The sequence below is a fragment of the Pelmatolapia mariae genome, linkage group LG20 (genome assembly GCF_036321145.2).
Source record: "Pelmatolapia mariae isolate MD_Pm_ZW linkage group LG20, Pm_UMD_F_2, whole genome shotgun sequence".
Taxonomy (NCBI): Eukaryota; Metazoa; Chordata; class Actinopteri; order Cichliformes; family Cichlidae; genus Pelmatolapia; species Pelmatolapia mariae.
The window spans coordinates 39,611,049-39,731,104 of NC_086244.1; the positions used below are offsets into that span (position 1 = coordinate 39,611,049).

At 41.4% G+C, this 120,056-nt stretch overlaps 4 protein-coding genes across 5 annotated transcripts; 3 read left to right on the top strand and 1 right to left on the bottom strand.

The window, feature by feature from the left end:
- The first annotated feature begins 8,408 nt into the window (after positions 1-8,408).
- pard6b (par-6 partitioning defective 6 homolog beta (C. elegans)) lies at positions 8,409-26,989 on the top strand. The gene is made up of 3 exons (XM_063463888.1): positions 8,409-8,792; positions 10,078-10,300; positions 25,470-26,989. The coding sequence occupies exons 1-3, from the start codon at positions 8,730-8,732 to the stop codon at positions 26,384-26,386; spliced, it is 1,203 nt and encodes a 400-aa protein (XP_063319958.1). The 5' UTR covers positions 8,409-8,729; the 3' UTR covers positions 26,387-26,989.
- Positions 26,990-29,561: 2,572 nt separating this feature from the next.
- arfgef2 (ADP-ribosylation factor guanine nucleotide-exchange factor 2 (brefeldin A-inhibited)) lies at positions 29,562-55,140 on the top strand. The gene is made up of 39 exons (XM_063463203.1): positions 29,562-29,879; positions 32,585-32,615; positions 33,850-33,973; positions 35,420-35,566; positions 36,340-36,519; positions 37,951-38,260; positions 38,375-38,512; positions 38,634-38,761; positions 39,177-39,310; positions 39,728-39,962; positions 40,118-40,217; positions 40,596-40,735; positions 41,177-41,285; positions 41,397-41,586; positions 41,706-41,817; positions 41,905-42,110; positions 42,254-42,338; positions 43,438-43,609; positions 43,714-43,865; positions 44,426-44,554; positions 44,704-44,862; positions 44,981-45,128; positions 45,262-45,358; positions 45,444-45,484; positions 45,582-45,751; positions 46,423-46,574; positions 46,757-46,929; positions 47,104-47,264; positions 47,388-47,518; positions 48,289-48,418; positions 48,534-48,669; positions 50,232-50,370; positions 50,521-50,578; positions 50,739-50,847; positions 50,952-51,091; positions 51,481-51,658; positions 51,956-52,094; positions 52,529-52,646; positions 53,353-55,140. The coding sequence occupies exons 1-39, from the start codon at positions 29,711-29,713 to the stop codon at positions 53,521-53,523; spliced, it is 5,541 nt and encodes a 1,846-aa protein (XP_063319273.1). The 5' UTR covers positions 29,562-29,710; the 3' UTR covers positions 53,524-55,140.
- A 526-nt stretch (positions 55,141-55,666) lies between these two features.
- Positions 55,667-88,907, top strand: bcl2l1 (BCL2 like 1). Of its 2 annotated transcripts, XM_063463545.1 has the most exons (4): positions 55,667-55,852; positions 56,862-56,977; positions 59,621-60,400; positions 84,604-88,907. In XM_063463545.1, exons 3-4 carry the CDS (start codon positions 59,843-59,845, stop codon positions 84,745-84,747), a joined length of 702 nt encoding a protein of 233 aa, XP_063319615.1. In that variant the 5' UTR covers positions 55,667-55,852; positions 56,862-56,977; positions 59,621-59,842; the 3' UTR covers positions 84,748-88,907. The 2 variants fall into 2 exon arrangements, with proteins under 2 accessions (XP_063319615.1, XP_063319613.1); XM_063463543.1 differs by lacking the exon at positions 56,862-56,977.
- Positions 88,908-91,286: 2,379 nt separating this feature from the next.
- Positions 91,287-98,579, bottom strand: LOC134618568 (cytochrome c oxidase subunit 4 isoform 2, mitochondrial). Its single transcript, XM_063464027.1, has 5 exons — positions 98,448-98,579; positions 93,116-93,209; positions 92,306-92,470; positions 92,067-92,198; positions 91,287-91,691 (listed from the first exon to the last, which is right to left on the bottom strand). The coding sequence occupies exons 2-5, from the start codon at positions 93,207-93,209 to the stop codon at positions 91,558-91,560; spliced, it is 525 nt and encodes a 174-aa protein (XP_063320097.1). The 5' UTR covers positions 98,448-98,579; the 3' UTR covers positions 91,287-91,557.
- Positions 98,580-120,056: the final 21,477 nt, after the last annotated feature.

Below are 120,056 nucleotides of genomic sequence, written 5' to 3' on the forward strand. Positions count from 1 at the left end.
TTAATGGCGCACCCTGTGGAAAACCTGCAAGAGCCAGCATGAGATTCCCTACAATGAAAACAACATAGAAAAAGAAAAAGAGGTGGGCTGTTAAATAATAGCAAAGTATGTGAATATGACAGTGGAAGTGATGCTTGTGATGTCACGGGTACAAGGTTTCATCTCGTTCATCCTCTGAATATTGCATGTCGCTAGAGGTCATCTGGAGCAGGGTGCCACACAAACTGGGACAATAACACCAGCAGATACAGAAAGAGAGAGAGGAGGCGGTGGAGGTGTGTGGATGGGAGGGGGGGCAGGCTCAAGAAAGGCCTTGCAGACTGCGGGGGAGACAAGAGGCCTCTTCTGCAGTGCTGGGTGATGGAGGCAGGGATGCGGGTGGGGGCTGGGGGGAGGACTGGGGGGTGTGAGAGACACAGAGAGATGCTTGCAGACTTGGCCCACTACTAGCGCCTCCTGCAGTCAGAACAGTTGTGCTACACCCACAAACACACACACACACACACACGCACATGTACTGTAAGAGATTCAGGGAAAGAATACAGTGAAGTTATTGAGTAAGCAATGAGAAAACAAATCAGACGAAAGCTCCCTGTTAATAAGGGAGGGAGGTCATCTACACTGAGGCTGAGATCCGGAGTGACACGGATACAGGTGGCAAAAGAAAAGCGAGTCAGCTTATATCTCATCTTGTCTTCCACTCTCTCTGTTGGATTTTCTATCTTTTACGGTGGCCCTGAAAGGTCAAAGGTACTCTAACTTAAAAAAAAAAAACCCAGCAAACAGAAAAACATTGAAAAAAGGGACACAAAACACAGTGGAAGTGAATTTGGGGAGACAACTGTGGTAAACAGCTAATAGCGTGCATCTACAGTAAAATATCAATGGTGCAATTAAAACAGATTATTTTGCGTTGTCTTCTCCCTCCCAACACTTCTGTAATCCTTCACGTGTTTCACCTCCACAGCTTTTCCATCATGTTAAAATCACTTCCGTTGTGTTTTGCATACTTTTGCGGTGTTTTTCTGTATACCAGTGTGTTTAATCCCTGTCACAGCTACAGTACTTTCCCCTGTTGTGTCCCCTTGTGTCTTGTCCCTTTAAATCAGATATGTCAAAAGCACTTCACCTACAGCCCACTTTGATCTTAAATGGACTGAACCAGAGACACTTCCCTTTCTGTTAGTGGAAATACTTTTAACTACACATTTAACACCAATTAATAAAGTAAAAATCCAACAGTACTTCTCAGCTTTTCTACACAATAAAGAAATGTTGCTGTAGTAAATGAAAGAAATATTTTAGCACAAAATTACGTTTCTCATTGATCAAAGTCCTGGAATATCAAAAGTGAACATTTTTGTTAATTCACAGTCGCTTTGTTTTTCTACTGTGGACACATTGTAAAAAACTGAAATTTATATAGTCCATCACGGTGTTGTATGAATGGCTGTGGGGAGGTCCTTACTGGTAGGAAAAGCTGTAAAACTTATGGAACTACAGCTAAAAGTCTGAAATCTATGCAGTCTTTCAGATATTCCAAATCCATCAAGTGGGACATAATGGGGTCCTTCCCAGGCCGATTCTGGCCCGTGGGCCTCATGTTTGACACCCCTGCTTCAAACGAACCTTTTGATAATAAAAATTCACCATCGTTTTTTTCCCCCATGGAGTTACTCTGTCTCCATTTGGATTCTCTTTTTATCTTATGAATAGTACTTTACAAAGCCTGCACCACCGAAATAAGAAAACAGAAATCTTTTTTCCTCATACCTTTAATCACCTGTAACAAACTGAAGTTGATGCTCTATGACATCACAGTCGTTTGTATAAAGAGAGTGAAGAAAAATGTGCAAAACAGTGATTGTTTTTTCTTCATGATTTCACCTCTGCCCAATAATAATCTTTATCAAAAGTCCACAGTGGGCATACCAGGATTTTACACGACTCGTAGACACAAAGCAATGATAAATTCTATTCCCACTCAGAGTAAATGAATCCAAACTGTTCCTATATTAAGGAAGGAGGAATTTTCCTGGAGTGTTGGGCAGATTATTGCAGTGTATTGCAAATGGCCTCCAATTTGCCTGTCAAAACATGAATGAAACTTTGCAGGATGTTGCATGAATGCGGCTGCAGAAACTCAGCAGATGACATCATCATCTCCCCTGAGAGAGGGAGAGAGAATCAGAGAAACCCAGCAGGCTGAGGGTCTCCTGCTCTGCGGTGGCGTGTGCACTGAAGAGACTGAGAATGCCATTGCTCGTCTGTGGGCCTCCTGCACAGTAAGACTTAAGTGGAGCCGATGAGGAGCGGTGAGGAGCTTTTCTGCTCAGCGACAATGAGGCAGCTGCTGGCGCTGCTTGGCGGTGTAAAAAGGATGTCGGCTACATTGCATGGCACATGTAGGTGCACGGGAGGGAGATGGTCTTTTGGGAGGTCTGACACAAAGATCTGTACACAGCTGGCAGGGGAGAGGGAGGTCCAAAAGGAGAGGGGTGATAAATAGGGCAACAGTCTACTGCTGAGTGTCTAGGGATTGAATTTCCTTAGCAAATGGGCAAGAAAATGCCTCCTTTTTTTAATTGTAAAGATGACATTGATTTCTTTGTTTGGTAACCAGCAGTAAAAAGGTCAGAGGTCACAGATTCCAGTCCTTATAGCAAGCAGCAGCAGAGTACAAAAAAGGGACAGGGTTAGAAATCAGTAGGTCAGCTCAGGTTTGGAGAAAAAATTAAGATAGGAACGTGAGCAGAGGATAGAAAGTGGTTATATGAAACAATAAAAGCTGAACATGGAACTGCCAGGCATGAGGAAAAGAGGAAGAGCTAAGAGAAGATTGATGGATGCAAAGGAGGATATGGAGAGAGTTGGTGTGACAGAGGATGACGCTAGGGGTCAGGGTGAGATGGAGACAAATAATCTGCTGTGGCAAACCCTAAAGGGATCATCTGATCGAAGAAGAAAAAGAAGACGCCTGTCAATGTTACTATTAGCTGTATGAATGTTTTTTAACATCTTTTTTCTACTACTACTCAGTAGTAGGCCAATCGCTTGGTATTTTGTCTTTGTATTTATGAGCCCGTGGAACTAAAAACTAAAGAAAAAAAGATTAATCATTAAATTACATTAAGAAAGGCCATTTAAAAATGAGGTTTAAATGAAAATTAAATTAAATGGAAAAGTTTTCCCAGAGTTTGGGCTTGACCGCAGAGATATACCACAGTTAACATACTGCCACGGCAGGTGAAGAGCTTGTTCCTAGCAGCAGGTTGTAATCCGTTGTTTGCATCCTTAAGAGCGATCCTGTGGTGCCTTTGAAGAGTCAGATCTTTTTTTGTTGATGGCATTATGTACTGTAGATGATAACATATTAAAAGTTTTCACAATTTTACATTAAGGAGCATTATTCTGAAACTGTTTCACAGTTTGTACAATTTTTGTTTGTTTGTTTGATGAACCTGTGCCCAGCTTTAATTTGAGTTGTTCTTTTCATTGATGTTTATGGTAATGTTAATGATAAGCTAATAATGGCACATCTTGTTTGCTCAAACATGTGATATGTTTTCTGTTCTATTATGAATTAAATCTGAAATTATTACTATAATTCAGAGTCTTCTGTTTTATTTACATTTTTAACTATTAATTTTAACTAAATGTTAACCAAATAAATAGCTCAATAAGGTAAAACTAATCCAAAACAAAACAAATACAATAAAATAAAATAAGCCGAGTACTGTGCAAAGGTTCTGAGCCACCCCTCATTTCTCCACTTGTTTGGAAAGCCAGAAATAGCAGTATTGACTCTACTGAAGTGTTAAAACCTCACAAACAATTGTATGTGTCAAATATGATACTCTAGGCGTCAATGGCATTACAAGATGAAATAACAGATTCTCTGTTATGGGTTGCAATGTAGAGAGTTATTGCACAAGGTATAGAAATTTTCCTGTATCTGTCCTTGTTGCAGTCAGTCAGTTAGAGAAAGTGCAGCACTAACTGCCCAGTAATAGGTGCAGAGGGTGGCCAGGATTGTCCATTATGGACAGTTTGTTTGCTGACTGCCTCTGCACCATACCTGTCCAGTTTGCAGAAATAAACAGTGGCTGAAATACACGTTGATTTTTTAAATTTTTATTCTTTACAGTTAACAGGAAATTCTGAATTGCTTTTCTCTTTGTTTAGCAGTAATTTAACTGCTCTCTTTTTGGTTTGACCTTTTTAGCAGGTCAGAGCTAAAACCATAACAGGGAGTGTTCCCTGGTTGCTCGTTCCTCCTGATCTCCAACAATAAAATCAATGTTGAACTGGTATCAGCAGGTGTACGATGGGTCAGGCGGTGAAACTCCTCCTGTCCTCCTCTCTGTCCCAACACGCACACGGGTTGTCCTGTCCTCTCCTAGCCTGCAGATGTCGCTGTTGAGGCTACTTTCCAAAAAACAGAGAAATATTATTTAATAAATTAAATATTTAGTATTCCTCTTGTCTTTTCAAAGATAGCAGAATAGTAACTTCCTGCACCTTGTTGGACCCATCAAAGTGTTACATCATTTAATGTTTATTGGCTAAAAAACAAGATATTTTGACCTAATAGCTATGCTAATATCAGCTAATATGATATGACAATATAACAGGTAAGAATGCTTTCTACTTCTTGTCAATAATCTTGTTCTTACCAATAGCAACAACAACAAAAAAAAAAAAAAAAAAAAGAAGGAAAGAAAAAAAAGTACCTGACATCATATTTGTCTGTAGTAGTTGTATTTATGCAGGATGTTGATTGTCTTTAAAAATATATTTTCACCTATAAGAGAAAATGTTTTGTGTGACTTGCAAAACAGTCATGATAATCAGGAGTGCAGCACAACTCTGGGCTCTGGTCTACATAGGCCCTCTATTTTTATTCATATTCAGTCATGCATCTCTCTCTTTCTCTTTTTTAAACAAATAATTGAGCATGTACAACAATCTGTAATGGTCCTTAACGTAGCCAGAAGTGAACTTTTTACTGTCATGACAACCCACATACAGACATATAGAGGCAGACTGTAATAATTAAAGTAAGCCTTTGTTATGGCTGGTAAAATTCCACTGGGAAAATAAACTAACACAAAACACAGATGGGAGGTGAACAGACACACAAGGGCTGAGGAGAAGACAGCGGTGTTTATGTGCGAAACTTATGAAAGGGTAATCAGGGTTTTGGAGCTGGAGGGTAGCAGGACACAGGTGAAAATAATCATAGACAATAAGACAGGGGGCAGGAAGTCAAATTAAACACAAAACACTAAAGTTAAGCAACTATTAAAAAAAAACCCAAAACAGGGTTATACAGATACATGACAAAACTTAGAGGGAACTGACAGGAGGGTGAGACAGGGAACAATGAGGGGAAAATGCAAACTGGAACTAACACTTAAAAGCTCTGCATAAATAAAAATCAAGGAATAACCAATTTATTTTTTTTAAATGAATCCCTTATTTTTAGATGTTCATTGTTTGATTGTTAAAGTCCAGGAAAGTCAGGGACCGTGACATCTACAATATGATCAGAAGACTTCTCTCCACATTTGTCATCAGATTGAAGTCTACAATTACTTTACTCTCCTCATTCTCCTCATCACCCTCAGGGTAACCTCCATTATGTTCTCTCTCTCTTTTCACTTCCATCATCCTCTATCACATCTTCTTGTTACACAGACAGACCCTCTACAAGAAGGAAGCACACAGGACTGTTATTAGCCTCGTAACCTGCTTATGGCTTCATCCTGTTTTCAATCTTTTTGGTGCTAAAACATCAGAGGTCAAACCAGGTCATCAGAACACATGTAGTCACACAGTATTTCAGTAATGCAGTGTGACTCAGTGGCTAAGAATACATTTAAATAACCTAAATGGTCTCTTTGAGACGCAAGACACGGCACAGCACTGTTTCAAGGTGGTAGGAAGGAGATAGGAACTTAAATATAACCACTTGTTACAACCAAAGTTTGCAGAAGAGCATCTATCAATGCACAACACATTGGACCTTTCTGGACTATTGCAGCAGAAGACCACAAACTCATGTCAGCTAAGAACAGGTAATGGAGGCTACAGTTTGCATGTTTTCATTGCAAACAAACATTATCTGGTCTAATGAACCATGATTTCTGGTGAAAAATTCAGATGATAGGATCACAAATGTGGTGTAAATGACATGAAAGCATGGATCCATCGTGCTGTGGATCAGTGGTTCAGTCTGCTAACTGTAGTGGTGTAATAGTGTGTGGGGTTTTTTCTTGGTGCACTTTAGGCCCCTTAGCTCCAGCTGAGCATTGTTTAAATACCACAGCCTCCCTGAGGGTTGTTGATGACCATCCCTTCATGACCACAGTGTACCCATCTTCTGATGACTGGTTCCAGAAGGATAATGGTCCACATCACAAAGTTTAAGTCATATCAAACTGGCTTGTTGAACCTGGCAGTGAGTTCACTGTACTCAAATGGCCTCGGCAGTCACCAGTTCCCAGTCCAATAGAGCGCTTTTGGGATGTGCTCAGTTCAATGTGAACCAACATCTCTGAGGAATGTTTCTGGACCTTTTTGAACCAAAGACACATAGAATTAAGGCAAAATGAGGCTGCAGCACTACTAACAAGCTATACAGACAGTGTGGGAGTAAAACTTAGGTAGCTGCTCTCTGTTGTGTGGGAATATGTATACGGTTAAACCTATGATGGGTCCAATGAGGTTACAAATGTGCAAAAGAAGAAAACCCATGTTTCAATAATTTTGATTTACAATTTTTGTTGTTTTAGTGGAACACCATCTGTACTGAAAAGCACATGACTGTATCAACATAAGCTACTCTGTGTCTGCCTTCTGTTTTCCAGTCATGTGAAGAATCCTTTACCTGCATGAAGCAGGATATTATACAGAAGGAGAAACTCCAACTATTTCCTACACACATATAAGCCTTGAAAAAAAAACTGTTGTGTTTTGTGTCTTTCAGAGGAAGATAAATCATTGCTGCTTTTTCCACTCAAATATGTGTATATTTCAGCTTCAAATCGAGACATTTGTAGTTTTTAAAACAAGGACATGCATCTCCCTTCGCAGTCTCTGTCTCCCTCTAGTGTCTACATGTAATATAGGAGCAAACGTCGAGATGCAAGTTTGTTATATGCTTATAGTACAACTGTGCAACTTATCTTTTTTATTTATTTAAAGCTAAACTAAAGTGAGTGCTTTTAGCTGAAAGCAGAGGAGCAGAGGGAGGCATTTTTCTTGTTATTTGATCAACTACATGTGACTTCTAAAGTTGTTGTTGCTTTTTTGTTTGTTTTTTGAAAGAGAGAAGGACTTTAGGATTTTATTCATGGTCAAAATGTTACTCTGTAAAGTAACTTTAAAGGAATATTTTAGTCGTTTTCACTCACTGATAATAATCCTGCTAAGATTCCTTTTGCTGTATTCAGCTAAAATCGTTCTTTATCTGTTTATACAATAAATTCCAAAAGTTCCAGAATGCCAGTTTCACTTTCAATTAAATAATTATTTCTAATATGTTTTTATGTCTTATGTAAAAAAGGGAGATGGCATTGCGTGATAATAGATGTCCTTCTCCAAAGATGAATGTTGTAAAATGTAAAAACTATGCTTTGTCTTGGAAACAATAATTAAGCATCACTAAGCCATGTAATAACGTCAGATGGGCTGTTTATACATTGTAAATTAATATGTCTACAACAACAAAACCTTGTAGATATTTATTATGATGGAATTCTTGGTCTGGGTCAAAAAGGACCCGAAACATACCATGAAGGCATCGAGTTTGAAAGGGTTAAGTATCTGCATTTACCGGTCAGGTAGCCAGCAGCTGCAGCAGGTATATATTGCTTTTGGCCATAAGATGTCACTATAAAATTAAAACAATCACAAGATGTAGCCAGTGCAGGAACTACAGTTTATTTTTTGTACCCATACAAATTTTACATACGCAGGTAACACTTCATTCAACTATCATAAAATCTCTGTAACACACTATCTATTAGTTTTTACCGGGTACAGTACAACTGTTTAAATGATTAATGCAAACGATTTTAATTTAGGGTTTTTAGAGATATGGTCATTATTACGTTAATAGAGTGAGAAAGTGCAACATCAGTGCTTCAGTTAACATGATGGCAAAAAAACCACTTAAAATGGGTATTTTATTTATGAATGACATTAAAAACAAAAAATGAGTCATTACTGTTCATTATTGTTCGAGCTATTTGGAGCATGGTTGGCACACCGTGCCAGGACAGAGTGGGCTATTCCTGGTGAGGTGGAAGGTGCTCTTATTTTGAAGCCACAGAGTATTATAGAAGCCATGCCTTTTATTTTGAAGTTCCGTATCTCCGGCTCTCCGGGCACAGGCAGGGAGAGAGAATCGCAGGCAGAGGTACGCCAGAGACGGTACGGTGTGGGGCTGTAGCTACGGTGTCAGCGGCAAGTATGAGAGGAGACAAGTTTACGAGCTGAAGCTGGCTGATTGACAGCCTCTGTCGCATTCTGTGGAGGGACCACTCATACCGGCGGACGTCGAGAAGTCGCGGTGTAGTCTGTGCGACTAAAAAGCCCCACAACTAAAACATTAAAAACAACTGGTGGACACACGGGGTTTGTGGATAGACGTTGGCAGCGGCGGCGGCAGGAGCAGGGAGAGAGTGTGAGTGCTTTGGCGGCGGTCCCGCTGCTAGAGAAACATGAACAAAAACCACCGAGTGCCGAGCAGCCGTTCTCTGAATGCAGTGGAGGTGAAGAGCAAGGTGGGTACGGACACTTATTTGTCAGGTATCCTTCCAGTGTTTGTACTCCAGACAACCTTCGTCCTCATTAAATCCACTCTTGCTAATTTAGCCTGCTAAAGAGGCTTGATAGCGGGTTATTATGAAGCAAGGCTTATAAACTTTAAGAGGAGCTAACAGTTTTGGTTTTTTTCCACTGTGACCACCCGAGAATTTGGTTACAATTCTTAAAACTTTATTGGTAACCGTGGCGTAGTTTTTTGGTCGTTTTACGTCTAAAGGCTAGCTAGTTTGTGGCAAGGTGGAGGGTTTTTGTCAGCTGACTGCGCAGTGAGCCAGTGTCACCTGTCACAGCCTTCTCCGCCGTACTCTCCTGCTCGTTTACCGAGTACTGACTTCAAGTTTGATCCAACTCTTTAACTTAATCAAATCTGCGTGAAAAGTTTACTCAAATTACCAAAAGTTTATGTCAAATTACCTCGGTTAAAGGTACCAGTCGTTGCCTGTCGTGTTATTTGCCTGCGGTTACAGGTGTCACACGGCCTGCGTCAGGCTCGTGGCTCCATCCGCGCCCTGCTGAGGCTTGACCACACATAAGTGTAATGAATAATGACTATATTGTTCTAGAAGTTTTTACACGCGTTGACACAAGCTGTCAAATATTTTCAGCTACAGCACTAATTTTGCCTCCCTACATTAGTGCAATAGCTATTGTTATTATTTACTCAGCTATCCCGGGTTATTTAAATTCTTTTCACTCTTCTGAGTTAAGATTATCTTCCTTATGTCCCCAACCACTTATTAAATTAACTCTGCTTTGCACTGATGCATAAAATAACTGATTAAGCTGGGAGATCATCTTTTGTCAGCGCTGAGCAACAGTAACCACAACAGCTGGTACCTCTCACTAACGCTACCAATGAGGCATTGTGCTCTGTCTCAGCTACAGAGCTGCCTAAAGATTAGGCGTCCAGAGCCATTGATCCAGTCAGTCCACAGGCTTAAACGGGTAAACCAGCAACATGTTTGTGGGGATTCTACATATGCTGAAAGCACACTGTCTTTGTAATAGCTGCATGATAAATATTCTGTGAGGTAGCTTGATAAAAGCTTTATCTGCAAACCTAGAGATACACAAAACACGTGAATAATTTACCACACGTGGTGTGCTTTGGCTTACGCATCAGTACAAAGTAGGCTTATCAGGCACTGTTTCATACCCTGGTTTCGGCCATACGTCACACCTGTGTGTGTATTTGTGTGTTCATTTGCAATCACATGTGAACGCCTTTCTGCCCCATCCCAGTTTGGTGCAGAGTTTCGTCGGTTCTCTCTGGAACGGTCCAAGCCAGGCCGCTTCGATGAGTTCTACGGTCTCCTGCAGCACGTGCATCGCATCCCCAACGTGGAGCTGTTGGTGGGCTACGCTGACGTGCACGGTGACCTGCTGCCCATCAACAATGACGACAATTACCACAAGGCCATCTCCACAGCTAACCCTCTACTCAGGCTGTTCCTCCAGAGGAAAGGTATGCACAGAGGAAGTGTTTGGACAAAGAGTCCCAAGTTTTCATTTGTTTGCTTGGTTACATCTGCTTTGCATTGGAAATGCAAATACAGTCATTAGCATTGAAAAGCACAGCTTAGAAATATGTGATAGGCTATTGACTATAGCTGTGACAGAGTTATAAAAACGTAAGTGTCACTTTACATTGTCAGTTTTTAGGCTACTTGTTGTATGTTGCCATGTTCAGCTAAACAAACTACTAAACCGCTGGCCTCTATTTTTTTCCTTATTGATTTCTAGTTAACTAAGCTAAGGTTAGGGGCCTTTTCGAGAGGAAGAATGCACTTGAAATGAGGAGCTGAGCAAAACAACAAGAGTAGACGAATGGAGTTCACTTTGAGTTTGTCCAGTAGACTGTTCTGTATTGCAGCTTGACAGCTGCATGGGAATTGTTTTTTTACGTGTCTGACTGTTTTGGAAATACGGGTTTCAAGTATTTCGAGCAGTGTTTCTGTAAACACTGCTGCTGCAGTTTCTAACTTCCTTTGCTGGCTCTGGTGTAATCATTGCCAATATTTCTGCCATAATTGCTCTGCTTTTGCAGTTCCCCTTGTAGATAAGTTTTTTATCTTTTAGCTAATAAGGGAAGAAGTTGTGGCTGCTCTAAATTCATGCTCTCGAGTATGGCTTACCTTTATTTCATGTGTATGATTTCTGCAGGTTTTACTATATCAGCCTTGGTGTCTGATATTGGCATATTGCCAATTAACATGGCATTTACTGATGTCAGTGGTCGACATTAATATGTTCTGTCTCCAAGATTTCACACGAGCTAAGTGATTGTGTTACAAAAAGCTGAAAGGGTCAGTTTTTTTTTTTGTTATCATGGAGTAAATGAGGTATAAGCAAGAGCAAAAGTAAAGTAAATAGATTTGAAAACAAAATGCTGCTGTTGGCCCATAATTTCACAATCAGTGTATCCATAGTGATTACATAAACATGTTTCTGTCAGAGTATGCGTACAAAGGTTTAACCTCTCCTTTGATTTTGGAGTGTATTCCTAATCACTAAGTTGCTAAATGTGACCTGTTGAATGTGGGGAGGACCACAGGGTCTGCCTGTGCCTGTTGTGTTTAAGCCTGTGCCATATGACCCTATAGAAGCTAAACCACTTTGTCAGAAGAAGATTAGTGGGGTCAGTGTGTATCGCTGCATGGGACTGTGTTTCAATTACATGCTCCAGACACTAGCCCCACGCTGGGCTCACTGCTGCTCACATGAAAAACGCATGAAAACACCGCCTCGGCAGGCATCCCAGCCAGAACAAAAACAGAGGGCACACACAGACGCATTAATGCAGCCATAACCCCCTGCAGACCCCCTGACCTGAAACCCTGGTTTCCCTCCTGATTTGTCAGCAGGGAAACCCCCTTACTTTACCGTTAAGCACCAGTTGGTCTGGACATAAAAAGCCGTGCATTGTGCGGAAGCAGCAAATTGGCAGCTTATAGATAATTTATTAAATCATATATCTGCAGGCACTGGATCTCATCTCTGATGATGGCTCTATAACAGGTTAATGGCTTGCCCATGTTGGGGCCAATGCGGAAGCTTTTTAACACTCAGTGCTTGTTTATCTGGAAAGCTTCTTACATCTTTTAGAACCCCGATCTTTTTGAAATAAGATGTCTTGTGTTCCATTTTGGAGAAATAGTATTACTGAACTTAAACTAATGATCTTGTTACCATATCTGCATGTGACCCAACAGCCAAATGAAAAATCTTCATATAAACAGGTAGTTATAAATAGCATAAGGATCATGAGGTCATGATCCCTACCACAGTGTTTAGTTGTGTTTGTGTTTAGTGTACTGCACTGCATCAGTTCAGAATTTTAGCAGTCCAGTCATCAGTTCAGTTCGAATGCTATTAGACTTCTATGTCCTTTAAGACTGCAACTGAGTAATTATGTAAATGTCTCAGTCAGATGTGATGTGATTGGTCATTATTGCATAAGAGCAAGGCTTCAGACAAAGTAGCAGTGGGGGCCAAATTATGTTCCAACTAGGCTGGTGTGGAATAGTGCAGTGAAATCCTGCTGAACTTGGACTGGGAAAGAAAACTTGGAGCTAAAAAAACAAAAAACTGCCCACAATCTCCACATTCAGTGATTTGGATGATTTGTGTGTTTATTTTAAAAGGGTGTCTAGTCTGTGCACTGTAGAGCTCATGCGTATAATGAGGGTTATTTTTGGCACTGAATTTTATTTGTCTCAGAGACTAAATCTAGGCTGTGTATACCCAGGCTGGGCGCTTTAGGTTTCATCCACTCGTCGGCGTGCAGATGGTTCGATGGATACTAGGCTGCAACTGTATGTTGTTGTCTGGTTGTTAAATAATGCCTACATTGTTGTTTTTCTGCCTCTGTGCTATTCAGCCATTAATGTCTTATTGTTCACTGCTTAGAAATGGCTGAAATGTTTGTGCCTCTGTTTTTGACTACTGGTCACTTTTGAAATCGCTTCAACGCACAACAAATACAACCCAGCAGCACTGGGTATTCCCTGACACCCTCCACCCCCACCCCTCCATCTGTGAACAATGTGTTGATGACTGTTGGGCTGGCATTGAGTTGTCCACTGTTTACTGGTTGTCATGGCACCCCTAAAGAGGCCTGCTCATAGGTGGATTAATGCTGCAAAGCATGCTGGGAGCATGATTGCTAGCATTTGCAAAGACTGTCTTTGTTGAGGTCTTTTGACAACTTCACTTGTTATTAATATATCTCATGCAGTTGTAACTACTTAGAGGTGTGTGTGTCTCTCTCAGAGACTATGTATAAATGAGAATGGGTAAAGTTGGGTTAAAGTGAGTGAGTTAGTGATTAATGCTATTAGTTGTTCTCATGTAAGCAATTTCTGTCTTGGTTGCTGACAAAGTGTAGCTTTTGGTTTCATTTAGGCTTTTTGTAACATGTGCAGCCATGTAGGATGGTGCACTGTTCTGCTGGAGGAGACAGCTGCCATCAAGGAGTGTCGCTGCCATAAACAGGTGTGCCTGGTATGCACAATGATTAGATGGGTTGTATGTGCCAAATTAACAGTTTTATGAATGCCAGATTTCCCAGCAGAAACATTACACTCCAACCAGATAATCAACAAGATAATCAGCCTGTTTCACGTCACCTCTTAGTGGTTTTAATTCAGTGTGTAGCCTAGCCTGTACTACATTATTAACCTTATACCACTACTCTTATAAAGTAGTAAAACAAATTGTGCACTGATGTAGGTATATTCGCAGTAAGACCGTTTTAGCCAGTACATGTGCCTGGATGCCTCATTGTAGCTCTGTTTTACATTTTCAGAAGCCCCAGGATGTTTCAGTCTTGAACTGCTCCAGTTTATAGTTGGGTTGCAACTTGCTCAACAAAATGATGTGCTATTTCAGTGGTTTTGTTGGCCTATGTATATTGAGTTAGCATTAATATTAAATACTTCTTTTAAGGGAAACAGGAAAAATGAGACACACGTTCAGCCTTGTGTTTAATTGTCTTTAAACATGGCTGACAGAAGAAGTTTTCCCTCAGTTTGACAACATGTTTGTCTGTATCAGTCATCCAGAACGCCCTTTGTGCTTGTATGCACGCAACTTTCAGAGTGTCCAGGTCGTCATCCATGTAGCAGTAGCAGCTTTCAGGCAATCCCAGGGTGTGTGTTTGTTCAGTGATGTTGCTCACTGCTCTCACAGTTTCAGCTCCTAACTCTTATCCATTAACGTAAAGGGGAAAGGTATAGGGAGGGACAGAAACGATTGTATTTGTGTTTCCCAGCAGGGATTGCCTTTTAATTAGTAACCAGTGAATGAGTCACCCAGCCAGAGATGGAATATGTTCAGTGTGAAAGTACACCTAGCCTGCAAAACATGCAAAGTCTCTGAATATGATAAGAACTTGAACCTGAATCTGCTCGGCACTGACAGGGAGTGATAATGAAAGTGCACTGAGACAGACATGGAGTGGGAATGTGACATTCACAGAAGAAGAAGGGTGAGATAGATTAAGCATAGGATTTCAGATTAAGTAAGGACACCACAACTAAAGAGATGCACTTTTACTGTGGGTTTGAATAGAAAGGATATGCTGAAGAGAGATATGGTGGCAGGTGTGAAGGATGCCATTTCCCTGAGGAGCTCTGTCTGTAAAAATAACAGAAATTAGCCACCCTTGATCTGGATGTGAGGTTTTCTACAGAGCATGATGTATTCCCCAGGATGCTGTTTGTGATGAGTGAGGGGATGATGAATTTGTAGATCTTAAGGAAGAATGTGTGGAGGAGGAGCAGAACTTGAGCTTAATAAGAGATTGGAGGATGAAAGAGAGAGGGACAGTAAACAGTACTAAAGAGGGAGTAATGTATAAGGCTTTGTTTGGGCAATGCATGTAATTAGAGATGTGGGGAGACGAGAGGGAGTAGTGTTAGTGCGATTGGAATGCAACAAGAGGTAGCAAGAGAGGGAATAAGTGAGTGAGGGAGGAGGATATCAGGAATAGTATTAGTGAGGGAGGAATGTAGAGTGAGGCCCACGCTGGGGAGGGTGGGCGAGAGAGAAAGAAATGGAAAGGAAGAAGGGAGGAAGATTGAACGGAGGGGGGTTTGGTGGAATGTGGCCAGCTTCTGATCACGTCTGCTGGCTAGATTAGAAAGGACAGCAGGCCAGGCTGGACCCTCAGCTCCACAGCTCAGCTCAGTCAACAAGGTAGACAGAGGACGAGCAGAGAAAGGATAAGGAGATCAAATAAAAATAAGCAGGGACATGGAGGACAGAAATGAGAGAGGTGAGCCAGATCCCTGCTCGGTCTCTCCTTTGAAACCTGACTGAATGAGACTCTATGCAGGCTGCAAGCAGATGGAGGAAGAGCAGTGGTGAGACAGCGGGAGGCCAGGCTCTGTTATATAGAGGCTGTCAGAATTCTCAGCTTAGGGTTGGTTAAGGAAGATGAATGAATAAATGAATGGGTAGAAGGAGGGAAGGAAATGTGTTGACTGCATGAGAAATATGAAGAAGGGAGAAACCGCACATTCAATTAGGAGAAGGAGTTGGATGATGGGGAGGGTGAGGGTTGGGCAGTTGGGAAAAGAGAACAAAAGTGGACTGTTTACTGTTACAAACCACGAAGAGTAAACTGATATAGAGAGGTTATAACTGAACTGTACTAGTCGGAGAAAAGATCAGGGGGATACGCACACTGTGTTATGAGATGTGATTGAACTTTGTCGGCTTGGCACATTTTAGAAGTACGCGATGATATGTTGTAGTTGTTCTCATGAGTTGAAACAGAAACTTTGGACATGCGTGTTTGTTTCTGGTTTTCAAATAATTTACACAAAGAGAGAGCAGTTATTTTTGTTATAATGTGAATACCATGGATGTACTATGAAATATGTTGTTTTCCACTCAGTGTCAAGATAATTTCCCGGATAATTTATGATCTTTAGACTTTTAGTTTCACTTGCAAGCAGAGAGATGTGCTTTCCCGATTTTTAATTAAGCCATGTGTCCCCCTGGGCTTGAAACTACAGAGATATTGATCTGAAGCGTGATAACCAATACGCTTATCTGTGATTATTATTATTATTGTTATTATTTAAAATCTCACCATTGTAGCATATTTACCCTGGCTATGTTCTGACATGCAGCTCCCAAAAGCTGTTGCCTAACCACCTTCACTGTTTGTATTCTTTCTTTCTTTCTTGCTTTTTAACAGAGTTATATGGAAGTGTTGATATTATAGGATAGGTATGAGTCTATCCTAAAATAACACTTGAATAACCATAACATATATATATAATGGAAGATTACATGTAATTTTTTCCCTGCACATGCTGACTGTAATGAGATCCCTTTGTAACATGATTCCAGCACAAACAATATTTCCCACAGATTGGCTTTGAAAGGAGGTAGACTCACTTTTTTAAATGAGTTATGAAATCATTCCATTTTTAAGTTTCTCTTTTAAGTAAATAGTCGCTAGATAACACTTTGTGAAACAATGAGCAGTGCAATCATCTGCTTCTCCAGTGAGTCTCTGACAAGCGAATTCCAAATCTCCACGTTTTGTCCTTGAAATGGTTTGTACTTTGTCACAGCATAGATTTTTGGCTTGTCATAGTAGAGAAAGTCAAATCGTGACTAAAATTATTTGTGATTGGTCCCTTATTTTCATTTGAGCCAGCATAAACAGTCCCCAGACTCTGAAAGCTTAATTCTTCACTTGTATTTTTCCTACAGTGAGATCTAAAACAGTCATCTGTAGAAAAAAGTCCCGTTTGAGGCCCTTATCTAATTTGATTCTAAGAATATATCCTGTTTATATGTTTATATATCCGGAACAGTCCGGACCTCCTCCACACCGTTGAGGAACGCCGGTGGGGGAGGCGGCGGTGTCGGCCAGGACCGTATCCCAGCTGCCAGCTTCTCGATATGACGCTCAGTCTGGTCCTACTTTTCTTCCCGCCAGTGACGTGACACCACCGCCTGCTCCTGTTGTGTGGCCGCGAGTTCAGCCACCATTCGGGCCAGCGCCTTCCCTGGCTGACCCAGTCCTGGGTCTGCCGTGCCCCCTTCCTATGTTTCGGCACCACTGTAACAATCACGCGGCAGACGTATCCATAGTTTCATGCTTTTCAGTGTCTTGCTTTTATTATCACTCACGGTTGCTTGTTTACACACTGGCTGTAGCTTTTTAGCTCACAGCCACACACTCCAACAACAACAATAACCAGACTTTTTATGCTGGCGAGGCGCGATTGCAGATGCCGTGCAGGTGTGTCCATCGCCCCTGCAGCAGCACCGTGGCCCGCCACAGAGACAGAGAAGGACTCAAGCTGAGAGATGGACCGCAGTGACTAAGAGACATGTTGAGTGAGGGTAACAGGAATAACATCTGGAGGACAAGGTCAGGAGGTATTACAGGAAAGAGAGAGGCATCTGTGTCAGCACAAAATAAATTGATGGAATTGCTGAATGCTGCAGGGACAAGACCGAAGCGCGCATACATGCATACTGAGAGTGTGTGAGCTGGCAAATAAAGTGTGTTAATTCTGCATTAAACCTATTAGCAAGCTGTAGTTGTTGTACATTGCTTCGTTACAGCTGATTCCCCCCTCCAGTTTTGGTCTTTTTGATAAATGGCTGCTGTCAAGACAGGGTAATAAAGCAGGGCTGATGTGTGTAATGGAGAATTCATGACAGATCGTATGAAAAGGCCTAGGAGCAGGCTAATGTTCATGACCGGAGTCTTTTAAATAATGGATCTAATAAGCAATTACTCAAATTGACAGCTCAATTCTACATGAAGACTTCCTTTGCTCAAGCTCGCCTCATACCTCTACAAGTCTGCACAGCCTCCTCGTGTCCCAAACACCTCACTCCTATCAGAACACAGTAGCCTGCTACAGACTGGCCCTATTCCATCGTGTCTTCTCAACACCTCTGGCTTTGACCTCCCTCCTTCCATTTCTTTCTCCTTCCCTATCAGCAGAATTAAGGCACTTTTTATCTGGGCTGTGCCAGGAAGGTATGCTCACCACACCAGGAATAGCAACCCTCTGGGAATTTACTCCTTTGAAAGTATTTTTTCTATCACCTCCTGTCCTCTTTGTGTTTTTTCTTCTCTTTTTCTGCATTTTGTGTCTCTCCTTCCTGCTTCTTTTTTTTGTTTTTGGCACCATCCCTGTTTTTTCTCATCTGTCCAAGTTCACACTGACACACACATCACGTACTCCCCCTCTCCTCCCTCTCTCTTGTATCGTTCTGTGTCAGGAACAACGCAGCACCAGCTGTGTGGTGAACATCCAGGCTTGTCATCAACAAACCTGACTGTTTCCAGAACACCACAACCTTCATCTGCTCGTCTTTTTCTTTGCACTGTTCTTACTCCTATCCTTGAGACATGCCATACGTTTTATATGGAGGGCTGGCTTGATGGACAGCACTTGTTAAACAGTTTTACTCTCATACGAACCACTGATGAGTGTACAACTATCCTTTTAAAAGAATATAAACATAGAGCCAAAAGTGTTGGCTACAGTAGCTGGACTGATGATGGCATCTCTCGTAGCTCCTTCCTGATCTTGTTCTTCCACCAGAACATGGTATCAGGTTTCCCTGACGCTGCACCTGGGACAACTAATACAAGGAAGTAATGGATTTAATGTCACTGTTGTAGCAGGGAAAGCCTCTTGTCCTCCAATAATGCTGTATAATCATAAGTATAGTCACTACTGAAGAGGTCAGCATCATTAGAATAAATGCAGTAATGCTTTACTAAAGACAGAAGTACATTAATGCCCATAGAAAAAGGTGCAGCTCAACAGATACACCGATGCATAATTGTGTAATATAGCCTATTGTTTTTCATCTGTTAGAGTCTATAATAACAATAATAATAAAGCTGGAAATTCTGGTGTGAGCGGCTATGGCATGTTGTGATTGCCCACACATATCACTTCTTCTGTGCGAGTAATACGGTCACTTTGAGAGTACAAAGGTGGAGCATTTAAAAGTAGAGTGCTGAAGGCAATGATGCATTTGACCTGTGCGTGCCATTTGAAATGAGTGACCTCCTCTCCTTAGGCAGAGATGTCATAGTTCTTTCAGTGTCAGGATGAAGATGCATTCGTTGTTCACCCTGTGCGTGCTTGTGTGCGTTAGTTACATGCTACGGAGAGGGGTGACTGAGCATCACTGCATGTGTCCTCACTTGTGGCTATGTGCTGCTGGGTTGTCATTTTCTCCTCCACTGCTTCGCTTCCTTTGCTCCTCACTAACTCCATTCAGAGTGTGGGAAATCAAAGCAGCCACTGCATATTTGAAATACCTAACCTGTTCAGAGCCATGCCAAGTGTGGGGATAGCGATTATGCTTTCTATTCAGAGTTTGTGAATCATATCTCAAATATGAGCGCTGATACCAGTTAAACTGCATGATTACTGAGCGAGGAATAAAGCTAGGATAGCACTGGTTTGAAATTCTGGTCCGAAACTTGTCATACATTTCTAGTTTTGAGCCAGGGGAAGCAAAGAAGCTAATAAAGAGCTGTTTTAAAATCTTTGAACTTGTCTATTTATTGTTTGTTTTTTTGTTTTTTTTGTTTTGTTTTGTTTTTTAATCATGTGTGACGAACCCAACACTACCCAACTGTTACCTTATGTTATGGAGAGAAGCAAAAAGGACTTGGGAGAACATTAAAAGAAACATTTTGATATCTTAGTGTTAGGGACTCAGTGATGACTTAACTGGAAGTCGACAAGCCTTCACAAAGCTTTGATCTGATATTTTTCATAATGGAACCATAAGCAGCTATTAAAAACTGACATCTTCCAAACATTTTCCCAGTAGGGTTGGTGTTGGTGTCTGTTTGTGTAGTTCTTTGGCTGAGAATAGAAGGAGATTGTGGGAAACCAACCAGTGCAGAGGCTACAAAAAGCCCATTTACACATAAAATCTTCCAAAATCTAATGGTGCAGCTCAGTGGCCATAATGTTAAGTGGAATGCTGATTGGTTTAAATGGCTGGCTTGAACAGAAGGTGGAGTTGACCACAGAAACGAAGAGTTCACCTCACTGACTTGTGTCCTCTCTGCCTACAGGACCACCAAATCACAAACATCAGAGTAGCTCACATTACTGGTTGTTCCATGTATTTCTCACACGGCCACTGATGACAGCACACAGCTGCGTATGTTGATGTGGGTCTGTATGGCTTTGTGTTGCACTATGATGCAAGGACCTCAACTTGATGCAAAAAAAGTGTAGTGCCTAGAATATCCTTGTAGTTGAAAGATCATTCAGTAAAAAGCTAATATTCCTAGAGCATGACTGATATCAAAGATTTTTAAGCTCCATACTGATATCTGCCGATTTTCACTTCTTTCAGACATGCCACAAAATCCAAAAACAAATTTCACTAACATTTTTTGTGTTTACTTTTTTAAGCCATTATTAAGATAATATGACGAGTTGCAATAGAGGGTGGCTCAGGAGGTGGGCAGGTCTACTTATCCGTGGCTCCTCCAACCTCCATGTTGAAATGTCTTTGGGCAAAGTACTGAACCCTGAGTTGTCCCTGAGCACAACTAAGCACCTTTAACATTAAGTTAAAGGTGCTTAGTGTTGTATGAATGCGTGTGAATAGGCGAAATTTGAAATCTAAGGCTGAAATCAAGAACCCAAATATTCAAAGTTTTGACTGCCAAATCATCTTTTCTCATCATTTTAAAAATGCATACCTGTGGTATGTGAAGACTGAAAACTTGATCAACTTGGCAAAGAATATACTAGCATGTGTTTCTCATTCCTGGCTGCACTGATTTATTGCCAATGTGTCCATAAAGTTTAGGAGTTTAAACAGCAGCCTTGTGATAAATATCTTCAGAAATCTGAACATTATAAAATATTTCTGTTTCCTGCCCTTATAGTCCACCTCCAATGGTTTAATCATTAGCCAAATCAGTCACATACCTGTACGCACTGGACCACTGTCAAGCTCAAAGTGTTTACCGAGGACTGAGGGAATAAAAGTGATGTATGCTCAACATATGCAAACACACTCAACAGCAAACACAGAACTACCCTTCTGAATTTCTTAAACAAAGGAAGGAATGGAGAACTTTGGGATATGGGTGACAGACCCAAAATAGACCCAAACCCTTTGAAGCAGCTGTTCTAGATGTTGTCATTCTTTAGGTATGCTCGGGTCCAGGTTGTCTGGCAATAAAGTCATTACTGAACTAAATATTTAACCCTACACTATTCCCCAAGCTCTGTGGTGAGTTGTTCTGGGCTAGCCAGTTGTAATTGTCGCTCAAGCTAATTATTATTATTTAAATTATTTCAACAGACATAAATATGATAATGCATTAGATTTTGAGTTTTAATATACACCATATAACCCACATAATATATGTATATACATAACAATTTCTTTTTTTAAAAAGTGTGGACATTTTGTAAAAAATTATTATTATGTTGACGTTATATCGGTATCTATGAGCTTATTTCCGAAGAATGCTCATTACCAGCTTTTTTTTTTCTTGAGCTCACAGTTCAAAACTATTCTTATATTTCTTATATGAGGGGAGTTATTATTTCATGTCAGTGCGAGCCTTAAAACATCAAACCCATCTGAGCCTAAACAGTAACACAGGAAATCACACACAGTATTTTTTTAATACTATTTAATAGTATTTTTTAATACTAATATCTGTACTTCTACTTAAGTACAGAATCTCTGTACTTTTGCCACCTCCGGTGACCTGATCATTTTAAAACTTGGCCATGTTTATTATAAACATCCACCTAATTGCTCTATTGAACAGTCTAAAACATGTTTTACCAAATCCTGATTTCTTATTTTTTTGCATATTTGTCACAAGTTTCTGATCATGAAACTTTCATGAAACTTAAAAATTTTATATTAGATAGAGAACCCAAATAATACAAAATATATTTTTTAAATGATGATTTCATTTTCATTTAAGTCGACAGGTTCTGTTTAAGTGATTTCTTGATACAGCAGGTCTGGCAGCAATCAGGCCTGGATCTGGCTAGTGAAATTGGTGGATAAGCTTTCCAAAAATATAGTTAATGACAGGTAATTCATCATTTAATAAATAGGGGAAAAATACTTCTTTCACACAGGGCCATGTAGGTTTGGATAAAAACAAAATAGGACCTCCTTTTAACCCCCATTACCTTATATATTATTGGTTTAGCAATACTAAACCAATAATATTAAAATTTGCTTTGATACCATCCATGTGGCATCAGGAAGTTTGTTCTTTTCAGTATTAAATTAGACTAATCTGGGAGTTTTACTCTAAAAATAAAAAGAACAATAGAAGATCATTTCTGTAAACTTGAAATGCTGTGTAGTATATTGTCTTGCCTGTGGTCTGGTAGATAGTTTAGACTGGGAGCTTTGTGTGCTCTGATGAGCTGTAATGTAAGTATGGGTTTTCAGGTTATGGTGTTTCACTGTGCTGCTGTTCATCAGGGCTCAGGTATCATCATTAGCCAGAGATAAGCCTAATAAATCCATCTGTTCTCTGTTTCAAAATGAATGCCTGCTTGTGTTTTTGCAGATTCTTGCATATGTTGCATACCGGTGATCTCAGAAAGCGGTATGAGTGTTCACCATTTGATACCAAAATAGCGTTTCTTAGCTGTTCTGAGGGCCTGTGAGTGGCCCTGAGGGACCGCCATATTCTTTTTACTCAAATATAACTCTATTGTCAGGTCTGTTCCTTTCATATGGTGCAGATGGAGAGATGGTTTGGATCAAAAGAAGTCTAGAAAAAGTGAAATGAGATGTGGAGCTGCGCATGACTGCACTGCAAGAACAACCTCTGTGTTGGCTGTGCAGGGAGGTGCATGTATGCGCATGTGCAAGTGTTTCAAAACATCCATCTGTGCACTATTTGCATATTGCTCTTTGGAACAAGAACCTAGCACGCATGATGAAACGTGTTTTAGCATTTACCTAGTTCTTAGAAGAAAGCTGTATTTCTTCTTCATGTGGAAATGAGCCATAAGATCAAGCCTGGCAAAGATATAGTAAAAGTGTATACACTAACTCTTGCCTCATGGGAACTGAAACATAAGACAGCCACTCTTTCTCGGGACAGTCGATCCTTTGTTTTGGCTTTCAGGATGGAGAGGGGAGTGGTGGGGTGTGTACCTGTCAGAACCTGAGAACCTGAATCCTTATCAGACACCCGAGTGGATTTTTTCCCAGATTACTCAAATACATTCTCAGAGGGAGAAGCAAACTGTGAGGGGAGAGGTATTCAGTGTAAGACTGACAGTTTTTTTTCCCTTTTTTTTCTTTTCTTTTATTAATAGCGCTCTTTTATCTAAAAGCAGAGTTTACAAAGTGCTGTCAAAACAGGAAAAAATTATTAATTTGGAAAAGGTGGGCAAGTTAAAGACTCATTAAAAATAGAAATGATAAAAATATCACCAGAAACAGACAAAAATAGGGACTGGAGAAGAGGCGAAAGAAGAGTATGAAAGATGTTAATGTTTAGCTTCTTGTATACTGGTTAACTATTAGAGAGCCAAGGGTCATATTTTTCCCTCCGTTACCTTGGCCAGCCTTGGGCCTTGTTGTAGTGCCACCCATGTCGGGACTTTTACGAAAAGGCAAGCATAAATAGTGCCATTAATGTTATTGTTTGTATTGTTTTTAATTAAAAAAATAAAGCCTAAAATATCTTTTTGCCATCTTTTGCTCCCCACGGCATTCAAAATGGTACTTTACTGGTTATCAAGTTTGAAATTATAGTATTGTTAATAAAAACCCTACTCCACAGATGCCAAAGTCATTTTACATAGAGGGTCACATACAACCCACTTCGATCTTAAGTGTGCCAGACCAAAGAAACTCCTTTTAGTCTGTCATAAAGTTAACCATGCATTTAACTACCCATTGTAAAAAAAAAAAAAAAAAAAAAAAAAAAAAAAAAAAAAAAACGACAAACAACAACAAAAAAACAATCCTGAAATTTCTGTTTCTTAATTCTTTTCTGTCATATAATATATTATTTACTTTTTAATTACTTTGGTGATTCTGGCCCCTGGGTCTTGTATTTAGCATCCCTGCCCTACTCATTCCTGGTTGTGAAATTTAAAAGTGATAACTTACCAAATTGTATCAAAAGAAAAAAATATTTAATCTAGAGCTTGTCTAACATGCTAGTCTCCCATCAGTGTCCTTTCAAAGATCACAAGCATTTGCAGACAACCAGAAAAAGCTGCTGGCCTCAAAGCAAAGTTAAGCCTTCTTCCAAAGATAATAGCTGACTGCAGTTACAGAATGGCAGTAGTTTAATGGATGGCACAAATGGGCAGAAAGGGAAGCTTATGGGATGTAATGCTGTTTGCAATGCAAGGACAGTGATTGCTTTCACTTTGGTTTTATGAAGCAAGCAGTGCCTGTCTTGCTTGCCGTGGTGGAATTGTACTGCATTGTATGATGGTGACAGCCAAAACACAACAGTGGTTTTGTTTCAAATGTGACCTTTGTGTGATGTAAAAAGTTAGACAGTCAGCATTTGCTTTTTTGTAAGTGACATGATAACATTGATATCATTTAAGCCAGGAGATGCTTAGCTCGTCTTAGCTCAGCCTTGCTTAGCTTAATAGTTAAATAATGCAACCTAACAAAGATTTGCCTACAAGCACTTTTAAAGTTCACTAATTAAGATGTAATATTTTTTTAATTTATTTTTTGAACTTTGGTATGGATTGGATGGAGTCCAGGAAGTCACCACAGCAAGTAATCCATAGTGTAGCACCCCATACAAATGTGTACTACAACTTTAAGTCCCCAGTCTTTGTTCTAAACTCATTGTGGATCATTTAGGGCCTAGCCTACTGCAGTGCACTGACAGGGTCATGGCTGCTATGCCTCCTAAAGCATCTTTATCATAGCAGGGGTGTGTGCATAATGAAATGAATGCATATATTAATATTATAATTATAATTTAGAATTGCATATTCTCTTTGCAAATTAATGCAATAATTATTACATTACTATGAAAATTAAATTTCTTCCCTCCAATGGTGATAACAGCATAACTGAATGTAATGCTTTGTTGTATGCCTGTACTCTTCTTTGCTCATTTTAATAAGGGCACTCTATTTATTTATTTATTTTCAATGAAGATGCATATCCAAGGCTGAGAAAATAGATGCATGTTGACGATCTGATACCAAGAATATGTCGATTAAAATCTTGTGTATAATATATTTTATCTACTCAGTTTATGAGATTGTATGCAGCATAAGTAAGCTCATTTGTGGGTGGCTGTGTGTCAGAGAGAGCTGATGGGAGTTGACTTGAGGTAGCTGGTGTGCCATTTTGCATCAGTACAACCTGAGGGGAGCTATAGGGATCAGTGTCTTGTGTATGTTTAGCACAGACGCCCTGCAGGTATGCCTCAAGCTGAGAGCAAAGCATTATTCATTCTTCTAAACTGCATGATGCAACACTGTGTCAGCTTGAATAACAATTTGATGTGTAATGAGCCTAGTGTGGTATTACTGAAAAAATTAACCAGCTTTTATTAACATCCTCTTTGTTTCTCTGTTCCTCTTCTGTTTCTCTACTTCCTGTCTTCTACTTAACAGAGGAAGCTGATCATGGAACATTTGGTACCGATTCCCTGACCAGGAAGAAGAACACTGTGCTTTCTGCAGTTCTTCTGCGGCCTGATCACAACAAGAAAAAACCTCCAGTGATCATCAGCCTCCCTAAAGACTTCCGGCCTGTATCGTCCATCATCGACGTCGACATCCTCCCGGAGACGCACCGACGTGTTCGTCTGTACAAGCACGGCCAGGAAAAACCACTGGGTTTCTACATCCGCGATGGTTCCAGTGTACGGGTCACCCCACAGGGCTTGGAGAAAGTCCCAGGAATATTCATCTCTCGCTTGGTGCCAGGCGGGCTTGCGGAGAGCACCGGCCTACTGGCGGTTAACGACGAAGTGCTGGAAGTGAATGGTATCGAGGTTGCTGGGAAGTCGCTGGATCAGGTGACGGACATGATGATCGCCAACAGCCACAACCTCATCATCACCGTAAAGCCTGCCAACCAGCGGAACAATATCGTTCGTAGTGGAGTAGGCGGAGGGGGTGCAGCATCTGGTAGTTCAGGACGCTCATCAGACAGCGGCGCCAGCTACTATGGCTACTCGTCACACAGTGCTGCAGCCTCCATACCACCACACATCATCCAGAACTTCCCCGTCGGGGAGTTGGAGAGCGATGAAGATGACGAGGACTTGGTAATCGAGGCAGGAGACGAGGCTGAGCCAATCAGACATGTGGCCTCCAACCACAGCATGAGCTCACTGCCTCGTTACGAACCACACCTCAACCTCCGCACCGCCACCACTTCCACCTTCTCCATTAACACCAATGGAACCCTGCCCACCAGCGGCAGCAGCAGTTCCCTAAGCAACATCAAGGCTACGACGCCGTCCCCAGACAGAGCCATGGAGAGGGGGAGTTTGGAGGAGGACGGTACTGTTATAACGCTGTAGACTGGACATTTTGGACATTTTACACACTACACACTGGAGACCAGAGAAATAAACACTCTTGTACTTTAACACACATTTGGAGGGTTGATGGAGAAATCAAATAAAACCCAGGAACGTACAGTTCCATCTCACAGTGACTAAACCTGAGAAGCACAAACATACGTCTGCGTATTACATCTCGACCTACTAAATTTGTCCTTTCACATCAAACACTACACCCCCATACTTTGCTCTTCTGAATGCCAATGACCACATATTTGTGCCATAGCAGTGACAGCCCCCATTCCTGGTTCTGCAGCCACAAAAACAACAACAGGAAAAAAAACTGAAAGTGTCCACTGTTTGTGTTTTTTCTAAACACACCTGTTTTTAATCCCATAACTGTTATTGCGCCGAACTTCCTTTAGCGGGCAGAGATAGGAAACCCATCCTCACATATTTCCTCTTTTTAAGTTGCGCTAACAAGCTAATATCACCCGTAAAGCAAAAACACTGTTTTTGTTTTTTCTTTTTCTTTTTGTCTTGTCACTCTGCAGCATGCTATGATTGCCTGCCTTCTCCCAGGTAACCACAGCATGAGTGCAGAATTCCCCCCCACCAAAAAAAAAGAAAAAGAAAAAAAAATATATATATATGTGTATATATATATATATATATATATATTGTTTTTAATTATTATTTTTTTTTTTTTTGGGGGGGGGGGGGGGAGGAGAGTCCCATATAGAAGAAGTATTTTTTTCTTTGTGCTGGCTCAGATGGCGTTAAACACTGCTCTCTATACTTGATGTAGCAATGACTGATAATGAAAGATTGGCAATTTTGATAAATATTTGCACATCTTGTCCTTGGGCTTTTCCTATCCTGTCTTTATTATTATTATTATTATTAGTAGTAGTAGTAGTAATACTTGGATCCCACAAGTGACAGTGCTGTTTTTTATTTGACCAGTTGGAAGTTGTTGGACTAGGAAATCTTCTAGTTAATTTCCCTGTTGTATTTCATTCATATTGAACTTTTCAAGGGCTATTTCCCCTGCTGCATGTATACAGAAGAAACAATTTGAATGGGATTTTTAATTTAGTTTGCAATAGTGTTCCCCTCTTCCTTCTTTTTGGACCATAACTCAGTACATCTAATCTCAGTGCCGTCTCATTGCAACATGTCTTGCTTTTCATTGTGTTATTATTGAATTCAGTTAATCGCTTCAGATAATGTAACTTAACAACTGTATTTACAGTGGCTACTAAATATCGACTTTTGGCCTAAATGGGACCAGAATATGTCGACTGTAACATGAAGGAGTGGGTTAAAATGAATGGCTCACATAGTCAGAAGTGAAAAACTTCCTGGTTCCAAAGTACGCCCTGGTAGGACTGAGTCACTGTGAAACAAACACACACGCAAGGTAAAAGCTGATTCACTCTCTGTATTTGATAAAGGTGAGGCAGGGCTGGCTTGTGTACAGAATATCTTGGCCCTGACCTGCATTTTTGTGGTTTCAGTAGGATGATTGCTTTTCTTGTCTGTAATGAACGTCCGTTTACTTTGATTTTTTTTCTACCTTTCAGTTTGAATTCACTCAGACATTTCACAATGTCTGAGTGAAGAAGTAACTCTCTCACAGTTCCTGTTCATAAAGCAGATCCACAACATTTATTGAAAGCACACTATAGATCCACCATTACCATTACAAGCTGCTGCCTCCCTGAAGTGAGAGCAGATGGTCTATTATTTCTTTCATTGATTTTTTTTTCCTGTTAAAAGTTTTAACCCTGACTTTAGCATGGATTTTATCTCACCCACAATATCATGGCTGGCACACACTGCACTTCCAGTGAAACACCACTGCACTAATGTTTATCATTTGTAGCTCTGTTTATTGTTTATTAAACAGTGAATCATTGACTAGAAACCTTCACACAGGTTGTGTATAACCACCCACTTGTTTATTGTAACTTATATGTGTAAGGTACTGTGTTTTGGGCCTTTTTATGGTACAGCACATGCTGGTGGGACTTGTCTTCTTTCATTCCCGACCTTAAAGCACAGCGATGAGTCGTACTTTGGATGGAAGGCTTTTAGAAGTCACTGTTAATTTATTTCCTCTACCTTTACCACAGGACACTGGGATTGTAACCACAGCAACATTTTTATTTATTCTCTAATCAGATGTCGGCATATTTTTCTTTCTTTGTACACATTTTATGACTTTATTTTTATAACTGATATATTGTTTATCTGTGATTGTTGTTTTTGGTCATAAATCTCACGGTACAGTAGATTTTTATTGTCCATTAGAGATGATTTCAGTAGGTGATTTTACGGTTCTGGCTGAAGCAACAGGAGAGTCTGTGCAAGACATGACACCATTATTGTTTGTTTTTTTTCATACTGTGAATTATGATTTCTGGGGAAGAAAAACATGTATTAAAGCAACCTTAAAACAGGCTAAATGTTTTACTCTGTCAGAAATTTTTTAAGTGATCGAGCAATGATTGTTGCTTGCCAGATAAATTCTATGTTTTAGACTTGTAATGAAGATTGTCTGTCAGTATTTTCATATTGATGCTTTTATTTATCTATATATATACCTGTAACTGCTGATTGGAGGAACTGGATAAAATATAAAATAAACTAATATGTAGCAATAGTCAGTGGTTGGATTTTGTTGCGGCCTAAATCATGGTTATGGAAGCTGGGGGTCTGTCTACAAATAAAAACTGTTACAACTGGCTGAATTTTTAACCAATTTGCAAGCAGGACTTGTTAAAAATTCAGTTGCTGTTACATCCTGCTTGGTTCTTGTTCCCTCCTCTGCCGCTCCAATTAAAAAAGAAAAATCCTGGAGATGCCACTGACCTGCTTTTCCGGTAGTATGTGTGGTCGATGAACTGAGTAGCATTCATATAAATACTTTGTGGAGTTTTGGCGCCATCTGCAGGATATTCCAGGACGTGAGCGAGCTTAATATTCAACATGAAAATGAGTATTTTAACTTAAGTTACAGAACTCGAAGTCTTTGAAAACGGAATGTTTATCATTTATTATGTCGGATTCGAACAATATATATTTTTCTTCCATTGGTATAACTATTTAACTAGGTTTGAGCGATTACCTAAGGTGCTGTTGTCAAAATCCACACAGCTGAGAATCACGTGATGTGACGTGACGTGTACCCAGCATGGCGGCGCTGAGTTGAGGTAGCAGCTCTACTGGACGGACTGTGATAGCCTGGTTTTCGTTAGCTTTTCCTTGTCACCTGCTAATTCGCAGGACCAGGCCGAAGATGACGGCCTGAGAGAGGAGCGGCAACAAGATCGAGAGATGCAACAACACCGGCCACCGCAGCAGCAGCAGTACTCGCAGTCGAAGGCAGAAAACAGCAAAACCAAGAGCATGTTTCTGTCCAGGGCGCTGGAGAAAATCCTCTCGGATAAGGAGGTGAAGAGGAGCCAGCACAGCCAGCTGCGTAAAGCCTGTCAGGTGGCGCTCGGTAAGCGGGTTTGTTATGAACATTGGCTCGCCGAGCCTTATGTTTCTGTCGCGTTTCATTGAAACATTTCGCTCTGAGGTCTGCCTCTATGGTAGAGATACCCAGTTAGCTAGCGTTAGCAACTGAATGGCCTTTATCGCCTGTTTGGTTCCCCGTTGACGTTTACAGACAGATAACTATGTGTTGACACCACTCTCACTCTCAATTATAACTTTTGTTATGTTGATATCCGGCCACAGCCGCATTCTAAACGGACATCGGCAGGGTAACATGCTAACGTAGCTAACTGACGTTAGCTAGTTGTAGCTAGGCTAGCTAGTTAAACAGACCAATCCCTGTGTTGTACGTAGCACTGTCAACTAGCCAGACAGCCTGGTCCGGCTCTACACGCACACACGCTACCTAACTCCAGGATATTCTGACGTTCGTTCTTTTCCATTCAACCCAGTCACAGATAGTGTTACACACGCCGAGCTGTTTACTTCTTTACGGCATTGCTGTGTGTATTTCAGCTCAGACTGCTCTGCCTGTTTGTGTAACAGTCAGCGAGCAGTGTCTTATTGGACTTAAAGACATTAAAAGCTGCCCGGAGTGTGGTGTTGCTTTCTAAGGTGCTTGTCTCTGTCGGGTTTTTTTTTTGTTAGGTCATTGAGAAATTGGGGAAACAACTTGTGCCACAATATTAGGGTGCAGGAAGTTTAAGGACGTGTTTGAGTTGTGGTGGGCGAGGCGGGGCTGCTCTGTGTGCTCTCTGTCCGTGTTTGACTCTCATATGTAACACTTGAACACAACACGTGTTTCCTCAACGCCTCACGGCAGTGTTTAGTGTGTTCCCGATATTCAGTCAATGTGGCCTTGGGCAAGCCTCATGAATACCTCATTTTGTTTTCCTCACTGCCACAAATACCTTGTTCAGAAAGCTAAGCTGTCTTGCATTAGTTTATACAGTACTGTGCAAAAGTCGCGAGCCACCCCTCATTTCTTTATGTTTTGCAAGGAAAATGGGAAATGGGTGCAGCAATTTATTTAAACTTACACAAACATGAATAAAAACTACAGGATATAAGGTGGAAACAGAGTTTGTGCAACTCTCATGAGCTTAAAAGTCACTATTTGCTGTGACCATCTTTATTTTTCCATGCTCTCTGAACTCTCTTAGATGAGCTTTCTTGGCATTTCTTTAAGCAGTCTTTGGGAATAGTTGAATAGGCTTCTTGAAGCGTATTCCTAAGCTCTTCTTTGGATGTTGGCTGCCTTTTGATCTCTTCTCTGTCAAGATCATCCCACATTCCGACAATAATGTTGAGGTCGGGCTTTGTGGAGGCCAGTCTGTGACTGATAGTGTTCCATTGTTTGGTTTTCTGTCCCGATATGGGTAATTTGGCATACTGCAGCCTTTTCCACTTAAACCAATTCTAATGAGGCTTCAGCAAACAGTAGGTGGATTAACTGAAGGGCTGGGGTGAGGTGTATCTCTCAGGTCTTGTGTCAGGTCTGTGCTGCAATTTCTCATTTTCTTAAGGACATTATTGTCAGATACTGTTTATTTTTTAGCCCTCCCACCTCTTCTTTTGTCCTCCACTTGTCAACTTTCCTCAAATCTTTTAAGGACACAGTGCACAACATGGTGAAATACGCAAAGTTTTTGGGTTATAGTTCTGTGGGAATTCCATTGTTGGTGCAATAATTCTTTGTTATGTCTGTCAAACTGTGGTATCATTGGCATTTTTCATAGATTCCCCTAAAGAAATGAAAACAAATTGTGTTTTTGGTCCAATTTAAAACCGGTTCTTTGCTAAGTTGTCATGTGTAGACAAAAAACTAGTTCATCCCTTGAGTTAGGTGCCTTCTTATGCTTGAATAAGTCACTGGTCAGTGTTAAGTGTCTTAACAAAGGGTTCAGTGGTGGCTCAAAACTTTTGCACGGTACTGTATTTAATGATGAACAAGGTATGCTGAAAGAGACGATCGTTGTCAGCAGCAGCCATGTGACTAAAATAAGGGTGTGAGTATTATTCATACCTTTTTATATATTTATGTGTAGTACTAATTTATACACTTTGGAGGAATGAACTGACCTCACATCACATTCTTACTGTGTGAAAAGGAAGGAGAATCATACATTTCTGTCACCATTTAAAGTATATTAGTCTAGAACAGTGATTATGACATTTGTAGTGAGTATTGCACATACTAATTTCCTGTGCATAGCCCTGTGATACAAGCAGCTCATTAGAGTACAGTAGTATGTTTGCTCTTGTTGTTCTGTGTCAGTCGAATGCATTTAATCAGTCACGTATGGCTGGATGTGCATCATCGTTCACAGTATAGGACTGCGTGACTAGGTGCGTGTGGCGCTTTGGACACATCGATGTGGAATAAAAATGATGAGATGCATATTGACTTAGAGAAGCTGAGATAGCAATACAGTTGGGAGCGGTGATGCAGTCGTTCAAACACAGAGGTTGTAGCAGTGTATCACTGTTATGGCATTAACATACTGAAATAAAAAGGGTTAAAGTAGAACAGAAATACCACCTTAAATGCAAGAAACGTGTTATAATGCAACTATAATTTATGCTCAACTTAGTAACCCCTGGATCAAGAGTCACACTTGTGTGCTGCGGCATGCAGCAGTGTGGCCGGTGTGCTGCAGAGCGTCCAGACCTCAGTAACATTTAATCTCCTGTGCTTTTCTCTAACAGATGAAATCAAGGAAGAATTGGAGAAACAAAAGTGAGTATTCCTAAATACAAAGCTTTCTTTTTTTCTCTGAAAGTTTTTTTCCTTCTTCTTGGTATTTTGGGTAAGAACTTGAAGTAAGGATTGCTTGTGAATTTCATTGTGATTGGCTGTAATATTAGGACCGCTTGTAAACAATGTATTTAAAATATCTATTCCTTATGGTAAAAAGGCAACATATCAAATGTTAAAAGATGAAATTTTATTGAAAGAAATATGGGAAGTGACCAGTTGTTTTCCAGTTTTTGCTTGGTACAGACTTTCAGCTCCTCAGTTGTTCAGGATTAATCTGTTACCAACTGCACTCCATAATTTTGAAAAATAACCTCCACATTTGATTGATCAGATCACAGGATGGTTTACTACTTTGTCCTGTTAGTCTCAAAGTAGCTCAGCCAACATTTCTGTTTTACTTTCTGGAAAAGCCTGCAGCTGTGTTCATTTTCAAAAAGAGTCCATGTTGTGTTTTCCACTGCAGGATTTCTGGCCTCCAAGGTCACAGCAATTTAATATTGTTGCTAACAGACTTCTTTGGATTCTTTGAATCTGTTGTTAATATTTTGCACTGTAGACGAGAAAATCCATAAAGAAACTTTTACTTTAATTTAGCAGTAAATACGGGGAGCATTGGATCTCCCTCTGTATTTACTTTTAAATGAATCAGCCTTTGTGGGATCCTGTCTTTATACCTAATCAGTTTACTTATTGCAATTAACACAATTACTCCATCAGGCAAGTTTTTTTTTTCTAAAGATCTGTGGAACTTGTCCAGTCTTTTATTGGCTCCGTCTCAGTTTATTGAAACATATTGCTGACATGAAATTCAGAGCAAGGATGTGTTGGGACAACAAATAAAATCCTCGTTGTGTGTTTGATATGTTGTCTCTTTGCAGCTTTTTATTGAATATAGAATTTGAATGATTTAGAAATCATTGCATTCTGTTTTTATTTAGATTATGGGATAGTGTTTGCAATGCAATGTGCCTTCTGCTGTAGACGAGCCGCCTGTTCGATTGAATGTCGTTGTGTTGTGAGAGTTTTGGACTATGATAATAGGACTGCAGAATAAGAGATTTGACATAACATTTGATTTATTCACATCATCTGTGTCATTATCATGAAGTTGAGCTTACACAGCTTACACTCTATACATTGCGTGTATAGAAATCTGCTCTTGTTGCAGCTTTGCCGGTTCTCTCAGCTGTTTGCTTTCCTTTCCTTCGTCCAGGGATGGTACCGTGGTCCCGCCCAGAGCCAACTACATCGAGGCTGATAAATATGTGCTGCCTTTTGAGTTGGCGTGTCAGTCTAAGTCCCCCCGGATAGTTAGCACCTCTTTGGATTGTCTGCAGGTTAAAGTTCACTCTCTCTTGCACACTCACACACACAAACACCTGTCACTCTCACTCTTCTTGTGCTTATGCATGCAGTAAGTAAAACACAGCAAGTTTTTTTTTTAATGATTATATAACCCAACTGGAGGTTGCAAGGTAAAATCTTGATACACCTGTCTGACATTTACGCAGAACAATGGCTCTGCATTCCACGCACACATGCACATGCCATCCTGTACGGAGATACCAGGAGATTTTCATAGTAGCTACACTTGTATTGTTGTGCCAGCTGTAACCTGTGAAGTACGTTTACTCTGCTTTTGTGGAACAAAAGTACTGACTTACAGCAGCCTAAGCAAGCAAACACAGACTTCCTTTTTTTTAAACTTGTTATGTGCTCTGAGTTATTGAGGACATAGCCTGCTAACATCATGTGAGTTATTTGGGATCATGGCTGTGTCCAAAATATGACCCTTCACTCGTACACTGCTCGTACGTACTGAGGTTTACTGCTTAGTAATCAGTAAAGAACACCTGTTTGTTTGTTACACAGATTCTTAATTGCAACATTCAAATTAAATTGTGGACAGTAATGTGTAGATATAGAACTGCTTAATGAACACAGACAGATTTTGAGAGAGAAAAGCATTTTGCTAGATAAACTGGTACTTTATTGATCCCAGGGGAAAGTCCAGATTCTCCACAGCTCACATTTGACACAGGATCTCTTATCTATATTTATATATAGCTCAAAGTGTGTGTAGATCTTTCAGTTGTAAACATTCATAGCTTCATTCATTTTCAAATGTATTTCGAGCGTTACTGAGGAAAGGATAAACAGACCTAGTTTGATGTCTGTTCATTCGTCCATATACTAGTGGTTTGTATAAAGAGGTGGCTACATAAAGATCCATCTAGGGATTGAATTGTTCCATTCATGATAAATTAATGGTTAAATGAGAGATGGATAGATGGATATGTCTGCATTACAGAGCCACACGCTATATCTACCTATTGGCAACCCAACTAATGGGGTAACGTTGTAGTTTTGGTGTTTTTGGTATTTAGAAAAAAAAGAGCGAGGAGGAAAAGTAGATTTTGCAAACAAATAATTATCATTTCTAGCACAACTGCACCTGCTGCTTGCATAATAAATGATTAAATCAGTTTGTGAATATTTTAATCATTTAGCAAAACAAAGACTACATTTGTTTGTGCCCCGCTCTCCCCTACATGTTCAGTTTCAGTCAAAAGTCCCAAATATAACTTTACATTTATATTTGCACACTATTTCAATGAGTCCTTGCACCCATTTCCCATTTTCCTATCAAAATGTAAAGAAATGAGGGGTGGCTCAAGACTTTTGGACAACACTGTATACATGAATCCAAAAGCGGAATAACACTACCTCTAGAATTCCACACCCTGCCGCCCTGACCCACACAGTCTCTCTCGCCGCTGCAGAAGCTGATCGCTTACGGCCACATCACAGGCAACGCCCCGGACAGCAGAACACCTGGGAAGAGGCTGATCGACCGACTGGTGGAAACCATCTGCAACTGCTTCCAGGGACCACAAACCGACGAGGGAGTCCAGCTACAGATCATCAAGGTATACCCAGTGCTTCACCTCACATCTGGCATCCTTCAGATCATCCAGCTGTCGTTGTTGTTGTTTACTAACATGTCAGAGCCCAGACCGCCAAGCTCAAAGGCTTCTTTCTCTATGCTGTGTCTCTAATGTGAGTTAGCAGTAAGAGAGGATTGGTTATTGAAGTAAAACTACAGACACATTTGTGTCTTCATCATTTCAGGATCAAAGAAAAGGCAAAGATGAGTAGAATACCTGCTGTTCCAAGTTTCCCCTAGCTTATTTAAACACTGTCAGATGTCTGTCATTATATTTTTTAAACTTATGTATTAGGACCGTTGTTACAGGAAAGGTGATGTCAGCTCACCCATGATATGTCACACATCATTTTATATTTTCTCATCTTTCTTAATATTTGCGTTTTAGATGGTAAGTTATCATTGCTGCTGCTTGTTGAGGTTCCGCCTAGCTCCTGAAATAAACATCCTGGTTGGTCATAAAGGACAAAGTTTCTTCTGTAAGAAGGAATCTGTTTTATCACTGTTGACAAAAGGTTTATAAGACAGATTATCAGCATCTGTTTGATTGCATAAACTGTAGAAGGAGCCTTGACTGTCATTACAGCCCGTTTACACTGACCAAGTAAAACTGCCTTTAAAGGTTTTAATTCTGCACCAAATATGGAGGAGAAAGGTAGAAAAGCTGTAGTAGAGAAGTCCAGCGATGACTCAGCAGCATGCTCTGAATAAGACATCCTGTGTGATAAGTCTCAACTTCCTCTTCTGTCTGTGCAGGCCCTGCTGACAACGGTCACCTCCCCGCACATCGAGATCCATGAGGGCACAGTCCTCCTCACCGTCAGGACCTGCTACAACATCTACCTGGCCAGCCGCAACCTCATCAACCAGACCACGGCCAAGGCCACCCTCACCCAGATGCTCAACGTCATCTTCACCCGCATGGAAAACCAGGCTGTCAGTCTAACACTGTTACAAAGCACTGCTGCTCTCATCTGCCCATAAAACAGTTGCAGCCTGAAGTTCTAATCTTATTGTTCAAAAAGTAAAGTCTCTGTTAAACAGTGTAGGGCACTGTGTGCTCGCTTAAAGGATCACTGCATTGATTAGTGTTGGATCCACTGGAAATAATAAGTCATCATCACAGTTTTAATTATAGAAGCCCCAGCCTTACCTGCAGCAGTAACCAGAGTCTGTACAGTTAAGCCATGTGTACCTAATGAGCTGTAAACAGCTGTAACCTTGGCCTGTCTCAGGCAGGACCAGTAATTAGTCTGTAATAATTAGCTTGCCATTAACTGCTTAATGGACAGGGAATTATATAGCACTTTTCTGGCCTTATTGACCACTCAAAGCACTTCAGACTACAAGCTACGGTGTAGAGTATTTTATTTATCCACTTTAACTACCTCAGATCCATTAACCAAAGGAAGCCAGGGGGAACCCTGCAGTCACAGGGAGAACATGAAAACTGAGCGCAGCCAGGAGATTCGAACATGGTAGCTGTGAGGTGACCGTGCAAACCGCTACACCACTGTACTGGCCAGAAAAACATGACCAAGACTAATACCATTACCCAAGCATTCATTTGTCCTACCTTTGGCAAACAGATTAAATAAATAATAAATATGAATATTAAATGTATGTATGTGTGTGTATATATGTATATATATGTGTATATATGTATATATATATATATATATATATATATATATATATATACATAAATAAATAATCTAGTTAGATAACACTAGATACAATGCATTTAGTTGACTTTGCAACAGTTACTCTGTCATTGTTCATTATGTAGAAGTGTTAAAGTTTAATTATGGAAATGTACTAAAGAACTGGCCCCCCCGTATTATTTTCGGACTCTACTAGAGGAGCTTTGATTTATTAAAAGTTACATAATCCTTACTTATCATAATCAGAGCTGAAGCCCCTCACTTCATCGTCTGCCTGAAACAAGCTTGTAGCTCCTTTAAAGCCAGTCTTGTTCTGATTGGCTATCGCTTGTAAACAGAAGATTTGAACAGTAGGTAGGCGGGACACCAGTGCTCATATTCATACAGACGCACTAATGCATATTTCGTGTGTGATATTTGGGATATGCCACCTTTTTTGACTTCATACACATCCAATAAAGGATAAAACTGTGTGGGTTTCAGATCTTAAAGTGGATCTCTTGGAGAGTTGGAGCTAGTCGCCTTTATGTCTTCTTTTTACTCTTCCATAACTTCATCAGCTTCACATCTACTACCATTTGATGGTGGGGGGGATGTCAAAATTAGTTGGATAAGCTAAGTGTCTTAGCTTATCCAACCCAAGGGTTGATAAGTTTGTGTCACTACTGTGTTCCTTCATCTTCTCCCTCTGCTGCCTCCACAGGCTTTGGAGGCTCAGGAGCAGGAGAAGGAGCGCCTACGTTTGCCCCAGCAAAATCCGTCCCCTGTCCCAAGCAGCCGGAGGTCTGGCTCCCCCCGGTCTGACCATACGTCAACTCCTGAGCCACAGAACTCCCCATCCCCGGCAGCGAGTACTCCAGATCTCACCACCAATACCAGCAGCTCCACACACCCATCTCCAGCCCCTGATCTGGACCAGGACCAAGAGCCAGACACACCGTCAGTCAATGGGGAAGCCGAGAGTGAAAATACTCCACCTAATGGAGAAGCAGAGCAGGTCACACCATCAACAGGTTTGTGTAATGAAAGTCAAATCTAAGAAGCACTTCGAGAAAATCCTCAAGGATTCAAACAGATTAGCTTCTTGAACCTTTGAATCTATAAATTCAGTTATTTTTTTATGTCAGATTCAGTGTTTGAAGATGAGGGTCCTGAGACTTCTCCCACAGCAGCTCAGCAAGGTGACGAAGGGGACAAACCAGAGAGCAACTCGAACCCAGCAGAGAAGGGAGAGCAACAGCCAACACAGACCCACGTTGGAGCAGGTAGGATACTTCTTTAATACTCCTATTCTCTTTTTAGTGTACCCTGCCTCCACTGTTCTTCACAGTCTGCTCAGTTGTCATTGCAACGACCTGAAAACGTCTGTTCTGGCTTCTTCTCCAGGAGGCGAGCACCCACCCCACCCTGCCACCGAGCAGACAGAGGTGGCTCCCCCCAGAGTCAGAACAGAAGGTCAGCAGATGAATGGTATCATCGAGGACCGGTCTTCACTGTCCTCCACAGACATGCTGGTGAGCAGTGTCAGTGTCATCAGATGTTCATTAGTAGTGTACAGTCTCCCTTAAAATCTGAGTGAATAGCATATTTCTTAATTCAGGAAAAAAGGACCTAGATTGAGCAGTGTGACTGAAACTAACTAAATCTGAACCTCCACGTGTGCATTTACATCTTCTTAAAGCTTCTTGGTCCTTTTTCTCGACTGTTATGTTTGGGATTTTATTATGTTTCAGTTCGATTCTGCTTTTGGAGCTTTGTTTTAAAGTTGTTCTCTAAATGAAGCTATCATTTAAAACATTAATGTAGCATCTTGTGCTCTGCTTTGATGCTTTTTTAGTATATAAAGGCTTGAGGCTAGACCAATTAGAGATTTTGTTGCCTTTTTAAGGTATGGTATAGAGTGTGATTAACTCTTTTCATCTGTCTCAGGATGCTGAGGCCCTGCAGGGACCCCACAACGCTGCTCGCTTCTCTCACATCCTGCAAAAAGATGCATTTCTGGTGTTCCGCTCTCTGTGTAAGCTTTCCATGAAGCCCCTTGCTGATGGCCCTCCAGACCCAAAGTGAGTCATTTTTATGACTTGACTGACATTGTCACATTATATTATAACTTAGCCTGGATGCTTGATTATGAATTTTAAGTTTATGTAATCCCCATGATGATATCATTAAATCCCCTGCCCTGACACTTTATTTAGCATCTACTTGCCACACTGTAGTTTACCCAGAAAAATATCACCGCCTCTGGCTTCTGCAGAGTGAACTTACCCTTTTCCATCCTGGTGTGACCCTGTCTTCTCTAATTACTGTAACATTAGTTGCTGGGCCAGTCAGTGTGAATAGGGCAGAGTAAAATGAGCCCAGGTAGATTAAAGAGAAGGCATCCTAGCCTTTATCAAATACCAGGTTGAAACGAACCCCTAAACTATACATCGTTTAGGTGTATGAACTTGTGTCTTTACCCTTCCTCTAATCTGCAGGTCTCATGAGTTGCGGTCCAAGATTGTCTCCTTGCAGCTGCTGCTCTCCGTGCTGCAGGGCGCTGGGCCGGTGTTTCGCACCCACGAGATGTTTGTGAATGCCATCAAGCAGTATCTGTGTGTGGCACTGTCCAAAAATGGCGTCTCCTCTGTACCTGAGGTCTTCGAACTCTCATTGGCCATCTTCCTCACCCTGCTTTCCCACTTCAAAGTCCACTTGAAGATGCAGATTGAGGTAAAACACTTGGATAGTAATATGCACTGTCTCCTGCATTGAGTCGATTGTCACGACAAATCTTCATTAAAGTTAATTTAATCACCTCGAAGGACATTTGTCCACAGCAGGTGCGATATCTTTAAAGCCTGAGTATCTCATTCTCCTCGCTTCAGGTGTTTTTCCGAGAGATCTTTTTAACCATCCTGGAGACGTCGACCAGCTCCTTTGAGCACAAGTGGATGGTTATCCAGACGCTAACACGCATCTGTGCAGGTACAGGTCCACTGATACAAGTTCATTATACTTAAGTTCTATGACTAAGATGTAGTCACTCATTACCAAGAGCACAGGCTTGGCATTTCTGTAACTGCAGAGAGCAGTAGGAAGTGGTAGCAGAAATGCAAGTCTCAAAATAGCCTTTGTAAATGATGATAAATGATGATTTGCCATTCTCTGGGTTTTTGTTACCTTTTCATCAAATGCAAAAATTTTAGCTGCTATTTCAGTTGGCACTAATTAATTTAGCACAGCATTAGTTTAAGCATTTTATTGTAGCGAGGGGTTGCTCAAGGCAGTCCAGAATTTTTCAAGACATATGACATAAAAACCTTTTTGAAATGTTTTTCTTAATTCGTTTTGCCTTTCTCCCAGATGCTCAGTGTGTTGTTGACATATATGTAAACTACGACTGTGACCTGAATGCTGCCAACATTTTTGAGCGTCTTGTCAATGATCTGTCCAAGATCGCTCAGGGCAGGAGTGGTCAGGAGCTCGGGATGACACCCCTGCAGGTATGTGTGCACTGTGATGCATTTCATTAGGATAATCTGTGCCAAAGTAGGGTCTTTCTGCCTAGCAACACCTGAGTGTTTCAGAGTTATGCTTAACAGCCTAGTTATTAAAAATTGTAAGCACCTAGTTGTAAGGAGGCAGAGCCATAGTATTATCAGAGAAGAAGGATGTAGCCCATAGATGGCACCCATGGTGATGTAAGGGATCAAGTGAAAAGTAGGGTCATTTTCTCAAAGACTGTATTCACAGCTTGATTTGTCCCCTGCTGGCCATTAGTAAAATTGCAGGTATAAGTCACCTTTATTTTAGCTTCCCCTTTCAGACCCAGAGGCTTTATCCTCTGGACTTGGGTGTGTCCGGTCTATAGGATTTAGCTATAGCACTGCAGGCCATATTTTATGAACATGTGACCATAAACATGAGCTTGTATTGTTCCATAGGAGCTGAGCCTACGTAAAAAGGGTTTGGAGTGTCTGGTGTCCATCCTCAAATGTATGGTGGAGTGGAGCAAAGACATGTATGTCAATCCAAACCTTCAAGCTAACTTGGGTAAGTGTTTTTTCCAAAGTGAATGTAGTAATAATGAAAATCAGAGTAGGGGTTAGGGTTTGTTGCCTTTTTTAGTTCAGATGCATTTATTCTCGTGCGTTGGGTTTGCAGGTCAGGAGCATCCGTCTGATAGCGAGGGGGCCGAGCTGAAGCTCCCAGAGCAGCTGGCGGGACGTAGGGACAGCATCAGCTCGCTGGATTCTGCCATCTCTTCCAGCGTCGCTGTATCCCAGGCAGACCACCCAGAGCAGTACGAGGTCATAAAACAGCAGAAGGACATCATTGAGCACGGCATTGAACTGTGAGCTCTTTTTCTCAGCCTGCTTGTGGTTTAACATGCGAATGGACTTGCGTGCAATGTTTGCACTTCCCCTTGTTCTTGTCCACTCAAAAGGTTTGCTGATTTTTATTTTCCTGCAGCTTCAACAAGAAGCCAAAGCGTGGTATCCAGTACCTGCAGGATCAGGGCATGCTGGGTCCTAAAGCTGAGGATATCGCCCAGTTCCTCCACCAGGAAGACAGACTGGACACAGTGAGGGTTACAGATTTACAGACTTGCACACTTATTGCTGCATTCTTAATTCAAGTTAGTAAGTCCCGATCATCTGTGCATCCACAGACGCAGGTAGGCGAGTTCCTGGGAGAGAACATCAAGTTCAACAAAGAAGTGATGTACTGCTACGTGGACCAGCTGGATTTCTGTGGCCGGGACTTTGTCTCCGCACTTAGGATATTCTTGGAAGGCTTCAGGCTGCCAGGGGAGGCCCAGAAGATCGACAGGCTGATGGAGAAGTTTGCTGCTCGGTACCTGGAGTGTAACCAGGGGTAAGAGCCACTGTTTCCTACTACTGTCACGGGTTGCTGTCAATATATTTGTGCTTGACAGATTTACTTCTGTTTATTTCTGGAGTTTGCATTTAAATAGAACAGAGCAACCACTAAATGTTGGTATGTGTCCTCCTTTGCAGACAAACTCTGTTTGCCAGTGCCGACACTGCATACGTGCTGGCATACTCTATCATTATGCTCACCACAGACCTGCATAGTCCTCAGGTGAGAACTGTTGATTCTTTTTGTGTCCTTGCACTCATATTATCACCAGTCATTGTCACGCAGTCAATTTAACTGCTTGTGGTAAATGTTCATTAAGGACTTGGATCCCTTCTGTAGGCACTGAAGAGACAGAGACAGTTTTGTGTTGTTGTTTATTGAAGGACAGCAAGGTTATCTGTGGAGAAAATGGAAGAAAAGAAGCATTACTCAACATTTTTAACATGTTATCAGGATTCAAAGCACAGAGGATCATGACCATTTTAAAACTCAAGCAAGCTGTCACTGTGAGCTGTCCCATCAAGCAGAGCTCCGTTGTGTCATTGTAGTAGCATCATTCAAATGAATGTGGGTGCTGTGCCAGGCAGTGTCTGGCTTAATGCTGCCTTCATTAAATAGCTACTGCCCCAAATTATTGCTGCTGACAGACCGCTGTAACAGAGGAAACTAGGTTTGAAATTTAAAGTCTGAGAGAAGCAGGCGAGAAATACGGTGTGCAGTGATGCATGCAGACTGAAGACTGAGAGCCAGAGACTGTAATACAGCATCAGACAAAGAAAACAAAGATGTATTGTGTTTCCTGCAGAATCTGCTATATAACTTACTCTTTTTTTTTTTTTAAATACCCTAATTGCAGACAAAAAAGTTATTTTTTTTAACTTCAGCCATAAACAGTCCGCCACAGTGTAATCACTAAAACGTAATATTGTTTAAAATATACAATAAGGTTCTATTATTTTGAGTTTCAAGTTTTTCAGTCACTCTGTTGATCTGACATTCTGACTATTTAATGTTTTTTTATAGATATTCTCTGACTGGATGATCATTCTTAAAGTATCTTTTGCACTAATATTCAAACTGAATCTTTAGAAACCACTTCCTCTAAGGTCACTGCTTCCAGATATGTATATGATGAAACTTGTTCATTTACATGAAAATTATTTTTGATGTTACATTTTAGTAACCGGTGACAGGCTTTGCAAATGTTCCCTGAAAAGTAGAAATAGTCTATGTTCTTGTTAAGTTCTGTTTATATGCAATTAGATGTTCCTTTTAATGAATCCCTTCCTATTGTCTGCCCTGATCTTCTTTGTTTACATAGGTGAAGAACAAAATGACAAAAGAGCAGTACATTAAGATGAACCGAGGTATTAATGACAGTAAGGACCTGCCAGAGGAGTATCTGTCCTCCATATATGATGAAATTGCAGGCAAGAAGATAGCAATGAAGGAGAGCAAAGAGTTTTCAATCACTCCAAAGTCCACCAAGCAGAGTAAGTACTCCAGGATTACTCACCAAAAGAGCAGAAACAGTGGAGACGCTTTATTGTGGCGCATTTTTAATCAGTCAGAAACATTAAAGTCGTCCTTCCATCAGGTGTGGCCAGTGAGAAGCAGCGTCGTTTGCTCTACAACATGGAGATGGAACAGATGGCGAAGACCGCTAAAGCTCTCATGGAGGCGGTCAGCCATGCTCAGGCGCCCTTCTTCAGTGCTACACACCTGGAGCACGTCAGGCCCATGTTTAAGGTATTTCTAATTGATTCCTCATTTGCATAACCAAGAAAAAGTTGTCGTATTGTTCTTGCTCAGTGGGAATATTCATTCAAACATTCACATGGTGAATGCTGAGTTAGAAAACGAAATGTGGAACAGTTTACTTATAACATCAGCCGAAGCCAATCTAATCAATAAAGACTGAAGTTCCATGATTGCACTGAAAGTGTGCACACAGCGAAGGTAGCACCGGTGGTACAATGCAAAATGCTCAGTGAGGTGAAAGGCCTAATTAACAAAAATGAAGCTTTAATGAAAACATCAGTCATCTGGACTGAGAATGTTCAATAAAGACACAAAAAAATTGTTTGTTGAAGTGCATTGTCATTACTGTGACCTAACAGAAAACCAGATTTCAACCATCTTTCCGTGCTGATTCTTGCCGGATTTATATTTAACACCTTAAATTATATCAGACGATGCCCTGGAGCATTGGCACTAATATTGCAACTAGGATGAGGACTGTGAAATTAATAACAAGTAAGAAACTGATATAACTTGTAAAATGAGATGATACTTTGTGTGTGTTCCAGCTGGCATGGACCCCACTGCTGGCTGCGTTCAGCGTGGGCCTGCAGGACTGCGACGACCCTGAGGTAGCATCGCTGTGTCTGGAGGGCATTCGGTGTGCCATCAGGATCGCATGCATCTTCAGTATGCAGGTCTGCTCATGTTTACACACAGTTTGTAGAAAACTGTTCCAACTGGTTATATTTCACGTATGATCATATCTCTAATATTTCCTTTGGAAGCAATTTAGTGCAGGCAGTGTGAAAACACGAGTATGTGTTCACTCCCTTTCTGTCTGCAGTTGGAGCGAGATGCGTACGTTCAGGCTTTGGCCAGATTCACCCTCCTGACAGCCAGTTCCAGCATCACAGAGATGAAGCAGAAGAACATTGACACTATTAAGACTCTGATCACTGTGGCCCACACTGATGGAAACTACCTGGGCAACTCCTGGCATGAGGTGAGAATTAAAATTTCTTAACAAGCGACAGATGTAATTTAATGTCTGCATGTAGGCTGTTTCTTCGTAAATGTCTCTATAATGGTGTATTTTTATTGTTTTAATGCCTGCTTTGTAGATCTTGAGGTGTATCAGTCAGCTGGAGCTCGCCCAGTTGATCGGGACAGGGGTGAAGACGCGCTACATCTCAGGGGTGGTCCGGGACAGGGAAGGTGGCATCAAAGGCTTACCCTCCGGCACAGAGGAGTTCATGCCCCTGGGCCTGGGTAGGATACAATGGATTACGTAGAACATATGCTGTATTCAAACTGGGTCTTTAAAACATATTTTGGTGTGTCTCTGGGCTGCCTGTGCATGTGTGTATATATAAGTATGTGTTAAATGTCTTTGTTGTTGCAGGTAACCTGGTGGGAAGTCAAGATAAGAGACAGATGGCTCATATTCAAGAGTCAGTAGGAGAGACCAGCTCTCAGAGTGTGGTGGTAGCTGTAGACAGGTGAGTCAGAGTCCTCAGACACTGCACACACACATCATTTGTCCATTATAACGATTGAATGTTAAAACTACTTTGATGTTTGCAGGATCTTTACTGGTTCCACCAGATTAGATGGAAATGCCATCGGTGAGTGTGTCTTACTTTGCTGTGTGTCCCCGTTTGGTTTTGCATGTTTGATGTAAAGAAAATAATTCAAAGCACCTTCCCATTTAATTGTTTCCAGTGGACTTTGTGCGGTGGCTGTGTGCGGTGTCCATGGACGAGCTGGCCTCGGCACACCAGCCAAGGATGTTCAGCCTGCAGAAGATTGTGGAAATCTCCTACTACAACATGAACCGCATCAGGCTGCAGTGGTCCAGAATTTGGCAGGTCATTGGCGACCACTTCAACAAGGTCAGTGTCGCAAGGATTTCAAGGATATTTAAAATAGTTCTTTGTTTGCCTGCAAATTTTGTGTATCTACAGTTTGTGCCGACAGTGACATTGTCCTCCGGTAGGACGGGTTTCAAGCCTGAGATTTGTCATTAATCACACTATGCACTGATATTACCCCCTAATCTCAGTCATTATATTAAGATCTGTTGCTTCAGAGTTGCACTCACAGCCACTTTATTAGGTACACCTGTTCAGTTGCTTGTTAATGCAAATATTTAGACAATCTCATGGCAGCAACCTAGTGGATTTAGATGACCCACTGACATTCAAAGCATCAGAATGGGAAGAAAGGTGATTTTAAGTGGCTTTCAGCAGGGCATTGTTTATGATGCCAGACAGCGTGGTCTCTAGGGTTTACGCTGAAAAAGAGGAAAATGTCCAGTGAGCGGTAGTTCTCTGGGTAAAAATGCCTTGATAATGATGTCAACGGTCAGAAAATGACCAGAGTAACTCAAACGTAACCACTTGCTACAACCCAGGTTTGCAGCAGAGCATCTCTAAATGCTCAACGCATGAGACCTTGAAGTAGGTGGGTTCAGCAGCAGGTGCCAGTCCTGTCGTGTTTGCCACCATCAGTATTTTTGTAAAACAGAACTGAACTGATAGCTATCTATGGTGTGTTCTTGTAGGTGGGCTGTAACCCTAATGAGGATGTTGCCATCTTTGCTGTGGACTCACTAAGACAGCTGTCGATGAAGTTCTTGGAGAAGGGAGAGCTGGCTAACTTCCGTTTCCAGAAAGATTTCCTGAGGCCTTTTGAGCACATCATGAAGAAAAACAGGTAGCGAATACTTCTATGTGGTCATGTGAAACTGTACTTTCTCGTTTTGATAAAAGGTTATTGAAGTAAGAAGGGTTCAGAGTGGTTTACATGAACCTCTTATATTCATCAGATATTATGGCTAAAAGAGGAGTAGCAGTTTGCTTACTTGCTATGAGGCTAACAGCTCTAACCCCCCTCAGGTCCCCCACTATCAGAGACATGGTGATCAGGTGTGTGGCTCAGATGGTAAACTCCCAGGCGGCAAACATCCGTTCAGGCTGGAAGAACATCTTCTCAGTGTTTCATCAGGCAGCGTCGGACCATGATGAGACTATAGTGGAGCTGGCCTTCCAGACCACTGGCCACATTGTCTGTGAGTATGTTTACTCAATAATAATAATAACAAGGTAGCAGGATGTTAACCATCCAAGTGCTCATCTGACGGAGACATGAGCTGTAAGTGCTGCTTTGACTTTAGTTTGAGAAGAGGGATTTCAGATCAGGACCTTATCATTCTTACTTTGCATGCTTTTGTGTCTTTTATCAGTGAACACCTTCCGGGAGCACTTTGCAGCTGCTATTGACTCTTTCCAGGATGCAGTGAAGTGCCTGTCAGAGTTTGTGTGCAATGCGGCTTTTCCTGACACCAGCATGGAGGCCATCAGACTCATCCGACACTGTGCTAAATACGTCTCTGACAGACCACAGGTGCTCACCGCCCGAGCTGGGAAAACACCAGTTTTGGTTCTTGAATCTTTTTTTTTTTGTTGTTGTTTTATTTTTCCTTTTTTTCCCCTCATTTCTTGACTTCCTGCTGTGTCCATGTTGCAGGCCCTGAGGGAATACACGAGTGACGACATGAATGTTGCCCCTGGCGACCGGGTTTGGGTTCGCGGCTGGTTTCCTATCCTGTTTGAACTTTCTTGCATCATCAACCGCTGCAAGCTGGATGTCCGCACCAGGTCGTAGAGTTTGACCCAACTATAAAATCTGTGCAGAGATCATGAAGATAAAATGCTCACTTTAACTCGACACCGAGCCCAGTCATACAAAAAAGAAAAAGAAAAAATTAATATAGCTGGCTGTTTTTCAGTGGTTACAATGCAATACTCTGTGTGCTAGTTGCTAAGGAAACAAGGCTTTTCACAGTGATACATTTTCCAAATGGTAAACAAATATAGACTAAAAATACAGTGCTCAGGGTGTAACGCACAGCTAACAGATCCACCCCAAACCTCCAGGAGTCAGAGCTGAATACTCGCTCTTTGGGCTTACAAAAACACACAAGACACTGCCAGGATTGTCACATGAATACAGACAAACCTTGAAGTCTATTGGGTACTTTTCTTTTTTTTTTTTAATAACCAAATAAACAAAGAGCCTGATTCCACCAGTGACTTTTATTCTTTCAATAACTTGAGCCTACCAGTGAACAATACCCACACAGTTTTCAAGTAATGTGATCAAACATGAAGGAACACATGTGACTGTCAGACTGTCCATCAGATGGAGGTCATATATTTGCAAAGTACTTCAGATGTATAAATAAACGCTAAATGGAACAAACCAAGCCACGTATTATTATTTCTGTCACACTGCAGACCTTTACATAAAGACTCACAATGTTGGATCAGCTGTTTTAATGCATCTTTTGCATTTTATAGACAGTAACAGTTCTGTTCTGGTTGCGCCATGATGCAGTAAAACTGACGTTTACCGTTTCTCCCGACAGAGGTCTCACAGTCATGTTTGAGATTATGAAGAGTTACGGTCACACCTTCGAGAAGCACTGGTGGCACGACCTCTTCCGAATTGTCTTTCGCATCTTCGACAACATGAAGCTCCCCGAACAGCAGACAGAGGTCAGTGCTGTGTGTGATTTCAGCCGTTCAACTATTTATGTACAGAGGAATTAAAGTAATAAAAAAGTAAAAAAAACAAAAAGAAAAACCCCTGCTCCTCTTTGTTTGCTTCCAGAAAACTGAGTGGATGACGACAACGTGTAACCATGCCCTGTATGCCATCTGTGATGTGTTCACACAGTTTTATGAGCCTCTCAGTGAAATCCTACTGGCTGACATTTTCACCCAACTCCAGTGGTGTGTCAGGCAAGGTAGGTGTTCATCATAGTCATCGCTCATTACACGCCTCTGTCCTGATAAACAACCTTTAAAGCTCATGAGGCAGAGCGCTAACACCTGTTCTATTTTAGGTGTACAGGCTGGTGTCCTGATGATATATCTCATATGTAGGAAGAATAGTAAGCGGTCAGAACATCTCTGCCCTCTGAAATAACATTATTTATTTTCTTTGGATTATTTTATTGATGAGGAAAAAAACTCTCCTAAAGCATCCAAATACCAATCCATCTTCCAAGTTTTATCAACCATTTAAGAGTCACAAGGGGGCTGCAGCTTATCCCAGCTGTCATAGAGCGGCAGGGGGAACATTAATGAGTTGAACCTGTTTGGTTTGTCAGTATTATCCCCACCCTAAACTCCAACTAACTGAGAGTTCTGGGACTACACCCATAAAAATATAAAATCTTCAAGCTCTTCTACTCATGTACCTCTGCAAACGTTTCCAATAAGCTACCATCTCTGTCCACTTGATAGTTAGTAAACATCATCTGTTTCTGACCTGACCTTCAGGTCAACAGTGGTTACTTGTGATGAGAGCCGGGTCCAGCTACAACCAGTAATGAGTTCTACTGTTAAAGTTCTGAGTTCTCCTGAACAGTAGAAAAGACACAAGGTGTATTTTGGCCACACCAACACAATCTCCATTCACTATGTGCCACTTGTTCATCAGATTAGGTTCCCTGTCTCTTTGTTCTCTTCCCTATGATTAAAATTTACCTTGAAGGGATTGCTGCTTTTTGGGAAGTGGTGTTGGGACAGTGGTTAGCACTGTGGACACATAACAAAGTCAGTGGTTCAAGTCAGGGCAGTGGAGTTTGCATGTTCTCCCTGTGTCTCCGTGGGGGGTTCAGTGACATGCAGTTAGCGGGGACTGTCAAGACTGTCAAGGGTGTAGCCTGCTTCTCACCCTACAGCAGCTGGGATAGACTCCAGCACTCCCGAGACCCAGAATTGGATAAGTGGAAGAGGATGGATAGCGGTTTCAACTTAACAGGGATACAGTAGACCTTACAGAGGCATAAAGTGTAAAGGGTCAGAGTGGGACTTCCAGAAAGATGTCTGAAAACTAGCAGAGCTGCTGAAAGGCATCCATAGGTGCCAAAGAGAGTCTGCAAATCACATGGTTTTGAATTAATATAGTTTTGCGTTTTTTCTCTAATAGGACAGAGACTCAGAATTTTATGTTCACAGCCCAGAGTTAGGGCAGGTGATATTTCAGATATGTGTATGAACATGAATAAATGCAATGAAATAAAAGTCAGTCTTCTTTTTTGTATTTTGGGATGTTTTTTTTTTTTTTTTTTTTAAGAAAACTCATAAAAATGGTGGCACATAAAGAGGTGAGATGCAAACAAAGCTCCCCAGCCAGGCTCAAACTACAGTTGTCAACCTCTTAGGCCGCACAGGTTCACCTTGGAGCGGGCAGAATTTTCTCCTCAGTTTTTACTTCATGCACAGCTTTAAGGTTTTGATAGGCAGCGCACCCGTGTGTGTGAGGCAGATGTGTTCTGAAGTTGTTCTGTCTTTTCTGCAGACAACGAGCAGCTGGCTCGGTCCGGGACAAACTGCCTGGAGAACCTGGTGATCCTGAATGGGGAGAAGTTCAGCCCCGAGGTGTGGGACATCACATGCTCCTGTATGCTGGAGATCTTCCAAAACACCAGCCCTCAAGCGTGAGTGCTGATCCTCTATACTCAAGTTCAGTTGAAGTGTCAAAGATGGCATCACTGAGTTAATGGGGATTCAAAACTTGGTGTATGTAAAAGTTACTGTTGCGTTTGTGCTGTCACATGATTGTGGGTTTTTTTTGCTTTCCAAACCAGTTTGTTGACTTGGCGACCGGCTGGACAGGATGAGGAAGCAGCTGACGCGAAACACTTTGTAAGAGGAAACAAAAAACCTCACCAAGATCACCCTGTGACTAAACGATGACTATGCACAGCAGCAGCTCCGCACATGCTTCATACAGTTTACTTTTAACCAATGAAAAGAACTCTCCTTTTCACAGTTTCCACATTTTGTCGCTCCTGTACATTTCCAGGATGCTGATTTCGACACTCAGTCACAGAGCAGCTACGACCGAGCGCTCTCCGAGAGAGGACACAGTCAGATGTCCAGTGACGACACCTGGAAAGGCAGAAGCAATGCCAGTGAGCACACGAGCGCATGCGTTTTTATTCAATCTGTAAAATGAATAATCGCAGCATGAATTCCAGTGCTCATAGCTCCACACCTTTACTTTTCTCTGCTGCAGGAGTTTCAGACCAGAGGCTGTTTGCAGGCCTGCTGATCAAATGCGTCGTGCAGCTTGAATTAATACAGACCGTCGACAACATTGTCTTCTACCCAGCCACCAGCAAGAAGGAGGATGCTGATAATATGGCTGCTGCGCAGGTAAAGCTTGGCACCTCACCCACTCTATGTCAGTGTGTCACTTTTATTCATAATCACAAAATCATAACCCCGAATGAGCTGAAGAGGTGAACCAAAGACAAGAGAGTGAAAATGTATTCCTGCTCTTCACCTTTACAATTTTAATATGAGGTGGAGCAAATAAAATGTGGGAGCAGCCACAGACAAATGTTTCAGGAAAAAAATTGTTCTGCTAAAAATTTGTAGTTAGCTTGAGTTAATCCAATTAAATGAGTGTCTGCGTAGTCCCAGTGGGTTTCAGTAGGCCACCAGTGGCCTAGGGACAAGAAATGACCAGTGTCCCCTAGTAGAGCCTTATTTTTATAACTATTATAAAATCATATATGCTAAAGCTTTTTTCCTCCTGCCAGCGGGATGCTCTGGAGGAGTCGGAGGCTGAGGGACGTGAGTCGGGTCCAGATCAGGGCATGTACAGACACATGACGTCCGCACACCTCTTCAAGCTGCTGGACTGCCTGCTGGAGTCACACACCTTTGCCAAGGACTTCAACTCCAATAACGAACAGAGGACGGCACTCTGGAGGGCAGGTAAAAACCAAGGGAAAGGCCCCAGGATTTTCTGTCCTGTGCACGTTACAGTTCAGAAGGTTCTTTGTTTATAGCTTTACATTAAACAGAGGAGAACGATCAGTAAATAGTGGGAAGAGTAATGTTATATCCAGCCCAGTGTTATTTTCACTTCCTTTGTTTTTTTGATAAACAATAGATATACAGAAAGGAAAGGCAGTGTGGAGAACACCGTGATATGCAGCGAAATGGGACACGTCTTAACTACAAACCTCTGTTACTGCTTTAACAGCTGTCATCTCTCTGGTGACCTTTCAGGGTTTAAAGGGAAATCTAAGCCCAACTTACTGAAGCAGGAGACCAGCAGTCTAGCCTGCAGCCTCAGGATCTTGTTCAGGATGTACTCGGACCCTCAGCTGCAGGACTCGTGGCCCGACATCCAGACACGCCTGCTGCTGTGAGTGAAGCGCTCTCCTGCACTTTCTCACAGTGTTTCCTGTGTGTCATCACCGGTTAAATGTTAAACCTTGGATAAATAAGCACCAAGTGTGTCACTGGCAGAAAGGGCAGCGCTGCTGTTTGTTCCTGTGTTTTGACACACAGCTCATACCTCATTATAAATTTATGAATGTACTCTGCGTGCGCATTTCGTGTAATATATTGGCATGCTAAAGCCGGGCACATATCACCTCGTCGTGTTTGTCGCTGTAAGCGATGACTCATGTATTGCATCAAGAACACACATGTGAGACGTTTATCATCATGAAATAGCTGCCTCTAAGATAAAGATGATGTGGATTGATAATCAGTTTCGTGTAGCAACGCTGATACCGATAGCTTTGTGTTTGTCATAATCGTGTATGTGCGTCTGTGTTGTGTCATCTCTCTCAGGGTGTGTAATGAAGCTCTGGGCTACTTCATCAGTCTGACCTCAGAGAGCCACAGAGAGGCTTGGAACAGCCTGCTGATGCTGCTGCTCACCAGGACTCTGCGGCTGCCCGATGACAAGGCAGGAACGCACACACACACACAGAGTACACCTCCAAATACACAATAGTAACAACTTGGGGAAAGAGTATTAGTAGTAGTGTAGTGTTAGATAAAGTATTTGTTCAGTAAAGCTTTACCTGTGCTACACTCTCCAACTCACGCTGCGTCCTCCCCACTGAATTGAATAACAATAAAAGTACAAAAAAAAAGATCAGTTCTTCCCAAGCAAAAATATGTTATTAGTTCAATCCTTTTGAATTCATGTCATTTTTGTGAATACATATGAATTATGTATTTAGAGAATGTGCACAACGAGTCATGGCAGCGCATGACTTGAGGTGCCTTTCCAGGTCATTTTAGACCAAAACCAGAACCGTGCAGCCACAAGTAGTAGGAAATGTTGGCGCCGTGCAGCCAGCCAACAAACCACTGCATCAACAAAAACTAGACCAGTATTGTTACAGTGGACTGGCCGGCACCGCTTTCTTATGCAATCCCTACTTTGAGTTTTGGGAAAGTTTCATAATTCCGTGAAATTGTTGTTAAAAGCAGGAAAAAACCAGCAACAAACATGCATCACTGTCGACATATTAATTAAACACCCTGCGGTGAACGTAGTGGTCAGCAACCACCCCTCCTTTTGTATATTTTTCCAAATACACTTTTTTTTGGTTGTTTTTTTTAATGTCTGAGTCTTTAGTTAAATGTTCTCCTGTTTGTTCCAGTTCAAGCCTCACTCTTCCTGCTACTACCCCCACCTGTGTGAGATGATGCAGTTTGACCTGATCCCTGAGCTGCGGGCCGTCCTCAGGCGCTTCTTCCTGCGCATCGGCTCCGTCTTCCACATCGCTGCTGCTCATCCAGAGGGTGCGCCCGGCCGGACTCCCGCATCCTAAGAAGGCAGGTGAACAGGGAAACGGCGAGTGCTGGTGAGAAGGTGGACACAACTCCCGAGAGACTCTATACCTCTGATTGGATCGGATCACAGATGGCTGATAAAGACAAGCTTTCCCGTTGGGACTCTGCATTGAGTGCTCCTGTTTTCGGCTGCGCTCGGCAGCCAGAAACGCCTTCGCCCGGACCCCTGGCCGTCCTCTTTATCTCGGAGATGAACAGCACTGTGACCAGTACTCTCTGCTGACTGTAGTCATTTATCATCCCCCTGACTCTCATCTCGAAAAAACTGTAAACAAATAATTTATTGATATTATTGCAAACCCTTTCACAGATTTTGAGCGTTTTCTTTTCCTGCTTAATTTTTTAAATACTTTAAAACAAAAAGAAAAATGTCTATATGCTGAAAGGAAATGAAAAATCTCATTGAATTTTATTTCCTTGCATTTGCTCTAGTAAAAGATGAAATCTGGCCACCTGTGCCTGTTTGGGGAAAAAAAAAGAAAAAAAGGTGATCTAATCAAAATAAGTTCCTTGTGTTAATGTCAATCCTGAAGCATTATTGAACTCTCATATCTGTGTTAATATCAAGGAGGTTGTTGAAAAGGCTGAACCTCACAGCTGCAGGAGAAATCAATCTGCGCCTCTTACAACACTATCAGCGATCTTTAATTGGGAGATCTGTGTGACACGGCCATCCCGTCACGTTTGTCACCTCTTGCCTATCAGTGAGATTTTACGTATTTATTTGGCTCACTTTCTTTAGTTATTGTTTGGATAATTGCTGGTTTACAGTGTACGGATGGTTAATATACTGGCTGCTTCCCTCTGCTGTGCATTCTCGCGTGTGTTGACCCAGTCAGCCTTACACTGGGGTCGACTTCTCCTGGCTTTACAGTGGACTCATAAAACCTCCACACTTCCATCAGTTGGACTAGAATACTACAGTTGTCCATATCTTTATTTTTTACAGAGTGTTCAGGTATTAACATGACACAGTGTAATGACTTACACTGAATGCCTAGAACTCCCTTTAGTGTTGACGCTCTTCCACATTAGTTTGACAGAGCAAAACCAAAACCTGCATCCACAGAGGCTCCAGCATCTCTGCATCCTGGATCATTTCAAGTTTGTTCCATGCCTTTTTTTTTTAAAAGGAGGATGTATGTAATTATTTAAAGTGCATTTAAATATTTTTTTGAAAAGCATTCCTTCCCTCGCAACTATGGATGTCTACTTCCCTAAATCTAGGGAATATATAAATATATATAAATATATACAGTAAATGAAAAAAAAATACAGACTGTAAAGTTTTCAATGTAAGATACATAGAAATGAAAGTGATCTACGGTTCTATACATAATATTGTGATGTAATCTTCTAAGCATTTGGTGACGTAATCAATAAACCTGAGTTCTGATCTACTCCAGTGTCTGTTGGTGCAGTTTTAAAGCTGTTTAGAGGGTGACCAACACAGGTGGTACCACCTAACATTAAGCGCTGAGTTTGCTGACCTCCAGTTCTAATGGTAACGGAGGCTGGTAATGCGGTGTGGAATGGAGCCGTCATTAAATTTGCTGTTATTGCACGTGCTTTTTATGACATGACCAAATAAAGCCAATTTAAACACTAAATGTTTTAAAACGTAGAAGTGTATGGGTATATCAAGATGTCCACAGGGTGGCACTGCAATCAAACTGGTAGTCACCTTGAAGCCTGCTAGGCTTTGGGGTAACAAAGGTTACTATGGAGACCTCTCACGTCTTTTGTTATCTAAAGTGTAAAGATGCCAAACAGCTGCTACATGGGCCCTTTTATGAAAAAAAAAACAACAACCCCAAAGTAAAAAGAAAAACCTTAAAGTTAATATGTAAACAATGAAATGTGTGATAGTTGCCATAAATGGTCGACTTAAATAATTTATGTCTGTGTGTCAGATGTGACGCTTCAGCAATACAACTAGCGCACTTTTAGCAAGTTAGCGCTAATATTAGCCGGCTAGCGTTAGCTGAGGCTTCCTACAAGCTAGCCTTGGCTAGCTCGTAGTTCACGCTGGGAAGCAACTCGAAAATCTCAGCGACACTGGCACAGCTCCGTTAATGCATTTGTGGCGGAGTGTTGACGTTAGAAAAAAGCAATGATCCCGCTAGTTGCAGTGAGGCTTGACTGGCACCGGTTACGTAGAAAGCGTAGCTGTGGGCGGATCTGCGGTAACCAGTAGCTGAGCTGGACCTCCTCCGCAAGACGGGCCAGCAATGACGGATAGGGTTGATCCAGCCGGGGTTTGGATTCTGAGCCACCAGACATGATTTTATGAAGACCACCCTACAAGTAAGAGTTCCTGCTCGATGTACAAGTGTAATTCTGATCCCTCTGCTGATGGCGTCGGTGAAATAACGTGAGGAGGAATGGCAGAGGGTGGATTTTCCTATCTGAATCCTGCGAGAGGAAAGAGGTCGACAGATTAGGGAAAAAACGCGCAGCGATACTTTCGTTCTCTCCACAAAGCTTACGGGGTCAAATGTAATTCTGCTTTGTGCAAACTATACGTGTTCATTGTAGTAAAAGGGTTTGCCTCGGAAAATATATGTTTTTCAATCTTGCAGTCTGCGAATGTGCGACTACATGTATATGACAGTGACAGCCATGTTCACAAGCTGGCTACAGCCGCGTTAGTACAGGCGGAGCAGTCTCTGTCATAATGGCTTACTTAGGAATTTTAGTGTTGCAATGCTAATTGCGGGGGTGGTGTCGTCTATATAAAGCAGGGTGTTGTCGCAAAGTGGCATTTTTCTAACGAGACACGATTAAAGGTCTTGGAATGGAATTGTGTTGCGTTCACGGGATCCCCTACAGTTTTCATTAGAAATAGCAGAATGTATGCGGAATACAGAGACAGAGTGGAGTTTATTTAAACTACAGTGAAAACCAGTACTTCAGGTTTGTTATTTATATGTAATTTATTGTGCTAAACGCGTTAAGGCAGATACATTATGAACAACTAGTGACAGTGCAAAGAAACGTCCCTTTCAATTGAATCGAATTGAAAAATGTAATAAATTGCGTCGATCTTTCTAACGGGTTGTTAGCTGTTAAAATTTAAAATATCTAACGCCTGAATTATCTCTAAGAGGTTACTGGAGCGAGTAATAGCATATGTGTACTGTTTTTAAGTCGTGCACGTACGAGAATTTTCGACACGATCGTGAACAGGCATCCATAAAAGCGTCGGTGTTACGCAATCGGGGGAGGGCTGTCCATGCAAAGAGAGGAGGGGGACGTAGGAGGATACGTGCAAATACAGTCCTGAGCACAAAGTACCTATCTTGTGTTCTGACAGCTTTTGTACACGCAAAGCGACAGACGGGGTTGTCTGACAGATTCGGGACGTTTTCACCGAGAGGATCCGTGTACGGAGAAGAGCACTCCCCCCGGGTTTGATATCAAGAGTTGCTGGTAAGACGCTCGGGAATGATCTTTAATCCTCATATTTACATCTTTGACGGTGTTAAAACGCCACTTAATAATAAAAATGTAAATAATAATCAATATCCTGACGGTGGGGGAGCTGACACAAGCTTTAAGTGCGCCACCAGAGGGAGTAGCATGTTTCAACACTGCTCTGACTGGTTAATGTGTAAAAGGACAGTTTAAATTCCACCGTAAAAACATCAGCAGAGACTCCAGTTTAACTGAACCAAGTTAATGTTTGAGTTAATGTCGCGTTCAGGCACTACATTTGGTCACGACTCGCTGGTGTTCCTTGAGGAGCTGTGTGGTGTTTACATCAGTGCTGGCCCATTAAAACCCGAGCCACGTGTAGGTAGCTGGGGACCATGTGGCCATTGTAAACACTGCTGCCTTGTGGGTCTTTATGTGCTGTAACGGGCTCTTTCTGTTACTTTTACCACCCAAATGCGGACTAAGTAGTCAGCTGGGTGTATTTCAGTGAGGTTTTTTGTGGGGGGGCAGTTTGCTTCTGCCGTAGCTCGGAGCCAGCTGACACTGTATCGTGCTTCTATTGTGCTGTTAGGAGTATATTGTATTATGTAATGACACCAGCGCTATTTGCATGGAACTCCTTCCCAGCGGTCGGGCACCCTGATTATTAGGTTCCGCCACGTATCAACGTAAATGTCAGTATTGCTACAGGAAAGGTCAGGGTCCCTCACGATAAGCAGACAGTTTGGGATCACCGGCGGGTCACGTCCCTCCCACGTCTTTTTGTGTGTACCAGTGAGTATGGTACGGTGACAGCAGAATACAGAAGGGGCTGGCCAGTCAACTGCTCTCAGAGTCTTTGTTTCAGGGACCTAAACCCAATTTAGAGGCTTCAGGACGGGAACGGAAATAATTAATAAAGCAGTTTGTATTACTGAACATCGCTAATGTTATTAGGCTGCTGTCAGGGATGTGAAAGTAATAACTGAGGCTGCAGGAGCTTTTCTCCACAGACTTTCTTGTTCACATATGAATTGTGATTTATTTATTTATTTCTGTTAATGTAACCTGACAAAAAAGCTGATATATATATATATATCCTTGCCAGGCTGTATTTTCCACAACCCAAATTACATGTTTTTATTTGGAACAACTCCAGATATATTCAAATTTCTGTTATACATGTGAATAATAAAACATTCATTCCTCACATTATTGTTGCTGGAAACATTAAAAAAAATCAGTTTTGCCTAAAATGTTAACTGGAAAAGATTTGATTTGATAGAAACGGATGTTCAGTTCATCCTAACTTGGATATATTTCTAATCATACTAAGCTGCTGCTTCTTCTTTTTTTTTGGGGGGGTGGGGGGGGTGGGGGGGGGGTGGGCTGTTACTCTTTATTATGGCTGATACTAATGTTTGAAATAAAATTTTGGCTGATAGCTAATACAAATATTTAGTTGTTGTTATTGTAATTTTTTGTTTGCATTTTGTTCCAGAAACACAAATTAATTTATCTTAATTTTTAAACTTAACGTTAACATAAAAAAACAACAACAACAACAAAACGCATGTTTTAAGGTTTGTCAGCTAAAGATAAGTATCGATATTGATATCTGTGAACTGATATGAGTCAACAAGGCCAATTCAAATATGAAGCTGATCTGTGGGTGCGTACCTGTTCGGTATGCTGACCTTTCTCCTCGGTGCTAGTTCACATGTTTTAAAATTTCCTTGGCTGACAAAGTAACCAAATATGTGTTTGACCTGTGCGTGACCTATCTGAGCAGAATGTTTTAAGTAAGAGCAGTCTGATACATCACTGCTTAAAAGAACCAAATTACTGAGATTATTGCTGCATGTGTTTGCTAATAGATTCCCAGAATTTGAGTTCAGAGGAAGTTCATGACATTTTGTATATTTAACAACACTCAGGCTGTTTTTAATCAGCCGCTGAAACATAAACGTAAGTTAACTTGATGAGAACAAACCTGCCAGCGGAGAGTGGCAGCACGGCATCTCCCATACAGTTTTTATTACCACATTTTATTTTGCAGTTCAACACTGTCACCACACGTTCATGCTAAAGCTGTCAGACTGCATGCAAGCTCATATATATGCGTCGTTAATGCTTTCTGCAACCTCCAATGCCAGTAATGAGGAGGAGGCTGGAAATATGACAGAGTCAGTTTTGTGTGGAGATTTAAGGGCACGTGTGTGAGCGAGAGAATAACGGAGTACTTGGAGATGGGATAAACAAGATGTGTGAAAGCTTCCCTCAGAGGTCAGAGGTCACTGATTAGGATGTCTACGTGGAGCTTCAAGCCAGACTGTCGTTCTGATCTTGCTTCACCTTCCTCACACCTTCTCTCTCTGACACACACACACACACACACACACACACACACACACACGTGTGTACACACACATTCTCTCTGCTGTCGTCTCATTAATATCATCGCCATCTGCTTCATATGTAACAGCCCAATTAGAGAGACGCACTTTGACCCTACCTGTCCAAATTTAATTTGAAGGTTCACAGTCGTCCCTACGCTCTCCACTCTCCTTATACAGTATCACACACACACACGCACGCACACGTAATCCTGGATATAAGCAATCCAGACTTTGACCTTTCATCGTTGTGTCTCTGCAGGGCCTGAGCTGTGCAGCCTTGTGTAGGTTTGGTTTTCACCCCCCAAGTGTCCCGTGGATATCAGCTGACCATGGTGGTCTGAGCAGAGAAAACGGGAGGAAAAAAAAAGCCTGGCGCAGTGTGTGTACACTCTAACACAGCGAGGCTTGACCACAAGCGGAGCAGAGAGAAGAGCCGGAGCAAAGAGGAGGGGAAAACAAAAAAAGCACATTTAAATACAAAATGTCTCAAAACAGAGAACTTGTGCTTTTCTACATAAGGTATAAACTCTCCCAGAGAAACTATCCTCTCAACCACATAGTACTCAACGAGCCTTCGAACAGGACTGATGGGGGGGCAGCAGGGTTGGATGAGGAACAGCGAATAGACACACACGCCAATGGGACTTTTAATGGCACGAGTCCCGGGACCCCACCGGCATCCCCGCAGCGGCGGCAGCAGCAGCCGCCATCAACGACGGACCTCGACGCAGTGAAGGAGGCGCTCCGGGACACGGCCAATGAGTTCGAGCTGCGATACGCTCGTGCCTTCAGCGACCTTCACAGCCAGCTGCACATCACGCCGGCCACGGCCTACCAAAGCTTCGAGAACGTGATGGACGAGGTGTTCCGGGACGGCGTTAACTGGGGCCGCATCGTAGGGCTTTTCGCGTTCGGCGGGGCACTGTGTGTCGAGTGCGTCGAGAAGGAGATGAGCCCCTTGGTGGGCAGGATCGTAGAGTGGATGACGGTCTACCTAGACAACCACATTCAGCCCTGGATCCAGAGCCAAGGAGGATGGGTGAGTCACACACACAGAAGCGCACATGCCATTTGCTTGTATAGCCTCTTTCATAAAAGGTCTCTTTAACATTGCGGCCTTTAATTACACAGGCAAGGTAAGCTCAGGTCGCCAGCATGGAAAATTTCCTTGCTGCCACTTTTACTATGCACCCACAGCTGGCAGCAGTCAGGTGGAAAATAAGGTTAAAACCTGCCCTTACTTTTCCCATCTACTTCTGGAAGTGCGCCTGCTTTTGTTGCTATAGTGATAGCGGTGTTTTTGATCATATGTGCCGTTTCCCTGTCAAGAGCAGATTTGCTCCATTGTGTTAGTTGTGAGGCTTTCCTGCCTGCGTGGCTTGACCTCTAGAGGATCGTTTTTTTGTGTCTTGGTAATCTAACAAGTCGACATGAGACAGTGGCTGGCTCCATAACCCGCCAAGAAGAGACCTGAGATTGGATCTGATGAAGATGGGAATTGGAACACACGTGGCTTCAAGAAACATCTGTCTTTAAAAGCAGTAAAAACAAGAGTGCCTGTGTGGTCAGCAGCTAGTGCAGCTGTTTTCTAATTGATCAGCATCACGCTGCTCAATGAGCTGAATCGAAGTGGGAGCTTAACAGCCTAAATCAGGGTTCTGGGAGTCTCCTGCTGCCTGCCTGGGGATCGAAGTTCTGTCATCACAGGGCAGGATAAAGTCCAGGGCTTTTACAGATAACCCTTTGTTTTGCTCTGGTCAGTTGATCGGCTCTGTGCTTTGTTTTTTTTGTTTTCTTTTTCCTTCTTCCACTCTCTGATCATTTTATCTGTGCAGTTTTTTTTTCTTCAGTTGTCTTTCACCGAGGCAGTTGCATACAGATGAAAGCTCAGGTTTTTTTCCCCCCCTCCTCCTCAGGTTAGTTTTAAAGTCAGCCACACTGGTACGGACAGTACCAGCGTGTGTTTGTGTGTGCTCGTGCACACTTTGAGGACAGATAAGGTCAGCTCTTTCCCTTTGTCTCAGCTATTTGATGGTATGTAATAGAGCGGGAGAAGAGGGGCTGGTTATATTTATACCAGTGCTCTATAACACCAGGTCAAAGGTCGACTCTATAAAAACCAACATCCCTGTGGCTGAAAAGCTTCCAAAAAAACAACATGAAAGATCATTTCTCTGCTGTTTATACTGTAGACGTTAAAATATGCATTCTTTCACCACCTTACCAAGTGGTGTCAGGTTATGGAAGCGACTGACAAGGATCTGATTTGTAAGAGCTTTGCTGCTTTTAAATGCTAATAATGCAATTATTTGACTATCTGCTGAGAGATCCAATGACAAAGCACCTGTAGGTCTGAGCTCAAAATGACACCTTTTTTTGTTTTGTTTTGTTTTTGTTTGTAGCCACGTGGTGTGGCACAATATCTCATTAGCTTCTTGATGGAGTGCTATGAAGTTTTCCGTACTCACTTCTTGCTCCCTGTCAGACTGAACTGCAATAATGTCGCAATATCCGATTTTATTTGACAGTTATAGCCAAACTCAGTCATGGAAACATTACTGTTTTTGTATCTATAGCTGAATGACACAGTGACCACTTGGACATTAGTTAATGACTACTGTCTCCTAAACTTATACAACCTCTAAGTGCGATCACTATTAATAACTGTTTTTCTCCAAATATGTAATCAAGTGTTAGTGGCTACTCGGTACGTGTTAGATGTTTATGGTGACGATAGATGAGCCGAGAGCTTACAGGTTAATCTGATGCTTCATCTGATTTTCACATCCTGACCGCAAATGGATGTTTTCAGTGTTGTCATCACAGTCTTATCAACACATATGTCATGATCTCCATGATCTCATAGTCGAAATGATCCAGACACAAAGGCATTTTGCTTAGCAACAAGTTAGACTAATTAGTTAAGATGCTGAAGATAGAAGCTTGCGGTTAGTGGCCTGCGTGTCAGTGTAACCTAAACTCGGAGATATGAATGACTTCATCTGAAATGTTCAATGGATGTCGTCTGCCAGCACGGTTTCACTTCTGCCTGATGTTGAGCACATGATGCCACTTCCTTCCGTCTGTTCCCCCCTCTCTTCCATTTCTATAAGTCACTTTCATAATGATGCTCTACTGGCTCGTTTAAGGGGGAAAAGAGCTGCTTTTGACGTGTGTCCTGTGTAAGTTGCTCGTGAGCTGACACACTTTGAGTCGAGGTATAAATACTAAAACAAACTTCAGGAGGTGGTTTACCACTGCAGTTCTATCTTTTGTGCCTCCCCCCTCCCTTTGTCACAGTGTCATTGCCTTCTTTTTGTGGGTTTGTCTGTTCAAAGACAGCCTACACTTTCCCTGAAACGCACCAGAGTCTCTGAGTAAAACCCACACGAGACTTTGTTGTTGTTCTTTTTTTTTTTTTTTTTTTGGTCTTTCATTTCCCTCTTTTCTTCCTTTCCTCCCCTGACGCCTCCTCACAGGGATGAAGCACAAAACCGTTGGCAGATGTGGGTATAGCTGTGAGGCAGGTGTGCCCTTAGTGTTAGCTGATGAAATATTAGTCCGCCCTAAGCAGCAGCAAGGTCACTGTTTCTGTTTCACTCAGCAATCACTCTTTCTCATCATCTTATTATCGCACGTTTTTACTGTTTGGGAAGAACCGAACGGCTCAGGGTAGTTTCCCAAAAGTTGGGAATTTACAGTAGGTTTTAAAGCTTCAGAAACAGTCTCGTATTCATAAGACTAAACACTTATTATCAAAGCAGCTTGTTTTCCCGTAGTACTGTGCAGAAATGCAGCACAGTTTTATGGATGGTCTATGATTTACACAGATTGTTTCAGTTTTTTTCCAAGAAAAATACTCAGTGACTTAGATATCAGTAGGGCTACTACAAAGAAAGTTCAGTATAGCCTGTCTGTTATCAGGGATAAGGTTTTTTTTTTCTTTTTTTATCACCCAGGATTTCTTTATCAGGCGACGTATGCACTCCCATGAAAGGGGATTTCTGATCAGTAGTTTGACTCTTCTGCATAAAATACATTAAACGCCAGCTAATTCAGACAGGTGACAGAGAGCTGTTAAGCAGGGTTTTTACTGCATATAAAAATTTAGTGACAACAAACCCAGGAGTGTTTTAAAGTGTTGTGAATTTCAAATTGGATTTTAGTCACTCAAGCTTTAATGCATTTTTTAAATCCATCTATGTAATGTCCAGTTTTGTGCTACGTTAGGTAACAGAAGTTATGTGCAGACTAATCCTGGCTATGACCACAGTCACCGTGTCGAGCCCATTTTGAGCCGGACAAACCAAGTTGGTGTGCAAACGAGGATTGCTCTCAGAAAATTGTAAAACCACAATTAATTAGTTAATATATAAACCTGACACATTTTGAAATAAACGAGATGTCACGCATGTCACACTGAGTGAAAATTAATTGCTCCACCATCATTAGAGAGAAATCTTAGCAAGAATTGTTCTTTTTGCTTAAAAAAGTGAATAAATAAAATATTCAGCTTTGTTTCTGTGAAATAAGAAGTAGTAATTTTATAGACTGAAGTGTGAGAGTTGGAATCTGAATCGCTGCTTTTTAAAACATCGATGCAAAGAAAACGTGTGACATTGTTTTGACCTGGTGGAATCAGCCGAGGTGCCAGTTTAAATATTGTAAAGTGAACGGTGTTTTGATCAAGTGTCGCTGTCATAAAAGCTGATAAAGCCTCAGCCTAAATGATCCCGCCGGAGCTTATTTTGGAGCCTCCTCTGTCCAGGACGCCGCGATATTTAATGGTAGCTCGGCGTGCGAGATAAATCCGTTCAGCCACAGCTTGTGGTTTTTAAAGAACAACAGGAGCAGAGCCATATATTGTCTGATAATAAACCTCCTTGGCAGACAGCAGCAGTAGAGACAGTGCTATCGACCTAATAATGCTGTTTCCAGCAGAGCAGGCAGTGGCAGTGATTACTCAGTGGAGATTGAGCCGCCTCAGGGTGGGGGTACAGGGTTATTACCAATTATAGATGAATAATATCTCAACCTGCTACTGGGGGAAACAATGTTTTTTTTTTTTTTCTTTCTTTTTTTTCCCTCCCTGACAGACTAATAAAGCCTAAACTCATTTAGAAGAACCATGCTGCCACAGTCTGGGGATGCTTGGCTGGAGCTGGATGGGTCGAGTGGGGGTGTATGCAGAGAAACTAAGGGAACAGAAAAAAAGAGCCCATTAGTCCAGTTGTTGTGCTTTGTACTTTTGACGTTTTTGCTAAGGTGAAGGAAAAGTTAACTACAAGAAAAATGAGCAGTGAAATCCTTACTTCAGCTTTGCTTTTTCTTTTTTTAATCAGCCACTTATGGCTGTGCACACTATATGCCACGTTTTTCACTCGCACTTAAATGAAAGTCTGGCTTTTCTTATTGTGAACAAACCTCATCAGATCCTACTAACAAGAACCTAGTTTGTATCTACAGCCTGATGTAACGTGTAACCTCAGTGTTGTAAAGCTCTGTAATTGGACAAAAACAGTTATACACTGTTACAATTCTTACAGCTACTGTAGAAGTTCTTTGCCACAAATGTGTAGTATTACACTCAGTATATTACGCCCTCCACAATGAGCTGATGGTAAGTGACTTTTGTTAGAAACGTCAGCACCCATTTGTTTTAGAAATTTTTCTGGCAGCTATATATTTACTTATTTTAAGCAGCACAGAGACAGCAAAAAAAACAAAACAAAAAACAGAACATAAAATGTAATAAAATGTCAACCTTTGGAAGCAAAGGACAGATAATAAACTGCATGTTTTATGACAAAAAACTATTCTGAACTATCTCTTTTCTCAATTTTCTGTCAGAGCCGCCCGAAATATTCAGAAAAGGTCCTCAAGTAATTTCAGTCAGCTTTTCTTTGTCCTGAAGTGTTTATGTAATTATTTCTCGTTGTAGGGTTAGAAATTTTTTTCTTTTTTTAAATTTAAACAATGCTATTAGATTTTTGACACTAAAACAAACAAACTGACTTTCTTACAGTTTGTTTCTTTGTTATTCTAAAAGTGGTCTTCTGAATACAAAAGCAGAAATAGCAGGGAGTTACAAGAAGGATATTCCTGTGCTTAGAAGTTCCTCTGTACGTGGTGGGATTGTCCCGAAACCTACAGACAGTCAAGACGTCGTCGTGTTTTTCTTTATTTTTCAGCCTCTTGATGAGGCACACACACACAGTGTTGATGTATGTGATTATGAATGTAGGCTGTTGTAGAGTGGTTAGACACCGAGGCTGTAATTAAGGGTCCACAGAAGGTAAGCGCATTGACTTGTTTTGACTAGGGAAACACCTGAGTTGCCTTTGTGCTGCTCTCTCCTCTGCAGACTTACTTAACCCTCGGTCTCTCTCTCTGTAATTAACATGCACATAGGATACACAGTTAGATCCACAGAGTCGTCTGTCAGACTGTCCTAATGTAGTGGAGCAGGAAATCGCACCCTTGGGACCTAAGCTGGCTGCTTCAAAACCCTCCAACCCCTCATCCGCCCCCACCGCCACCCCCCCTTCCAACCTTGAGTATCTATACCCTCCCTCTGTTTCCCTCCTGTGTCCTTCGTTCTCCTTTAAATGCACAGCTCCTTACGACAATTGAATTTTTTTTTTGTCCCATATTTTTCCATCTGTGCCCTTCCTCCCCTTTTTGTCCTCCTTTTCACTCCTTTCCCTCCTCCTCGGCACCCAGCTACGTCCAGTCCAAAGACCACAGCAGCTAAACGTGTTACAGCTCGCACATTGCCGCAAACCTCGTCAATCTCGCCATTAACCCTGTGCACCCGTGTTCCGGTGCTCGTCCTCCACATCACCCATAACATCATCATCAACACTATCGATTCCCTCCCACTTGATCCCGACTCACTCCCACCCCCTCCCACGCAGCTGCCACCGTCCCTTCTTCTTCCTTCTTCTTTAACATCTCCCTCCACATCATCCTCCTCCTCCTCTCCGCTTTATCACTAATAGCTCACATGCGGCCAATTAAGAGACATGTTTTTATATTTTTGTGACGCTTTCTTTGTTTTTTTGCATTAAGGACGGCGTTCTGCTCACGAAGCAAAGTTTCCAGGGACTGATGGGGTGTTTGTTTGTAAGCACACGTGTAGCGTGGGTGGTTGTTGTCTCATATATCGTATCGTTTTTATTGTATGGTGGCGCACTGCAGAGGGGAGGGGACGGCGCCAAGTCAGACTGGTCATGTGACTACCTCAGACAAAGGACCTGTGGCCACATAGACACAAACACAGAGGAAAATGGGCTTTACTGGCTTTTTAGTTGCGCCCACAGGTGCGGCGTTGCATCGCAGACAAAGCCTTCGCTGATATGAAAGCAACTTTGTCATTGTCACATTCTTTGACTTGTGACACACACAGAGACACCCCCCCCCCCCTTTTTTTTTTTTTTGCCCTGGATCAATGGCGGGCACTTTTGTTGGACCGGCATCAATAACTGGCTTTTTGCAGTGGGCGGCTCTATGCAGATTGATCTCTGAATGTAGCTGCTCACCCGTGGACATGTCTCTATTGTTTCTGTGTGCATATGTTAAAGCTCGCGCATTAGTTTTTCATGATCTGTGACACTGGACGTGTGTGTTAGCGTGCGTGCTCGTAGTCAATGGTGGGTGTCAGAATCACAGCTTGAGGATGGCAGCAAACAGATTGTATGATTCAGGCGCCACCAGCTCCACGACAGGAACATCAGACAGGGACCAGTTGTGTGTTTTTTAAAGTTGTCTGACGCTTATGTTCGTGTGTGTGTGTGTGTGTGTGTGTGTGTGTGTGTGTGTGTGTGTGTGTGTGTGTGTGTGTGTGTGTGTGTGTGTGTGTGTGTGTGTGTGTGTGTGTGAAGTGGGGGGGTTCTACTTGAAGAAAAAGGACATGGAGGAGCTATTCTTGTGTTGTTGTGGTAGCCATGTCTGGGAGGGGGGGACTAAAAGCAGAATTATTTTGGTCAGTAATTGGGATCTGGCTGATTTTATATCTAATCTTACATCTTAGAGCACAATGGGGGAGCCGAAGCCAACAATCAGCCAACACCTCAGTGAGGCAGTAAAAAACACTCCCCGGGTTCAACTATGGAAAGACTTTTACTTCCTCTAGAAGGTTCTTGTTGTTCTTGTTGTGAGATTCACAAAAAGAACTTCATATGAGCAATAAATAATTCAAAAAGTCATCTTTTATGGACGTTTTCTTGCTTTGTTATTGTTGAAATCCAAACCTGGGCTGTACCATTGCTAAGGCTTTTTGTGTTAGCTATCGTGTCTGAGTATTGATGGATATTTACCTCAGTTTGTGGAAGAGTGATAATTTCAGGCTTTCTACTGTCTCATTGTCTAACTAAGGAAAAAGAAAGTATTTGAAAATTCTTCTTTGATTATTTTTATATACACACACAGTGGCTATTTCATTAGCTACTCCTTGCTAGTACTAAGCTTTCAGAACTGCTTTAATCCTTCATGCAGAGATTCAACAAGGTGCTGAAAACATTGCTCAGATATTTTGCTCAATGTTGACGTGATAGTGCCACAGAGTTGCTGCAGATAGGTCAGCTGCACATCTTCGATTCCACCACATCCGAGAGGTGCTCAGTAAAGCCTAGAGACGGTTGAGTGGAAAAATCCTGGTAGATCGGGAGTTTCTAAAAAGCTCAGAGCAGCCTGCTTTGAGCTTCAGTAGATCATCTTTACCATATCTACATCACAGCCCTCAAATTTCCAGAGTCACATTAGCATCTGCTACCACTGCAGTGGTTGTTTATTTATTTATTCATTTATTTTGCTGGGGAAAAAATCAAAATAGAACAGAAAACCTAGTCGACAGCCACCAATCAAGGATTCTGGTTTAGATTCTTAAAAGCTATGTGATTGGTGGTTTAAGTATTTGCCTTAACAAGCAGTTGAACAGATATACCTAATGAAATGGCTTTATAATAGCTGAAAGAGCTAGTCTTTAAGTGTGTGTGTGTGTGTGTGTGTGTGTGTGTGTGTGTGTGTGTGTGTGTGTGTGTGTGTGTGTGTGTGTGTGTGTGTGTGTTTGGAATATCAGTTGGTCATGTGAGAGATGAGACCTGTGGCCCTGAAGCATCACAAACACACACACAGGAAAACACAGCAGTGAAATATCAATACAGGCTCCTAATGAATACACGTGCTACATCTAGACTGCATCTGATTCTCTTTATCAGCGTCTTCTCTCTCTGATTTCGAAACCCAGGCTGGTGTCACAGCAGCGAGGCATCTGTGCGTTCCATATCCAGACGCTGTTTATGTACACAGGACGGATATCCAGCTGTGTAATAGATGTGTGTGTGCGTGCGTCTATACTGCCAGCACTCTGCGGCGCGCCGGGCTGTTAGAGCGGTTTTGCCAGACTGGTAGACATCAGACTGCCACTGTAGTGTGTCTCCAACTACCCACGCACCCCCCACCCACCCAAAACGCTGGCAGAATGAAGAAGCATGGACTTCTAGAGAGGCAAATGCAGACAGAGAGAGGAATATGAGGCTTGTGACTCAGCAAGACAAGGATGCACATGAGATGCATGTAGGTCAATAGGTTAAACGGGCTATGTGGTGCAGTCTGTGTGCACCGTAATGTTTCTGCACATGCACTTTGAGTGCATACGAGCAGAACAGCTGGATGTTTGCAGCGCTCGGTGGAGATGCTACATTCAGTTGCTCTACGTGCTGCTCCACTTCTGAGTGGCTTAGTGGGGAAATCAGGTCACAAGCAAACCCCCCTTCTCCCTACATCTTTCTCTCCAGTCTCCCCTCTCCTGCTGTCTGCTTGCCCCCTCAATTTGTAGGCCACTCTTCGTCTTATGTCAAACATATGTATATGAGAGAGAGAGACAGAGAGAGATGCATGGATGTATCTTATGTCTTTACATAGATCTAGTATCTGCCTGCATCCCTCTCTTCTCTGATTGCATTTCATCCCTCACCACCCTCCTCTCTTACTGCCTTTTTCCCCATTTCTCCCTCTCTCCGCTCATATCTGTGATGAGATTATGAGGCATATCATGGGATTAGCGAGACTCGTGGCATGTATTAAAGTGGGAGAGCTGAGGGACAGATAGAGAGGGTTGATGACTATTTCATGGTAATGTGGCACCCAATCTCATATAAGGCTAAATGATGATAAAGAGCATCAAGGCCATCGTCATTGTATTCATCACAGGTTTGTTTGAATGGCCTCAGGGGCTTAAAGCAATAGAGACGAAACCGTATCTGCATCGGCTCTGAAATATTAAAGAAAAAGGAGGAAAAAAATAAGAGGGAACAAAAACTTGGAGGCTTGGAGATATTCATCTCCAGGTTTCTTTCATGTAGGCAAACTTTCTGAAAGTGAACAGTAAGTGATGGGAAGTGCGGTTTAAAGAAAGCTGCCTCTGCCGCCACTTTCTCCTCTCTCCACATTTTTTTTCTCATCATGGGTTTCCCATTTTTCTGTTTCCAGTCATTTTCATCAGCCTTTTTTTCCCCTGCAGCCAGCTTCACCCTTGATCGTGTGTTCTACTTTCCTTTTCTCTTATTTAGTTCTCTCCCACCCCTGACTCCCTTTTTTGTCTTTTTGTTCCGTCTCAGTCTGTTACCTCCCTCGATTTCTGTCTCTTCCAGCTCTTCCGGACAGATGGCAGGTCTCAGGGTTACGGTGTGTTGTCTGGGTGGGGTGATGGCCTACAGGGCAGTGGGTTATATCAGCGAAGACATCCTGCCACGCCGTCTTTGCTTCCCTTACATCCTCCTCCTCTGCCTTTACACTCTGCCAACCTTGCGTTCTCTCTGTCAGACGTACACACAAACGTTCTCGAGTCCTTGGCCTTCCTGTTGGGTCTCAGCGGTGTATACGTACAGTATGTGTATGCGTCTGCTGACAGAATGAGGTTTTGTGGAGAGAGACGGCCCCCAGAGTGGGGCAGGGAACAGATTGGAGTCTGAGCCTGCATGTCCTGACTCATTAATCTCTTCTTTAATTCATGGTCTCACCGCCGGCTCAACATGTGCGCACACATTTGCAGACACGCACACACAGTGTCAGCTCCAAGGACCAAAAGGAGAAGGAAAAGTACGTACAAGCACACTGGAGCTGGCACAACACCAGCGAGTGTCACGGCTAAAGGGTGCTTTAATGATTTAATTTCCTAATTTTTCTTGCTTGCTTCCTTTTTTGCTTGGAAATAATCCAGTACCCCCCCACCCCCCCACCCCCAATTTAAACACTGCCACTGATGTCACATTGCAGCCAAGAACATGAAGTTCAGTGGCTGAATCACTTCAGGAAGCTAAACATCCGTGCAGGTTACTCTCACTCTGGGACTGCTTTGTGTAAGCTGAGCATCAGTTTTCTGTAAGGCAGTGAAGAAAGAGTTTCTCTGTTAAACCTGACTTGCTTCAGAGCCTCGACAGTCAGTTCCTGTCAGACCATTGTTAAAAATGTTTCATTGCCTCAGAAAACAGAGTAGAGGGGAAACCACATCCAGAGCTGCTTAAGAAATCAAGAACAGCTCCAGCCATATGAAACATCACGATTCGAATGGATGCGCCATTCCTCAGGAATCAGCAAGTGCAGCATATATTTTTCATATTTTCCTCTCACAGTGGGTCCATTTTCACGGTCTTGACTGTTAGCTCGAGAGGTCTGTCTTTTTGGATTTAAATTGATTCCCTATTTCCTTGAATTATGCCTGTACTTTTTAGTATTATCCAGCTTCCTTGCTTGCCGAAACTGTGAGCTTCTGGCACCAGGCGTGAACTAAATTCCTAAGATCTAAATGCGTTTGGCTCTACAATAAAGCATATGGAATTTTTGGCAGCTGACCTGACTTTCTTATTCCTTGAAATGCCTTAGCAATTGTGATAAGGATGAAATCGGGAACGGAAGGCCTTGAGGAGGAGCAGGAACTCATCGTGAGATGATGAAGACATTGATAAGGAGATAGGAACAAGCAGTCACATTGTTGACTTTTTTTTTCTTAACTGGACACTCATTGCTGAGTATAAAGATTCAAACTGACGGGATAAAAGTAGTATTCGCAATAATAAATGAACAGTCTAATCATATGATGATGATGATGACAGATTAGGACCAAAGTTGGGATGTTATGCTGAGTTTTAACTGTGAGATAATTTTTTATTTTAATAATACTGATACTGAATCAAATTGTAGATTTGTTGAAAGTGACGTAAGCACTGTGTGAAAAAGGACGGCACCCTCACTCTTTTCAATGGGCCACTGTGCTGATAGAGAGGGGTCATAAAGGCAGCAGCCTACGAGAAAGAGGGAGATTTTCTGTTTGAGCACTACGCTTCCTTTCGCAGTACAAAATTGTAGCCAACATGCTGTGGAAATCAGTGCTTCAGTCCTTCACTGGTGAAATCATTTGCAAAACACTGTGTTATGGGTCCGCTTCCTGATAGGCTCAAAATGTCAGCACACAAAGTGCACACGCCTTGCCTAGCAGGCACTTGGCGACAGTGGGAAGGAAAACCTTCCTTTTAACAGGAAGAAACCTTCAGCAGAACCAGGCTCAGGGAGGGGCGGGGCCATCTGCCGTGACTAATTACGGGGTGAGGGGAGGGAGATGGGACAAAAGACACACTGTGGAAGAGAGCTAGAGATGATCAATAACTACTGATTTATTGCTTAGAGTGTATACACACAGAGAGTGAACAGAGGTGAGTGAGGAAGCATAACTAAGAGGAGGTTCAGGTCACTTGATCCAGCTCTGAGTAGATGCTTTATCAAAAAGGAAAGTTTGAAACCTAATCTTAAAAATAGAGAGACTGTCTTTCTACTGAATCCAAACTGGGAGGCGGTTCCACAGAAGAGCGTCCTGAAATCTGAAGACTCTACCTCCCATTCTACTTTTAGAAACTCTAGGAACAGCAAGTAAGATACCATTCTGAGAGCCAAGGGCTCTATTGGGGTGATACAGTACTACAAGATCTTTAGGATAAGATGGGGCCTGGTTAGCAGGATTTTAAGTTTCATCCTGAGTTTAACAGGGAGCAAATGAAAAGAATGTGGGCCAAATCCATTCTCTCTTTCTGCAGTGGAGCTTTTCAGTCATGTCACACTTGGCATCATTATGCTTAACTTTTGCAAACATACAAAGAAAAGCTGTTAGCATCACAGCTGTGAAATCCCTCCAAACTGCTGACCCTTTCCTGTTAGCCTTTTGCATGTAAGCTGTGGTTGTAACAGTCCGTGGACTGGTGCGACACCCGGCAAAGCGAGCACAGTACAGAGCTGAGAACTGAATTGTTAAGCTAGTTGTCCCTGTAGTATAGTTAGCTAAATCCATTTACTGGATTGGTGCATCCCTTTTTTAAACATCATTTGAAATGAGGACCTGGCAGAGGTCGGTCCTGACACTATATCTTAGGGCTGTTCGATATAACGATATATATCGGATGACGATATAAAAACATCTATCGTTTCATTTTACGCTATCGTTTGTTTCGTGGTGTCACAAAATAAACTGTTTACAGCAATATTTTTTCATGGTTTTGATGGTCACTGAAGTGGCTATATTCATTTCTTAAAGTTCTCTCTTTCTCTTATATTTAATATATCTACACTACTGACGGACAAGCGCCTGTTTTTATGCGTTGTCGTTAGCAACAACGAAGGTAAAACTGTCGCATGTCCGCTTGTTTATTTTCCACATAAACCTTTCACAATAAAGCTCAATATCCTGCTAAGACTTTTCAAAATAAACTGAATCACGTGAAAGAGTATGCAGAGTGTTTTCGGATGAGAAGCAAAAAAGCCGTCAGGTGCCAAAAAATAAACCTTAGACTCAAATGTTATAACAGGCTTTTCCCCGCAGCACGCTGTGTAATAAATACTCACAAAGAAAACGGCGACCGTTACAACTTATGTCTAAGAATATATCGTTTCATGCATCGGTTAAAACACTCGACTCCAGGTACACGACGCCCAGCTGGAAACACTTCATGCAAGTCGAGCTGCCCGAGATTCACAGAATTTACAGAAAATGTTACATTTTTGTGATTTATATCGTTATCGGGACGATAGATGTCTTATATCGGGATATGAGATTTTGGTCATATCGCACAGCCCTACTATATCTTTAACCCCTGGTCTGGTCGCTGCTGCACAAACTGTGGTGAGCAGCTTTGAACACTTCATTTCTGAGGATTTGTATTGTTCATCTTTTCAGTGGTTACAAGAGCCAGCTTGTCACACTGTAGTCCAGCACTTTTTGACTTAATAATTCAAACACAAAAATGTTCCATCTTAAGTTAGCTCAGTTCCAAAATGTTTTTTAGGCTTAATAGAGTCATTCAGAGCAAAGTCACTCCAGTGTTATCTTACCTGTATGCTTCAGCATACAGGTAAGATAACACTGGTAAGATAACACCGTGCTACGTAGATGATGAGCAGTAGCTGTAGATTTCTCTTACCATGCACCTTTTAATCAGGAATATTGGGAATGGGCACTGCTTGTGTCATGTTCTTCCATCTCTTGCCTAGGACTGTTTAAAATCTTTTTGCACATAGGTTTTTCTAGGAGAATGTGCTGGCAAAGGCCCCTTCCTAGCTGCTGTCTGAGCCTTTGCCCTGTGATGAAACAGATGTTTCAAAGGCTTTAGTTGCCAGAATAATGGACTGTGCTCTGGCAATCATTCACAGCTTCGAAGTACATTGAATTCAAGTACATTTAGATGGAGAGGCCTACAGAGAATAGGGAGTAGATGTGTTTTTTTTTTCTAAAAAGCATTTACCACAAGTGGACTCCAAACTAACTCTAGCTGGTCAAAGTAAACTGCAGCTGAGCTCAATCTGGATATTTGTTGGATATATGCATATCAAGGGTTTTAAATACTCTTCCACATCAGTATATTCTGTAGAATGTTTCTAATTTAAGATTTAATTATCAGCATAACATTTTCAGTTTTCACATTGTCTGTGGAGCTCAGGAGGTTTATCTGGCTCTTAGTTAATTTAGTGCTCTTTTTGATCTTGCCGAGTCACAGTGATTCTCTGATCCGCTCTGGGATGGTTTGTTAGTAAGGCAGAGGTCCACATTCACTTCCTGTACGTGAATCTGATGTAAACAATGTTAATGACGTCGTTCTGTTTCATCAGTAGGAACAGCATGTCACATTTTAGTTGCCCTGTAAACAGCATTTCATCAGTCAGATCCGTCCAACAGTGACTTTACTCAATAAACAAAAACACATGAAACGATGTGTTGCTGTACTCTGAGCCCAGAGAAATTGCAGACTCTGTGTGTGTGTGTGTGTGTGTGTGTGTGTGTGTGTGTGCGCGCGCGCTCAAGGCCGCACATTCGCGTGTCCACATTCCAACTTTTGCAACTTACAGGATGTGTTGCTCAGCTACAGCCAAGACCAGATGACTTCTTAAAGAGCATTAAGAGGCAGCTCTGCCTGTCTGTGACTCAGAGAGATCACCAGTCTGTTGCTCTTGTAAACTCTAAACAGTAATCCGGCTTTTGTTTGTCCCTTTTCAGCGTATTCAGTCACCACTCACTTGTCACTTTTACATTTCTCAGCTTTTCTGTTTTATGAATCACGTGATTCACTCATTAATGTTTCACGTGGAAACACGCCTCTTAAAGATGTGTCAGCCTTTGATTTAATGCAGCCTTTAAAAAAAGAACTGGTCTCTGTTTCCTTAAATTTCATTCTGCTTATTCATGTAAAGACTCTTGTTGACGTGCCCAGGAAGCACTCCTCACTTTTATTCTCACACTGACAAGCCTTTTATAACACATGCTCGAAGAATTCTAAACATGCTCAGAGCAGTGCATAGTTATGTGTGTATGTATATCAGATATGTTTCTCAGGGTTTTGTTTTGAAGATGAGACTTGAATCCCAAATATTTTACTTCAGGATTCTTAACAAACAAAACCGAAAAAAAAAAAAAAAAAATCGACCCACATGTTCAGTCTCAAAAGTGTTGCTGCGACAGGTTTTTCGTTGTCTCTTTTGCTATGATGCCCGGTTCCCCACAGAGTATGACCTTCTACAGATCCTGTAACTTTCCACTTTGGCTTATGTGCTTGTTTGTTCCCTCTCTCTGGGTGCTGCAAAGCTGGCTAATCTGAACTGTTTTTGTCCACTCATTGCTTTCACAAACACTGCAACAGCACGTATTTGTGTTTGTGTCTTTGTCAGCTTTCTGTCATAATACAGAATTTTCCAGCTTGGCAAAGTGCACTCCGTGGATTCCTCTATGCATGTGAATTGCACCTTCAGTCTTTTCTAGTGTCAGCACACTTTCGTCACAGTGGCCTTCTGTGCGTGCGTCAACCAGTTTGTGGTCAGTGTGGCGTGGATATCATGTGCTCTGTAGGTTACTAGAAAGTGGATCTTGCCAGATGAGTGAGCTGTCTAGATCAGAGGTTTATTCCACACTCACAGATGACCTGCTTGTTGTATTGAGACTTGAACACATGGAGTTACAGGTTCATATTTATAAAAAGTGTAATCCCAATAGTAGTATATAGTAATTAGGATAGTGAGTTTTAAAGTGTCAAAGAAGGTTCAGAATAGCATCACAGCAGTAATTTCCATGACATAGCAACATTGCACAATGGGTTCTCTGCATTTCCACTTCCAAACCATTAAAGCTCCATATATCCCAACACTTTCTACTGGGATTCATCTTCTTTTACTTCCTGAACCTGATAAAGTAACTGCACTCAGAAATAATTAATCTTTTTGGCTGTATCGCTATTCATTAACAGCCCTATTCTTTAAAAGCAGATTGCAGTTAACCGAATTCTGTTTTCTTACTCCTCCTGATTCAAGTGTGTAATCCTTGCTACCATGGCCACTGTAAGACAAACAACTTTGGGTGCCATTGATCTGCAGTGAGTGTAGGTTGTCAGTCCATTCTTTATCCCAGCTGTCAATATGTGTCCACATCTATTTAGTCTGAAGGAGGCTGTAAAACTTTGTGAAAGGAGTCCGATATGAGTCAATGAGTCTGTGAAGCTCACTTCTATTTGATGATAGCGACACTGAGGAGAGAGAGTGGTGGAGGAGAGGAGGTAAAATGAGAATGAGATGATAAAAATATACATGTGATAATGTTAGATGATCATATATGGCTTGAAAGAGCTATTTTATGATCTTTAGGTTAAAAGTAACTTATAAGACATACTATGCACGTGGTCGGTTTCTAGCCACAAATATAAAACGCTGATGGGCAAAACAGCAATATTCATCTTGGCCACTGTATCAGGATGCTGGGGCAACATGGCGGCTTCCACAAACCAGCGCCCACTCTGTGTATTTTGAATGCATTAATCCTAAATTCATGCGAATTAGTTTGTTAAAAGACATAATTACATACCAATCAATGTATATATTTATTAATACATAATCTTTTTTGCTATTAAATAATCTAAAAAAATACTTACTGTACGTATAAATTAGGATCTCTTATTATATTTTGAATAGCACAAGATTTTCTTTTAGTGACTGGACTGCACTTTGTATTGGGAAATATCAGAAAACGTTTGAGAACCAATGCTTTCAGGCAGCTTTCTTATGATTGGTCACCCCTTGCAAACAGAAGGCAACAAGTGGGTGGGGCTGCAGTTCTTCCCTGTGCTTGAGTTAACATGTAAGAGAATCTGCTTCTTATGACATCATTAAGATATCTTTTCCTGTTGTTTAAGCATTTATAAATACCATCTATTACTGTAAATAGTTGAGGTTTTAACACTTTCTGATAATATAACTTGGATATGAATATGAATGTATCACACAGTGATGCTATCGGCATTCAGTGTGACAGAATGATTAAACACAGGTCTGCTGATATTAAAACTGGATTTTTTTTTCCAGTCCCCCCAAGTTATTGTATTTCCATCTGTCTTCCGCCCTATTTTGTATAAAAAGGAAGTGAGTGTGAGGTGTTAATGTGCATCTGGTGTGTGTATGTTTATGCATGTGTGTCATGGTCAGGGGGTTTCGCCATCAGGGGATTTGAGCGTTGCAACTTGTTATGGTGCAACATCAGAGCAACCGACAAGTCAGAGCTGATGAATGGGAAGCTACTGCTAATGATCGGTAAAATGCTCCTTTCTCCACATGTAGTATTGGACCATTTATCAACCACAGAAGTGGACCTGCAGGCCCAGACACACTCACATATCACACACACTAATCAGCTGCTTCCCAGTAGCCTTGGTAACCAACTGCAGAATCTCTCTCTCCCTGTGATTCTTCACTTTGCCCTCCCTTTCTCTCTCTTATATCCAACCTCTTTTTTTTTTTTTGCTTTCATGAGCTAATCCCCCCCCCATCCTTTCTTCCCAGCTAACGAAGAAAGGCAAAGTTAAAGGCACAGGAAAAAGAAAGGGGGGGAAACACAGACGAGGCCTGAAAGTACTCTGCAGGCCGCTGCCTAGCACCTGATTTCCTCCGGGAGCCACACAGAGATAAAGAAATAAAGGCGTGACCGTGTGAAAAGGAAAAAGGGGAGAGCAGATAAAGACAGGGTTTACCTGCCAGGTGGGACTTTAGGAGATTGAGCGTATCAAACCAGCAGTCCTGTCTTGACATGTGCACAGTAAATTGCATGATAATTCTGGTATAGAAATAAATCTGGACCCCCTCGGGCATTCAGTTGATGGCGTTTTAAAAGTAAAATGAGGATCTGCTCGTAGATGGAGCTAACGGAAAAGTCATGCTTTGAATTATGTGTTTGAATGCAAAGGTGTAGAGCAGCAGCTACAGCTGCAGGTGATTTATATTTGAATTGTGTGACCGCAGCATCCAGGTCCCTCTGATACCACTGCCACCCGTAGTAAGGCTGTGTTGTTGCTTGTGATTTATAGCATCACAGTCACTGTCTACAGTGGTGAGCCCGTACCCAGTGGTCCAGTGTCAGACCACTAGTAGCTTGTTTTTTGTGTCAGTGTCAATGTATAAAAAAGGCATGTTTGGACCCGCTTTTAAGAGTTTTTACAGGTACAGCAAGGATCACAAATTCTGAATTTACACTGCTACAGTAGAAAAATAAGAAGGTTCGGTGTTTGTGTCTTTTTCAGTTTTTGTGTGTCTGTCCGTGTCCTTGTTTATCGCTTCTGAATCACTGATGACCAACCTGTCACCATCACTTAGAGAACACGTAAAGGTTTTTTTCTGGAAATGCAAATTACAGCTAAAGATCATCTGTACCACTTGATCCGACTCTTTTCCCAAGCCTGTAAGCACATCTCCCCGCATGCTGAACATGGTAGATTCAATTAGAGCCACCCCCGCACTGGTTTTCCTCCGCTATTGTGCTACGTCTGGTTATGATCTACATTTCTTTTATTGTCAGCAACTTCCATAAAAAGCGAACAACTGGCAATGAAATGATCTTGCTCCTCTGTCCCACAGGGGCCCATTGTTGTCCAAAACCTATAAAAATCATATCAGTCAATGACACACGGTTGTACTGGCTGACATGTTCCTTCATTACTATGAACACACACATTGTGTTTTATTTTGGGTGAGTTTCACATGTGCAGCACATAACTTCTCAACTGGAAATAGTCCCCAACAATTGTGCTATTTTATTTTAAAAATAGCCAATTGCTTTTAGTACTGTTGCTGTATGTTTGCAGCAACAGTGCCCATGCATTTTGGATATTTAAATTCATGCCATTGCATTGTGTAGTCTTTAAACAAAGAGTTTTGTATGACATCCAGATATTGGCAACTTATGTTAGTGAAAACAAAGAGACAAAGGGAGGAGTTTAAATTTCTAGAGATGTGAAGATGGGTTTCATCAGCATAGAAAAGAAAATGTACTTCATGATTGGGACGAATATTTCCAAGTGATATGAGATGTATTATTAAAAAGTGGTCCAAAGACTGATCCCCGAGGAGCAGCACATATGATTGGAGTTGGCCATGCGGTTGTCTGTCATGGGGTGGCTGTGGTTCAGGAGATACAGGGTGTCGTCTGGTACTGAAAGGTTGTTGGTTCGATCCCTGGCTGGCTGTATAAAAAAGTACTTGCATGTAGAAAAAAGTGTTTGTATGATTGTGTCAATGAGACATGTTTAAGTGCTAAAGTAGAGTAGAAAAGCACTATACAAGAACCTATCCATTTACCATCTTCCACTTTGATGTTTTACATAGCCTTTGTCAATGAAGAAAAGTCCAATTTAGCCCATCTACAACTTGTTCTACCCATTATTGATCAGTGAAACAGGTTTTTTTTTATATATGAACATCAATATCAGACTGGAGTGAAACAGCTGCAGTAGAACAATCAACCATAACTGAAGAAAAAACTGTAAATGTACTAATGCTGAGTGTAAGGCTGAATGTAACTAATGCTGAGTAATACTGAAAGAAACTACACAATCAGTCCAGGTTATTTCATCAGGCACTCCCTGCACCGTGACTGACATGTCTTGATGTCAGCTGTCATCAAAAGGTGCAGCATTGTTCTCTACACCCACATTCTTCTCATTGTTCTGAGAGGTTTGACAGTAAGGGATGTGAAATGGCCAGACTGACCCATTCTTAAGAACGAATGAAAAGGCTCCAATAAAACTCTTGCACATATTACATGATGTATCCCACTGTAATTACACTACGTCATTATTGACCCAAGTAGCATATATCACTCCCTCGTGGCCACTTTGCTTTACTTTTAAAGTAGCTCAGAGTGCTGAAGATCAACTTTGCACCAGTGCACATTTTAGCCCAGCCCCTTATATCTGTCCATGCTGTTATCTCTGGTTTGCGTTCTTGCTAACAGAAGGTCAGTTTTTTTTTGTTTTTTTTTAATCTTTTCTAAAAATGCGTCATATCAAGGCCTGTAGGAAGTCCTGGGTGAGGTCAGAAACAAGTATTTCATTCTTCTTGGCATGTTTCCGTCCCTAAAGAAGGTAGAGAGGGTGATACTGTTGGTATGCAGAGCTGTTTCAGTTGGTAGCACATGACAAATGAGGCAGATAGGCTTCCAGTGAGCCTTTTAAACCTGCTTCTATTACAAATAGTTACACTTTATTTTTCAAATTCCACACATCATAGATCATTGTAACTGTGGTTCTATGCTGTGTGTTTATTTAGAGCAAAAGTATCAATGAAAATAGCCAATGTGAGCTGGGAATCGACGCACTCAGAGACCACAAACCGCAGTGGTCCCATGTAAATAAATAGAGTTAGTACTGGTTACTTTCTGTACTGTTCAGATTTGTAACAAAAAAAAAAGTTTGTTTAGAATGTTTAAATTTGTGGAATAATTTTGTTGTTTACCTGGTCAGTTTAAGCAGTTAGCCTGCACAGCGTCATACTCCACCATATTGTACTCTGACTAATTCGGGAGTTTAATCTAGTTCGACTTGCTCTCTGAAAAGCTTTTTTTTATGGTATCTGGCCTGCTTTACTTCACATTTTGTTATTGTTAACAAATCCTATCTAAAAGAGCAAAACAAACAATGTGTTAGTAGGTAATGCTTTGAGTCTTTGTCATTCTTTCTGGGTTCTCCTTCAAGCCTGTTTAATGAATAGACTTTAAGTACTTCACACCCAGATATACAATGATGAGTAATTTATCATGAAAACTGTGCCCTGAAGGTTTTTTTCTTTTCTTTTTTTTAGCAAATATTGGGAAACATATCTTTTTTACTGGACTCGCTTTTTAAATTGTTATTTGTAGCACACTTGTTTACATGTGCTTTTGATGTTATATACAACCTGTAGAAATCTACCAGTTATGCACACTTTTCCTAAGGGATCAGTTTCAGGTCCACTAGTTTATTATACATCTCCTTTCCCCTGGACATATTGTCCATCTTTTTTGAGAATACACTTTGATTGCTATGCTGATGATGACAAACATTTACATTTTTAGACACATTTGATTTCATCCACTTGTACTCCAACAATATCTGGACAAAGGCTTTCCAAAGATCTTGGCTCTGAGACCAAACATCTCAAATAAAACATTCACTTTGTAGCATCCAGCCTCAGGATACTCAGCTATGGTCAACTGCCACTTCAACACAGTTGACCACTGTTTATAGAATTTATATCACTGGCTGATTGAAAGTGATGCTATCCCTTTCAATGAATGTGTTAAGGTAGAGTAGTTAAAATGAAGTGTCTCAATTATGAAGTTTACATAAGGTTTGGAGCCAAAATGGAGAAAGCACTTAATACATATCAATAGTAAAACATATAAATATTATCTATTGTCACACTGCATACTGTTGGAAGTGGCTGCAAACCAGATTTTTTTCCTCCTAGAAACCTTAACTTCCGTTACATTTGTAGCAGACAGGACAAAGTCCCCGCTCCAGTGAATAACTTCATCGTAGAAACATTTGGGCTATTTCAATAATGTGATTTTCTTGTTAATGTTACTTAAAACCTTTGGACGTCTGAGTTCCTTTTTTTGTTTGTTTGTAATGGTTCATCGGTGATGCATCATACATCAGGCAGCAGTCCATGGGGCTCGCGATCAAACAGAATAGAAACTCAATGAATGACTCAGGATCTCTTCCTTCCCCTCCACTGCTCTCCATCCCTCTCTACATTAGCCCATTCCTTCCTGTTTCACTCTGATCCATATGATCTCTGATCCAGAAAGTGAAAGGGCTTCAGGACATCAGCCTTAAAGGATTAAGGAGCTTTCAGACATGCATCTTCATTACCTTTATTGATCCAGTTGATATCAGATTTAATGAATTAACTTTGGTAGAGAGAGCTCTAAATCCCAGCTGATATCAACTCACTGCCCAAGAATGGTCTTTACTACTATCTGTTCAGTGAATCGCCTCTTCAAATAATGATCTGTTCGTTCACATTCAAACATCACGAATTGAGATTAAAATACAACTTTTGACATATAACATAACATATAACCTTCTTCTGTTCTTGTTTAGCAAGTTCTTGTTGTTTCTGTTTTTTGTTTTTTGTGGTGGTTTAGCAGTGCTACACCAGGACATGCCATTTTACTGAAAGGTTTACTGAAGATGAATAATAAATGGCTCAATGCTCAGCTTTATACACATAACCGCACTGTTAATCAATGTGTAGTGATCTCATATAGTGTAATCGGTGCACTGATATAATGGTCCTGTCATAGATGCATTATAGTGGAGATTAAATGAAAATACCTTTGCTTTGAGCACACCCAGTGTGACTATGTTGCCTCTTAAAAAGGCATAAACAAAAGCTGTAGTAAATGTAAAGCAGGTGGTTTTAATATTGGCTTGAGCATTGAGCAGTCCTTTTTACAGCATTAGTCTTAGTCTAAATTACAGACAAAATGTCACTGAGTAGCAAAGAAACAATTGTCCAACAAGCAGCCTGACTATGAATATTCAGTTTACTGTTAACTACTTTGATTGCTGCTTTTCTTTTATATTTATCTGCAATCAGATATGATCACTAGACCAGCTAAAAGTTATTCTATAAACAGAGTGAATCAAATCTGGTGAATGATGCAGGGGTTTTTTTCTTTTTATCTTAAAGTCACACTTTACTGTGTGTGTGTGTGTGTGTGTGTGTGTGTGTGTGTGTGTGTGTGTGTGTGTGTGTGTGTGTGTGTGTGTGTGAGAACACCGTTCAGCTTATATTGCTCAGTGTGTCCAAAAAGGTGAACTTTTGTGTTGGCACTTTTTTGTTGTATCAGTTCCACCAAATATTTTTAGGGTGGCATGTACAGTACTGAAAATAAATAAATAAATAAATAAAAATATACATATATAATCAAAGATACAATTTTGTTTTTGTAAGTTTTAAATTACTTTGATGCATTTCTCCATGCATATGTGCATTTTATGCACATAAATTAGGCCATGTATAAGTCAAGGACTTTTATTATGAAAGGAAGTAACAGGAAGAAGTCCTTTCCAAGTATGTGTGGAACAAATCATTTTTCCGGTACAGCTCAGACAACGAGGGGCATCTCATCGATCAGCCTGGAAACTCTTTGGCTTTAGAGCAGTCTGGCTCTGCGAGCTTCACTTTTTATCCTTCTTGGATTTGTTTGTACTGGTATGTAAATACCTTATAGGTGCAGTACTGCCACCTCCTGGAAGTAGTGTTGGGTTACATCAAGTCAGGCACTGATAAATAAGAGAGAAACTATATATTTTATAGTCTCTTAAATCCTGCATTCTGGTCCTCTTAGGTGTAAACTCATCTCGTCACTCCCTCTGAGGATTCCGTTTGTTTTAGAGATTTGTAAATTATTTTTCTACGTGCCACCCCGTGCCTGGCGTGCTCAGAAATTCAGAGAGTTGCTCCTTCAGTATGGTGCAAAAACACCCTCCGTTTCCAGCAACAACACAAACTCTCTTATTTCACCTTAACAGTCTTTCTGTGTCACTGACTACATACATAGTTTCCAGTAACAGCACCCCACACGCCACCCACCCAACCAACCACTCGCTGAATAGAGACCCCGTGTGCTGCCTTTCGTATTTACCTCTGACTAAGAATCAGACATCTGAATGAGTCATTTTCACTTTTTTTTCTCATTGAGTGCTCGCAATTTGGTCTTTGGCCTCTCATATCGTGCTTATTGAGGTGAAACACTGATGCTTCTGAACTGTGAACAACATGTAGCATCATCACCAGTGAGTCAGCTGAGAGGGACAAGGGATACTGATGGCTGTTATGGTTTGGATTAGAGCCTGACTGGCGCCTCCCTGTGGCGAGAAACCAGAAATCGTATGCTCCAGAGCAGCTCAATTCCAGGAAATGATTTCAGTGGGCGGCAATGTAGGCATGGCAGTCTGAGGACAACGGTGGGAAAGAATGTCAGTAACAACAACAGTGGTTCTGAGGGGATGCCAGAAAAGAGTGGACGACTTTGGGGCGGTTGGTTTATTTCCCTTTTTTTTTTTTTTTTTTTTTAATGAGCCTGTGGCATTACAGGTGTCTTTTAGGGGTTTTTTTCTGTTTACCTACCTGTATGGAAATTTCCACATATGAGCGTGTGGGTGGTGATAGTCATAGGATGACTGGATGTCTCTGCAGCTTTTTGCTTTTTTGAGGCTGAGGGACCTTTATCAAAGGGAATTCACCTGATACTGTAGGGTTTTGTTTTGTTTTGTTTTTTTAAAATGGGGCATTTTTAGGAAGTGTGCATACTTGTGGGTTTTTCCACATTTGAATGCATGTCACAGAGTGCATCAGATGCCCTGCCATTAACCCTTTACACTCCGTCTTTGTCTCTCTTTCCAGGAGCGCTTCGCTGAAATCTTCGGGCAGGATGCGGCGGCTGAAAGCCGGAGGTCTCAGGAGAGTTTCAAGAAGTGGCTGCTGGTGGGGATGACGGTGGTGACGGGCGTTGTGGCGGGTGCGCTTATCGCGCAAAAACGCCTGTGAGCCCTCTCGCCTCCTTCACAACCCTCAACATTTAGATGAAGGTCCAGTTCGTCTGATCATAGCTGCTGACGATGTTTACTCCCCTAACCCCTACCATCCTGCATCCCTACCCCCATCCGCTCCCACAGTGGACTAAGAATCCTCAAATGTTGAGAAGAAGAAAGAAGACAGATATTGAAAGACGTTTCGTTTTCCATTCTCCGAAACCAGTTGTTCCTTTCATTCCATTCTTCACTCGTTCCTACACCTTGTTTATATGTAATAGTTTTAACAAATTTGTTTCTCCATTTTCATCAACAGAACAAGCTGAAACCGATTCTAGTCTTACAGTTTAACCCAGACTTATCTAATGGCTCTAGATGTGTTGCTGTTGAAGCTTGTTTTTCCTACAGACGCCACAATCACAGCTCTGTAAAGCTCTGTATGTGCCATATGGAGAGCAAAGTCAGGGGAAAGTTTACTGTAAGTCTTTCGTAGTTTCCTGCAAGCCATCCTGATCACCGTCGCATACAGCAACATAACCCATCACTTCACACATTGGGTTTTTTGGGGGGGGTTTCCCCCTTACCCTGTCTTTCATGCCGGTTGGCTTGTGTATGAGCGCTAGATTAAACTGACTCATGCAGATTAGCGTCCACTAGTTTGTTGATGCGTGTTTTTGTTTGTTTGTTTGTTTGTTTGTTTTGTTTTTTCTTTATTTCTCAACTATTAAAATCCCACCCCGACTGGTCTGTGCTTTATGGTCATAGTTGGCCTCAGTTCGATTGCCAGACCATCGCGTGTGGCAGGTTGTCAGAATCAGTTCAACCACAGTTCATAGGAGCAGGGTGCCATGGCTCAGACGCTCGATGTTCACCATACAGTAGCTGAAGAATGCAGCCATTACTGTAGCAATTCATGCAATAGCTAGAGCTTCATTGTTTCCAGGCATGCTTTGGCTACACTGAAAGAAGTGTCTTTAATCTTAAAGGGGACCTATCATGCATATGTCCTGTGGTGGTGCTCATATTAAATGGGGCTTCAAATTTAAGTGTGCAGAGTTTCAGAACATTTAGTCATCAGCTGACGCGATCAACATCTGTGCTCCTCCCACCATGAAAAATCAAAACACCAACATCTTTGCTATGATAGCGAAGTGCCCGACACCGCACAGTGAAAATGTTTCGAAACTCTTTCTCTCTGACGCGTGTAACCACATGATTGGCCAATAATTCTCCAATTTCAGCTGCTGATTGGCTTTTTGGTGAGAGAGCCAGGGAAACAACATTAGCGTCTCAGAATTCTCCCACAGATTTTTATCTGGGAATCTTTGAGTGCCATATCTCCTCCTCCATATAATGTTGCTGCTATTAGCACAGCAGCCTCTCACATTCGCTGTTTAAACCTTGTGTTTACAAGAGGCAGCCAATCATAAAACTTCCCTGAAAGGAAGTGTAAGGGGACTAAAATGGCATCAAAGCCCAGTATACGATCTAAGGACTGTGAGTCATGCCCTTAATAGGTCCACTTCAAGATTGTCATTCGGTGATATGTTTGGTACTACTTTGTTTGAACACCCCCTCCTCTATAAACAGTATAAAAAACGTCATATATTCTAACACTGCTGCAGTGTAATTCCTGTGAGGCATCAGTAACAGGTGTATGAACAGTTAATCAGTAACTGACGATGTAACAGCTCACATGAACAAATCATGTATGAATGAGTGCGATTGGCCTCATTCATACATGATCAAGATCCACTTACAAGGTTTCAACTACACTTCATGGCCTTCATCACATAGGGATGGATTCGGCAGTTCAAAAATAATCATGTGGTAAGAGCTTAAATAACAAAAGTGGTGATATAAATGACCGAATGCTCTGTATTTGACTTTATGACACCTGCACAACACTGCTGGAGGTCTACCAGAATTGTTGACACAGTTATCAGCGTGGCTCTAATAGCAGTCGTCTATTGCCTGTTCATACTCCAGGTGCAGATGCTTCACAGGATTTACAGCTACTTTATATTACTATAAAGCTGCAATTATGAATCAATTAAGGTGCAACTGGTTTGATGATTGTTACTGATCTAAAAGTCATTGGGTCCAACTTTATAATGCTGCTTTTAATTAACTGACAATGAAAACAGCCCCTAGATGCAGCCATAACTGCTTAAATACACCATTCATTTAAGATTTTTTTTTTTTGGGAGGGGGGGTGTAGATGAAAGTGTTTGAGTCATTTTCACAGATTATTTTGCAATAAAATCCTAATCATGAGCTGCACTGTTCAAACACACAGCTGTTTATGTTTTTTTCCTCCCTATAGTTTATTTCCCCTACTGTGTCCTAATCAATTTTTATTTTTGAGCCTTTAGTCACATCTGACACTGATCAGTGACACACTTCATGCTTCGTGTTATCGTCACCGGAGCGAGCAGATTTATGTAGCAAACTGATGAAGCAGCTGTCCTTCAGGAGACGATGCGGTTCTGCTTCGCGTCGTCTGCGAGCTAAAGAAATGTGTCGCCTCGTGTCTGTGTACCATCTTGAGCAAATCAGCAGCTGTCAGCGGCTGTAGGAGCGTGAAACTCAAAATCTAAACATTCATATCTCATCTCGCTCAATTCCAGTTATCCACAAACCCCTCCCACCCCTCTTTTTCCACCTCCTTCGTCCTCCCCAGACGCTTCAGAGCTGTCAAACCGCCATCCGTCTCTTCTCCTCTTCCCCTCGCCATCCAGCTCCACCTCTTCCTCCCGCAGTCCCCCAGCTGTCACTGCACTTAGTCACGTGTGTCAGTCACAGCTGGCCCACCTGCTGCTTCGCAGACACATGCACGCATGTGCCAATCAGAGCCGGTCCACGGGAGATGGAGGAAGGGAAGGAGACACCTATCCATCTTTAATTTGAAGCTGAAGTCAGAAGAGTGTTTGTCGCCTGGCGTGTTGTGCACCAACAACTGCTCGATTAATTTACTGGGAAGATTGGGGTGGTGGTGGTGGAGAAGGGAGTACACTCATTCCCGTTCCCAGAATCTTCCCACTGCTTCCAAATTTGATCTCATTCCAAACAGTGTCTCTCTCTCTGCTGAACAGTATGTCCTACAGCACAATAAAGCACTGTGGAGCTTTACAGGCGAGTGCTGTTTTCTCATCGAGGCACTACACTCAGCCACACCTAGTAAACATTAAAGGAACAGAGTGTAATGCAAACAAGAAAGAAAAAAAGGATTTCTGGTTGAGACATCCGTCATGGTGTCCAGCTACCAGCTGTGCCTCCATGTTGAAAACAAGGACTCATCACTCACGTCAGATATTGGCTCCCTTATGTTACCGTCCACATATTGTTCCTGTTAATGCCCTGATTTTTGACCTGGTTATGAATATTTCACCAAAATCACACAAAATGCATAGCCTGAATAATCAGTATCGTTTGGTTTGCTCGTGTTCTCCTCACCGTCTTGTTAGCCAGGGTATGTTCTCAAACATTCCAGTACAGTATATATCTATTTTTTTAGCCCCATCAAGAAGCTCCTCACAGGCTTGTTCCTGCTGTCCGGGCCCCTGACTCTAACGAGCTCTTTTCTTACCCATTTATAGACGTGTGCGTGTGTGTGTGTGTGTGTGTGTGTGTGTGTGTGTGTGTGTGTGTGTGTGTGTGTGTGTGTGTGTGTGCGCGTGTGCGGGAGCATGTGTGTGAATTTCTGTCTGGCAGAAGGGAGGCACAAATGAAGGAAGTGTGACAGCATTGGCACGACCCCCCCACACATATATGCTAGTTATTTAAGCTGATTAGAATAGTATTAGCTTAGCGAAATATTTAAAACAGACCTGATGGCTTTCAACTTTATTTATATTTGGTGTCAAAAAAAAATAGAAAAAGAAAAAAAAAAGCATAACTGTGCCCCTTCAAATGGCCTTAAATTCCATCGTTGCATCCATGTGCACTGTCAGTCGTGTTTTTTTTTCTTTTCTTTAGGACTGTTGGACTGCTAGTAGATGAAAAGAAATGCAAACAAATCAAGAAAATATTTTCAAAAAAAGTTCTCTGGTGTGTTCCTGTTGGGTCTAAATTAAAGTTTGCTGTCATGTCCAATGGTCACTTTGTATGTCTTTAGAATGCCAATGTAAAATTTGAAATGACACTGAACCTAATAAAGCCCGTTGTTGGAAGATATGCCGAGTTTCTTTTTCTGATGTCTTGGATAGTGGAGGGGAGTGTTGGAGCAGAGATGCATGAAGAGTTAGCCCGTGAACATATGCTGTGAAATATTCAGGGTATTTGCCAGAAGCTGAAATCAGCCAGAAGAAAGTTAATTTTATGCCACAAAAGACTGCTTAGTGGATGGGAGGAAATGGGAGTTGCGAAAATAAAGGTCAACCATGATGTAATGAGGCAATGGAGATTTCAGTCAAGCTTTTAGATCAACAGTGCTAAACTTCTAATATTAACTTTATTCATTAGCTAAATACAAAGCTAGGGTTTCAAATGAGTCATTGCAGTAGAAGAGTATAATAATATATATGTGTAGTCATCAGAGGGGCTGATGGTGCGATATGGCAGCCTCGCTTCTGTCAGTCTGCCCCAGGGGAGCTGTGGCTACAACTGTAGCTTGCCTCCACCAGTGTGTGAATGTGAGATTGAATGAATAGTGGAATTGTAAAGCGCTTTGAGGGTCTCGAAAAGCGCTATATAAATGCAATCCATTATTATTATTATTATTATTATCAGTTGAGTTAAATAGTAAAACTTGGTATTTTGCCTGTGGACACTGACATGAGTCACGTTGTTCTCTCAGCGCCTGCAGGTGGATGCTGGGGTGGTGAAGGGGCTGACACAGCAGGCAGTGATAATATCTCAGATAAGAGATGCAAAATTCTGCTGCATATATAGACAGCCGAGTCAGGGGAGTGCGTTGGTTATCTAATAAAACGAATATTACTATGTGTTAGCTCAGATACGACTAACCCCAAAGTTGTGAAACTCCAAAACATTAACCCTGTAATGCCATGTGTATCATATTTGCTACATGAGTTTCTGAGACTTCGATCTCATCAACATGATACTTGCCTTAAAAACCTTAAAAACCCTTTTGTCTAAAATTAACACCGTTGTTAACAAAAAGTCGCCAAAAAAACCAAAACACCCAATGTATCAAATGCGATACAAAAAATATATCATACATAACATGATATAGCAAAAAAAAGAGGATTTTGTTATAAGGGTTAATAAACATCTCAGTTCCGAAAAAATTTGAATTTTCTTGCTATTTTTTGATGGGTTGGGTCTTAGAGGGGTAAAGAGAATCTGTAATAGAGTATAGCTCAATAAAATACATTACAAAATAGTTCAGCAAAATCACAAACTACAAATGTTAAAAGGGAAAAATATAAGAGTTTAGTGAGCCTGCTTGAACAAGGACAAACACGAACAGACAGAGCGTGATTAACACAGGTGAGAACAATCGGAATCGGGGGAAAACAGACAGACAGGAAGTAAAACTAATACCGGACGTGAAAAAAAAAGTAACCTTTCATAACAGGCACCATCACAAAGAGCAGACAGAGGGAGGAAGAGACAGAGAACAAACTGAAGGAACTAAAAGTACTAAAAATCAAAAGATAGAATTGCAAAACTGAACTCATCACTAGAATAACCGCACAGGAAAATCAGGCATCATGACTCATTCATGAACTAAAACTCACCATAGGGAAATGATCTGAAAGTCAAACACGAGAAACCAAATTTCAAACAGCAGAACAGCAATGAGCACACATACACACACACACACACACACAGTCAACTATCCAATAATTCAAACATGAACCATACAAAACCAGGACTCTGACAAGTCTGCTGCTGTCAGGAAAAGCACATTTTGTTATTTCCTTAAACTGTAGCATTATGCCCTATATCCATGTATGTTTTGTTATGCAGAATCTCCATAGAAGAACTTACTAAAAGTACTTTTACCATATTTTAAACTGATGTGCAGTGTACATTTGCAAACGCAGCCTTCTAGAGCATTTTCTTAGCCAGCCTGATTACCTGCATGTTTACAAGTTAGACAAAAGGCTCTCAAATACTGAAAATTTAGACTCAAAATAATACAGTTACATCATCATACACTCCAAAGAGATGAAACAAGAGCAGGCTGTGAATGCATGTCCCCACAAGGGCTGAAAAGTCCCTCCTTTCTACATGAATCAAATCCCCTAAATCCAGAGGGAAATGCACATCTGGATTAACCAGCTCCTGCTTTTTGTTTTCATATTTGTCAAAATAAGTGAGTCTGCCAGTAGTCTTACCTTACAACAATAAAAAAAATCCTTTAAAACAATTACTGGACCCAGATTAACTTAAAGTCATTTCCTTTTAAAATGATTTCCACTGCTGGCAAAAATGGCAATCAGTCCGTACCTTTAAGAATCTATTCAAGAAATGATCCCATAACCTCTTTGGTGGAGGTAAATATTCTCAAAGTTCTGATAAACGTTAATGGCACAGTTAAGTACTTACTATACACAGGACTCCACAATAAACACACCTGACACATGACAGACAAAAGCCAAACTTTATTTTATGGTTACATCAGGACGGACAGAGTTATCCCTGTGACTGAAGGCTAAAGTGGCTTTAGAGGAAGATACTGTTTGGAAAGCTAGAGGTAACAAAGTACAATTCCCTAGAGAGGCTCCATCTTTCTAGTGGTTTTGACAGTCGTAACAGCATTCAAAAACAATAGCAGCTTCCTATAGTCGAACTGAGCCACACTCTCAGGTAAAAGGTCCAGACTGTGCTACCTCAGCCCCCTGCCCAGCCCTCTTTATTTCCACTGGCCTTTTTCATAGTCCCACTTAGCAGAGATGCCCTGGATGGGGTTGATCTTCATGTCCAACATCCTCTTCAGCTGCTGGGACTTCCATTCGTCATCAAAGGTCCTGGGACGTGGAGGGTAGACTACAAGGACAAAAGAATGCAACACACATGATGCTCCACACTCCAGTACCACCTGTAATTAACTTGCCAAACACTAATAAACAGTTGCATTATTAAAGCCTGATGTTCATCTAGCTATGCCAGGCTCTGTTCAGGTCCTTACTGGCCCAGCTGGTTTGACTCACTGGGAGATTAGAAAAGAGCCAGAGCCATCTTTAATGTTATTAGTTATTTCCTTAATGAAAGTCTGCTGAGAAAAAATAAAAAATAAAAAATGGCACTGAAGTGTGTGATGTTGACAAGAAAGGTTTGCTGTTCTCAGCCACATGCATTGCCTGTGTTAAGTTGTGAGAGAGACTGGTTTAACACTTTCAGACCACAAAAGTCAGATTTTACCGTAGACACTCTGCCACCAGATCACTAGGCCTGTGAAGCCCAGGAAGAAGAAAATGCCCCCAATGACCGTCTTCCACTCTGCTGTCTGCTGCTTCATCTCTGGGTAGGTCTTGCAGAACGTCAGCCGATACACTGCAGGAGGGGAGGAGGGGGGTAAGATGAGTGCATCAATAACACAGCACCCCCCCCCCCCCCCCTTCTACTGAGCATAATGTGCTAAAACTAACTAAAGAACCTACAGGCAATCTTTTCTTCTTTAGTCAGCTGACCCCAGGGTCCTTTCTCCTTCTGCTTCAGGCTCTTGTCAGCATCAGTCAGGACATCTTTGTAGGGTCTGTCAGGCAGTGGGATGTCCACACGGTCCCAGTACATTGGCTGAGACATGTCCACTGACTCAGACACCTCTGGCGGCACAGATACAAAGATATTCAGCAGTGTACATTTGTCCCCCCTCACAACCCACTCCATCATTGATAAGCCCAGGTACCATCGTGTCTGTATGAGTGTGTAGTTATGAAAGCACATAAGCGCCATCTGCTGTTTAACTCAGTATACTGCATGATGGGAACCCCCCACTAACAAATCACATTACTTGACTTAAATCCATAATTCCTTTTGATCACGTCTTTTTTATGGTGGCGATCTTCGTCAGTTTCGGCCATTACTAATATTAACAATATAAACTGCAGCCATTTTAGCATGAAATTGTTGGTAAACACTTCAGTTTTTATCAATAACTTTAAGCCTTAATTTACACCTGTGTTTGCCTACTTTTCAAATTCCTCATCTCTGCTGTGATAGAAACTTCATATCTCCATGTTAGCTTAATATATGTCTGAAATTGTCCTTTTTAAGTTTATGCTCTAAAAATTTAAGGTCTTGTCAGTATTTACCCTTTTTTGTGAGACAGAAAAAACTTTAGAGATGCCATTTTACTTATACTATTAAATAAAAGTAAGATTAAAATATTTATAGTGGACCTATAAATCCCATGTCAGCCATGAGCTAAATCCCCTTTGAAAACCTCTGAAAAAGCTCACGATCTTCACCTTTGCTCGCCATCCTCGTGCTGCTGGTAGTCACGGCAGCTGTCGCGCGCCTGGCCAGGAGGCTTCCCACGCGACCAGTAGTCAAACGCAGCATCTAGAAACAGGTAGGTGTACATTATCATCATTATGACTTTACTGGCATATAGTCATAGACACCTTAGAGACAAACCTCAGCGGTATAACTTGAGCTACAGGTCAGTGATGGTTAAACACTGGAGTCTTTAGAGAGAAGAAAACACTCAGCAGCAGCAGGAGCCGCACAAACGCTGCTGGCAGGGTGAACACAGGTGTAATTGATAAATACAATTAGGCGCTGCACTGTGTAGTGTCACCGTCACTGCAGTGAGCCAGGATGCACAGCACTAATACAATAAGGCCATAATTAGTGTTCTTAATTATGTTTACTCTGCAATGTCGCATTAACATCACTGCTATGAAACCTGGAAAAGAAAGAGTTTCATCTCTCTTTCCGACACAATATTTTTAACATTCGAGGGTACTAGTTAGCCTTGCCCCCCAGCACCTTGCCCGCCTTGTCTAAACTAACCTATCTACCTACATAAAAATGTTTTTCTTAGAAGACATAATAACAATAAATATTTTTAAAGTGCTTTTGTGGATATTTTGTTGAGTACATTTACATATAGGGGATTTTCACATACTTCACTGAGTTGACTAACTTGCCCCCTCCCTCCTCCCCCAAATGTAAAATTTTCTAGATCTGATACTAGAGTAATAGTAAGAAGCAGTATTAATTGTCATATAAGATAAGATAGCCTTTATTAGTCCCAGAGATGGGAAATTCACATTGTTACAGCAGCAGTAGTGGACGTGGCAGGAATAAATAAATAGATGCAGTATACCTAAGAACAACAATACTATGCAAACATAGAAGAAACTATACACTATACAAGGCAGAAAAATATAATTTAGATATAAATAAATGTATTTATATGTATATATGATACAATAGTACAGTATGCTAATAGCAGGAGAACAGAATGTTTCACAGTGCTGTGGTTGGATGTCAGTGGCAGCAGGTATTGAATATTGCACACTAAAATCCAGGTAACTTCAGGGTTAACTCTGGGTTTTCACTACTACCAGGGTGGCTCACTTCTTACCTGGGAACATCACTGTGGTAACTGGGTTTTCAGTACTACCAAAGTGGTTCACTTGGGAACATCACTATAGTAACGTAGGGTGCAAACCCAACCTGCTCCAGAGCATGTTAAGTTCTAGATCAGAGATTGGCAGATAAGAAATCACTGTCTACTGACTAATCACTTCTCTTGCCATGGATGATCCCTCTGACCTATGTGCATTGATGATAGGAGAGTTTAAGCTTTTCAAGAGCATGTAAAATCTTTGTGCATGCCTGATGAACAGTGGTATTGTAGATTATTAGATGCAGCTTTATTCCTTTATCTTGTCTGCGTCAAACAATTTTACATCAGTTTTATTGTTCTGTAAGTATTTATGCATGATTCTGCATGACCATTATTCAATAAAGACAGTGAAAAAACACCCTGACAGTCGATACACCTGGACATATGAATAGCAATATCTAATTTGAATACAGACTGCTGCTGCCCATTGATAGGTAACATTATTTTCACTTGCTGTTACCTGGCACTAGAGCTGTACCATAAACAAATAATGAAGCCCAATTTTCCAGAACAGGGACAGAACTTTTAACTAACTAAAATAATAAAGTACATCCAACTTCTTGGCTGGCTACAAGTGATATGCCAGGATGTTAAAATTAGCTAATAATCTCTAGTGATCTAGCCTACATTAGCTAACGTTTCTGACGCTGTTTAGAAAGCAAAAATACACAGACACAGCAATGTCCCCACATTATCAGAACACTTTGAAATGTTTGCTGTATTTCATGTAAAGTGTGTTTTAAATCTGCACCAGTGATTTGTGTCATGAAATTACCTCTTCATCTTCTTTTTGCCACTGCAACAAAAGTCTTATTTATTAATGACATGCCACACTGTTGAAGCAACAACGCCTGTGTGACTGTACTGTAACATCATGACAACAAGAACACGGAAGGGTTAAATCTGTTTTCATTCTATCCTGTATCTGATCTCTAGGAATGCAAAATGTCATAAAATATCAAAATAACACTTTATTGTTAGTATTTTTACTATATCCCAAAAGGTTGATTCTGTTCATCTGGATGTAGCATTTTCAGTGGGAGAAACATTTCGTCACTCGTCCACCTGCAGGTTGGGGAAGCCTGCAGTCAGCTGAGACTGAAGAAGTCACTTGGATGAGTGGCGAAACGTTTCTCCCACTGAAAACGCTACATCCAGATGAACAGAATCAGCCTTTTGGGATTTACTTAACTGGATGATTGAGCATGCATCAAGGTGCTTTTTATTATGGTTTATTATCTGGCTACTCTAAAGCAAAAGATAATGAGGTGGCCAGACTACCAAAGAGAGGATTTGGCACTCTTCCAAGCCACCTTTTTAAAGCACTTAATGAGATTCACCTGATTCGTCTGATTCCCTGTTGCACATAACAAAGCAGAGACGGTATTTCTAGCTAGCTTTTAAATAACAATCTGTACATCAAACATTATGTAGCAGTAGTCTGATCAATAGATATTTGAGATTCCTTAAATGTAATAAAAGTGTGTGCTTAAAATAGGTTAAAATCAGGCTAACAGAGTTTTTATATTGCCCAGATGAACAGGTTGTAATCCTTAATTATTTGTCAGTAGATCTGCTATAATAGATTATCTGAAAGAAGTTAACTGGATGCATTCATGAAATTCTGGGTTGTATATTAAACTAAGATGTTATAAGGTCAAGTCCTGTGAAACACTGGCAACCTGTCCAGGGTGCACCCCACCTCTCTACCCCCATTACCATGAATTGGATAAGCAGGAAAAAATGAATGGATGGATATAAGGTCAACAAGTACAAATAGGTGTCTTATTTTAGGTACGTGATGATTATGTGGACTTGCTCTACTGCATGTGGTTAAGAGAATGAAGTCATGTTCATGTTTGTCCATTTATCTGCTTTTCATCTGCTAAATAGTTCAACTTACTTTGGAAAATTGTGGTCAAGACGATTGAGCCTTTGCTTCAGGTTTCATGGCTAAAAGTATTGTGTTATATTGAAATCTGTGATTATTTATTTTGAATTATTCTTAGACACTACAATAGGTCATCCAACTAATTAGATTTGATGGTAACATTGCACATAATAATATTATTAATAATAATGAATATTAATTAGAAGGCACTGTACGCATGACATTATGATTGAGGCCTCGCTGAAGGTTTGATCCTACAATTGCCCCTAATTCAAGCATAAAGTAGTACCTAGCGCAGTAGAGCTACCTGCGTTCCTTTTACACATAAATAGCTTAGCAAAGAGACAACTTAAATTGTATCTTTAGGCATTTTGGTACTAGCACTATATCAAAAAATATATATATTTCTTAACCCTTTAACTGTCTGACAGGCCTAGGTATAGATAAATAGGATTTTATCCCTGTCTGCCGAACCCAAACAGGGATTCTCAGGGAAGTAATTCTCAAAGTTATTAGCTGGAAGCTCGGCATGGTGTGCAGCATGTCCTTTAAAAGATTTGAGGAAACTGGACAAGTTGAGGACAGAAGTAGAATTAGCAGCCCTAAGCCCAGTTAAACAATATCTGATGAACAGTATCTGAAGTATTCTACTTAAGAAATGGAAATGATAAAAAGGATAAAATAAAAAAAAATATAAAGATGGAAAAGATAAAAAACCTGAAAAAAACAGACGAGGACCCGAAATATAGCTTTTACCCTTAAGCTGAACCACTAACTTTTTACTGAAGCCTCACCAGAAATGGTCAGAGTGGAAGTGATAAATCTAAATGTGATATTTTTGACTCAAATCATGTGAGTAAAGTCAGGACAGAAGTGCAACAGTATACACCTCTGCATCTACATCCATCTGAGAAACATGGTGGAGGCTCTGTTATAGTCTGGGGCTGCATTTCAGCCATTGGTGTTGGGGATTCTGTCAAAATGATGAAATTATGAACACAGGAATATAACATCAGATTTTGATCCACTCTCAGTGTAATTTGGGAAGTTTCTGATTGGCAATGGCTTCATTTTTCCAGCACAAATTAAATCATCCCAAAAACACTTCCAGTGCAGTTTTTAAAAATATTATTTACTGTGTTTCCATGTGTGTTTGGATATTTCAAAAAATCGTTACATCTATTTCCTGTTTTGCTAAAAAAATCTATAGAAATGAGTTGTGGCTCAAGACTTCTGCACAGTGCTTTAACAGAAAGGCACTAAGACAGAAATTAAGTCTGATCCTTGATAGTTAAAGTTTACCTAAACAAACTGTTACCTGGTATTATTTGCAGGGTCCATACCAGTGGCCTAGTTCATTTCAGATAATAACTACCTTTTAGAAGTACCTGTCCAATGAATTACATGTTTCTAAAATCCCTGTTAGGTGGCAAAGTCCCTGCAAAGTATGTACCAAGTATGTCTGCACAGCATACACCCTCAATTTGCACATTTATCTTTTTGAGGATTTTCACAGAGGAAATTCATTCCATAGCCCCTTATCATGACCATCACAATTACATCCCTACCGCTTACCCCCAGCCTTTTCTCATTTCTAAACTGAACTCTAAACCAAATTGTAACACTCAAATGATGCATTGAAAGTCTGTGCCAAAGTGAGGTCATGCCTCACTTTCCTAAAAATGCCCTCACTCTAATGGTATATAATTTAAACTGGTCCTCACTCATATTGGCAAACCACTACTCAACACCCACCCCCATACACAGCAAGTGAAAATGGTGGAAATTGGCCATGAGTCAATTGAAGTGTCTGAGCTGACCTTCTGCAAGGGCAGAGGTAAATGGAAACATTTAAACTGTGTTACAAACACATATTTGAAAAGAAATAAGAGACTCGGTTTGTGCCTTTACAACACCTTTTCTCTCTGCAGAATAAAACTGACTCAAAGATCCACTGGCAAACAAAAAATTATACAGAGTTGCATCAACAGATCTTGAAGTTCAGTTTTTATTCTACAAAAATAACCAGTAGCTCTGATTTACTTTAATTTGCATTAAAAGTGTGGTTTTTTTAGGCTGCTTATTTTGACACACTTCTAGAAATCTCTCAGCTCAATCTATGTTGCTTTTCTGCACGTCCGCCTCCTCTCCCTTGCTGTTTGGGGTTGTTTGAGCAGGGAGACTGGTCTATTATTTCATCTATTTCCTAAAGTGTTCCTTGCCAAACAACACTACAGCCTGTTTATTGGATTGGGCAAAGAAAGATACTCACAGTAGCGGAATTAAAAGCTGCAGCAGCAAAAAGCCAAATCTTGAGAGAAAAGGTCTCTTTAGAGCTTTCTTTCCCGTTTCGTCTCTGCCCTTATCGCCACATAACACTAAGCAGGAATCAACTGGTGGGCGGGTGAGACAGGCTGGATGGAAAGAAGAGTGTAGAGAGAAAGAGAGGGAGGGAGCTTAGACTGAGAGTGACCAAACTAGTGCAAGTAAACAATCGAGCAAAGCATGTGATAGGACTAGCAAAGAAGGGAGCGAGGCAGAGTTTAGACTGCAGAACAAAGGCAATACAAGGGCACATCACTTCTCTGTTACTGACCCATCTCCATGTGCTTTCTTCACTGCTTACATTCAGCCAGAGCGGAGACTTTGGGCGCACATTTGTTGAGGTTACATTAGGACACACAGTGGGCTATCTTTTACAGTACAAAATGAGAGATGAGTGCTTGTATATGAACAGTTAGACAGAGATTTCGGGAAATAAAGGGTAAAGTTCCCACGATTTACCCCTAATGCATGCACAAGTGCACGCTGGCACCAGTTCCTCATTAATCTCATAGCTGTTTGGCAGTGAACCCAGTGACCAACTGCTACTGGGTTATATGTGGTGCACAAGCTGGTCAAGAGTCTCCTATGTGCAGGCAGGAGGATAGGGGTCAAATAAGGACAGACTTTTTCATAGTAACCACACACTGCTCAGTTGTGTGAGTCTGCCAAAATACCTAGAACCCAAAATGCAGTTAAGGTGGTATTAACCTTTTAAACATTTCTTCATGAGGGGGTGGGGACATAAAAAGCACTTTTCAGTTAAACTCACGCAGACTTAAAAAGGAAAATAAAGCAGACATGTTGTTATTAAAAAGCAAGGGAGCTAGTCGGGAATGTTTCTTTCACTCATGTTGTTTTATATAACCCTAAGATTATACGCTTTGGTTCACTGACACTATCTGAGTTTATAGTCTGGGAAAAGCAGGAAAAGCTGGCTGATAATGTAAGCCAGTCAGCATGGGTCAAAGTACAGCTAGTTATTTGTTAAGAAAGGAAATCTTGTCATAAATTATTATCCCATCTTTGTTTAGTGTTCCATCTAAGTAGATAAAGAATTTTAAATGCACTTTCCAGAGAGAAATCAAAAAGACAAACAAAGTAAAAAAGTGCCATCTTTCTCCTAAGTTTTGGAATTCAGCCAGGTGGTAGTGTGAGGCAGGAACGCAGAGTTGGGGGAACTTCCTGCCCATGCTGCTTCCTTCTCTACCATCTGTAGTCATAATCAAAGTACACTCTCTGTCAGTTCTAGAGTTTTGCATATCTGGACACAATAAAAAAGATCTAGTCGTTATCAAGTCTTAAAATTAGATAAATACAACATGAGATGAACAACAGCACATGACACTGTGTCATTACTTAACAATAACTGAGCCAAAATGACAAAGCAGTGTGTGGAAAAACTCAGCACACTTAGTACAATAACTTTTAGAACAATAATTTGATGTAATTGTCTTTTGTATTACACTATCAGTCACTCAATTGAGTTAACTGAGTTATGCTCCACTTTCTTAAAGCCTCGCCACAATCAATGGCGGTCTGGACTTTCACTTGGCCACTGCAAGAACTTGTAGATTTTCTGCTGTGCTTGAGATGTTGCATGACCCAATTTAGGCCAAACTTGTTGGACTGTTGGACAGATGGCTTCACTTTTAACTCTACAGTACTCTTGAATACTTAAGTAATTCATAGTTATGATTGATTGGTTTTCTCCGAACATCTTCACTTAAACAGATTAGATGAGTCTTACATTTTGTTCAGATGGAGTTTTGCAAACCTAAGTCCTGTCCTCATGTTTTTTCAGAGAGAAGAAGCTTCCTCCTTGCCACTCCTCCTTGGTAAGGAGCTTTCTTGTCTTTATATCAGTGGCTTCTATCTCCTCCTTTGGCCAGCCTATTACCCCAGCAGGGTACCTGATCACGGGCAGGGCGTAGGTGTTGATAGCCCGGATCTTGTTCTTACCGTTCAGCTGACTCCTCAGGACTTGCCTGACCCTCTGCAGGTACTTGGTGGTTGCAGCTTTCCTAGTGGCCTCTTCATGGTTCCCATTTGCCTGTGGGATCCCCAGGTACTTGTAACTGTCCTCTATATCTGCAATGTTGCCTTCTGGTAGTTCAATCCCCTCAGTTCTGACTACCTTCCCTCTCTTTGTTACCATCCGACTACACTTCTCCAGCCCGAATGACATCCCAATGTCATTGCTGTATAGCCTGGTAGTGTGTATCAGTGAATCGATGTCTCATTCACTCTTGGCATACAGCTTGATGTCATCCATGTACAGGAGGTGGCTGACAACCGCTCCGTTCCGTAGTCGGTATCCGTAGCCAGTCTTGTTTCACCCCAAGTCCAGCACCCTGAGGCTGTACGCTAAGCGGAAGGAAGGGGGCCGGGGACTGATGAGTGTCAGCACCACAGTCCAGGATGAGACAAGAAACATCCACGAATACATCACGAAGATGGCCCCAACTGACAGTGTGCTCAGTGAATACCTCAGGCAGCAGAAACCCAAGAAAGAGGAAGAAGGCGAGGAACCATCATGGAAGGACAGGGCCCTGCACGGTATGTACCACCGGCAGATAGAGGAGGTGGCTGATATCCAGAAATCCTACCAGTGGCTGGGCAAAGCTGGACTGAAAGACAGCACAGAGGCACTAATCATGGCAGCACAAGAACAAGCTCTGAGTACAAGATCCATAGAGGCTGGGGTCTATCACACCAGGCAAGACCCCAGGTGCAGGCTGTGTAAAGATGCCCCAGAAACAATCCAGCACATAACAGCAGGGTGCAAGATGCTAGCAGGCAAGGCATACATGGAACGCCATAACCAAGTGGCCGGCATAGTGTACAGGAACATCTGTGCCGAGTATAACCTGGAAGTCCCGAGGTCAAAATGGGAGATACCCCCAAGGGTGATGGAGAATGACCGCGCTAAGATCCTGTGGGACTTCCAGATACAGACGGACAAAATGGTGGTGGCTAACCAACCGGACATAGTGGTGGTAGACAAACAGAAGAAGACGGCCGTAGTGATCGATGTAGCGGTTCCGAATGACAGCAACATCAGAAAGAAGGAACACGAGAAGCTGGAGAAATACCAAGGGCTCAGAGAAGAGCTCGAGAGGATGTGGAGGGTGAAGGTAACAGTGGTCCCCGTGGTAATTGGAGCACTAGGTGCGGTGACTCCCAAGCTAGGCGAGTGGCTCCAGCAGATCCCGGGAACAACATCGGAGATCTCTGTCCAGAAGAGCGCAGTCCTGGGAACAGCTAAGATACTGCGCAGGACCCTCAAGCTCCCAGGTCTCTGGTAGAGGACCCGAGCTTGAAGGATAAACCGCCCGCAGGGGCGAGATGGGTGTTTTATATATATATATATATATATATATATATATATATATATATATATATATATATATATCTATATATATATATATATCATTAAAGATGTGCACTGTACAATCATTTACCATCTTTAATGATTATATATATATATATATATATATATATATATATATATATATATATATATATATATATATATATATATATATATATACATATAAAATATTGCATCACCCCTGCTGTCAACTGTACTACTGCTACCTTTTCAGTAACAGTAGTTGCCTTCACAAGCAAATTTCAACACACAGTGTGGTTCCTAACATTCATCAACAAAACAGTTTAAAACATAAATAGAAAAATCATATATTATTTAAGTGGGTGGCATGGTGGTTAGCACTGTTCCTTACAGAAAGAAGATCACTGAGTTCAATTCCACCATCAGGCCAGGGTCTTTCTGTGTGGAGTTTGCATGTTCTCCCCGTGTTTGCGTGGGTTCTGTCGGGGTACTCCGGCTTCCTCCCACAGTTCAAAGATATGCAGTTAGTTTAACTGGAAATCTAAATTGCCCTTAGGTGGGAATGTGAGTGTGAGTGGTTGTCTGTGTCTATGTGTTAGCCATGTGACAGACTGTCGACCTGTCCAGGATGTAGTCTAAGGAGCTTGGAAAGAAAAGCGTCTGGACTTCTTTAAATTGCTTGAAGACGTTTTAACTCTCATCCGAGAAGTTTCTTCAGTTCTAGGGTCAAATGGTGGAGAGTCCCAGATTTAAGCCCTGTGGGAGTGTCCCCCCAGAGGGACAGTGGACCCCTTAAGACTTAGACTCCTTAGACTACGGTGACCTGGATGACTGAGAACCTGCACAGACATACTGTCCAGTATGTCTCACCCCAAGACAGTTGGGATAGGCTCCCACCCACGACCCTGAAAAAGGATAAGCGGCAGAGAATGGATAGATGGATATTATTAAAGTAATGAGTATAGAACCTTAAAAACAAGAAGAGAATAAATAAGGAGACTTTAAGGGGTTTTATTCTTAAAAAAATATGATAATGGTAAATAAAAAACTGTAGTTGCAAATGATGGACTGACCTTTTACCCTTTTTGCTTTTAGGGGTAATACCAGATACACCCACTAGATAGCAGCACCACACAAACATCCTGGGACTAGCGAACTGATCTCTTTATTTGTAACCATAGGTGAGTTTGAGCACCCATAAAAAGAGTCTAAACACCCCTAAATGTCTTCATAGCACCACTAAAAACATAATAATCACAATAATGCACTGTAGTATTAGTTTATGCCATTGTTTTTAATGGATTCATTATTGAATAAGACTTTTGTTGCTGTTGTTGTTTTCTATGTTTCATCAACTGAAACATAGCAAAAGTGCAAACTGTTCTGACAACGTGGAAGTATTGCTGTGACTTATAAAGTGTCTGCTTATTTATATTTGACTTTAGATAGATCACTAGACATTAGTAGCATATTCTGTTTCATTGTTACATTAAACCTTTGGGTGGCAACACAAGACTGAGAGGACGATAGAGAGGGAGCAAAAAGAAACGAATGGACATGTCGTCACACTCAAGAAATTATGTTTGTCCTCATTCATGTGACAGACTACAATCTATTCTCCACTCTTGAAATTTTGAATACACAATGCTCTGTGTTGAGTCTGCACAATACAGGTTTGTATGAATTACAAAACCTTTGTGTAAAACCGACTCTGTTACCAGTTTGCTCCTTGTCCAGCTGTGTGGAGAGGCAGGATGATTTCCCACTGTCTTTACTGAATAATGGTGCTGTAAGTGCTTAATGATTTGGTGGACTGCCTCTGCTGTATGTGGCTAAGAGACTGAAACAATGCTGTGTATGTTTGTCCTCTTTTCTGCTTTGCCACAACTTGTTCTTTAACTTACTTTGGAAAATTCTAAAGGGCCCATCCTAAATCTAGTGAATAATATTGATTACTTACTATGAATTATTCCAAGACACTACAGTAGACCATCAAATTTAGAAGACCAGTAGTTGCTTCTAAATTTTGTATTTTGGGCCTTCACCTTAAAATATAAAGTGCAACTGTTGTTGTAATATCAATCTATATAAATAAAATTGAGTGGAGTTGAAGCCAACAATGTAATCTGTATGCAACTGAATCGAGATCTAAAGAGATTTGCAAACATAGTCTGTTAATATTAAGTTCAAAGCACTGTATGTGCAACATTATGGTTGATCCTAGAATCGCCCCTGCTTGCATCATAATTAGAAAATGAAAGCATTAAAAAAGGCACGTTTGTCAGTTAGAGTTGAAACAAAGCCAAGTATTTATCTTGCTGGAACTGATCCAGGCTGTATTCCACTGGTGTATAAGTTCCTTTTCAACCTCTAACATTTAAAGCATTCAGCATTTGAGAATTCAGTCACAGCGTTTAGAGTTCTGATTTAGCTGAATAAAAACAGGAATAATATTTTTAGACCTGGATGTGACAGAGATGAAGATGTTGACTGAAACATTTATGCCTGTAGCATAACTACAAGAAAAACCATCTGCACAGTCGTTCAGAACACCACATATGTAACCAGTTAAGCTCTCGTAAAGTAACTTTTGAGTGCGTGACAAAACCTTTATTTTATGGTTTCATAATTCATGAACTCCAACGCAGCTTAAAAATACTGCTTATTTCCCTGAAGCTCATTGCCTGTCCTGTTTTTCTACATCAATGTAATAGCTAACGCAGATGCGCCTGTGAGCGTTCAAGCTTCTCGTGTTGTCTGTCAGTGTCATTAAGCAGCCACATGCTGCCCGACCAGTAGGTTTCAGCTTTCAGTTCTCGAGAAGTATTTGAATCGAAGAAACGCATAAGTGATGTGCTGCAGATTTTCCATTTTTCAGCCAAAGCAACCTCACGGATGATAAAACTCTCAAAAATCAAGCTTGTGAGATGCATTTATCTTAGCAGACACAAAGCAGCTCTCTCAGTGACATTTAGCGAGGGTGCTGCGTCTGTCAAACGAAGGCAGCAGCTGCCAGTACAACACAAACACAGTAGGGCACGCGTCCCTGATTTAGTTATGGAAATGAGATGAGGACCGTGACGGGGCAGATATCCCCAAGCCTACCCCTTCGTTCCTACTCAAACACTTGTGCTTTGTTTCCTGTGGGGTTTCAACCTGTTTTGACCCCCCCAACCCCACCCAGCCACCCTCTGCTGTCCCATTAGAATTGGAGATGTTGCTCCATCTCTCATGAGAAGCATTTGCCATCAGTCATTTCTTCTCTCCCCTTTGTCCACCACTAAGCCATCGTGCCTTTTTAGAACAATAAAGCAGCAGAAATGAGGGCTGAAGGGAGGGAATCAGCTTGGAGTCAATCTGGCACATTAACACACACAGACATCAACACGCCTCCTTAAAAACGGGCCTAACGGCAGATCTCTCAGCTGCCTACTCAAACATGTTTCCCATCTGATGTCCTGACAAAAGCCACACTCAGCACACTGATCTCAGACGGTAGCACTGACGCTCTTTGGAATTGATGGCAAGTGCTTTGTCATCAGTTATCATCTCTGTTTGTCAAGATGAGGGCTTCATCACATCTTTTTAATCAACTGAGTTTGCCCTGCAGGAAAGTGATTCTGAGAGTCACTCGCACCCTGTGATTCCTGCACTCTGTAAGTTATTTTGTTATTTTGACTTTTTTCTTTCATTTCCTCATGTGCTATTGATCATATGTTATTGTGGTACAGCTTACTCAGCTGTAGGGGAGCCGCAGGGCAGAGACCCACAAGGATCGAGGACTGAGCGTCTGCTCGTCAGTCACGAGCCACAAATGCGTCTACAACAAACTCTTAATTCCTTTAACACGGTGTATGTAGGTCACAGAAAGCAAGAACTCATTCTGATTCCGTGTGGCCTCAGATCTTTCTGCCGCTGCCTGCCCTCGTGCTCTGTGTGTGTGTGAAAGCCTCAGACTCGTGCCTGGCTCCGTCTGTCACAGCTTATCCTCAGCGTGTCTCGACGTGTTTTATTTGGCCTTGTTCTTCCTGTATAACTTGTCTGGACCTTGGCAGAATATGACAGCGTGTGTTGGCACGTGAGTCTGCACGACTGTCCCCTCCACTTCTGCCCTTGCAACACTGTACATAACTGGGGCATACTCCCAATTGCCCCCACACCAGCAATATTGCTCATGCTCGCTTCCACTTCCCAGTCCCTTCTGTAATATTGAGCCTCGCTGCTTTGGGTTGTATCGGTGAGCAGTGTGCCATCGCCCCCTCGTTGGCATCCCCTCAAAGAGAACACCAAAGCATGACTAAGGATGAAAGGGACTGGGATCAAGTGCTCGTTCTGCATGCATAATCCACATTAGTAGCCAAACATACGACCTACATTTGATTTTTGGATCATTTACTGCAGTGCATGCTGAGCTTAATTCTATATATTGCATCTGTTCATTTGCTACTCTTTAATTGGGTTGGAGTAAGCAAAATGGCCCTTTAGTCCTTCTCTCTTGCCGGATCTCTCAGCTCAGCCCTGCGGGAATGCAGATGTTTCCAGACTAAATGGGGTATATAATCCCTCCACATTCTGGGTGTTGGACACGCTTAGAATATATCAACATTAGGCATCCAGACGGCATGCCCGAACCACCTCAACTGACCCCTTTCAACACAAAGAAATAGACCCATTCTGAGTTACCTTATGACATGAGCTCCTCACACTCACATCTCTCCTGGTAAATAGGATGCAGCATCATGGAAATCTGTTATTATGACCTATATTTATATTTTGGAGTTAAATCAGCTCTAGCAGCAGTATGAATAATTGCAGGCAAAATTCTGTGAAATACGTTTGACTGCTTGATTGATTATCTGTCCCCATCAGTCACTTGTCAGCTATATATGCATTAATTAGCTAGCAATGGATACAGACTTTGGCTATAGGAAAAGTTCATATATTTAGCTTAGTCTAAGAAGCTTGACATATTTAGTTTAGCCTCACTGAGCTCAGAACTCAATACGAATTCTAGTCTTTCAGTTTCTACACTTCTCTCTGTGCTTTTATAAGGCAGATTCACATAAAACCTGCCTTTTCACTGACCTTGTACACAATTGTGCCTCCTCTAAAGTTTGGTCTTTTGTTGCCTGAAACTTTGTAAATCCTCTCAGGGAAACTAGACTCCTTCTGTGTGTATTGTATCCTCTCGGCCTTGTCATAACGTTTCATCATAGATGAACATGTACACTGACAAATATCTTTGCTTCAGGGTCAGATTCCTCCTCAGGGCCATAGATTCGGAGGCCCCTGACCTCATCTCTTCTGCTTCCCAATGACCTGCAAAGCTTCACATTGGAAACAGCAGCAACATCTGAAAATAAAATGATCCTGAGGTCACTTTGCTCTTCACGTATACATTTCATACTTTGGCTGTATTCTTCAGTCCATGAATGTCACCACATTCCCTGCTTACACTTTATCTCCTAAAATACATTGGCGACATGATCATGAGTCGTCTTACCTCTTATCATGAGTGTGTCTTACCGTCTTACAGCACGATGACCCAGGACAGATTCTACATTTGACCCTGAGAGTTTCTTGTCCCTCTCAGTCCTAGCAAGGAGTTTCATTTTAACATCCAGCATGTTTTAGTTTGAAATGAAAAAGATAATTTGATTCGTTATAACTTAGAAATCAAACTCATCAGTACCTTGTTCAGTAATGTGCTCCTCTCAGTTCGCTCCCAAATTTCTAAAGTTAGTTCTGGTGTAGTGTGATAACATTGTTTCTGCAGGCTTTGTGCTGTCTTGATTTCATTGGGCAAGATCTCTCACCCACATTTTGTGGTTTGGCTATTTTCTCTCATCCAGGAAAGCTGATCCAGAGTTGCTGTTTGTTTGTCCAAAAGGAAATCACACTGAGAGAATTCAAGTTACAGGAGCACATTCAAGTCGCCTTGAAATATATTTAAGTTACTACAAAACTCATCAAATGGAGGTGTTCAGTGAGAAGAAACGCCCTCCCCAAGATATTACTGCCTGATGATAATTAATTTAATTAAACATGCTCATTGCGATTAGTTCAAATGCAACCGAAGCAACAGGGTTAACGGAATGATAATATTCAGTACAATGCTTTAAACTCATAAGCACAGATTCATTCTTCTTTATAGGAAGTTTCTTAGAAGACTTTTATAAGAAGTACAGGTATGGAAAAATGGCAAATCTTCCCATAACTATTTATACTTGTACTGAGGCATACTCAACGTGCTGCAGTCCTCTGGTAGTCCCAGCTCAGAAAAAAAAATCACATTTGGAACATGAATACAAACCAAAACAGGAAACAAAGCAATTGCTGAGGTTTTTCACATTTTTTGGCAAAACCAACCGAGGCAGCAGTCTCCCTCGCTCAGCAGTCATGACCTCATGTTAGCATGTATGTGCAAGGACGATCGTATGAACTGCCTGTCCGAATTCAGGTGTTTAAGTCTGGCCAAACAAGCAACTTTGCTCTCTTGACTTTCTTTGTGTGTGATACATAAAAGGTTGTCTAGACTCCAAGACACTCATTCATCATGCATCTCTGATGGTTGGTCGTTAGCAGACATTTTGGTATGAAGTTGCCTACAATGTAATATTTATCACCTTGCCAAAAGGCTGATTCTGTTCATCTGCGCGTAGCATTTTCAGTGGAAAAACTTGTGACGTCTTCAGTCTCAGCTGACTGCAGGTTTCCCCAACCTTAAAAACAGTACATTGCACAGTGACTGAAACTAGCAGCACTGGGCTTTGATCGGTAGTTGTTGATCAATGGTCATGAGAATTTGCATATTAATGATCAAGGAACTGACCTCACAGCCCATTGTTCAGTCAGTGGTGCTAGTTTACTTACCTGGATGACTGAGCATGCATCAAGACATTTATCACCATGCTATAAGTCAGTGACCGTTATCCTTTGGTCTCAAATTAGTAGTTGCTTCAATCTCTTTCCTCAGAGTTGATTAAGTTTAACTCAGGACCTGACCACTTTGTCGCCACTTGTTGTTTCTCCTGTTGCTGCTTGACGTCACGGAATTGCTTTCCTTACTCGATTAGGTAATCCAAATTGTCATTATTTTAATTTATGTTACTATATTACTATCTGATAGTTTAGCATGACTGATAGATCATACCACTAGAACATTTGATTAATTAGCTAAGAGTCACGCTGTGTTGAGCAGTTTTTAAAAATACTGGCAGTGGCCAGGAGCACCCCTCAGCCTCCTAGTAGATGCACCTGCGGTTTAAATGTCAAAATCCTACATGGCTTTGTTCTCAAGTTATCGCATTCACAAACTCGGATGTTCAAGTAAGCCGATACCTCATCAGCCTTTTACGATTGAGAGGTAAAAAGCCATGATGTGAACTTTCCTTAACTCTTTACCCCAACAAAGCTAGTGAATCAACTGACCTATAATTCAGTTTGTCAACACATGTACGTCAACGAGAGGCGAAAACGTTGGACCTGCCAGGCCTGGGAGCTGCTGCTGGTCCTCAGTGAAACTTTCCCCAAACTGCAGCCTCCGGCCTAGCTCACAGCTTTGCTATAAATAAGTTTGCCATTTACTTTTTTGTGTTGGAGTCTTTGCTGATGAAATGACTGGAAAATTTGACCTAATTTCCATCATGATATCAGGAATCGTAATCAAATAGAAATGTATCAATAGTGTTTCTCTTAGAAATCTGAATCCTGTCGCAATTAATACATCTAAACAGCATCACTCTTATTTACTGCTGACTAATGTGCTATGAAGGAGAAGTAAAAGGAGAAGTAAAACTTGTGCATAGCCTTTTGATGTAAGTGGGTCACACAAACAAAATAATGACTAGTGGAGCTTGTGAAGATTCAGAGTCTGGTTAGATGTTGTTAAGACTCTGAACTAGTTGGTTTTCATGGCTTTACTCTGTTAATATGCTTGTGGTGTCGTTGTGTGGCTTGGTTACCGTGGCGGTGGTGGCCCGGTTTTTGTCTATGTCCTGAAAGCTGAAGGCCTCTGTGTCAGGAAACCTTTAGTTCCCATGACTGATCATCTGTGGACACAATAGCAGGGTCCTGACCCAATGGGGTTCCTATCTACGCAGTAATTAACTTAATACCAATTAATCTACAGACTCTGCTGTCTTCTGTCACCTCTGGCTATTTTGTGAAGGGGCATGGATTTGCAGGACCTCAGGTAAATGTGACAGGAATAAAACGGCTCCTACCTGATGTAATTAGTGCTAATGGATTTTCTTTTACAGATGGACAAGAAAAAGAGCTTGGGACTGAACCTGTGCAACCCATTCCCCTGTTAGTTTCTCTGATACAGAGCTACTAGATGAGGTTAAAGTATCAAAGAATATGAGATGATATTTAACATTAAAAAAATTATCTGATCATCTGTTTATTTAAAAGATAATTATTCATGTGTCCTGCTGCTGTTTTTGTGATGAAATATTGCTCAAATGAAAGAGAGGGTGGCATTTACGGTAACATGTGCCGGGCTCAAGTAACAAAATGAGAACCAGACTAAATGAACTGGCTTCATAATATGTTGTTTGTCTTCAACCTCAGATGTTAAATCACAGTTTCAGCAGTGAAACAAGTCCACTGTTGACACGTTATTAGGGTTCTGCTGATGGATGATGATCTTGGGGATAGCGTGATCATCACTTATTAAAATTTAAGATTCCTCGTTTATGATTTCACTTGCACTTAGAATAGTGGCATGTGGGCGTGCACGCTCATGCACATACGCACTGCCACTGCTCACAACTCTGCACTCTTTAACTTTTGACTCCTTAGCTTCACTGCTCCATCATCATCACAAAAAACGTAGTTTATCCCCTCAGCTCCTGGTTTCCTCGTGTGCGTGTTTGTCAGTAAAACACGTGTGTGTGTGTGTGTGTGTGTCGTGTGGTGTGAGCTCGGAGAGGAGGAATGGCAGGCCATTAGCCATAAGAGTTGGTACAACTGTAAAGAATTTCATAAAAAAATAATAATAATCACACTCTCTAGTTTGGCGTTAGTTACTTTTAAATACTCTGTTCCTAGAGTATTTAAAAGTAGAATGGGAGGGAGAGCCTTCAGTTTTCAGGCCCCTCTTCTGTGGAACCAGCTTCCAGTTTGGATTCGGGACACAGACACTATCTCTACTTTTAAGATTAGCTTAAAACTTTCCTTTTTGCTAAAGCATATAGTTAGGGATGGATCATGTGACCCTGAATCCTCCCTTAGTTATGCTGCAATAGGTGTAGACTGCTGGGGGATTCCCATGATGCACTGAGTATTTCTTCCTCAATCACCTTCTTCACTCAGTATGTGTTAATAGACCTCTCTGCATTGAATCAAACATGTTATTAATCTCTGTCTCTCTTCCACAGCATGTCTTTTATCTTGTCTTCCTTCTCTCTCCCCAACCAGGTCTCAGCAGATGGCCCCGCCCCTCCCTGAGCCTGGTTCTGCCGGACGTTTCTTCCTGTTAAAAGGGAGTTTTTCCTTCCCACTGTCGCCAAAGTGCTTGCTCATAGGGGGTCATATGATTGTTGGGTTTTTCTCTGTATGCATTATTGTAGGGTCTACCTTACAATAAAAAGCGCCTTGAGGCAACTGTTGTTGTGATTTGGAGCTGTATAAATAAAATTGAAATGAATTGAAAGAGTTGTCTCATGTGTAAGAAATTCTCCTGCTGTTTCTCTGTTGGACGTGGGGCACTAACTCCTTTTTTAAGGGTGGTGTTCACATCACTCAGAGTTTCTTGTAGGGGACAGTGCTCCATTAATTAGGTGCAACTGTAAACTGCCAGACCCACACTGGCTTCCATCCCACAGTGTTCAACAGCTTCATAGTGTGACGAATGGCAAGTTAAGAACCCTCTACTCTGAACTGTTTCGCTAATATTTTGTGAGGTTTCACATTTTCTCCATTAAACACAGTTTCTGCTTTATCAGCCAGCAAGAATGACTGGAATAGGAAAACTATTTAGTGACTCTTAAACAACTTTTCTTTTACATGAATTGTGTTACATAACTTTGCGTTGTGTAACAGTTTTTGAATTTTCCATTGGGGAGGGGATATTTTTACCTGAATTTAATTTATGTAAAAGCGAAAGTGAATTTCAGGCGTGCAGTGATCACTATCAACCAACAAGCTACAGCCTGAACAATACAGTTGACTTATGCCTAGGACTTGTATGGTAACCGTATAAGAACATCTTGACATGCTTCCAGGGACGTGATTGTGGAACAAATAACATTAAAGAATTTGTTTGTTAACACAGTTTGAAATATTCCATCATGAATACACTTTCAAATAACTAGCACAATCACAGCAGCGTGGCATGCAATCACTTCATCTTTCATGTTTTTGCATGTTTACAAGTCACTGTCAAATCATTTGAATATGCCACGAACACTCAATGTTCAAGTTTTTTTTAAATTTTTTTTTTTAGCACAGCCAGTCATGTGTAGCACTCCACATTTACCCCCATGAATAAACACAGTTTCTCAAAACCAACTGGACCAACTGGATTTCCACTCTCCATCGTATCTGCTCTCACTTCCTCCTCATTAATCCTCATTAACTATCCTCCATCTGTTCTCTCTCTCTCTCTCTCTCTCTCTCTCTCTCTCTCTCTCTCTCTCTCATTTCCTTCATTCATCAGCTTCTCAATGAACTCAGTCCACCATCTCAACACACTCACTTCACTCATTAGCACATTTCCATCTCATTCCTTAATCACAGTATCCTGCTGCTCATCCATTCCCTGGTCAGTCTCTAGGAAGTCCTTTTCTCCTTCCTTAATGTCCAGATTCCCTTCCTTTGCCACCTCTCTCTTTGCTGTACACCTACCCTCCCAGTACTCCTGCTTACTCTCTTCATTTCTCTGCCTATCCAACTTTTTCTTTGCTTTTTATGAATACTTATGTGCTTCCTGATTCTTCTGTCCAGAATATACACCAAACACCTTCTTGGCAGTTTCCCTTACCACTTCAGCTGTACTTTCCCACTGATCTGGAAACTTTTTCCTACCATCCATAGCCTGCCTCAACTCCTCCCTGACCTCTGTGCAGCATTCTTCCTTCTCTAATTTCCACAATTTAATACTTACCTCTGCCTTCACTTGATTCCTCTTCTTGATTTCCGCAGTCACATTACAGATTATGCCTAGGTACATTCTCCCCCACCACCACTTTGCACTCTCTGTCTTTTTCATATTGCACCTTCCAACTCCAGTGCATCTGTCCTTGCTTCCCTTCCTTCTGGTCTCCTTCACATACAATATATCTACCTTCATTTTCTCCATCATATTAGCCAGCTCACTCCCTTTACCAATGATAGTTCTTACATTTAAAGTCCCTGCTCTCACCTCCTAACACTCCCCCCCTCTTTCCTCTGCCTTTGTCTTCAGCCAGCAGTAGCACAGTTTCCACTGGCACCCTGTTGGTCAACAGTACTGGAAGTGGTTTTATTAACATCCGTCCATCCAATCCAGTATGAAAATCTCATTCTCGATGAGCTGAATGTTTGATTTGGCAGAAATTTTATGCTGAATGCCCTTCCTGAAACAACACTCCCCATTATTTGGGCTTGGGACCGGCACTAGTAGTACACTGGCTTGCAGCCTCCGTGGCTGGGTTAGTTTCTAAAAAGAAATGCTTTTGTATCCAGGTTGCCAAGCAGGTGACCTGGAGAGATGCTAATGTGAACTGGGCCTGAGGTTGTTTGAGCTAGTATGTTGCAGGGTTTTTGACTCATATACGATACATATATCATACATTATGGATACATACAGATAGCGTGCCAGATATCGTGTAGCTGTGAAGTGTGTTGTACCACTGTGTGTTATAAAATTTCTTTTAAGACTAAAGGAAATGAGAATAGGTATAACAGAGAATGTAACTGGACTTTTGATTATAAAAATAGTTTGTTGTCTTCCTGTTAACCAAAATAGTTTTTCTGTACAGGTTTCCCCACTGTTTTGACTTTCAGTGACCTGGTGCTTTATTTAAATTCATTCCTGCTTCTGTCATTTTTTCCCTCATTCTTTTTACCTTTTTTTGCACTTGCCCAGTTATTTTCAATGGTGGCTTGTTTGCTCTGCAGTCACTGTAGCAATGTAAAATACACATCCAAAATACAGAAAACTGGAGGAGTTTTCACTTCGTTTTAGCAGCATTTAATTTTTTTTAAATGTTTTTTTCCCTTCTAACTAGTGGCTTAATCTCTGTGATTCTGACTATTATAAATGAAAAATAATATGTTGCCATATGAACCACAAACATTGGGACCTTGCAAGCTTTATTCGTAGTTGCACAACTTCTCCCACTAGCTACGCATATCATTTTCTTTTCATTATTCATTTTCATATGATCCATAATTCATGTCTTGTTGAAGTGGCTCTATATGCACGCAGCTGAGAGTCTGCAGGGGGGGGGGGTTCCATGCTTCTGCTGCAGTGTAGCACGTGCCACACACGCCACATCGTATGTCCTAGATTAACAGGGAGGCAGAGTGGAGGGTCTACAATTGAAGAAAATGCACTATGATAGGGTTATGGCTGTGTAATGGATGATTATATGGGGGAAGGTAGAGACTAGCAGAAGAGCACCTAAAGAAACAAGCCCAGAGTAGCTCAATGGGAGCACAATATTAATATTGTGTCAGGATTTTACAAACAAGGCTACATTTGTCCAGTTTTGGTGAATCTGCAAGTCACTGCCTCTGTTTTCTGTTCTCGGTTAGCAAGGAAGGAAAGCACATGGTTTTCTGCTCTTTAAGCCTATTTCTACTCGATCCTGACATACTTTTCTGCTTTTAAGAGTTGTGAAGACGTATCCAGTAGATCAGAAGTTCCAGAAATAAGCCAAACTGTCTGCCAACCGACAAACATGGCAAAATCCCAGAGGCCTTGTTGTTGACTAGCATTACATGTCTCTCGAGGAATCCGATCATAAGTGAGCAATTCATAGTAGATCAGTTCACATCTGTCATTAGCTCTCACACCCCGTGTCTATATCAGTCAGCCAAAGTATTTGTTTAAGTCTTCATTGTGCCCCCCAAAATAGAGGTCTTCTTAGGTGTCCTATGGTTTATTGACTCCAGAACATTGGCTGCAGATACTTTTGAGTCTTTGGGATGCAGGTGCGGGTCTCTGACACAATGAATACAATGAATGCTCATTTGGTTTTGAACAAACAAACAAAACAAACCAACTCACATTATCTGTGTTTCCAAATTTGTGTTTTCCAAATGTGTTAGAATAAGAGTGTGCTTCTGTTCGGCTTTAATGTGGCCAAACACACATCTGCATACACACTGCTAACAGACATCTGATCACTCAGGCCAGAAAATCTTTGACACAACTTGGACTCATTCACACTTATGGTGAGATCACCCAGAAGCATCTTAATGTCGAGTCTAAACAGGATTTTGTTTGGTTTCCGATACTTAATGGGAACGTCGATGCTGCTGACCTGTAGCCACAGTATTTCTTCTTCTGTGCTGCTGCAGCATGATTGGATAAGTTCATGAATGTGCAGGTGTACATGTTTTCCTGATTAATTTTTGGCACCAGAGATTACATTGAGTAACCTGCACTTCCATGCTCAGTGCTGCTTATACATGTTTTCTTTTTTTGTACTCAAGCCTGTTTGAAAAGGTCTGACTGTTGAGAAATATACTGCTTGCTTCATATCTAGCAAACAAACATGATGAGGTATTAACTTGGATGGGAATGATGGAGTAACAGATGGAGCATGACTGGCACATTGGTGATGGCTGAGGTTTCCTCTTCTCATTTGCCTGCAATGTGTCCATCATCAGACATTTGTCATCCAGTCAAAGTTCCCTTGAGAATAAAAACTTGGCCTCTTTTAAAGGCAATTACACACCTCAAAGAGCGTTCACACTTCTACCCTAAGCCCTCTTTTTGTCTCACCAAACAGCAATCTTGCTCCATTACCCTTCTCCCACAAGTACAAGTTTATTGCAGTGTTATGGAAATTTTTAGAAAGTGTGTCAAGCATTTTGCATTTTTAGTGTTTGCTAATGGCAGCCGCCTGGCTGCCGAGTAGAAAGCAAGTGAAGTTGTGTGACCTGATTTTCTTTAATTAAGAAAAAGGTGTTTGAGGCAGCACTTTTCTTCAAAACTTTTAAAGAGGTGACGGCAAAGGCAGAGAATGAGTACTATTCCAGGTGGAAGGTGACTGGAGAAAGAGGGAGATGAAAGATTGGAGTGATTATGACTTATCTCTTCAGGGTGTGTGTATTTGTCTTAAAGGTGGTGGATGGGGTTAGGAAATCACCCTCAACTCCCCTGGGCTCTGACCCTCAATCTGTTGTTAAGCTAAACCCCATATCCTGCATCCAGGGTTAAAAATCCCCAAGTGTGCAAGTGGGGAGGTCTGTTGAATGTGGATCCCCATAAAACCTTTAGAAGCCTGTGTGTGTGTGTGTGTGTGTGTGTGTGTGTGTGTGTGTGTGTGTGTGTGTGTGTGTGTGTGTGTGTGTGTGTGTGTGTGTGTGTGTGTGTGTGTGTGTCAGACCTCCAGAGATGTGTGGGGGTCTTCAGGACATGTGTCAGCACACAAGCACATGCAGGCCTGACCTATAACCCAGAGCGTCTAGTCTCACCCATCCATTCCCTCCCTCTATCCTGCTCATCCTTCCACCCTCTCCTCTTTTCCTCTCTGGGGATGATTCCTCGCTCTGATGGAGGTGTTGAGCAGCAGCTGTTTGTCTGCAAAGGAGAGTTAAGTGGAGCTGGTCAAGGGATAGATATATGGGAGAGGGAGGGGAGCAAAGAATAATAGAAAAATTGATCTTATTTATAACCTTTGGCACAGATTTGCATTGTTGTCAGATATCCTTGACTTCAGTAGCCCCTATAGCAAATTAGTTATAGATTTACTACCATTTGCTTCAAATGTGAAATGCTGTTTTTAATAATCGAAAACAGGAATAATCTTTAGGAATCATCAAAGTTCTCTTACTTACAGGAATAGTCCTCACGTTTTGGGGTAATTTTTTTTTAACTAGCTAAGGAGCAGCCCTGGTTAAATTATCTTTAACCAAAGAGTGGAAATGGAGAAATGGATAACCAAGCACAGGAAAAGAAAAATCATCAAACCAGTGGTTTGAAAGATTACTTCTTGTTTGTGTGATCCGTTCTGAAGCTGAGGCATAAAAAAACAGCAAGTTGTGGTTGTGTGCCCACCTGTTCTTCATAACTCCAGGAAGGAGGCTTTTAAATAAAACATTTCCATTACCTTATAACTCCCTATTACACCAAATGTTCATTTTACAGTGACATGTAAGGGAATCATTAATAAGTTTCAGGTCACATTCAAACCTGCATTAGTTTGTATTGTTGTTCTGTGTGACTCGTTTTAGAACAACAAACAAGCTTTATTATTTGTCACATACAGTATTATCATACAGGGTACAATGTGTAGTGAAATGTTCTTGTGTCCGTGCTGTGGACAGGCTGCAGACATAGCCGCGCCATTCCAGGGTTTTTTTTGGTTAGCATGAGGGATCTAGCCAGGACCCTTACTGGATACTGGGTGGGAATCGAACTTGCGACTCCTGTTCCAAGACGTGTAGTCTTACCACTACACTATCCAGCTGCCAGAAGATAGTTTGGTGTGGACTCGAGGAGTCACCTTAAAACCCTTTCGGTAGAGACGACTCAGGCTGATCCCAGTGAGCTGGAGTGTAGTCAGATACGCTACATATAAAGTTATACTATGTTAGAAAACACATTCTCAGGGACACATTAAATCTTCCAGTTTATGAACCAGTTCTACTTCCACGTTATACTCTATGCTGTTTACAATAATTTATAAATATCTTGCTTGTGTTAACCGTCACCAATCTAACTATAACTCATTCATACAGCCATTCAGCATATGTCTTTACGCATATGGGACCCCCCCCGGGCATCTGTGATGTCCCAGAAGGAATCTGCCACCCTAACGCTAGGAAATCACCATCTGTCTTGGATCACCTGACCTGAAATGGTCAACCTTGACCTTTACCCCTCCACTCCTTCACACATGCCTGCTGAGCCTGCACACACACAAGAACTACCTAACTGTGTCATTTAACTCAGTGAACTTGAAAGTGCAGCACAAAGGATGTGGATGCAAACACCAGATTGTATCAAATCCTCTCACTTCGATTAGAAGATTTTAAATCGGAATGAAAAAGATGTGCACTTGTAACCCAATGAATGTAAAAAACAGTCAGTCTTATAATCACAGTCAATGTCTGTTTTGCTACAGTCACACTAGAGGAAACAGTTCGAGATCAAAATTATAATAATCATGTGCAAGGAATTAGTATTTTATTGCTTTTTAAATGGTTGCTTCCATGGGGACAAGATCTGCGAACACTTGTAGTCAGTTGCCATAATGAAAATGACTTTGTTGCAAAAAAAAATGACGATAAAATGCAGATAAAACAGAATCAGTCTGCTATCAGGTTGCGATTGAATGGGGTTGAATATGATAAAATCTGCAAAAATCTCTTATGGCATCTGCATACAGAGAATCTTACATTAAACTGAAATTTACATTAACTACTTACTTGCTTAAGTAGTTAATGTAACTTCAGAATCACAAATAATGACATATTTGTTACATGAAGACAGACCTTATGACTGCAAATTAAATTTGCTGGTTCCAGAAACAAAATTAACTCAGATTCAGAACTCATCAGAACTTATTTATTGCAATGTGTTAGCAGTCTGCCTGTGTTTATAAATTAGACAGCAATTATTTGCAAACGTCAGAGGTGATTGCAAGGTGATTCCTGTGCAATCACCTTGCAACTGATTGCAAAGTGGTTGCCCCGAGATTTGAGTGTGCAACACACCCTCAGCTGCTGAGATCGCTGTAAATACTTGCAACTAGTTTCCAAATGTGAAAAAAAAATATCGGTGTAATCACCTGGCAACCACCATTTGTTTTTTTTTTAATTTTCGTTATGAGGTTTCCATCATATTTTTAGTGACTGGGAACACAATGGAGAAAAGGTCCCAGGACAACAAAATGAAATAATTTCCTGAAATTATTTAAATGGAGGAGGAAATGAGCAGTATTTTGTTATTACGAGTCTAACTAATCTATCTGTACAGTGTAGATAAATCCAAGTTTATGCAACAATATTATTCTGACTCTGCTTAGTTTCCTTCATTTTCTTTTCTACACCTTATATTATAATCTGACCCTCTGAGACACAAACATGGGACTTAAAAAGGATGACCCGTTCCCAACAAACTAAACGCAGAGAGACGACACTAAAAGACAAACTGAAACTAAAGAGTTGCCTTTTTGCTTTCGAATGCATCTTCACCAACTCTTACAAGTGGCAATTGGCTGCATGCAATAGTCTCCTTACAGTTGTTTTACTGTTATTTATTGCCATACAATAAAGGTTGTGTCTATATCACAAACTGCTGTAATCCAGGTTTGTATTTACAGAAAACATGCGGAATATGTTGATGGTCATTTATGTAACAACCCAGTGTTGCGTGTCTGTCTTTCAGACCGCATACAGTTCCAGCCAAGAAGACAGGGCAGCTTGTAATATTGGCTCAGGGGCATAAAGTCTCCAAAACAAAGTGCTGTGTTGAAGCTTATTGCCTAGAGTACAAAGCAATAATTGAGATGATTGTATCAACATGTTTATCTTCTCTCATCTGGACTTTAAGTAAGACGACACAAAGAGATTGCAGTGTTCCTGCATCCCCAGTGGAAATTATACCCTTCAGAAAAGGCACATTTTGTTTTTGTCATTTTTCACTGTCTTCTATTGGTATCTCAGAAACAGGGCCAATAAAACCCAAAACTATCTGCACAGCGAGATACCACAACAAGTAAGAGAGACAGAGGCGTTTTGCAGTCACAGTCTGGACGAAACGCACTGAAAGAAAATTTGCTTTGAGCGACTTTGACTTGTAACGACGTCTTCATCCTGTGTGCTGTTTACAGTGAACAAATAACGGCAACCGTTTTGAGCATGTGTTAGCGGCTGCTGCCACATCTGTGTAGAAATTTGTTGACTTTACCATGAGCTCACAGAGGGGCTGAATGTAGTTTAGCAACTGGTGTTTTATATGCATGTGTCAGTTTTTCCGTTTTTCTCACATTCCTGTTGGTGGGAGTAACACAGCTGTACACTGCCATTATAAAACCAGGA

Excerpts from the sequence above, each read along its gene's own strand:
- pard6b (XM_063463888.1), top strand. The coding sequence starts at position 8,730 with ATGAACAAAAACCACCGAGTGCCGAGCAGCCGTTCTCTGAATGCAGTG. Across the intron at positions 8,793-10,077 it reads CAGTGGAGGTGAAGAGCAAG|TTTGGTGCAGAGTTTCGTCG; the intron begins GTGGGTACGGAC and ends GCCCCATCCCAG. Across the intron at positions 10,301-25,469 it reads GCTGTTCCTCCAGAGGAAAG|AGGAAGCTGATCATGGAACA; the intron begins GTATGCACAGAG and ends TCTACTTAACAG.
- bcl2l1 (XM_063463545.1), top strand. The coding sequence starts at position 59,843 with ATGTCTCAAAACAGAGAACTTGTGCTTTTCTACATAAGGTATAAACTC. Across the intron at positions 60,401-84,603 it reads TCCAGAGCCAAGGAGGATGG|GAGCGCTTCGCTGAAATCTT; the intron begins GTGAGTCACACA and ends CTCTCTTTCCAG.
- LOC134618568 (XM_063464027.1), bottom strand. The coding sequence starts at position 93,209 with ATGCTGCGTTTGACTACTGGTCGCGTGGGAAGCCTCCTGGCCAGGCGC. Across the intron at positions 92,199-92,305 it reads TAAAGAAGAAAAGATTGCCT|TGTATCGGCTGACGTTCTGC; the intron begins GTAGGTTCTTTA and ends CCCCTCCTGCAG. Across the intron at positions 91,692-92,066 it reads CTGGTGGCAGAGTGTCTACG|TCTACCCTCCACGTCCCAGG; the intron begins GTAAAATCTGAC and ends TTGTCCTTGTAG.
- arfgef2 (XM_063463203.1), top strand. The coding sequence starts at position 29,711 with ATGCAACAACACCGGCCACCGCAGCAGCAGCAGTACTCGCAGTCGAAG. Across the intron at positions 42,111-42,253 it reads TACCTGGAGTGTAACCAGGG|ACAAACTCTGTTTGCCAGTG; the intron begins GTAAGAGCCACT and ends CCTCCTTTGCAG. Across the intron at positions 45,752-46,422 it reads TTGGCGACCACTTCAACAAG|GTGGGCTGTAACCCTAATGA; the intron begins GTCAGTGTCGCA and ends GTGTTCTTGTAG.